This window comes from Vigna angularis, chromosome 7, assembly GCF_016808095.1.
Source record: "Vigna angularis cultivar LongXiaoDou No.4 chromosome 7, ASM1680809v1, whole genome shotgun sequence".
Classification (NCBI taxonomy): Eukaryota; Viridiplantae; Streptophyta; class Magnoliopsida; order Fabales; family Fabaceae; genus Vigna; species Vigna angularis.
The window spans coordinates 12,660,023-12,804,201 of NC_068976.1; the positions used below are offsets into that span (position 1 = coordinate 12,660,023).

General features: G+C 33.2%; 6 protein-coding genes across 20 annotated transcripts; 3 read left to right on the top strand and 3 right to left on the bottom strand.

The window, feature by feature from the left end:
• Positions 1–6,914: 6,914 nt before the first annotated feature.
• LOC108337587 (probable WRKY transcription factor 40) lies at positions 6,915–8,496 on the top strand. Of its 2 annotated transcripts, none has more exons than XM_017574143.2 (4): positions 6,915–7,062; positions 7,237–7,563; positions 7,683–7,799; positions 7,920–8,496. In XM_017574143.2, exons 1-4 carry the CDS (start codon positions 7,000–7,002, stop codon positions 8,232–8,234), a joined length of 822 nt encoding a protein of 273 aa, XP_017429632.1. In that variant the 5' UTR covers positions 6,915–6,999; the 3' UTR covers positions 8,235–8,496. The 2 variants fall into 2 exon arrangements, with proteins under 2 accessions (XP_017429632.1, XP_017429633.1); XM_017574144.2 differs by having other exon boundaries at positions 7,060–7,151.
• A 41,593-nt stretch (positions 8,497–50,089) lies between these two features.
• LOC108337591 (probable WRKY transcription factor 40) lies at positions 50,090–52,150 on the top strand. The gene is made up of 4 exons (XM_017574146.1): positions 50,090–50,383; positions 50,631–50,900; positions 51,025–51,141; positions 51,611–52,150. Exons 1-4 carry the CDS (start codon positions 50,339–50,341, stop codon positions 51,983–51,985), a joined length of 807 nt encoding a protein of 268 aa, XP_017429635.1. The 5' UTR covers positions 50,090–50,338; the 3' UTR covers positions 51,986–52,150.
• Positions 52,151–52,833: 683 nt separating this feature from the next.
• On the bottom strand, positions 52,834–77,036 carry LOC108338170 (formin-like protein 18). 7 transcript variants are annotated; one of them, XR_001833006.2, is made up of 18 exons: positions 76,878–77,036; positions 76,451–76,783; positions 74,484–75,544; positions 71,976–74,386; positions 71,748–71,874; positions 71,236–71,307; positions 67,271–67,369; positions 67,119–67,160; positions 58,530–58,610; positions 58,381–58,431; positions 58,212–58,293; positions 57,887–57,981; positions 55,237–55,308; positions 55,015–55,131; positions 54,451–54,519; positions 54,291–54,357; positions 53,103–53,489; positions 52,834–52,999 (listed from the first exon to the last, which is right to left on the bottom strand). XR_001833006.2 is itself a non-coding variant. In XM_017574909.2 (18 exons), exons 2-18 carry the CDS (start codon positions 76,521–76,523, stop codon positions 53,302–53,304), a joined length of 4,569 nt encoding a protein of 1,522 aa, XP_017430398.2. In that variant the 5' UTR covers positions 76,524–76,783; positions 76,878–77,036; the 3' UTR covers positions 52,834–53,301. The 7 variants fall into 7 exon arrangements, 5 of the variants coding, with proteins under 5 accessions (XP_017430398.2, XP_017430397.2, XP_017430396.2 ...); XR_001833007.2 differs by having other exon boundaries at positions 53,098–53,489; XM_017574909.2 differs by having other exon boundaries at positions 52,834–53,489; positions 74,484–74,705; positions 74,844–75,544.
• Positions 77,037–89,837: 12,801 nt separating this feature from the next.
• Positions 89,838–107,702, bottom strand: LOC108336173 (3-hydroxyisobutyryl-CoA hydrolase-like protein 2, mitochondrial). 4 transcript variants are annotated; one of them, XM_052880288.1, is made up of 15 exons: positions 107,440–107,702; positions 107,261–107,341; positions 107,110–107,178; positions 106,901–106,964; positions 105,524–105,603; positions 104,344–104,427; positions 104,163–104,247; positions 103,092–103,177; positions 102,884–103,005; positions 102,596–102,656; positions 99,338–99,436; positions 99,153–99,254; positions 99,035–99,076; positions 98,805–98,953; positions 89,838–90,041 (listed from the first exon to the last, which is right to left on the bottom strand). In XM_052880288.1, exons 1-14 carry the CDS (start codon positions 107,563–107,565, stop codon positions 98,843–98,845), a joined length of 1,212 nt encoding a protein of 403 aa, XP_052736248.1. In that variant the 5' UTR covers positions 107,566–107,702; the 3' UTR covers positions 89,838–90,041; positions 98,805–98,842. The 4 variants fall into 4 exon arrangements, with proteins under 4 accessions (XP_052736248.1, XP_017427994.1, XP_017427993.1 ...); XM_017572505.2 differs by lacking the exon at positions 89,838–90,041 and adding an exon at positions 97,279–97,715; XM_017572504.2 differs by lacking the exon at positions 89,838–90,041 and adding an exon at positions 97,279–97,720 and having other exon boundaries at positions 107,440–107,701.
• Positions 93,156–95,977, top strand: LOC108337320 (chorismate mutase 2). 5 transcript variants are annotated; one of them, XM_017573818.2, is made up of 6 exons: positions 93,156–93,345; positions 93,614–93,915; positions 94,575–94,661; positions 94,755–94,898; positions 95,318–95,410; positions 95,638–95,977. In XM_017573818.2, the coding sequence occupies exons 2-6, from the start codon at positions 93,646–93,648 to the stop codon at positions 95,869–95,871; spliced, it is 828 nt and encodes a 275-aa protein (XP_017429307.1). In that variant the 5' UTR covers positions 93,156–93,345; positions 93,614–93,645; the 3' UTR covers positions 95,872–95,977. The 5 variants fall into 5 exon arrangements, with proteins under 5 accessions (XP_017429307.1, XP_017429309.1, XP_017429308.1 ...); XM_017573820.2 differs by having other exon boundaries at positions 93,160–93,345; positions 93,705–93,915; XM_017573819.2 differs by lacking the exon at positions 93,156–93,345 and adding an exon at positions 93,361–93,494 and having other exon boundaries at positions 93,705–93,915.
• A 3,864-nt stretch (positions 107,703–111,566) lies between the features above and the next one.
• LOC108338634 (BTB/POZ domain-containing protein NPY1) lies at positions 111,567–116,091 on the bottom strand. The gene is made up of 4 exons (XM_017575637.2): positions 115,343–116,091; positions 114,147–114,216; positions 112,527–113,705; positions 111,567–112,287 (listed from the first exon to the last, which is right to left on the bottom strand). Exons 1-4 carry the CDS (start codon positions 115,402–115,404, stop codon positions 111,772–111,774), a joined length of 1,827 nt encoding a protein of 608 aa, XP_017431126.1. The 5' UTR covers positions 115,405–116,091; the 3' UTR covers positions 111,567–111,771.
• Between the last annotated feature and the right edge of the window lie 28,088 nt (positions 116,092–144,179).

Genomic DNA, 144,179 nt, shown 5'->3' on the forward strand with positions numbered 1-144,179 from the left:
ATGGTATTTGTATATATGTTGATGTTGAGGGTCCTGTAGTTGGAGGTTATCTTGATACTCTAATAATCATCCAGTCTCAAGTAGAGAAGGATGAATTATGTGGTGAGAGGGGCAGGAGGTCCTGGTCTATGTGCCGGTTTTGGACATAGTGTTGAGGACTAACCTTGTGGATGGTGTGGAGTATTTTGGAAGTGTATTTGTAAGAGGAAGTAGAAGTCACCACAAGTGCATAACCTCCCGTGACCGCTCACCAACATATCATCAGAATGAGTGTCTATTGGGTATTGTGGAATGAGTGTCTATTGGGTATTGTGGAATGAGTGTTTATTGAGTGTTTATTGAGTATTGTGGAACGAGTGTCTATTAAGTATTGTGGGATGAGTGTCTATTAGTAATTGTGGTATTGTGGGATGAGTATTTATGATGCGATTGTTGTATGATGGTATGAGTATCTATGATGCGATTGTTGTATGATGGTATGAGGGTGTCTGACATAATTATTATATGAGGTTTGTTGAGTGTATCAAAGTAATGGATGAGTATCTATGATGCGATTGTTGTATGATGGTATGAGAGTGTCTGACATAATTATTATATAAGGTTTGTTGAGTCTATCAAAGTAATTATGCATATTTTATAAATGATTGGTTGCATGTTAGCTCACCCTACTTGTTTGTGTTTGTGTATGTGCGATGATCGTATAATTCGTTATACGAGAGCAGATGGAGGAATGTCGTCTGATTCAGTGCCAATGAAGAAAGAGATAGAAGAATAAATTAGAAGAATTCGAGTTATATTTATAAGTTTATAGTTGAAATCTGAGTTTAAAACACACACACACACACACACACACACACACACACACACACATATATATATATATATATATATATATATATATATATATATATAAACTATAAATTATCAAGTGTGAGATTAAGGGATGTTACCTTAAATGTAATGCTACAATATATCAATTATGAATTATCAAGTGTGAGATTACGGGATGTTACATTAATGGTATGAGAGCGGTTTGTCCTTATGACGACCTAAGAGTTGTGGATTTATCCTATGAACTCATATGTGCTTTTAGCGTTTTAGAAGTTGTGGATATGCTCATTTTTTTATCATGCATGATGACACGTCTCACAACGATTTAGAGCGTCAATGTCACTTTTTTTCCTCTTTCAGATTCATCGTGTGTAGTTGCACGTCCTATCCATTAAGACAATTATTCATGCTCTTTTTTCTTTTTCAGATGCCTTGATTGGAGAATCTTGAATTTTTAAGTTTTTTCTCTCTGTTCACCCGTGGCTTTTTCCGATGCGATCTCATCTCACTTCCCTTTTGACACTATTACGTTTGACCTGTTCATATATGTGTTTTCTTCGGTGACAAAGATGATTTTTGTTAGTTTTTTTATAGTTGTGGTGACTTTTCAACAATAACCTCTTTATCTACTATATGTCAATAATGCATTTCTTAATGACGATTTACAAGAAAGATTTACATGGAACAATTTCCTATATTTATTGCTCAGGAGAGGAGAGTCTTTTGGGTTGATATTTCGTCTTATATTTTGTAATCGCAAATCATTAATAATTTGATGTCACTCGAATGGAGAATCATATATGCACAAGCTTAGAAGAGAGTATTAAATATATTATGTTTATATTATTTTATCTTTATCTTTAATTAATTTAGTTATTATTATTTTATTTGTATTTTAGATTTAACTCATACTTATTTTATTATAAATAAAAAATCTTATGTGTATATTTAATCTAAAAAATATTAATTCTTATACATAATTTTTCATTATATGATAATAAACTGACTTTATATCTGATAATAGACTTTAATAAAATTAAAATTGAAAGCTTAACACATCTAATATTTTGCATAATTATTTTTATCAGAAAGGACGGACAAAGGTTGTTTCAATTTTGTGTTTATGAATTACACGTGACGTATATTTCTTAATTTTGATTAGAAATTATATAAATTTTTAAAGGAATAAAAATAAATGAGATAAGTACAATAGTGGTAGAAAAAAATATCACTGGCTAAACAAAGTTACTGAAAAGTTATATAATTGAAGATGATATATAATATAAAATATTTGGTAAAAAATAAAAAAAAAATACAAAAAGGAACACCTTACTGAATATTTAGAAAGACTCCGTTGTCAATTAGAAATGAAAAGCTTAAAATGTTACAAAGTCAAAGAGTACCCTTTTTATTTATTACTGATAGAAAGTTAATATTTCTAAATTCAACGTCAACAATTCATGTTTAAAGAGATAAGCTTAACCACTTGGTGAAATTAAATTTTCAAGCACTCTAAGAAGATCAAACATCAACGTCTTTCCACATTAATGCATTACGTTATAATATAGTTTGATGTGTTTTTTTAATAAAATAACTACATATTTAGCCTTATGAAATTGTTTTCATCACTAATTAATTGAAATGATATATCAAAATATAAATTTATAAACTTCAAATTATTTTAATATTGGACAAGTTGATGTTAACTAAATTTGAAAAATAATATCATATTTGGTTTTATTTATGAGAAACAGATGATAGTGTTATTAAAATATAAATAAGTAGTCTATGACTTAACACTGTTATCCAATCAATTTAAAGTTAAATATACTTTTATCGCATTTATTTTAAAGTTATCCTAACGATTATTTTTATTAGTTGGTAACGCAAAATGACAATAACAGTTAATAGAAATTGAATTCTTAAGATTAAAAATTTAAAAAAGGTTTAGAAAAGATATAATTAATGATGTTATAGAAAATAATAAAAGAAAATAAAAAGAGATATGAAGAAAGTAATTAAAATCGAGATTTATATATATATATATATATATATATATATATATATATATATATATATATATATATATATATATATATATATATATATATGTAAGGACCTAAATAATTTGGAGGTGGTGTATGGACAAGGATATGTTGGTAATTGATGTGGTGGGGGCTTCCTGTGATGAGTGGTGTGGTAGAGGATGGCTTCACGGGGAGGCAGCTGTTGAAGGGGTGTGGGAAGCAGTTAGGGAGTCACGGGGGTTGTCTTTTTGGAAGTGGGGAGCAAGAAAACGTCCGTGAATTCTCTCATGTTTGGCACCATTCAACAAGATGCAACGTGGAATATATAAGGGGTGCTGAGTTCTGAGAAGAATCCTGGCTGCCTTGCTGCAAATTTTGTGAAGAGAGGAGAAGTTCAAAGTTGCAGGAGAGGGAAGGAAATCTTGGTGCTGCACATCTTGGGGAGGATGAATTCAAAGAATTCACAAAGGAAGTCTTCAAGAGGTAAGGGGAGTTAGATCTTTTGTTTGATTGATTGTATATGCTTTGTATGATGCAAATCTGGGTAAAATCTGGGAAGAAAAGGTTGAATTTGATGTTTCTGGAAATCTGCAATTCTGCAGAAATTCTGCAGAACCGTTCGTCCAATTTGATTTCAAATTGGACGTTCGTCCTAAATAGCTAACGTTCGTTCAAAATGGTTGAACGTTCGTCAAGGTGAATTTGGACGTTCGTCCAATATGTTCGGTAGTCGTTGGAGAGCGTTCGTTTGTGGACGCTCGTTCAAAGTTGGTGAAGTGGAAAGTGGACGTTCGTCCCATTTGCTATGCGCGTCCGTCCTTAAATCAAAGTGTTCGACATTGAGTGATTCGTTCTGTACGTGTGAGCGTTCGTCCGCAAAGGCTCGTCGCGCGTTCGTCCGCAAAGGCTCGTCGCGCGTTCGTCCAAGTTGTAGATTATGAACGTCCGTGCTTCAGCTAGCAAGTGAGCGTTCGTCCCAGTGAGCGTTCGCCAGAGAGCGTTCGTCCACGTGAGCGTTCGTACAGACCACGAGCGTTCGTCCATGACTTCAAATAGTGAGCGTTCGTCCTTAGTTCAATTTTTAGCGTTCGTCCAAAATGATCAGCATCGAGCGTTCGTCCAAACAGTGAGTGAGCGTTCGTCCGAATAGTTAGCGTTCGTCCAAATTGTTGAGCGTTCGGTTACATGTGGAGCGTTCGTCCAAATAGTGAGCGTTCGTCCGTAATTGAGTGAGCGTTCGTCCAATAGTACCCAGTGAATAGTACTCGTCCAAATAGTATTTTACAAATATGTTTAATTTTAAGTTCCTTTGCTTTCGGATTGAATTATGTGTACCAATGTTTGGAATATCATCTATGACATGAATTATGTGAATGTATGAGATATGTTGGAATTGTTGGGATAATATGGTGGTATCTGATTTTTCCTAATTGAGGTTAAGATTCAATGTAACAGTAAGTATGTTATTTAAATATTTCGGTTGCAATTTACGAATGCATGTTCATGTAATCAAGATTGGTTGAAAGGGAATGGTTATAAGTGGTTTATGATGTACATTGTTGGTCCAAAAGAAATATCATGAGATTTAAAATGGTCGGATTGAATCGGAAATTTAGATCTCTCGGTGAGATCAGTTGGTGTAAAGAATGAATGTGGGAAGCTTAGCCGGTTGTTCATCCTGATGTTCCGTGAGTACTCGTCCTCACGTAGAGGGGGTACGTCATGTGTGGGAACGGCAGGAGGTCCTAGTCCTAGGGTATCTGGACAGATAGGACTAACCTCGGGTGGCAGCTGATGACAGTTCCAGTTACTACATCACCCGGGTGCACGAACACCGAAGCTACACAGAGACTCAGAATTTTATTATTGAGAATTGTAAAGAATGAATGTGGGAAGCTTAGCCGGTTGTTCATCCTGATGTTCCGTGAGTACTCGTCCTCACGTAGAGGGGGTACGTCATGTGTGGGAACGGCAGGAGGTCCTAGTCCTAGGGTATCGGGACAGATAGGACTAACCTCGGGTGGCAGCTGATGAGAGTTCCAGTTACTACATCACCCGGGTGCACGAACATCGAAGCTACACATAATTCATTCTAGTCCGGACGAGTCTGTCTATGAAGTAACGAGTCGGTCTATAAAGTAACAAGTCGGGGTATAAAGTAACAAGTATTGTAATGTTGGTTTACCATGTTTGGATGACTTTTGCATGTTGTATGAGTGGGTGGAATTATGGTTTAATGAATATGCTCTAATTGTTCTTTTATACGAATCTAAGTATGATAACATTGAATTTAACTGTTCTATCTGTATAACATGTTTTTATATCTAGCTCACCCTTGCATTGTTTTGTTATGTGCTGTTTGGGTATGTTTCGTTGGCGATGATCATCCACTTGGATGGGAGCAGATGTTGTCGTGGAGTTTCCCTTGGAGCCATAGCTGGAGGTTGTTGATATTGCGGGGTAATCTTCTTAGAATTTCTTGATTAAACACTTGTAGTGTTTAATCCTTTCAACTGTTTAAGTTTAAATTTTAAGTTCCTTTTATTTCTGGATGACTGTAATACCACATTTAATTACACGTCAAAATTCTGACTGTTCTCTATATTTGAATGTTAACGTCCTTATTATATAATATTGATTATTATATAATCGGGATGTTACAATATATATATAAAATTTAATTGAGTTTTATTTTAATTGAAATGCTCTTAATTTTTAATTGTGTTTGTATATTGTTTTAATTGAAATTAGAGAATGAATAGGTGGTGTAATTGAAAAAACTACAAATTTTAATTAGATTTATTTTTAATTAAATAGTATTATAGTTGATAACAGGTAAATTTTTCTTATAGGTGATTGCGTTAAATATTTAGAATATATTTTTCTCCAATAGTAATCGTTGTTTTAAAATAAAAATCAATTTAATCACTGAACTATTTTCTAAATATATTTTATGTAAAAATTACATAATTATGTTTTAAAATTTTAAAATATAAATAATCATTTAATATAATAAGTTTTAACGTATTTAATTTTTAATATAATAAAATTAAAATTTTAATATAGTTTTTTAATTATCTCAATATTAATAAAATTTAAATAAATTAATAAAATATTTATTATACTAATATTTTAATATAATTTTTTTATTATCTCAATATAATTTTAATATACTAAAATTATAATTTTTTTATTATAATAAATATTTTATAATTATAATAAATATATTATTTATCCAATCCTCAAAATGATGTTACATAGTGTTTCAATTGATAAACCAGTCTTTAAATGAATTCTTTAATGCTAATGAAATATATTAATCTAGATGCTAAATTAATATATATTTTGATACTTGAAAAGGAGCTCAAACAATTTTATTAATTGGGAGAAAAAGTGGTAATGTGACAGATGACATATCATATCTATCAACAGACTCCGTATAATTAGGTGGAAGTTGAAATAGAATATCTAAGAATTTTTGTTCTAATTTTTCGTGGACCTATATATAAATAATATATAAACTTATGGTTTATTAATATAAATTTTAATATATTTTTAGTATCTATTTTTGCTACAAATTAAAATTTATTTTTATTTGAAATTTTGATACTTTTTAATATTTAAATTTTAAAAATATTTAATATAATCATTTTAATCTAATAATGTTAAATTTTTTCAAAATTTGAAATTTAATTAACAGTAACATTTAAAGTGTTGTTTATATTTTTAACATGTTTTCATTTGAATATCAAAAGTTGATAAGTCAAAAAAATTTAACAAAATTAAATTAAAAGTATGTATTCATTATTTTTAAAATTTTAAAAACAAAAATATATTAAAATTTCAGACAAAAAAATAAATTTTAAATTAACAAAAAGATTTAAAACACTAAAAATATATTTAATCCATTAATATATAATAATAATAATAATAAGAAGAAAAAAAACAGTATTTCCAAATCCAAACGTGTATGCTTAAATATACACCAAAGCATAGCAATGACGACATTTTCATGACGTGAGTTCATCTGTTGCTTTTCTGCTAATTTCCTGCAACTTTCCTCTCTTCTCCTTACGCTTATATATCTCATCCCTCACTCTCTCCCAAACATTAATTTCATTTTCTCTTCCAACAATCTTCAATGGAACCAACATGCTTGGATACTTCACTCAATCTCAACGTTGATCCTTCTTCTGTTCACACGGTTAGTATATATTCCCACACACAAACAACATCGATTTTCTCAAAGAATCAAACTTGTTGTTATGTGTGAAGGTTTGTATGCAGAAAAGGGTACAAAAAGAGCATATAAAATACGGTTAATTTCTGTTTTTCATTTTATTTGTTGAATTTCTGACACCGAAGGTTCTGTGAGCAGGATATGGTGTTGGAGGAAGAGTTGCAGAGGCTGAGACGTGAGAACAAGAGGTTGACTGAGATGTTGACCGACTTGTGTGACAGCTACATGGTTTTGCAGAAGCAACTGACCCAATTGAAGAACACAAATTTTGAGCAAGACCAACTCGAATCACGCAAGCGAAAAGCAGAGAGCGAGTGTTGTACCAACAAATTTGGTGTTGTTAACAACAACAATGTTGAGTGCAGCTCCATAACAGAGGATTCCTTCAAAAGGTACAAGGATTTCAGCTCCTCCCCAAAGGTTTCCAAGGTTCTTGTAAAGACAGAAGCTTCTAATAACAGTTTAGTAAGTTCCTAAAAATCTTCAATTTTGATCCATTTATAGTGAAATTTGATTAGTTAACTCTTAATAATAATAATAATACTAACTGGGAATCTTGATTTTGTTTCTGGGTGTAATTGAAGTATGTGATGGATGGATATCAATGGAGGAAATATGGTCAAAAGGTGACCAGGGATAACCCTTCTCCTAGAGCTTACTTCAGGTGCTCCTTTGCCCCAAGCTGCCCAGTTAAAAAGAAGGTAATTTTTCAGACTTTAAATATTATTATAGAATTCCAGTATTAATACGTAGAAACTTATCAGACTAATTTAGAATATATAAATAATAGAAAAGTTTATGTTGGTGCGAATATTATGCAGGTGCAAAGGAGTTTAGAAGACCCTACAATACTTGTTACAACATATGAAGGAGAGCATAATCATGGTCATCAAAGAGGTGAAATTGAAGGAGGAAAAGGGTCAAGTCCAGTTTCTTCACCAACACCCACAATTGGAAGTGCTTGCCCTACTGTAACGCTTGATTTGGTCAAATCAGGATTCTTTGAAACTGCCCAAAAGTCATCTGTCCAACAATTTTTGGTTCAACAAATGGCTACTTCTTTGACAAGGGATCCCAATTTCACCACAGCACTTGCCACTGCCATTTCAGGAAAAATTCTACAGGCCAAATGGTGAATCATTAATTTTAAAAATAATCTTTTTTAATTGGAACAACATCGAAAAAGGTTATTTTCTTAGCACATGTTGCACTTAGCAGGGAGTATGTTAGATTGTTTGCTTCTTCCCAGAGACTGCAGAGTCAAATATATATACATAGAAGGATTGTATATAGAAAAGTAAAGTCAGAGAAAAAACAATGGGGAAAAACAGGTTGAAATTCCATTGGTATTTGCATTTCCTTTCCAATAAATTTATGAACTTTTTCTTTTTCTGCCCAGCCAAATTAATTTCACTTAAATCTCAGTAAAGTAACATATCGTGTGTATTTGAGGACGGTACAAAATCCATAGGAATTTTGACATCCTGGTTACACAAATGGATACTATATAATTTACTGATGTTATAAACATCATTATAAAAAAAATAATTAACTCCACCATACTATGATCATAATAAAATGTCCCATAATATACATTCAAATATATATATATATATATAATTCAAACAACTTTTGAAAAATACTAAATAAGTCTATATGGTATTAACTATTGGGAATCTAAGTGTGACTCTAATTCCCATATTAAATAGAAATGAGAAATTGGAATACTATACAAAGATAAAAGACCCATTAATCCATTACCTTAAGGTTTTGGGTAAAGAGTGGTGTCAATCCCTTATATGGTTGAACTCATATCTCATTGTGTTTGTGTCTCCCCAGTGAACCTCCTTCTTGATAAACCCAACTGTGGTATCAGACCAATGATTTGTCTTGGTGACCGGCTCAAACAAGTATAATGGTCCCTATACCGAAGGTTTTCCTTTCCTCGATAGACCTAACAGTGGTATCAGAGCCGATGGTTTGTTTTTGTGATCGGCATGCTTTCGCTGGAGGGGAATGTACTTATGTGGAAGGGACTCACCCTTGAGGGGGAGATTGTTGGGAATCCAAGTGTGAGTCTAAGTCTCACATTAGATAGAAATGAGAAAGTAGAGCACTATATAATGATAAAAAACCCATTGTCTTAAGGTTTTTGGTAAAGAGTGGTGTCAATCCCTTATATGGTTGGAATCAGATGTCATTGGTGTTTGTATCTCCCTAACATACTCCTATTTCAAATTACTCAAATATACAAGTTGCTCACATGGTATTAGGATATATCTTTGTGAGCATACTCATCAAAGTATTGTGAATCCTCTATAAACTTCTTGGCACTTGATATATTCATTTATAGGGTTTAAGTTATTAGTGAAACCTAGATATTTCATTTATGTAATATTTTTCACACTCAATACTCACAACAAACCATATCAACTTACCACCTGGTAACTAACCTTTCACACTACTAATATAATTAATCCTTGAATTTTTAATTATTTTTTAGAACAAATCCCTTAACTTTTCAAGAATGAAAACAAAATACCATATAATACAAATCATAATATATGAAAACACTTTTAAATAACAAAACATGCCATACAAAAATAGGAAATATTACTTGAGCGAACACTTGAGTAATATAGTCCCAAAAAGGAATGTATTCAATTTTTTCCTTCCTTAAACGATAAATTGTCACTTAAGTAGTGAATCGGCCACTTGAGTGACACTTCATTGCTCAAGAAACATCCTTCAATAAAACAAAAGTAACATTCAATTCTTTCATAACTTGAATGATGAGTTATTGCTTGAATGACGTACCTCATGGCATGTAAAGGGCTCCATATTTGAAAATCCTGGAATGAGCTTTTATCTCGCTCGAATCATGACTGATCACTTAACATGAGTGAGAGATGTAAAAAATTAAAACCATAAAATACTTGCACTTAAGTTAAGTAAAGGTTTTCACATATCAATATATGTGTTTTTTTCATTCAAAATCACAACATTAAATCATTAAAAAACCATTAATACAAAATCACTATCTCTTAATTTATATTCAATTTCTTTCAAACCACTGTCTCTTAAGTTATATTCAATTTCTTTCCTAAACATGTCCAATCTAAAAGAGATAAAAGTTTCAAAAAATAAAAGCTTGAAGTTAATGTAGGAAACATAAATTTATGTCACATGAAAAATAATCGACACAATTTTACATTGGACTATATAAGATCTGATGCAAAACTATAATTTACACTAGACTATACTACATCCAACATAGAAAGGTCTATGATGAATGAAAAAATATCTAATGAAATGATCATTTTTTTAGCTTGTTTTAGTTCTACATGTTTATATCAAATGAAGGATTTTGATAAAGTTGAAGAAGAGTTGGTAAACAAAGAAGTCAAACTTAAGACACGAGTTCGGTCACACAAGAAGAAGATTGTGTTGTATAAAAGTTGACAAAATCACGAATCGTATTTCTTGAGACATGTAGTTTCACTGTCCTTAAGGACTTATCCGCGGTGTATTGCGCAAGTCCCTAGGATATAACAGGAGCTTCTCGAAAATATTCGAGAATCTCAGAACTAGCAAGAAACTCCAAAAGAGTTTTATACCTAGGATAAAAGTGTTAAAAATAACAAAAGAAGGGAAGAGAACTAAGAAGAATTTATGTTTAAGATGGAAGAGAAGGCTCAACTTTTTTGTCCATTTTTTAATGAAGTAAGAGCTCTATTTATAGAGCTAGGGAAGAATAAAAAAGATGCAAACAAAATTGTTCAGAACATTGGAAAAAAATTAACTTTTTAAAGTTAAAGTTGAAAAAGATGAATGTTGCATAACATTCTTTAGCAATAAATATTATATTGTCAACGTTCTTTTGCAATAAATCTTATAATGTACAACAATCCCCCACATATTGCAAAAGAAAGTTGAAAGAAAAAAACTTTGACGTAAATAGTTCTGATGATTAAACAAACAAAAGATAAGAAACTTTTATCCAAGGTCTCAAAGGATGTAATGCATCAGAGTTGGTATAGCAAGTTATATGAACCAATCTTAGATTTATAAACTTAACATACAATGTAGTTGGTATAACAAGCTATATGAGCCAAAGACACTTGACATGTGTTAGAGGTTTATCAATCACAATATACCCCACAATCCTTGTTGTTATCGTTGTGTTGCGCTTACTAGGCCACGCGCGTGCCCGATATTCATGAGTGCTCTAGAGATCATGCCAAAATCTCATGCAACTGACCCTACTCGACACTCATATAAGTGATTTCATCAAGTGCCTGCTGCAAATCATACACCACCCATAAGGGATATGAAAAATCATTAAAACTTTTGTTTAAGCTAAAATTATTTCACTAGATAAAATTTTAATGACAAAGTTTAACCTCTCAATAATGCAGTCTCTATCACTTTCACACATACAATAGGAATGTACGTAATTGATTAAAATCAATTTAGTGTTATCATAACTAACAAGTGACTTGTTTTTACCCATATGATTCTTATTAATGGGATCTCCAATCACAAAGGTTGAATTACCATCACTTGTTTGTTTGCAAGTGGCTTAAGTACCATTCTCCTCGATGTTTCTAATATCATTTGTCTTCCTAGGAGTTTTGTCAGAGGATCTACTAGATTTCGTTCTGACTTCACATAATCAATAGAAATAGTTCCACTCTTTAGCAGCTGCTTCACCAAATTGTGTCTCAATTGTACATGTCTATTCTTTCATTGTAACTATTGTTTTTATCTATAGCTATTGTCGATTGATAATCACAATGTATTGATACTGATAGGGTTGGTTTCATTCCTAGTGGAATGTTTGCTAAGAAGCTTTTCAATCGCTCAGCCTCATTACCAGCCATCTCTAGAGCAACAAACTCAAATTTCATTGTTGATCTTACAATAATTGTTTGCCTGACTTATCTTCATGTAATAACACCACCCCAAGTGTGAATACATAACCACTAGTGGATTTTGTTTCATCGGAATCAAAGATCCAGTTAACATCATTGTACCCTTCTAGTACAATGGGAAATCCACTAAATTCAGTGACATAATCCATTAAACCTCTTAAGTATATCATAAGCCTAACAAGTGCATCTCAATGTTCTTGATTTGGATATTAGGTGTACATACTCGATCTACCTACTACATAAGCAATATCAGGTCTAGAAAAACTCATCAAGTGTAGTAAGCTCCCAATTATCTGAGCATACTAAGGCTGAGATATAGATTTCGTAGATGTCGTCAGACAAAGATTCGTCTTAGGAAAATACTATCGTTGGGAGATGATTGAAGACAAGGACATAAAAACTCAAATCAATGAATACCACAAGCTGCTCAAAGATATCAAAGTAGAGAATATTCTTCTACTAGATGAATTTGTTTCAGAACTTCTGATCGAGAAATTGTCGCCATCCTAGACAAATTACAAATAACAGTTGAAACACAAACACAAACAAATGTCTCTACCAGAACTCACTACACACATAATTTTTGAAGATACCAACAGGAAGGAGTTTGCTATTACAAGAGCCAAAGCTTTTTCTGCAAAAGCAAATATGGTAGAAGTAAAACCTACCCCCAAAAGGTATGAACACAAACCTGATCACAACAAGAAAAATAATTTCCTTAAATCTCGTCCCAATGAATCTAAACCCACCTTTCACTAGTAAAACAAAAGGATTTTAACTCCCGCATTTGACACCGCTTTAGTTGGAACCGAAGCAAAAAATGGCACGATGACAATTATGTAATTTTTCGCAAATGTACATGCCTCAGTTCAAAAAGAACCGATGTCTAAAACTGGCTTGGTGACATTTTTGTAATTTTCTGCAAAGGTATATGCCTCAGTTCAAAAAGAACCGATGCCTAAAACTGGCGTAGTGACATTTTTGTAATTATTACAAAAGTCTGTGACCTTGATTGTTTAGAGAACTGAGGCATAAAGTAACTAAATTTTTTTTAGAAGGTTTAGGCATCGGTTCTTTATAGAACCGAGGTCATAGACCCTTATTGGCTTAGTTAAAAAAATAACCGAGGTAATAACATCTGTTTAGGGTTAAATTTTGCGAATAGGTGCATTTTCAAACAGAAGCTTTTCTGTTTGTGTTGTGCGCCGTTGCTCTCTTTCTTCCATTTTCTCAGCCATCCTCTTCAACTTTTCTTGCTTTTTTTCTTTCATTTTATGTTGATTAAGTGCTTAGGTATGATTTTCTTTCGTTTTGACCGATTGATTTTGTGCACAGGTGTTCTTCAACTCTTCGAATAGACGCTTTAGGATGTTCATTTCATTTCGTTTCGTTTCAGCCCCAAATTCACCTTCAAAGTTAGTTTCGCTTTAGGTTTTTCAAGTTTTCGTTTTATTGATTGTTCTTCCTACACCATACACATCAAAACATAGATATATGTAAAATTGAGAGTATGCTCAAATGAACTCTAAATGAAATGAAAATTTGCATGAAGAACCAAAATATCATGAAATCCCTGCACAAAAATTTTAAGCTCAAAATTAAAAATGTAACTATTTTAAATATTTTTTTAAAGTTTGAAAAAAAACAAAAAGAAAAAATTCCCAATAAATAGAAAACAATGTTTTCTGCGTTTGTTTGTATTTATGAGATTTTTTCATATGGTTTATGTGATACAAAAACAATAAATTTTTTTAAAAAAATATATACTTTAGACCGCGGTTTTGGTAAAAACTGAGGCAAAAAAGGGTCTATTACCTCAGTCCTGGATCCAACGGAGGCAATAGACCCTTTAATTAATTAATTTTAAGGGTCTACGACCTTGATTCAAATTAGAATCGAGGCAATAGACCTAATTTTTTATTTTTTTAATCGCGTTACTGCTTCGAGTTTTTTGAACCGAGGCAAAAAGTCAACTTTTTACCTCGACTGAATATACCTCGGTTGCAGAACCGCTGTTATAAACCCAAAACAACCGAGGCAATATCCCTTAGTTGATTAGTGCTTAAAAAGAAAGAAAATTGTTTCGTATGCGGAAAGTCAGGCCATCATGCACCATAGTACAGGCGCAGAGTAAGAAACGACAATCCTCCTAGGACAAATATAGTCGAAGGAGATGACATTATTGTTGCGGTCATTTCTCAAGTAAATCTGATGACCAATGTGAGCAAATGGGTGGTAGACTGCGGTGCTACCAGGCATATCTGTGCAAATAGAAGTGCCTTTACCTCTTACACTAGTGTAGGGGATGAAGAAGAACACGTCTACCTCGAAGATTCCAGGACCACTTCTAATATGGGAAAAAGGAAAGTTGTTCTTAAGCTCATATCTGGAAAGACTCTAACCTTGAGTGATGTGCTACATGTGCCATCAATAAGAGTTAATTTAATCTCTGTAGCACTACTGGAAAAGGTGGAGGTTAAAGTGTCATTTGAGTCTAACAAGATCATTATGACAAAAAATAATGTTTTCGTGGGTAAGGGATATTGTGATCAAGGACTCTTCATATGAAATGTTTTTGAAAATATTAATGAACCAAGTTCTTCTGCTTATATCGTTGACTCGTATGATATATGACATGCTAGATTAGGACATGTGAATTCCTTGTATGTTTTGAAATTACAATGACTAGGATTAATTAATATGCATGATAAACATAGTAGTAAGCGTGATATATGTGTAGAATCTAAAATAACAAAGAAAACATGTTTTTTCGTAAAATGCCAAACTAAACTCTTAGGATTAATTCATACTTATCTAGTTGACTTGAAACAAACCATATCTAGAGGAGGTAAAAATTATTTTGTGACCTTTATGTTATGTAAATTAATTTAAACTTAAATATACAATTCAATTCAATCATTGTTTACAAACTATTTCTAACATTTCAAAGAGTAATCTCAATAAATTTTATACCTAGTTTGCAACCATACATATTCAACTACCCCAACTAAAATCATATTCGAAATCAAGTACAATTATGTCCACCCATTTAAATCCAAACATAAATATAGTTTTAAAATTCCAAACCAATTATTATGTTCCTGACCAACAATAACAAAATCACATGTTTCACACTAGTGCAGAATTGGCTTTTAACGTCCCCCAATAGACGTCCGTCCACAAAAGCCCCAACGTATATAATTGACCGGTGGCATATTCGTAAATAAGTGGAACTCTAGACGTCCGTCCATGGTCGAGACGGACGTTTATAATGTTATGAACGTCCGTCCTAGAGGGACGGACGTTTAATAGGCTGAACAAGTGAACCCATGTCAGCCCTTTGAACGTCCGTCCTTGGTCGAGACGGACGTTTATAATGTTATGAACGTCCGTCCTAGAGGGACGGACGTTTAATAAGCTGAACAAGTGAACCCATGTCAGCCCTTTGAACGTCCGTCCTTGGTCGAGACGGACGTTTATAATGTTATGAACGTCCGTTCTAGAGGGACGGACGTTTAATAGACTGAACAAGTGAACCCATGTCAGCCCTTTGAACGTCTGTCCTTGGTCGAGACGGACGTTTATAATGTTATGAACGTCCGTCCTAGAGGGACAGACGTTTAATAGACTGAACAAGTGAACCCATGTCAGCCCTTTGAACGTCCGTCCTTGGTCGAGACTGACGTTTATAATGTTATGAACGTCCGTCCTAGGGGGACGGACATTTAATAGGCTGAACAAGTGAACCCATGTCAGCCCTTTGAACGTCCGTCCTTGGTCGAGACGGACGTTTATAATGTTATGAACGTCTGTCTTGGGGGATGGACGTTTAATAGGCTGAACAAGTGAACCCATGTCAGCCCTTTGAACGTCCGTCCTTGGTCGAGACGGACGTTTATAATGTTATGAACGTCCGTCTTGGGGGACGGACGTTTAATAGGCTGAACAAGTGAACCCATGTCAGCCCTTTGAACGTCCGTCCTTGGTCGAGACAGACGTTTATAGGCTGAACAAGTGAACATTTTCAAGTACCCATGCCAGCCCTTAAACGTCCGTGTTAGGGGGACGGACGTCTACGAGGCTGAACAACTGAACGTTTCAATTCCCCAAGTAGGGACCTTAAACGTCCGTCCTGGGAGGGCCCGGACGTCTATAATATGATAAACGTCCGGCCCCGCATATCGGACGTTTAATGTGCTGACAGGGTGGTTGGACATTTAATTGTCTTCAGGCCCTTAAACGTCCAGTCTGGGGGGCCGGACGTTTATAATATTATAGACGTCCGGGCCCTCCCAGGACGGACGTTTAAGGGCTGACATGGGGAGTTGAAACGTTTAGTTTGTTCAGTGTAATAGACGTCCGTCCCCCTCAAAATGACGTTTATAATATTATAGACGTCCGGCGCGACCCAGGACGGACGTTTAAACCCACCCACGAATATCATTTTTAAATCCTCAAAGACGTCATATTAGTGACGAACCGGACGTCTATAATATTATAGACGTCTGTGCCCCAGCGTACCGGACGTCTAAGACTATTAATAGTGCTCCCGCGAACTCGTGACTAGTTAACTTTTGGAAACGCGAAAACACTGTTCATCGTCTTCCTCCCCAAACGCTGCTGCGCCATTGATTTTGCAAGTGCGTTTTCTCTTTTTTGGACCGTTTAAATTGATTTTCAATCCGATTACATTGCTCTGTGATGAAATACCTTTGATTTGAACCGATTAAAAATCGTTTTCGGTCCTTTTTTTTGCAGTCTCTTGCGTGTTCTTGGGCGGCTTCTTTGACTGTTTTTGGACTGCGTTTTAGGCCGTTCACTCCTCCATTTCCCTCCTTTTCATTTCGAATCTACTTTGCAGGTTAGCTTGTTGGTTGAAAATTTTTGGTATGCATGTAATTGGGTTTTGTGAATGCACGTTTTTTACTGTAAAATGTGACTGTGTTATTGGCTTTTGAATATATGTGTATTAGTTGTGTTATTATAAGTATCAAATCATTGAGTGACACTTAGTTCCCGTTTGAAATTTAAGACAAACGATTAATCTTTTAATCGTTTGTGTTAAATTTTGAATTGTCCGATTGGACAGTTTGAGAAAATTAATTTTCATAATTTGCAATACCATGTAAATTGGAGTTTAAGGATAAGATTGATAAAATTTCGGTTCAGTACTTGTGTTGTTCTCCGGATGCATATTTGATGGTGGTCATCGTTGACTACTCTCATTTCGTGTATTTCGGAGACCAATGCGAAATGCTGCCGAAATCTTATCAATTTTATGATGTAGACTTCAATGCACGTGGCTGAGCAAATTATGAAAATTAATTTTTTTGAATGGGTAGGGCCTAACCTTGTGAGAGTTAAAACACTTTAACTGATGATTTTACGAACATAGTATGGATCGAAGCTGGATGAACGAACGTCGCATCAGTGAAGAATATGAGAAGGGTGTTTCGAAGTTCTTGCAATACGTTGAACAAAATGCTAAGTCTGTCAACGGGACATATTTTTGTCCTTGTGTGCGTTGTCTTAATCAAATACGGCAAGACTTAGGCAATGTGCGTGACCATCTATTCATGTACGGCATAATGAGGACTTATACCGTTTGGACTTGGCATGGAGAAGTACTGGAGCAGCCTACCACGTCATGAGGAACGGATTATGTGGAAGAATGAATGAGTGACCATTTAGAGGACATGATACGTGATGTCGGTGAAGATAATTTTGGAAGGGCTAATTTGTATGATTCTCTTATTAATGATTCAGAGCAACCGTTGTTCCCAGGATGCTCGAACTTTACACGTCTGTCTTCAACTTTAAAGTTGTTTAGTTTAAAAGCAAGGAATGGATGGACCGATAAAAGTTTCACCGAGTTGTTGGAGTTGTTGAAGGAGATGCTTCCAGAAAATAATACTCTACCTATTCGTAATTACGAGGCCAACATTTTTTTATGTCCAATGGGTCTTGAATATCAAAAGATACATGCTTGTCCTAATGATTGTGTTTTGTACACAAAGGAGTTTGCTTCGTTAAAGTATTGTCCAACATGTGGTTTATCCCGTTTTAAAAAGAAATCTGAGAGAGTCACTGGTAATGAAGGTAATGATGGTGCACCTGCTAAGGTGATGTGGTATTTGCCTATAATACCTAGGTTCAAACGTATGTTCTCTGTTAAAGAAGATGCAAAGAACCTTAAATGGCACTCTGACGAAAGAAAGTGCGATAATCTTCTTCGACACCCTACTGATTCTCCACAATGGAAAAAGATTGATGACAAATTCCCTGAATTTGGTGCAGATCCAAGAAACTTAAGGCTTGCACTTGCAACTGATGGTATGAATCCTTATGGAAACTTAAGTAGCAAACACAGTTCGTGGCCAGTTATGTTGATGATTTACAATCTTTCTCCTTCGTTGTGCATGAAGAGAAAATATGTGATGTTGTCCATGATGATATCGGGTCCTAGACAACCTGGAAATGACATTGATGTTTACTTAGCACCTTTAATTGATGATTTGAAATTGTTGTGGGAAGAAGGCATCGACGTGTTTGATTCACATGTTCAGGAACAGTTCCGTTTGCGTGCAATGTTGTTTTGCACTATAAATGATTTCCCAGCGTATGAAAACTTGAGCGGTTATAGTGTTAAAGGTCATTTTGCATGTCCCATATGTGAAGAAAACACTAGTTACCTTCAGTTGAAGCATGGTCAGAAGACAGTATATACAAGACATCGAAAATTTCTTCCTTGTAATCATCCTTATCGTAGATTGAAAAAAGCATTTAATGGAAGTGCTGAGGATGAGGTTGTGTGCAGACCCCGGAATGGTGAAGAGGTGTACAACGAAGTCAAAAACATTGACATTGTGTTTGGAAAACATCATAAAAGTACCTCTGCAAAGAACATTTGGAAGAAACGATCGATATTTTTTAAGCTTCCATATTGGTGTGAACTTAATGTTAGACATTGTATTGATGTGATGCACGTTGAAAAAAATGTTTGTGACAGTGTCATCGGAACTTTATTAAACGTCAAAGGGAAGAGCAAAGACGGAATAAAAGCAAGACAAGATTTGGCTGACATGGGAATCCGATCTGAGTTACATCCACAGATAATAGGGAGACGCACCTATCTGCCCCCAGCCTGTCACACACTTTCCAAAAAAGAAAAACAAAGTTTTTATAACTGTTTAAGAAGTGTGAAGGTTCCGCAAGGTTATTCTTCAAATATCAGTAACCTTGTGTCTATGCAAGACTTAAAGCTAGTTGGTTTAAAGTCTCACGATTGTCATGTATTGATGCAACAATTGTTACCTGTTGTTATTCGAGGCATATTACCTCATTCTGTTAGGGGTATTCTGACACGTATGAGTTTTTTCTTTAATGCCATTTGTAAGAAAGTTGTTGACCCTCGAGGTTTAGATGAATTGGAAAATGAGGGAATAAGACTACTATGTCAATTGGAGATGTATTTTCCACCTTCCTTTTTTGACATCATGGTACATTTGATTGTTCATCTAGTCAGAGAAATTCGAATATGTGGCCCGGTCTTCTTAAGGTGGATGTACCCAGTTGAAAGATACATGAAGATCTTAAAGGGATATGTCAAGAATCAGTATAGACCAGAAGCTTCAATCATAGAGCGATACGTTGCAGAAGAAGCCATTGAATTTTGTTCAAGTTATATGCCATCTTGTGAACCCGTCGGTCTTCCCAAGAGCAGACATGAAGGAAAATGTGAAGGTAAGGGTGTTCGAGGTGTGAGAATTCAAAGTGTTAGCAGAAAAGAAATTGACCAAGCTCATTTGGACGTCTTAAACAACACTGTTGATGTCATTCCTTACATTTCTGACCACGTTAATGAAATAAAGGCAACAAACCCAAAAATGAGTGAAAAATGGTATCTTAATGAACATGTGAAAACCTTCTTGCAATGGTTTAAGAAAAAGATTTATGCGACTCCACATGTTTCTGAAACTTTATTGAGGTTATCTCGTGGGCCAAACACAGATGTCATTACATATAGTGGGTACTATATAAACAATATTTCTTTGCAGACAAAGGTAGAAGATGACAAAAGCAGAGTTCAAAATAGTGGCGTCACACTACAAGCTGAGGCTATGCACTTTGCTAGTTCTAAAGACAAAAATCCAATCACAGCATCCATGAGTTATTTTGGAATAATACAAGAAATATGGGAAGTTGATTACGTCACTTTTAGAGTACCAGTTTTCAAGTGTAAATGGGTTGATATAAATTCTGGTGTCATGATGGATGACTTTGGTTTCACATTGGTTGACTTGAACAAGATGAATTACACTGATGAACCATTTATCATGGCTAGTCAAGCAAGACAAATATTCTACGTAAATGATCCAGCGAATAACAAATGGTCAGTGGTTTTAGAAGGAAAAAACATGCATGGACATGATGATGACGATTCTCTTGATATACTTGAGACAACATCTGTTGCATGTAGACCCACTGAAGACCCAGTTGATGATGTTGCCGATGTCATGCAGGCAATTCGTAGTGATCACAACGAAGGCATTTGGGAAAAAACAATTAATTAATAGGTTGATGTTTTCACTTTTATTGACTTTATATGTATGTTCATCATAATTGAATTATTACTAACATTGTTTAATTTTTCAGGTATGTCGGCCTCAGACTCAGGATCGGGAAAGAGCAGACGTGGATGAGGCGTCACCCGAGTGACAGATGTGACCTCCGGACGCGTGGATGGTCAGAGGAGGCATGTTGACATCGACCCCAGATCAGGTCATCCATCAGGGCCACATGCTGATAGGTTTAGGAGTTATCTGGGTAAGTTAGCAAAAAGTCATGTCTCTATCCTTCATGCATGTTGGGATGACGTCCCAGAGGTCGACAAGAACCTCTTATGGCAAGATATTCAGGTATGTTTATACTTCATGCAATTTGTGATACACTTATCTTTTATGTTTTCTTTTGGAATAACAAGTTTTTTGTTTTAAACAGCAACATTTTGATATTCCAAACACAATGCAAATTAGAAAGAAAGTGTTATCGCATATAGCGATAAGATGGAGGGATTTCAAGACTAGGCTGACACGACTATATGTCTTTAGAGACAGGCAACATGAAAATTTCTGTCAGCAATATACATTCACAGAGGAGGATTGGATGCAGTTTTGTGCATCTAGAGAGTCTGAGGAATGGAAGGTATGTTTCTTAACATCGTCTTTCATTGAGTTTTTATCAATTTACACTTATTTATATAAATGGTTTCACAGGATAAAAGGTTAGCCGCCCAAGAAAGACAAAGGCTAAACGACGCACCCCACGTGTTATCACGAGGTGGATATGCAAAACTGGAGAAGAAACTGAGAAAGTCTAGAGCGGATGCCTTGGGACTTGAGTCGCCGGACCTAGCACCTGCACCTGCTAGGTACGAGCTGTGGAAGGCTGCTCGGACTAAATCTGATGGGAACATGACATCTTCCTTCGCTGCCTTGATCTCACAGAGAATTGTAAGTTCAAATTATAAGCAGTTCTTTGATTGTCAATCTATCACAGCATGTCTTCTAACTTGGTTATTTTGTGCAGGATGGGTTGGTTGAGCAGCAGACTCAGGGCAAATTTGCTGGCCAAGGTAGGGACGACATTCTAACAACGACCATTGGAAGGCCCGAGCACCCAGGACGTGTACGTGGAGTTCCTGGGGCGATTGGTCTTCGTGACTACTTTGGCCCTACACAGAAAACCCCCCAATCAATGAGTCAGGAGACACTTAGGCAGATGGATCTTCAGTGGGAGGAAAGACTCAACCAAAGCATGAGATCAATGGAGCAACGATTCATGGAGCAGCTACAAGAACAAAAACAAATACAAAGAGCGCTTGAAGAAAAGCTGCACTCCATGACGCAAGGCAACATGGGGGCCGATGACACTCCCACACCACCTCGTGTCAGCACTAAAGAATCATGCTCTGCTGTAGACCCCACTAAGTACAGCGGTCAATATGTGTTGTTGGTTGATGGAGATCCCCCACGCATTGTGGCTGTCGGACGAGTGCTTGAGGGAGGGCAGACCATTCATTGTGTTGCCATATTACCCCAACACGTGCGTGTGACCATTGACGAGGTTCGGGATCCCCAGGCTCAGGTGCCTGTACCCACTCCAGAAATTAACTTTGTGGGGGAGGCCATAGGATCATTTATTGCCTGACCTAGAGCATTGATCATGTCCCACATCGCTACTCCACAGGTATAATTAACTTAGTATTTCTGTGTTTATTCTACAAATAATTGTTGATAACGCTTTGACGTAAATTCTTATCTTCAGTTCACACGTCCTCAGAAGCAGCCGATTCATGATACAGTCATAGATGAAGATGATGACATGGCTGAAGCGGAGGATGATCCTCTATCAAAGCTAATGACAAAATTACCCAGGTTGAAGAAAGCACCATTAGAACTATACTGGGATTTGAGAGTATTTGGTCTTCCCCCACATGTGCTAGTTTATATCACATTATCTGATGCATTGGAGATGATTGGGGGAGACCGGATGTTGAATATTTCCATCATTCAGCTGTGGTGCATGTAAGATAGTCAATTTGGTCTTTCATATTACTTTTATTTACATTGTTATAGTCAAATTTATCCATTAGTAAAATTTGTCGACAAAAAGAGCGACAATTTTTTTGTCCACTATCTCTCTCTTCGTGAGTCACCCCATTATCTCTCTAACCCCATATCGTGAACCACATGTGCGTCGCGAACTATCAACCAAGTGCATTGCAAAATCGCAAACCACCACCATTGACAGTCGTAAATTAAACTAGAAGATCGAAGCCTCCCCTTTCCCCTTCTCGCTCTCCTGTAAGCCACCATAGTAGTAGAAACCACTACCAGACCCACTGTGAATGAGAAGCAATGAAAGTCATCACGACTCTCAAAATCATCATTGCCAAATACACTACGAGCCAGACCCACTGCTAGAAGAGTTGTCTTGCCTCTACCACAAATGATGAAGCAGATCGCGTGATAAAGAGACCATCGCAAGCTCTAAATTAGCAAGCCATCGTGATGAGGGCACCACTGCTACAAGAGCTCTAAATTTTTCTTAGTGCATTCCATTCCAATTATGTAAAATGTTCTCTGATGCATTAATTAAAATCTCCAATTTGATTTTCATATTTCTCGTGGGTTTTCTATTTTGTGTTGGATGAAAGTGGAGTTATGGTCATGGAGGATTCAATTGGATTGAAGATGAGTTGTCCCTTTTATTTGTAATGTGTTGATTTTTTTTAGATTGGGAAAGAAGAAAGAAGGAGATAGAAGGAAGAAGATGAGTCAAATCACGATATTTACTAACTGAATTTACCAACATATTTTTTTTTCTTTGGTAATACGTATACATATCAAGCATGCGACTTTTGAGTAGTCCAACAACCTCAATAACAAATGACATAATAAGTCTAACAAATACAAAACTTGATAATATAGACTTTGAATGACTTCAAATTTAATTCAATCATATAAAATTACCTTTATACAAAGTCAATTTCATGATTAATACAAATAACATTATATTTAATATTGTGTTTCATAAATAAATAACTTCATCCTTCAAAGTCTAGGGAGGATTTAAAGTAAACCTAATTTTAGAATTTTCTCTCCTATATTTCCATAAGTATCTTACCTCGTTTATGTGTTTCACGGGTTTGATTTCCTTGTCGAAAAGGAGTGGTCTTTCAAATGCAAGACAGATAATGAACTTAGGCCATGTTTAAGGGATGTCTCACGCGCACATATATGAAAAGGTTGGTTACAATTTCTAACCTAGGAAAAGTAATGGATGAGAATTTTCTATCCATCCTTTTTCTTGTCAAAAAATTTGAGCCATCTCTGTCCAAAGAAGATAAAAAGAAAGCTATGTGATGCTTTTTTTTTTTTTTCCTTTCTTCAAAGTTCCGTACAACCTAGATGCTGTGACATATTATAGCAACGTGATTTAGAAGCGAAACATGTGGCTCAATATTTTTGAGAATCGTGGCTTAACCATAACTATGCATTCCTTCCTCATAACAAAGTAACAATCTTAACAATGAATAGTATTTGGTTGGACAGTACTTTCACCACGGGATACCAAGAATTCAAGTTGAATTAGACTATCTTCGTTCCCACTTATAAGAAATAAAAATAGTACATATTGATATTTTTTTATCAAAGGTTATTAGAGATTATATAAAGGTGATATAACTTCATTTCACACATGAGATTAAGATCAATTTTAATTAAAAATGTCGATTGAGAATATGAGTTTTGTTCATATTAAATTTTATTTGTCATTCCTATTTCTATTATTTAAGATGAGATTTAAATTCATACTTAAATTACTTTTAATATATATATATATATATATATATATATATATTAAAAAATAAGCTCAAACATGAGATTAAGATCATATTTAATTAAAAATGTCGATTGAGAATATGAGTTTTGTTTATATTAAGTATTTGTCATTTCTATTATTTAAGATGAGACTTTAATTCACACTTAAATTACTTTTAATATATATTAAAAAACAAATTAAGTCTAACATATTTTATTAATCTTTTAATATTTTACAAAAAATTTGTCTAGTAAAACAAAAAGTACTATCAGTTATAATTAATATATATGAAATCAGACATGGTGAAATGAAATATTATTTTTAGAAAAACTGTTTGAATATATTTTTGAAAGAGAAATTTGCAAATGTTTTATCAACAGATAAAGAATTGAGAACTTGAATAATAAAAAATAATCATAAACACATTAGTTTCATTGATTTATTTTAATATAAGGTATATCTAATTTTCCTTAATCAACTCTAAAAATTAGAACTGTAAATTGTTGTAATAACCTTTAAAAAAAAATAAATAAATAAATAAAGAAAACTTAAAAACAGTTTCTGAAGACATTTCAGAAACTTACATTTCATTTTCTCTCCTTCAAACATCTCTCTAACATTGTCCTCTTCAAAACCCATTCTTCTCTCTAGATTTCCCCTCCATTGAGTCACTGGATTCCCATTCTGCAGACGTCTAGGCGATCTTTGCATCAAGGACTCCAATTTTCACCGATTGCATTTGCGATTTCCTAGGGTAAGTAACTTTCCCCTTTTTGAACTGTGATCATGTAGCAAATTTTGCTGCATGTAGTTCACTTGTGATTTTTCCCCAAAATCTTAACCCTAAGCTTATTTTAGAGACTAATTTCTATCACCATTTGGTGAAATATAGGTGCTGTCAATTTTTCTAGAGTGCCTTTGGAATTTCCTCTTGAGTTTAGCTGCTGGAAATTTAAGGTAAGGGGAGCTGGACATTCTTTGATTTTATTGTATGGTGTGCATGTGTGATGAAATCTGTAATATTCTGCTGTTTGGATTATATGTTAAGTTTTGAGGGTATGAAATGGTACGTATTGTTCATATGTTATGAAACTGTGTTGTGATGTTTGGAATTGATTTGGATGGGTTTGGAATGGTTATAATTGATCAATTGGAAGTGAGTGAAGTGTGAAGTCTGTATAACCTTGGTTGGATAGGAAATTTGGAGCTTATATAGTTCTTAGGTCACTTTAAGAGGAAGTGGGATAGTGAATTTGAGAGTTAAGGGTCTAGGGCTCTTGTAGTTTGTTGGGACAATATAGGGAGGTTATTTGTGACTTGTTAGAGTCATCAAACTGATCAAAACAGGTGCAAAATGGTTGAATCGAATTTGGGTCCCTAAGTGGTGGAAATTGGCGTTTTAGAGTTGAATTTGAGTTGTAATTACTTTAGAATGGTAGTAGGAAGGTTTTAGATCATCTAGACAAGTTTAATTAAGTATAAAATATAAATTAGAGGTGTTAGAAGTTGGGAAAAATGATTAGAAATGGTAAGGGGTGTGTGAGTTGCATAATTTACCAAAACTTACGTTCTGCAGATTATGCAGACTCGCTAAGCGAATGTTTTCGCATAGCGAGTCCTCGTATAGAGAGGTGCTCTCTGTTTGATCATTCGCACGGCGAGTTGGTGCGCTGTGCGAATGGCTAGAAAGGGTTGCTCTCTGTTTGGTGATTCGCATAGCGAATCCGGGCACCGTGCAACTGGGGTTGCCTGAGAAAAGGCTAAATTAATTCGAATAACGAATTTGGGACGCTATGCGAGGGTTTAGGGTGTGATAATATGTATTAAAATTTTTAGTTTAGCATAGCGTACAAACTTGGTGCGCTATGCGAATTTTAGATGTCCCTTTGTTAGGAAAATTCGCCCAGCGCATCAAGGGTGGTGTGCTATGCGAATTCTAGCTGAAAAACACTTCCTCGTCAGGGAAATTCGCTCAGCGCACCAAGGGTGGTGCGCTGTGCGAATTATATGTGGCAGATTGAGTGTTTTTATGTTTTTGACGTTTTGGGAGTTCTGGACGTCCGTTTTGGATGTTCTTTAGTTCGTTCTGGGGGTTTTTGACCCTTTCGGAGCCATTGGTGAGGGTCTCCAAGCTGTTTGAATTACTTAAGTATTGATAATTAAAAGTCCTAAAGAAATTTGTGTTAATAAGTGATGGTTTTGTGAAAGTATGTAATGTATGAGTTGTTTTTATGACATGGTTGATGTTATATGATGGTGTATGGGTTTGGTATGAGACAATATAGTAAGAATGCACTTGAATGACTATGAAAGTTTATGTTTGATGAATCAAAGTGGTTTTTGAGGTACATTATTGATCCAAGAGGAATATCATGTGATTTAAAGTGGTCGGATTGAATATGAAATTAAGATCTCTCGGTGGGATCAGTTAGTGTATAGAATGAATGTGAGAGGCTTCCATATGGGGGTTATCCCTAACACTCCAACGGTCTTTCATTCTCACTTAGAGAGGATTGACGTGTGTGGTGGGAGTAGTGGGAGGTCTTAGGGTAGACGCTATCACTGGAGGTCTATTTCGCGGTAACGGACTGGCCTTGTGTGTGGTCGGGTGAAACCCCTCGGCAATGGCTTTGCAAAGCAGTATGGGCCACCACAAGTGCACAACCCGCCCCAGCTCTACATTCATTCCAAGTCCGGACGTGTCTAGAGTCTTAACATGATAAAATGCTTGCTTTAATGAGTTTTGTGAAATAAATATTTATGTTTATGATGACTTACATGTTTATGTGTGTATGGACGTTCTTGGAAATGCTAGGTTGAATTGAAATTATATGTATGTTGGTTTGAGACCTAGCTCACCCTTTCATTGTATGTGTTGTATGTGTTTGTCTTCCCCTTTGCGATGATCATCCAATCCTTTGGATGTGAGCAGTAGGTGATGATGTACCTTTGGAGCAAGCTTTGGAAGTTGAGGAAGACCCAGCCCCTAGTGCTTAGGATTTCTACTAGCTCTTAATTTAAATAGCTATTTATTTTGAAAGACTTCTAGCCTTCATTTTATCATGATCTGTATTTTGGAGAATTATGAACTTGTACTTAAGTTTTAAAACTTCCCAGCCAGACTTGGATAACTGTACTCCTTAATCATATCTATTGTGTACTCTTAACTGCTTTCTATTATTATAATCGATGCATTCTACATATATACATTGCTATATATTTTGGGATGTCACAATTGTTAGTGTTGCTTTTTGTTCAACGTATACGTAAAATTATTCTAGACTATTAATTTATCCTAAAATGAAATCTTGATGAATAATATAGCTCTTGAGTAAGTAAATAAAATTATTTATGACTATGTAAAAAAATGTTTCAAAAATAATATAAAGAAAACTCTCAGAGAAAATACAAAAATAATCGTTCACTATTTTAGAAGTTAAGTTCACATATAAGAAAGATTTATAAATAAAATATTCGAATAGTTTCTGATAGAAGTAATATATTGTGCATACAACATTTACATGTTGTTTCACTTGTTCATGTGTGAAATTGTTCACTCATTAATAAACTTTTTCTCTATAAATAAACCTCTTAATGATAAGTGAAAATAATTGTGTAAAGTGTTTTAAATTAGCTCAAAGCTGAAAATTCAAAAGACTGGTTGGTTGTTACAGGAAAGTTATTAAAACACAAATATTTCAAAAATGGATTAGTTGATAAATGTAAAAAAAAAAATTTAAATACATTTAAATATGACTTTATAAAATGTGTGTGCCTAGAAAAACAGCTGTATTTCTTATATTCATAAATAATAACTATGCCTACTCACTCCCACGTCAGATTTGATACTTCCAATGTTGACAGTAATAAAGGATATTCACATCATATATTATCACAATCACTGAACACAGAGCCTTTACTTCATTATAAGAATCAAAATTATGTTTTTCTTGTTGACATTGTAATTAGGGACGAAAAAATTGTGACTTTAAATTTGTTTTAATATTAATGAGTGACACTTGGACTGCTAAATTATAAGTAAATAAATAATAGAGTATATAGAAGAGGACGACATAGGTAAATATTTGATTGTTTTTATTTTTATATAATTTGTATTTTAAATTATTTATTTTTTCTTAATTTATTTGATATTTTATTGTAAAATGAGTTAAGTAATTATAATTTTTTATTGTTAGTTGTCATTGAAGAAAAGATGTGTGAATTTTTATATTGAATTTTTTATAATATTATGTTTTTTCTATTTTCATATTTTGTAAGAAAAATTTAATAAATATTGTTTAAGTATGTAGGGTCAAGAACTACTTCTTCACAATTTGATCCAGTCATTTCTCTTAACTTCACTTTACTTTTTCTTAGGTCTTATCGAATATTCTTTAGTAGAGTCCAAGTCTGAGCAGTGGGTACGTGCTAAAAACACTCTGACGCTCAAGTTAGTTTTCAATTATCGATTGGTTATCACAGTTAAGTCTTAAATGTCCAATAAATGCTATCACCTACCTTTTTTACCTTACCTCTATATTTATAGGTTTTGAAATATGCTTTTGATTAAGGATGAATCAATTGTGGTCCAATATCATCTAAGTATGTTTTTACCTTGTTAATCAAAAAATGAGATCATTAGACTGAACAGTCACAAAGTTGGGTATTCGACTGTTTGATTTACCTAGTTGTGGGATTTTCTGGAATTGACTTCCTATGTGGTTGACCGACCGGTAGGCGTAGACTAATCGATCCATACAGTATACATGTCCACAAGTCCGAGACAAACAAGTTTGACAAAAGGACTTTATGGATGTTGGTTAACACATATGTTCCGTTCGGTTCGGAGTATGACTTAATTTTGAAATTATTAACATTAGCGGGTGGTCTTTATTTTCTGCGTTGGGAGGAAGTTGCAGGGTCATTTGTTTTAAACTGTTGGATGCTATTTTTTGTTTCTTACGTTAGGTGGAAGTTGCAACATTTTTTGAATTGAACCAAAAATGTCATTTAATGTTTACTCAGAACAACAAAGTGCTATTCAATTTCTACCGTTGAGGTAGTGTTTAACAATTAAGTTTTTCTTCTAAATATACTAAGCGTTGAGTAAAGACTTCATCGTTGGATGAAGTCATGCTTTAGCTCATGATATTGTTTAGACTGATGTAAATACTTTTTGTTATTTTGCCTTTTTAAAGTAATAAAGTTCAACATTGTTTGTGTTTTCTTCAGTGTTTTAAGTTTTAAGTTTTTTAGAATATTTTTGTAAACAACATTGTCTTGACTTGTTTCGTTTTCCCGAGAGTTAAATTGAATACCCCTTGGGTATAGTAAGTTTATGCCTGCAGCTTAAACTCTCTTAGACGCTTTGACCTAATCAGTCATTTAGCATAGCGTTTGGGTATTTTGACTTAGTTGTTTTTCTGTTTTCTAAAGTCCTAAGTGTTTTCCTAAATTGGCCTAATTTTAATGTTTTGTTTATGCTTTTCTACAATCCTATTGTTTCTTGATTGTTTTCTTTAGTTAGTCCAATCCTGTTTCTCTTATGTTATATCTAGCTAGTGTTTAGGTTTATGCTTGTCCTATTTTTCCAGTGTCATAGCCTAGTTTCACCTTTTTGTGTATTAGACTTCTTTCTCATAGGATCATTTACATCTTTTCTTCTTGGTAATAGATTTGTTGTGTGGATACCTATTCTTTCTAACTTAGAGTTTTTATCCTAGCGTTTAATGTTTGTTTTCTATTCTTCTATTCTATGAGACTTCCTATTGTGTGAATACTTGTTCTTTCTAACTTATGATTCCTATCATTTGATGCTTATTCTATGAGACTTCTTCCGTCTTTCTATTGTATGGATACTTGTTCTATTCTAACTTAGAATCCCTATTGTTTGATGTTTGTTTTCTATTCTATGAGACTTCTTCGTTTCATGTTGTTTAGTTAAACTTCAAAACCAAGGTTTCTATAAACGAGCTTGTCATGTTTTAACAACTATTTTGGAATTTTACCCAAAAATGTTAGGCAAACCATAATTTGATTGTGTTCATTTTCTTGTCAATTTGTAGTAAAGTCATGATCTTTTAAAGTTAGATGAACTTCAAGGTGAGATTGTTATCATCTTGTGTCAGCTAGAGATATTTTTCCTTCCATCCTTTTTTAACATCATGTTACATTTATTTGTTCATTTGGTCAAAGAAATCAACTTGTGTGGACCAATATATTTAAGATGGATGCATCTTATATAGCATTATATGAAGGTTTTGAAAGGGTACGAAAATATCGTCTAGAAGATTCAATGATTGAAAGGTATATTGCTGAAAAAGGTATCGAGTTTTGTTCAGATTACATTACTAAAGCAAATCTCATATAGGATTTCCTCGCACATCATGGTTTAATAGATATTCTACAAGTAAAAGCATCCAAAGTGTAAACATGGTAATGAAAGATCATGAAGAACTCCTATAAAGAGACAAATGAAAAATGAAAAAAAAATTGAGTTCTTTAAACAAGAACTCATACGAAGGTAAAGTACTTTCCGAGGTTTGATGAACACTCTATCTTTGACAGCACAAGCCTCAACTATACTATGTTTTACCATATATCAACTCATACCTAACGAACCTCCTCATTAGAATTTTTCAAGATATACTTGACACATACAAAACAACTTTCTTTTTTAAGTATTTAAAAGTACTATGGACTAAGGATAGGAGAACTTGATATGTGCATGAAGGGGTCTACAAAAAGTTTAGATTTTTTTTTAAAATTTCATTTATTTTCTTTTAATTTGAATTTAATTTTTGTAATTTCTCATGTTAGAAATTATTTTTGCTTTTTATAAATTTTTGTAAATAAATACTCTTTAAACATTAGTTTCTATTATGCTTTTAAGTAGCTTGTTGAATAAATGTACTGAGTGTTAGATTCATAATATATATATATATATATATATATATATATATATATATATATATATAATTGATCCTTTATTAATTTTATAAATTAATTTTTCATGTATTTCAATATGGCAAGTAATTAAGAAAATTAACTAAAATAAAAAGTAATTTTATAACCTTATTAGACTTAAGAGTTTTGTTTTGAATTGCATAAAATCTTTTTCATCAAAGTAGTTTTTTTTTTAATAAAAGTTTGGTATGAACCCTAAAATAACAGTTATTGTACTATAATTAATGTGAGAAAACATATTTTCACTATTTTTTTTCTATAACGTGGAAATGTTGGATGTGAAGGTCTCTAGAATGAGTGGACAAAGGTGGAGTACTATGGTCGAGTGATAATTATGAGAAGGAAGGAACAAATCAACGTACGCCACTTACAAAAAGACATGTCCGTTCTATTTTGACTTCACCCGTTTCTAGTTTGGAAGTTAGTACAATAATGTTACGTTTTTCAAAGAAAATTTACCTCAAAAATCAAAATCTCAACTAAACTTACATAAAAAAATTGTTAATAATATGAAATGCTTCTCTCAGGTTATTATAATAGATTTTAGATGATTATAATATTATCTTAAAAAATAAATTTTAAATTTAATTTAATTCTATAAAATTAATTTATAAGATGAATTTTGTATCAAAATCTACATATAGAAAATTTGTCTATCCAGTCTGAGTTTTAAATTAATAAGAATAGTAAATGTGTGAAGTGAAGAGTTCGTGAGTTTCACGTTATGAAAAGAAAGTGGACAAAATTCAATTCCCTCTAGGTGGTGGAGAAGTCAATTAAGAATATAATGTTTTGTCTTAAATTGAAAGTAGTATTTTCGAAGTATAAATACAGTGGATAGTGGTCAGGTAACAAATAAAGGCCTTCAAAAAAGAGAGTTACGTGCATGGATTGTATTCAAGTTCTGTGCACTAAGATTTGTCGTTTACATGGACTTTCAAATTCCAAGAACAACCATTTTTCTTTTCTTTCACAAGCCATAATTTCTAGATCTGCTTATATAAATATCTTAAATTTAAAATAATTAACATTGTATTATCATAATATAGTTATGGATTAGCTATTTTATTTTATTTTTTAATTTTGGAAAGTGTTATTTTTGTTTTTTTAGAGTGGGAACAAAAGACTTTTGTAAGGTTTTGATATGCGCCGCCATGGAAAATGTATAGTTGTTGTCGTTATGGATTGGATGCATAGTATGATTACTGCGCACAAAATCTGAAACCTCTTCTTAACATATCTAAATGGAATTTTTGCACTTCATTCTATTATAAATCTCATGCTACGTCACTACTCATTTCAACTATTTCTATATAATCTGTATTTTCTTTCAATACACCATTGTAAAATAATGTTTCTTTCATTTATTATTTTCAAAATTTTTGATAATCTTCTTTTCAATAATTTTTTTTATATATTCTTACTACATTTAATATATTATTTAGGAGTCAAGCTGAAATATAATTTAGTTTTTTTTTCTTCCACCTACTAAAACGTTTTTCAAAGAAAAAACTAGAATGAATTTCTATTCTTGGATTAAGAAAGTGTGTAAGGTCATCAATTAAATAAAGATGAAAAATTTAATCATTATGAAGTTGAAAATAATGACAACCGTTATGAAAAATTAAAAATATTATATAATAAAGAAAATTCATAAATCCTTTATTTTAAAATTTTAGATTGGAATGTAGTGAAAGTCGAGATTAATCTCATGTCTTATTTTTATTTATCTCCTCCGGAAGAATTTTTTTTTCAAAAAAGTTATCATGTATATGAAAAAGAAACAAATATGTTTTCTAAGGACCATATGTCATCGAATCAATATCTATAAAGAATAAATTGCTTTTTTTCTAAACTAAGAGAGTGATTGATTATGAAATGTTATCGTAAGAACCATGAAAAATATTTATAATTTTATTGTTAGTAGAAATGAATTTCTTTGTGAATGGAAAATATAATAAGTTTATGTAAAAAGTTAAATAAGAAATTTTGGTAGTTTAATTGGTAGAAAATTTGTGGTGATGGGTTCAAACTCTTTTCTACCTTTTGGTAGAGGTGTCATTTGAGCCCCTAGCCCATGGGTTGACCCTAACCCTTTCTAAAATCAAGCCCCAATTTTCTAGCCCCCTTAATAGGGGGCTTTTTAAAAGCCCCAACCCCTAAAGACCCACATAAAGTGGGTTGGGGTAGGGTTAGGATGGGGCTAGCCCCCAAACTAAATTAATTCACTTTTAATGTTTTTTTAGTTATTTCTTTTATTTACTTTACAAGTTCAATAATTTTCAAAATTTACATGATATTTAATATCTTTTTAATTAAATATAAATGTATAAATATTGATTTTATAAAAACTTATTTAAAATAATTTTTAATTATAAGTATATTTTAAATATATAATTTTATTATTTTGGAAAGTTAAAAAAGAAAATTTTGATTATTATTTTTATTTAAAAGAAAATGAAAAAAATTTCAAAAAAGAAATTATAAAAGTAACACAGTTGAAAATTTGATTTTTCAATAATCGAATTCTGATATCTATATAAATATTTGAAATATTAATTATAGATAGATTTTAAATTCAAATCTACTGATTGGATGAATTTTTAATATCGGTGTAAAATTTTTATTTTTTATAGTTTGTCATATAAAATTCTTTTGTTGAATGTTTTGTATAGATATATATACATTAAAAAATTAAACCACAAACTTTGTAAAGTTTAAAATTAATTTCACGTAATAAAATAACTAATTTTTTAGTGAAAATCCTTGTTAGGCAAAATTCTTATGAATATCATATATGTTAGTATACAAGATCTAGATGTAATCCCAGTGGTTATAAAATCATATTTTTTTTCTAACCTTTTAGATTAAATTAATATTTTAAAATCATACTTATCTTTATCCAACAAAGATCGTTTTTATTGAATTATTTATCATAATTGAGCCGATTGTAATAAAAAAATAATTAAATAATAGATACAATATTTTTAAATAAATATAATATTATAATTTATAATACTAAAATTAAAATTATTATTGTATTTAATTATTAACATATAAAATAAATAAAAATTATAATAATTATAATAATAAATAAATTACATAAATGTCTCTTAATAAGAAACTAATAAAAAAGACAAATGAATATAATATAAAATATATGAAAAAGACATAAAAATATATAAATTGATGTACATGACTAAATTATACGTTTTATAAATTTTTTTTAAAAGAATTATATAACTTTGTAAATAATAAATATTAATTTTATTAAATTTGGAAAATTAAAAAAGTTAAAAAGTTATTAAGTCAAAATTTTAACATGTTCACACCAATTAAAAATAATGTAATTTTGATCACAAATCTTAATCGAATGATATTGATTTAACCTAGTGACAAAATAGATTATCATCTATAAATAAATTCGTTAGTCCATCAAAATTTTACAAATTAAATCAAATTTTTTAACTTTTAAACCTATTTTATGTGGATATCTCTAAACCGTCAAATTTACAAACCAAAATTAAGAAACCAAAATTAAGAAACGAAAATTAAGATGAAAAAATTATCAAAACAAAATTTAGAAATTAAGGAATAATTGTATAAAAGCATTATTATTAAACTAATTAATATAGAAACAGTTATGAAGTAGAAAATTAATTTTATTGGTAAAAAAATATAATTATACATGAATCAATTATGGTTATAAGTTATTACTAACAAAGACAAAATGAAAGCTGGATAAAATATACACATGATTTGTGATTACTTGTATGATGATATTATGTTTCTAGACTTAAATTTTGTAAAAAGGAAAGCCCATGGGCTGGCCCTGGCCTATAGGGCTTTAGGGGTTTTTAGCCCTGTGGGCTTTTTTAATAAAGAGTTATTTTGGTCCTGTGGACTTTTTTGGCCCCAACCCACATGGGTTAGGGCCAAATCTTATTAAAGGGGCTCATTTGACAGCTCTACCTTTTGGTTAAAAAAAACGAAAAAAATAAAATAAAAATTTAAAATATTGATAGTGGATAAAGCACTCCATGTTTTAAGGCATTATTGAGGAATCCATTATGTATGTGGTGATTAAGATATTAATATAATAAAGTAATATTAAAATAATAAATAATATTAAAAAATTGTTGAATAGTAAAATTTTTGGACTATAAATAGTGTAAGACCCATGAAAAATATTTACCTTAATAGTAATAATTTTATTACTAGTAGTAATAAATTTCTTTGTGAATGGAAAATATAATAAGTTTATAAAATGTGAAAAAATTAATAATAAATTTTGGTAGCTTCATTTGTAAGACTCATGAAAAATATTTATAATAGTAAATTTTAGCATTTTATTAGTAATAATAATTTTAATGGATAGAAAAATGAAAATTTTGGATATAAAATTATAGTAATTTAGAAGGAGAGGTTCAAATTTTGATAACTTATTCAGGAAATTTTTTTTAAGAAAATTGAATAAAAAAATGTAAATAGTGAATAGTAAAAAGTAAATAGTGAATAGTAAAAAAAAAGTGAAAAAAAAGATAAGAATTTCTTAGCATGGAAGGAATTAAGATCAGATTTGAAGACATTATTAAGGAATCCATTATGAATCCATTAAGTAAAGTAGTGATTAAGAAATTAATATAATAAAATAATATTAAAAAAAAATAATGAATAGTAAATTTTTTTACCTATAAATAGCCATGGGAGGGAAGGGCATTTTGCACCAAGAAAAGAGGAATCAAGTGAGAGCTTGAGATATAGAGAAGAAAGAGTTAGGGAGAAATTTTTAGTTGAAAGAAGAGTAGAGGTTCTGAAGAGTTTTCGGGGAACAACTTCTAGTAGGAAAATAATTCAGGAGAAGAGGTAGGAGAGCTAACCTTTCTATGCTTTTATACTATGATTTAGTATTTCTATGCTTTTATATTATGATTTAGTATTGTTTTATTGCTATTCATATCCTGAAATTCTGTGTGAATACTGTTAATGCTTACTGTATGTTTATTTATATTGAAATTCGGTGTTAATATTATATGTTGTTGTTTTGAATCTGTAAATAAGAAATTTGTTAAAAACTAGTTGAGGAACGCTTTGGCTAAGGAAAGATTTGGTACTTAAGTTGTCCATTGTGACGCACCTATCTTTCCTGGAAGTCTACTCGACAAGTTTTTAACTTAAATCCTATTGAACAGATTATGTACTGTTAATTTATTTTGTGATATATTCAGTTTGTATGATTTCTAAAATGATTGGATTTTATTACATTTGAATTATGCATCTGAACATGGTTGTGAACTATAATGATTTATATGGGAAGTATGTGAATGCATGAGATATGTTGGATTCACTGTGATAATATGATAGTATCTGGTTATTCATGTCTTGGGTTAAGTTTCAAAGTGACAGTATGGTTCATATACGTAATTCCATGATCCTCAAGGAGAGGATACATGGTGGTGATTTGGGGGTGTATAAAATGATTGCATGGTAGCTCAGTTTTGGGGGTCATCCTGAAACTCCAATGGTCTTTCTTCTCATGTAGAGAGGATTGAACCATGTGGTGAGGAGTAGCAGGATGTCCTAGTCTTGGGTTCTTCCATATGATCCAAGGTGAGTGATAACGGATTAACCTCGTGACTGTGGTCGGGCGGTAGTGCCCAAGTTTCATAAGGCGGTAGTGCCCAAGTTTCATAAGGCGGTAGTGCCGGGCGGTAGTGCCCAAGTTTCAAAAAGCCACCACGAGTGCAAGACCCGCCATAGCTCGGTAATCATTCTAGTCCGGACGAGTCGTGATATAAAGTAACAAGTCTTGTGATGTCATTTTATCATGTGTATCAAAGTAATAGATGAATATGTATGATGTGATTGTTGTATGATGGTATGAGTATGTCTGACATAATTATTATATGAGGTTTGCATGCATGTTTTATAAATGATTGGTTGCACGTTAGCTTACCCTACTTGTTTGTGTTTGGGTATGTGCGATGATCGTATAATTCGTTATACGGGAGCAGATGAAGGAATGTCGCCTCACACAGTGCCAAGGAAAGGGAGGAGTAGAAGAACTATAATTAGAACCTTTTTACATGTATAGACTTATATCAACTAGGAAATTTTAAAAGGTGAGATTACGGGATGTTACCGTAAATGTAATGTTACATTAATGTGAGAATTTGGGATGTTACAAATAGCCATGAGAGGGGAGACTATTTTGCACAAAGAAAAGAATCAAGTGAGAAACCTTGAGAAATAGAGAAGAAAGAGTTAGGAAGAAATTTTTAGTTGCAAGAAGAGTAGAGGCTCTTGAGGGTTTTCGGGGAATCAAATTTGGAGCAAGAGAAGTCTGGAATAGAGGTAGGGGAGCTAACCTTTCTAAGCTTTTATATTATGATTTAGTATTGTTTTATTACTATTCATGTCTTGAAATTCTGTGTGAATACTGTTAATGCTTACTGTATATCTATCTATATTGAATTTCTGTGTTAATATTATATGTTGTTATTTTGAATCTGTAAATAAGAAATTTGTTAAAACTAGTTGAGGAACACTTTGGCTAAGGAAAGACTTGATACTTAAGTTGTCCATTGTGACGCACCTCTCTTTCCTGGAAGTCTACTCGACAAGTTTTTAACTTAAATCTTGTTGAACAGATTATGTACTGTTAAACTATTGGGCAATATATCTCGTTGGAATGAATTCATGTTATTGTGGTAGATACAAAATTATGAATTATAATTGTAATGGTAGGATAGAGGAATCTTAAAAACCGGAGTTGGTACATCCCTGATCATAGAGCATCCCTGGTCCAATCCAGTAAGTTGTGACTAGTCATATGTACTAACGTTTATGATGAGTTTGATTCGTCAAACATTTGATTCTTCTCCGGTGACCAATTATGGTGATATTTTAGTATTGTTAATTGATTTTGTGATATATTCATTTTGTATGATTTTTGTGATGATTGAAATTTATTATATTGGATTTGAATTTATGCATCTGAACATGATATGAGTATTATGGGGAGATTTCGTAATGGTATAATATGAGTTGAGGAATGTGAGCATGGTATGAGTCTCGTAGAGAGATTCTGTAATGCCATGGTATGTGTGTATATGTTGATGTTGAGGGTCCTGAAGTTGGAGGTTATCCTAATACTCTAATAATCATCCAGAAAGGATGAATTATGTGGTGAGAGGGGCAAGAGGTCCTGGTCTATGTGCCGGTTTTGGACATAGTGTTGAGCACTAAGAAGGCATCACAAGTGCGTAACCTCCCGTTGACCGCTCATCAACATATCATCGGGATAAGTGTCTATTGGTTATTGTGGAATGAGTGTCCATTGAGTATTGTGGAATGAGTGTCTATTGAGTATTGTGGAACGAGTGTCTATGAAGTATTGTGGGATGAGTGTCGATTAGTAATTGTGGTATTGTAGGATGAGTATCTATGATGCGATTGTTGTATGATGGTATGAGTGTGTCTCACATAATTATTATATGAGGTTTGTTGAGTGCATCAAAGTAAATATGCATGTTTTATAAATGATTGGTTGCATGTTAGCTCACCCTACTTGTTTGTGTTTGTGTTTGGATATGTGCGATGATCGTATAATTCGTTATACGGGAGCAGATGAAGGAATGTCGTCTGACTTAGTGCCAAGGAAGGGAGAGATAGAAGAATTCGAGTTATATTTATGAATTTGTAGTTGAAATCTGAGTTTAAAACATATAGATATATATCAACTATGAATTTTCAAGTGTAAGATTATGGGATGTTACCTTAAATGTAATGCTTCAATATATAAATTATGAATTATCATGTGTGAGATTTTGGGATGTTACCGTTATCGACATAATTTATGATAAAAATATCTTTTATTTTTACTTAGATGTAACATTTGTAAATACTGTTTATTGTAGTAAATAGTTACCATTATTTCGTATTCAAGGTTGTTATTGAAGTTAAATGATTTGATTAAGTAACACAAGTTAACACTATTTGTTTCAATTTGATACAAATTAATTATCACAAGTTTAATAGTAGAAATAATATATTGAATATTATAGTTTATTAAACAGGTTGATATTGATTAAAAGCAATAATTTCTTTATATTTAATGATATTTCTTAATTTTAATTTTTTTAATAAATTGACTAGTTACACCTTTTTTGTTCACACATATTAAAGTGTGGACGGTTAAATTTGGTTTGATTTTTTTTTTATGAAATAATAACTTAAGCCAAACATACAAAATTAAACGTGTTTAATATATAAAACACCCAAAACTCATATTTTATGATTCAATTTGAATATATCTTTCCATTTTTTTATTACCATATGAATATTAATTTCTTCGAAAAAAAATGTAAAAACGTTTTTAAATATTTTATAATGAAATTCTTTTCAAACGGAAAATATAAATTATTTGCACAATTATTGTTATATTACACAGTAAAAAATTGTTATATTACGATGAGATTTTAATGACAGAAAATAATTTATCAGTAAGATAAAATTTATTAATGTAACATCCCAGAATTATACAGTCAGCAACTATATGATGGAATATTTACATGTATTAATATAACAAAACAGTCTTACAATTAAAGAGATAAATCTCGCAAGGGGACGAACGTGGGCTTACATAGCTACATATAATTTTATGAGCGTTCACTAAATAATAAGAACGAACGATTTACAAAAATAAATACCGAACGTTCAAGTATTTAACATAAAGCAAAAAGGGCGCTCGCTCTGATAAGGCCCGCTATCCTAACTAAACTAACATATAACCGAATGTCCTACTGTTCGGTCTTCACTTCAATCTCCACTAAGTTCTCTTCAGCCAGAATTCCTTCTTCAAGCGTTTCTTCCAGAGACGCATCTCCCTCTGCTCACATCCACACGGATGATCATTGCAAGGACAAGACAGACATACAGATACAGACAACACAATGGAAACGAAGGGTAAGCTTATTTAATTTAATTCAAGTAAAACATATATTTCATAACATATCAAACAAATCAAATTAAGTCACAACATATACTTCAATAAATTCATTCACTCAAACCAATTCCTGATTCTAGACAGACTGTCCGGACTGTATGAATTCTGTGTAGCTAAAACGTTCGTGCACCCAGGTGGGATAGCTGGAATTCTCATCGGCTACCACCTGAGGTTAGTCCATTCTATCCAAGTTACAGTTATGGACTAAGACCTCCTGCCATTCCCACACATGACGTACTCCTCTCTACTTGAGAACGAGTACTCACGGAATATCAAGATGAACCGCCATCTAAGCTTACCACATTCATACTTTACCATTCCAACTTTCAATACACATGAGTCGTTCCTCCCTGGAACGCTCGTTCAAATTTCACAACCAATATTTCATTTAGTATACCGTTCGCACATCATAACTTCCTATATCAAACTCAATTCCATTCTTCGTTCTACTTTCATAAAATGACGAGCGTTCATCCTTCAAAAAAATGAGGACGAACGTTAACACAATACAAAGGAATCCTCGTTTCTGAACAGAAAGAAACGAACACCTGTCCGCTGACGGACGTTAAGACCACTTGAATCAGTTCAATGAACTAATTCTATAAGAATTCGAATGATACTCAGAATAGTTTAAGTACAATAACTCTAGGTCGAATCCAAATGGGTAGAAACACCACAAGGTTTTTAGATAATTATAACGAGTACGATTAAATTAAAGATACCAACCGCCAGTCAATGACCTAACGCGGAAATAGGTATTTATTAAAGTTTTAGACGAATGCTACTGAAGTCTTGGACGAACGCTATGAAAATTTTGGACGAACGTTATTTCTAATCATTTGGTAATTACGGAGAGAACTGGCGTTCGGTATAAGACCGAGCGCTACTTATAACGTACGCTTTGGGACGAGCGTCGCAGAATGACTAAGAGTTCAAAGTTACTTTTATAGGTTTCTCAATTCTCTCAAAATACTCAGGATATCTACGTTCAGCCGATCGCTCAAACGTAGCTCTAATACAAGAGGGCGTTCGTCCTCAATAAAATTCTTTCCAAAAGAACGAATTCAGTTTTTTCAAAGGAATTACTAAGAATACCGAACGGTCAAAGACCGTTCAATAACGAACGTTCATTATCATAGACATCTCATATTCAAATTCTCACTTACAGTAAACTCATTTTTCAGTATAAATTTCCATACATTTAATTACTCATATCATAGTACATTCCCTACTTCTTATGCATCATCTCATCATCATAATCATATACCAAAATCCAATACCATAGATCATACTTAATATAATTCACAGAACATTCATCCAACACAGTATAATTCACAGAACATTCATACAACACAGTATAACTCAAGAATTAAATTTAATAAGCTTCCCTTACCTATAAAAGTGTGCGTACGTTCTTCATACTCTAACTTAGTTTTCCAGAATTAAAATCTCTTCTACCCACAACGCTCAATCAAACTCTTCAACTAAAAATTACAGAAAACCAAGATTGGTTCAGATAAGGTGATTGCATGCAATCCAGAGTTAGGCTTGCATGTTGATAAGGACGAACAAGGACGAACAGTTAAGAACGTGAAACTTACCCGTTTCAGAATCCAGAACCGTTCGGTTTAAAACGAAGCTTATGACTCCGGGACTGCTTCCACGGTGCCTGAACGTTGATCGGAGTAGAGAGTGGTAAGTTGCAGAAGAGAGAAGGAAGAGGGTTTTAGAGAGAAGGAGGAGAAAAATGAAATCTGAGTTCTTGGGAGGGAGAAGGTACGCGCAGGAGAGTGGGAAGTTTTCCAGAAAAATCTCTTTTGTTCAATCCCACTTTCAAATGGACGAACGTCCCTCCTGTCGACACCTGCACCTCACTACTGACTTCAGAAGCTTCCATTTTGACAAGTGGCGTGCATGCATGGAGTGCAGGGTGGGTGTTTAATGTTTCTGAGCAAATGACGTGGGGTATTTATGAAAGCAACTAGGTGACTCAGCAGTGTATTAATTAAGACGTGACAATTAACAAATTTCTTCGGTGAAAAAAGAAATGTTAGTAAAACCAAATTTATCAATGGATTATATAATTTGAATTATTGTCGAAAATATCTATAGATAATGAATCCCATCCGTAAAATCTTTTAGAAAATTCATCAATAATTTAGAATTTTTTATTACTATTAAATATTTTTATTAGTAAATTTTGTCAGTAAAATAAATACCGTAGTTCCTACTTTAAGTTTCTATCATATGTTAAAATTTTGGATAAATTTATTGATAATGAGTTTTTTAAAAAAAAATTGTTAGTAAATTATTTAATAATTATATATATATTTTAAATTTGTTGATGATTGTATTTTTAAAATTCATCTATAATTCTGTCAATAGAATAGGTGGTGTCAGTTTTTTTTTTAACAATGATGAAAGTGATTAGAGTGACGAGAACAATAACAATAATAAGGACAACTTTGATAACATTGACAAGACAACAATATAAAAGAAGAAAAGAATAGAGAACCATGACATATGTGACAAGATCATGAATGTAACTATGATAAATAATGGTGAAAGAAGATGAGAAAAGAGAAGAAAAAAATAAAAATAAATAAGTAGTTACAAAAAGAAGAAATAAAGTTATATGTCTAACTTTAACTCCAAACATATAACATTATATTATGTAAATATAACTGGTTATTTAATTCTTGATTTTCAATCCAAAATTTAAACCACACTGTTTCGTTTTATAGAAGAAATAAATAAAAGAAAATTAAGAAATATTAGATTTTGATAAGTACTTAATATCTTTTATCTGTTTTCAATAATTTTTCTTTTGTCCTTTTTGGATTTTGAATAACTCTATGTTACAATTATGTAAATTTAGTATTTCATATTCTACATGCACAAATTTGGTTCTTCAAGTATGAAAATGTATGCAATTTTAATCCCTTATATCCCAATTGTTCAATTGAATCTTTTGAATATCCCAATTATATGATTTTGGTTTTCTAAATGTCATAAGCCAATATCAAAACAACAAATTTTTAATTGATCACAGCTTTAAATCATCCAATTCTAATATATGAAAAGTCAATTAACAAAATTGAAATACGAGAGACTAAACACATCCACACTTAAAAAGACTCAATTGAGTAAATAAAACCTATAACACTAAAATTATATAATTGTTATAATTGAATAATCAAATTTTCAATTAATCCATGTTAGGATTTAATATATGTTACGATTTAATATCTTGTTAGGATTTAAAATCTTGCTTGTTATTATTTTTGTTTGTTATTATTATGTTTATATAGCTAGTAGATTAGATAGAATTATAACTAATTTTGTTATAATTTTGATGTATAAATATCTGTATCTATATTATACAGAATCGATATAATACACAAACTATTTTTACTTCTCTATTTTTCTTCCTCTGCATTGCAATCTCAATACTTGGTTTGAATGATGATTCTCATTATTTAAGATGGTATCAAAGCCCGATTAGAGTCTATCCTAGCGATATTTGTTGTTTGCTGGGTATATTGTTCCACCCACTATCGGACCACCCATTAAAAATGACTAATCCCACGCTTGAGATGTATATACCTCGGTGTGAGGGGGTGTTGGAAGTCCCACATCGACTAGAGATAAGACCAATTCATAGTTTATAAGTGGGTGCAAACCTTACCCTACAAGCCGGTTTTATGGGGTTGAGTTAGGCTTAAAGTCTATTTCTAACATGGTATCAGAGCTCTTCAATTAAAGAGTTCTGTTGTGCCTCTGATCTTCATTCGATTCTCGCCCCCTTCTTGATTTCTTTTCATTTTTTTTATTTACCAAACCAACTCATGGCTGCCATTGATCAGAATAGCCCTTACTATCTACATCCTGGAGAAAACCCCTCAGTAGCGTTGGTTTCTCCTCTTTTGGATCCAACCAATTACAATTCATGGAGCCGAAGTATGCTCACTACTTTGAGTGCAAAGAATAAATAAGAATTCGTGGATCAAACCCTGCCTAAACCATCCACGAACGATGCCCTATATCCTGCATGGAAAAGATGCAACAACATGGTAGTCTCATGGCTAGTGCATTCAGTTTCGCCTTCAATTCGTCAAAGCATATTATGGATGAATCAAGCTGATGATATTTGGAAGGATTTGAAGTCAAGGTATTCTCAAGGTGATTTACTAAGAATAACAGAACTGCAACAAGAAGTTGCATCAATAAAACAAGGTGATACATCTATTTTAGAGTATTTTTCTAAATTCTGTGTAATCTGGGATGAATTAGAATGTTATAGACCAGATTTGTCTTGCACATGCATACCAGCATGTTCATGTAAAGCACTCACTGAAAGTATTGAAAGAAAGCAGCAGGATCAGATTATGCAATTCCTAGGTGGATTAAATGATCAATATAATGCTGTAAGAACAAACATTTTGATGATTGATCCTCTTCCTCCTATTTCTAAGGTTTTTTCTTATGATGTTCAGCAAGAAAGGCAATGTACTAATCTTACCATGAGTAATATGAGTATGCTAAATGCAGCCACAACAAATGCTAGTAACAAGGTATCTTGCACATTCTTTGGAAAAGATTACCACACGGCTGAAAATTGTTACAAAAAGAATGACTATCCATCAGGATCTTCAGGATCCTCATACAACAAAGGGATAAGAGGAGGTTGAGGCTATTCATTAAATAGAGGAGGCTTTGGCGGAAGATCAAATTTAGGTTCATACAACTCAAAGGTTTGCACTTTTTGCAATATCACTAGACACACTATTGATGAATGCTTTAAGAAGCATAGTTACCCTCCTGGGCATAAATTTCACAAACCTGTTATGGTGAACAATGCTGCCACAAGTAACACTGAAGGACCCATTGATCACACTCAAGTATCTGACTCGAATGAGTTAAAAATCACTCCTCAGCAATATCAACATTTGATAGCCCTGCTACAACAGCAAACACAATTGGGATCCGCTACAACTACTTCCCACATAAATCAAATTGGTACAACTTTCTCTCCAAATACTTCTTTTATAAGTAATGTGCTACCAATTTCTCATGCTACAGACCATGTCATGTGGATTATAGATTCAGGAGCCAGTGATCATGTATCTTCTTCCCTGAATCTATACTCATCCTATAAGGCTATTGATCACATCACAGTAAAACTACCAAATGGACAACAAACCATAGCCTCATATTCTGGAACAGTAAAGATTAATGATTCTTTGTCCATTTCTAATGTCCTATATCTTCCACAATTTAATTTCAATCTTATATCTTTTTCCAAGCTTACCACAGCCTATAATTGTCAACTAATATTTCTTGACAATCAATGTTTTATACAGGACAGACACAACAAGAGGATGATTGGTATAGTTGATGCACAAGATGGATTGTATACACTTAAGACTTCTTTTAGCTCCATCAACACCATAATTTGTAATAAGGAAGCCATTGATATTTGGCATTATAGATTAGGCCACCCAGCCCATGATAGATTACATGTAATGCAACAGTTATATCCTGTGATTAATTTTGATCACTCTTTTATATGTACTCCTTGTCATATGGCTAAACAAAGAAAACCTTCTTTTCCTCATAGTACTTTTCATGCTTCTTCTATTTTTTCCTCATTACTGTTGATATTTGGGGTCCTTGTGCTGCTACTTCCATTCATGGTCATAAATATTTTTTAACCATTGTTGATGATTTTTCTAGATATGTATGGGTGTTTCTTTTAATCTCAAAAGTTGAAACTCAATTACATTTACAATCTTTCATTACCTATGCTGAAAGACAATTTAAAACAAAGGTCCTAACCATTAGATCTAACAGTGGAACTGATTTTATTATGGCCGAATTTTATAAAAATACTGGAATTGTTCACCAAACAACTTATGTTGAAACCCCCAGCAAAATGGCTTAGTTGAGAGAAAACACCAGTACTTATTAAATGTTACCCGCTCTCTTCTTTTTCAAGCACACTTACCAAACATTTTTTGGTCTTATGCTCTTATTCATGCCTCTACCCTCATTAATTGCCTTCCCACTCTTCTCCTAAATAGCCATTCTCCACACCAACAATTATACAGTTCTCCTTTTGATATCACCACCCTTAAAGTTTTTGGTTGTCTTTGCTTTGTCAACACCTTGTCAAACAATAGACATAAACTTGATCCAAGAGCCTTACCCACTATTTTTCTTGGCTATAAACCACACAAAAAAGGCTTCATCACCTTCAACCTCAAAACCAGGGACATTGAGATTTCTAGAAATGTTGTCTTCCATGAAAGTTGTTTTCCTTACCACAATGAATCATACACCACTTCTAATTTTCCCACCTTATCACCCACCCACCTTTGCTCTATATTGACCAATGTATGCCCACACCTTATACAGATCCTTCGCATCCTTCTCCACCCAGTTCACCTTCAACTCTACCTGCTCCTAACATTAGAAGATTCACTCGACAGAAAAACAGACCTTCAAGACTGTCTGAATTTGAAACTTCTTATGCATCAGCTATTACCTCTCATTCTTCAGGTATCAAACATCCTCTTGCTTCTGTCATTTCATATAAGAAACTTGCAGCACCTTATTATCGATTTATTATGCATATCTCTACTAACATTGAGCCTAGATCTTATTATGAGGCATCCAAATATCCTCACTGGGTTAGAGCCATGGATGATGAGCTTGCTGCATTGGCCAAAAATGACACTTGGGAAATCATAGATTTACCTGTTGACAAAACTGTTGTAGGTTGCAAATGGGTTTTCAAAATCAAGCACAAGGTTGATGGAAGCATTGAAAGATATAAAGCCAGATTGGTAGCCAAGGGTTACACTCAAATTGAAGGTCAAGACTACTTAGATACCTTTTCTCCAGTGGTTAAAATCACAATGGTTAGACTGGTTATAGCTCTTGCGGCAGCACATAATTGGCATCTTACGCAACTAGATGTTAATAATGCTTTTCTTCATGGTACATTAAATGAAGAAATTTATATTATACATCCTCCAGGCTTAGCTGTATCAAACCCAATCAAGTATGCAAGTTACAAAAATCACTTTATGGTCTTAAACAAGTAGGTAGACAGTAGTATGCTCGTTTATCTGATTTCCTCTTATCTAATGGCTTCTTCCAATCTGCATCTGATCATTCCTTGTTCACCAAACATTATGATTCCAATGTCACTATTTTAGTTATTTATGTCGATGATATAGTACTCATAGAAAATGATCTCACAGAAATCACTCATATTACTCATCTTCTTGACGCAACATTTAAGATTAAAGACCTTGACAATCTTAAATTCTTTCTTGGTCTTGAAGTGGCTAGAAACAAAGAAGGTATTTCCATTTTCTAGAGACAATATACTCTGGACATTCTCAAAGATGAAGGTTACTTAAACTCTAAGCCCGTTTCCACTCCTTGTGACTATCATACAAAGCTCAGCACAAATTCTGGCCAACCTCTAAATGATGCAGCTTCATCTTCTTATAGAAGATTGATTGGTAGATTTTTATATCTCACCAACACTAGACCAGATATTTCATTTGCAGTACAACAACTAAGTCAATTTCTCTCAAATCCCAACACAGATCATCAACAAGCAGCTTCCAGGATTCTTAGATACCTTAAAGGTGCTCCTGGAAAAGGGATTTTCTTTCCCAACAATAACATCAAACAGTTGAAAGGCTTCAACGGTTCCGATTGGGCAGGCTGCATTGATACCAGACGAAGTATCACTGGTTACTCTATCTATCTTGGCTCCTCACTTATTTCATGGAAATCGAAGAAACAAGCCACCATATCCAAAAGTTCCTCAAAAGCTAAATACAGAGCTCTTGCCACAACTACTTGCGAAATTCAATGGTTAACTTTTCTTCTACAGGATCTTCACATAACTTTTTCAAATAACCAGCAGTCTTGTTCTGTGATAACAAATTTTCCCTTCATGTTGTTGCAAATCCGGTTTTCCATGAACGCACGAAGCACATTGAAATAGATTGTCATATTATAAGGGAAAAACTTTCTTCTGGCTTACTTAAACTACTACCGATTCCTTTTGCATGTCAGTTAGCTGATATCTACATAAAAGGACTTCCTCCCGCAGCTTTCAAATTTCTGGTTTCCATGTTGGGAATGATTGATATTCATTCTCCAGCTTGAGGGGACTGTTAGGATTTAATATTTGTTATGATTTAATATCTTGTTAGGATTTAAAATCTTTCTTGTTATTATTTCTGTTTGTTATTATTATTATGTTTATACAGCTGGTAGATTAGATAGAATTATAACTATTTTTGTTATAATCTTGATGTATAAATATTTGTATCTGCATTATGCAGAATCAATATAATACTCAAACTATTTTTGCTTCTCTGTTTTTCTTCCTCTGCATTGCAACCTCAATACTTGATTTGAATGATGATTCTCGTTGTTTAAGAACCGAATTAACTTTAACCCATAATGAATTGCCTTTTTAGCACCCATAATTAAGAAAATGGTTATTTATATATAACTCAACCTTTTAACATGATTCATTTTAACAGATAAAACAAAAGTAAACAATACACAAAGAAATTGAAGATATAACAGAAATTGTATATTTATATATATACCCTCGGTGTTTTTAAATTAGGAAGGGTTTATTTTTTATTTTGGTGGATGAAAATTTTGTCTATTTTTATTCAATAATTATAAATCATTAAATTACTTTGAACAATTGATGTTAAGAAAAACACCAACGCAATCAAATATTCTCTGCTGAATTGTCTTGCCCCATGAGAAGATTCTACAAACTACAGTATGAAAAATAAAATTCTTACGCGTCATGTTCATTTTCAGTAACAGTTGCCACTGCATGTTGTTCACGTTCTAATGGAATTCTATATGACAACACTGTGTCAATATATATATATATATATATATATATATATATATATATATATATATATATATATATATCATTATAAAACTTTAAATCTCATTGGAAAATAACACAAATAGAAAATATAACACTACAATTAAATTGTATAGTGCTTATATTTTTCAGATAATTTATGCTATATATATATATATATATATATATATATATATATATATATATATATATATATATATATATATATATATATATATATATATATATATATATATATATATTACTGACTGATTTCTCAGGTGAATTTGACTTGTAATTTTAAGTAAAAAAAATTCTCAGTTACGCTTTTATATGTATGAACATTAAATGAGACTTTGGTTGATAAAACTTGAACAATTTTATTTGAACCAATGACTTGAGAATATACTTATATATTATAGACTAACTTTACATGTTAATTTTTGGTAGTTGATGAAAAAATATGATAGAAATAATCGAATAAAACAAAGTCTGCAGTGTGTACTGAATGGCTTTATCATCGATGCCAAATAATCAAAGAGTTGTTGGCTTTATCTGTGTACCTTGGAACACGTTGGCGACATCATAATCCGTAAGAAAAACTAAACAAGTTTTCTTTCCGAAAGGGTTCTGCAGATGTCACCAACATGACATCATAGTACAAGCGTAGCAGAAACTAGAAAATATGACTCACCATGCATCTTTTCAAAGCATTTATTCTTGTTATATATAATATTCCATCACACAAGCTTTTTTCCAACACATGGTGTTGAATTGAACGATTTACTCACTACTAAGATCCATCTACTTTGGTTCCTTTTCTTTTCATACTGTGGAATAACCAGAGAAAGTGAGGGACCAAAAGCCATATAAAAAAAGAGATTTTCTTTCGTTTCACTCACTCATCTCAACTACCCCTATTCAATATTTTATTCTAATTTATATACTAAGAGGGCTTCATATTTAACAGTTTTCTTATCATCGTTTGCTTTTGGTTAAGAGAAATTCTATCAGTTGTGATTGATGCTCGTTCAAGTCCTCAACACAGCAGTCATAATGGATGTAAAGGTAAACTAACCTGGAAAACTAGTTCCTCCTTTTTCTATGTTGCTTACTCTTGTTTTTGTATTCTCACCAAAGAAGAAACAAGACGTGGTTGTTTTTCTATTTCACTTTTGAGTTTCTCTGTAGTTTGCTTTTAGGTTACCCTTAACAGTTCAGAAACGTATACTGAATGTGAACTTTTTTACCTGAGGCTGAAAGCATATGTAGCTAATTCTTAGACTTGTTGCAACAATCTTGATTTGGTGATCAGGTGGAAAGTCTTAAATCTGAGTTAAAGAGAGTGAGAGAAGAGAATAACACTCTAAGAGTGATGTTTGAAGTTCTAAGCAGCAAGTACACAAAGCTTGAGTCCCATCTTCAAGAGATAAACAAGGAACAACACAAGGGCATGAGTTCAAATCAAATAGGATCAGTAACCGAACCTATCTTGGATGTGAACAACAGACGGAGACTAGAGTTTCCCACAGCAAAAAAACCACTACAAATCTTTGTCAGAACACACCCCATGGATGATAGTTTGGTATGTGCTATGGCCCATCACTACAAATTTGGTTGTGTATTGGTCAAATGACTTTAATTCATGTTCAAATCAAATTCTATCTTCAAGTTAGTATGTTGATGCAAATTTTGCTTTGGGAATATAGATAGTAAAAGATGGATATCAGTGGAGAAAGTATGGACAAAAGGTCACCAAAGACAATGCTTCACCAAGAGCTTACTTCAGGTGCTCCATGGCTCCCATTTGCCCAGCCAAAAAGAAGGTAGGTAGAATGAAAGCAATATTCTAAGTTCAGTTTGAGCTTTTTCCCTAAGCAATAAAAAAATGTAATACAATAAAGATTAATAAATGAAAGCACAATAAAGAGGTTAGAATCTCGGATGCTTCATAAACTACACAAATCAATGAAAGCATAAGTTAGCAACACCTTTATGTTCAATAAGGACACTTTAAAAAGGAATCATTGGGTGATTTGATTATTTGTCAAATAATTCTGTGCCAGCAAAAATGGAGATGGGTTTAGTCTATTATGGAAAAGGGACCTGGTCATGAATTAGCAGAAGTTTTCTAATTTATTAGTGTAGTTAGCTAGGAGTAAAACCCATTTCATTTCTTCAAAATGGGTAACTAATTATACTATATTTTGTGTGCATGTATGACTTCAAGAAATCTCAGTGTTGTTTTGTCTTATCATATGGTTTTCTGAAGTGTTTTTGCCTTAATCATTGTAGGTGCAAAGATGTTTACATGATAAGTCTATCCTTGTTGCAACTTATGATGGAGAGCACAACCATGGTGCTCTTCATGAGCCATCTTCATCCACACCTAGAGGCTCATCAGTGGCCAACCAGTTGCCTAGCATAGCAAATGACAAAGAAGCAATGAACATTTTGGCTCTTTCTGGATTGTCTCAAACAGATAGAAGACATGGTGAAGTAATGAATCAACATAACTATGACACCAACATCAAAGTTGAAGAATATGTAAGTTCTCTAATCAAAGATCCTGACTTCACCATGTCATTAGCTGAAGCAGTTGCCCGCACCATCACTGGCGAGCTCAAGCAGCAAGATATAAACCTCAATTTGAATATTCCGGAAGAGTGAAATCAATCTTTTTTTCTTTCTCCAACACAACCCCCAAAGCCCAAATACAAGTGTAAAGACAAATTTTAGTTCAGTGAAATGCAAGCTGGTAGCAATGAGAGAGAGGAAAATTTCTTTAGGTCGGTTTACTTTGAAGAAATATATTATTTTTCATTTTTGTTTACACTTCTAGTTGCAGAAATGTTACATTGTTTGTCTGGTTTTCTTCTTTCAAAAGTTTGTACAGAAAATGGTAAGAATATTTCTCTTACTAGCACAAACTTTTGGAAACAAACTAGAAAATGAAAAATATAAAGTGTGTACCCAAATGAACCACATCTTAGTTTTCCATTCACAATGCCAGATTGGAATACTAGCTTTGCAGTTTTTCTATGTTTTTCTTACTTTTAGTGCCATTTGGAAAAATTTAAGATAAAATAATAGCTCAATCGAGACAGGTTCAATTAGTCATTTTTCATTAACCTTAATCTGCTTGGTACAACGAAAAGAAAGTAAAAGTTTAAAATTTAAATCTAAACAATAGTTGAAAGAACAAATAAATTCTTTCTATAAATTAACATTTCTTTTCCTTACACTTTCACTATCTTTCTAGCCAAATAGAAAAAATAACATCATTGGTAATTTATTTTTCTTCTATCCAAGCAAGCCATAAGGATTCCTCCAAGGGCTATTTGATCGAAGGGGTGATGGGATTTGATACAGAAAACCAAAGCAGTTTTCAGTAAAATGAATAACGTGTACTCTAACCAAAAGTTCAATATTTACAAAGCATTTTCCTTCATCAGTTGATGTAAGGCATAAGGGCTTTAAATGAAAACTCAGTATCGGTGCCTCTACTCAAGTTGAAGTTAAATCCAAATACTGCCCTATCTTATAGGGGGGATATACCACTGGATTAACATTTACATCGCTAATGTGAGTACACAACTTTTGACTAGGAGAGTAAAACAAGATCAATTTGTACACTGACAGTTCACCACTCCTCATTGAAGTGACCACGATAAAACTGCTTTTCTGCTTGACATGGAACAAATTGAGATTGAAATGAATGTCAATTAAAAACTCATGACAACACATATCAACATAAAATGAGCTTTGAGAAGGCTTATTACTTAACATGAACAAAATCCTCAGCCATATGCCATGAGCACGACATTTCTTTCATTAGAGAACTTGAGTTATAGGGTCATCATCAATGTCAATGCAGCCACGAACAAGATGATTTTGCACTTGTGCAAAGGGTTTTCTTCATCCAACCACATGGGATCTTTATCACTGTGGAACAACTCTTGTTTTTAGGCCTTCAAAGGATCATATCATTTAATATCCCCACTCTTTATAGTGGTCCTCATCATCTGTTCAGACTCCTTCTTGGCAGCAGCTAGCTTCAACTTCTCATTCTCTGCTTCCTTCTCTGCTCTTTTTCTCTCTAGTTCAATCTGCTTGCAATTTTCTTCATGTGCTTTGACGAACAACCTCACAAAGTTGAGCAGCGTAGATACAACTAGAGAAAGGAAGAGAATCAAATCCCCCAAAAAGTTGCCACAAGAGTTTAATGTGAAACAATGATTTTCTCTTTAGTATCTATCATAGTTACATTGCTTCAGGTATCTCCATATTGACATAAATAAGCATCTGAAAAGCTTTTTCACTTTAGTGTTTCTCCCAAATAATGAACTACATTTTTATTCATAGAGATTATTTTGGCATACAGTGGGTACAGAACTACAGTAATAAGATTTAAACTCATCTAAGATTTTGAGAATAAGATTAAGTTCCCATTAGATCTCACTTTTTGGTTTTAAAAATTGTTTTGTAAAACAATTTCATGCTACTTGGTAATTAATTTCTCAATTCTCATTCAAAATCTATTAAGCTTTGAAAACTGTTAACAAAAGAATTGTTTAAAAACTAAAAAGCAGAAACAGCTGAGAAATGTTTTCTTGTCCCTTTTTTTAGTTCTATGTCAAGGGCAAGTGTGGTATGCCGAGGCACAAGATAGGTATTAGTGTCTTTTTTTTTTTTTTCCGAGAAAACTAAAAAGTAGTTTTCAAAAGTACAAATCAAGTACACCCTACGCTGGCAGTTTTTCTGTTGTTCTTCCTTAACCCTTCTAGACAACTAAACACAACATAAAGGGAGCAATAACCTGCAACGGGTGAAAACCAGTTGTCCATAAACAAAACAATCGCATTGATGTCCATTGAGATCCACAACCGATTCTTAAACATGTAGTTTTTGAAAGACTAAACGGACCAAACTGGTGCATAAAATGGTAATAAAGCTAATTAAAAATACAGTTTACCTTGTTCAAATGGACAACGTGCTGGATCTTCACCAAAGTATAAAGCCAATGCATCTGCATTTCTACCCTGGTGCATCCAGATTCAGGAAATCAGATACATCTCCAGTATCTGCAGTTCATCATGTAAGCAAAAAGCTACCTAAAATAACTAAACCCATACCACGTTGGCATAAAGTTGAGCCAAAGACCTTACTTCAGATTCAGCATAAGAAAGAAATCCCTTCAGAATCTGAACATTACCAAGTAGGGAACAAAAAAAAATCATTCAAGGTAAAAGCTAAACATTTTATCACCATTCAAATTTATTAGCAAAATCAATAATTCAGATGAGTTGCACATGCACGTAATCGTAACAGAAGGTAGCTACGTATCTGAGATACTTCACATCCCTTTTAATCATTATATATGATGCTGCATCACTGACCCAGATTTGCTTTAGTCTATTACAAAACAATTTAGCTATGGAGTTCTATTGTCATAATTTTAAAGTCAACATAAATTCTAAATAATTGTGCTGTCAAATTCTTATTAAGGAAAGGAGGTGCTTTCAAATGCACCCTTGTTTACAGCATGTTCATATTCACCATGCCATGATTTACATTGATGTTTGTAGCATACATAGCCTAAGCCAAGCTTCTAAATATATATTGATCCAAATTCATGAGAATTCAAAATCAATTCATTATGGTTGAAGCATTTTTAGATGACCAGTTACATATCATACCTGGCAGAAGTATTCTGACACAGGTCCATCATTCTCTGATGCAGTCAATTCCTGAACTACTTTCTCCAGTCCTTTACTGATAGCTTGCATTTCCTCTGCCAAGTATTTTAATTGTATCTGTATGGAACACAAGCTTATAACTCAGAATACTCAAAATCAAAACAGACACTGAAACCACTTGGTATAACAGTAGAATAAATGATAAAAAAAAAAAAAAAAAACCTTGCTTGCCGCCTCCAAACTCACTAGGTCTTTATGGAAATCGAGAAGTTCTCCTAGTTTTTCAGCAAGCACCTACAATTCATCAATCACCAAAGCAATTAATATTATTTCACAGGAAGAAGCAAAGTCAAAAATCTACATTGAATAATTGCAGTAAAACGCAATCGAAATTGACAATTCTCTGGCAAACTTAGGTTGCATAAGCAGAGTGCAGGAAACTGTCATCCATGGAAACAGCATACATTCGCAGTTGAATCTCCAAAAAAATCATGACAAAATAAGGAAATATGATGATCAATCCTAGGTGATAGTGAAGAAATAGGAAAACTAATCCCAACAAATAGCCTAAGACATTTGAAAGATGAAATATTCTAACGAATGTCAATATGTGTTGCAATTATGTTGACCTATAATTTTAGAGTGATCCTATCATTTTCCTAAAGTTCATGTGTCTATTTCTTTAGTGAAAAGAATGTAGAAGGAAAAAGATTTTGGAAATCTTCATAGTTTCAGTTACATATTTACTTAACAATTCCAGACGAATACACCTGTCCTATTTTTTAAAAATGATATGGGACATCATAGGAACAGTCAAGCACCATGAAGGAAGGGCTCCAAAAATCCAGATTTTAGCCCTATTCCATATTTCTTTCCCATGAAGCTATAAAATCCTTGTGCGAAAAACTATCTATTTCTCTCAGTATCTCAAACCAGTCAAATTAAGAAAGGAAGAAACATAAATTCTTCTCAACAAGCCGAGAGGGATGGATACTGGAGAAAACATAAATTCTTCTCAACAAGCCGAGAGGGATGAATACTGGGAAGCAACTGATATATTTCTCAATATGAATCAGAACTTTCCAGAGTATTTTTTAAGTTCACTGTAAAATTCTACTTTTTTACTGCTGTAATTGTTTGCTTATTAAAGTAAGTTTGCTTGTCTCAGTAGTAATGTTCAGTTATGGGTTTAGTCTGAATTTGGACAAATTTGTACTGTAAATGTAGTGGGCACTTGATCTTTGTCTGATAACATGTATGGGTATGATAATGCACTGTCATTTGTCATGCGTTTATATCCTTAAATATGAATCGAAATATGAAGAAGAGTATGATAACGCAGCAAATACAAAATTTCTGTGTTTCTCTTCACCACTCCTCTCTTTTAACGACTGTTTTATGTTTTAATGGTATAAGTTATCTTCCTTTAGCTTTTGTATTTGGAGCAGAATTTTTATACGCTGAAACTGAAAACTATTGAGACGAGAATAAACACTGGTCAAAGATCAATACAGCTTAAGGAAGCAATGTTGTTTTTGTTGTTCCTCAATTTTACATGGAAAATTCTCACGTGTGGGTTGTCAAAATGAGACAATGTTTATTATGTCTTAGGGCTTATGAGAGTATGCAGACCAAGGTAAGCAAATTCTACAACTCAGGGTTAATCCAACCATAGCTCAAATCAAGAAACATGAAGAGGAGACTATGAAGGAGAAAGTTTTCTCAAGTCTCCATTCAGCTTTGACAGATGAGATGTTTTCTAGCATTATGCATCTGGAAACAGCCAAGCAAATATGGATGAACTGACTGAGATATAGAGGTGAGGAAAGGGTAGGGTTCACAAAGATTATGAATCTAAAAAGATAGTTTGAAAGGCAAAAGGATGAAGGAGAATGAGTCCGTCAAGGAGTACACCTCAAAAATTACCATTTGATGAATATGAAGCTATATGGTGAGGTAGAAGAAAAGGTTTTAGAAAAAATGTTGATGTAGACTCCTTGAAAATTTTGAAACCAAAGGTGCTGCTATTGGAGTCATGTTATCTCAAGAAATTTCCTATTTCTGAGATGGTTAGTAAATCGCAAGCTCAAGACCAAAGGTTCTTTGAGGATGGATGATGTAATTGAAGGTGCATTTCATGTTAGACATAAGGGGAACAACCACTTCAGAAAAAAAAAAAAGTTGAACTATGAAAAATTTTGATCTTAAGAAGTGAAGAAAGCAGGAATCTAACACTAGAGACCCCAATTGCGGATAATTCAGCTATGATTGTTGAAGGAGCAATAGTCATGGTTCAAAACAAAAGAAAGTAGGCCCTCTTCCAAAAACGGAGAAGAAAAATGAAGGAGTATGGTGCACCTATTGCAGCAAGCCGCATCACACAAGCTAGAAATGAAAAACACTTATTCACCAACTTGAGAGGGAATGTTAATATATTTCAAGAAATTTTAGATATTATTCCCATGTATTTAATTTGTTATATTTTTTGTATCTTGCTATTATTACTAGTATAACAATCCCACAATTTCAGGGATTTGTTTCCTAAAATATTCAATAAGCTCTTGTATATATATCCAATGTATGGAAGGAGACAAATAATAAGAAATATATTCTTTCTCCTAAATTTAATATTAAATATTCCACCAAGCATCTTGTACTACTTGATGTGAGACTTAGAAGTTCTATAGTAAACTATAAATCACTCCATCAACTTTATTACTTGCTGTATTTCACCAATCAGTGTATCAATATATACTAAGAAATGAAGATGCTTCTTAGAAAATATCCTTTTAACAACAATTTGTAAACTGACGACAACTAAACTTGTACAGAAACAATTCATGTTGAAATTTAAGGATATTAGATGGTTTACCTTACAGAGATAATGCATAAGAGTCATCTTGTTATTTCTTGATCGTGTATCAGTCAGTTTAAGGAGACTATCCAATCGAAACCCAACAGCCGCACCTTCAGTAATCATATGAATTAATAGGAAAACAATCAAGGCTACAGTGGTTTTGTTTCATATAAAATTTAATTTATCAAGACCAAGAATAAATCTTAAACACAAGCAATAGAATGAACATAAATTATCTGAGTTGAGAGTATTTGAAAAGTCCATGTTTCAATATAAACTTCACTACATTATTTGTACAAAAACATGATTTGTGACTGTGAAAGCTAAAGCTTTAATTCACCTCTTGCAGTTCCATGGTTCAAAGCATTACCCAGAGAAAGAATAGTCTGCATGATTCTTTTCAACTTGACTGAATTCCTTATCTGATACACATATCAATGGAAGCTGAATATAAAAGTACATTGACTCAGGAAATAGAGTATTCAACAGGACAAAAAGGTATGACTCACCTCTTCAGATGCAGAATTCACAATATTCAAATCTCTTTTAAGCTCTGAAACCTACATGAAAATTACATGCAAGGTGTACCAGAACAGCTAAATTTTTCACTGGCACAAAAACATAATTTTTTAATAATAACTAAAAGTTATCTTCTGACCTGGGACAGGAATTGCATCTTAAAAGAGAAAACTCTTAGCTTGCTTTCCACTCTTGGAACTTTCATCAATTCTAAGAAGAACTATAACAAAATGTGAAAAGCAAATAAGAAAAAAATAGAAAAGAAAGAAGCAATCTTGAAGATAGTCTGCAAAAACTATATATTGTGAGTAAGATATATTTGAGAGGTTGACCTTAAGTGATATCTCTTTTATCAAAATTAACAATGCCCACAAATACATGGGTTTACATAAAAAAAGATTGATGTGTCTTGTGAGTGTAATACTCTGTTTTACATGTATTGCCTCTGCTAGTGTTGTTGTTTCAGTTTAAATGTGGTTATTTTTGTTACAGCAGTGGTTTCTGTTAGAACGTTCTTGGCTAGTGTAACAATTACAACTGTTGGAGTCAACTGTAAGTTGGAGTCCCACATTGAGTAAAAAAATATGCAGGAAGAGTAACATACAAGGAGAAATGACCCACAAACTTATTGAAGTGGTGTCATGGTTCCTTATATGGGTTTCCTTATGACTTATATGTCTCAAATATCCTCAGTGTCTCCCCTCAACAAACCCCAACAGAGTGGAATCAAATTCGTTGGTCATGGTGACCAGCTTGGATGAGTTACAAATGTGGATTTGGTGTAGAAAGTTTGTGCTCGAGGGGAAATGTAACCAATATGAAAGGAACTCACCTGAGTTGGGAGTTTGTTGGAATCAAGTATGAGTTGGGGTCTCACATTTACCTAATGAATCTTGTTAGATGTTAAGTTGTGTGTTTCTGTTAATTGGGCTTAACCCATTCTGTATTTAGGATTTAACCTTCATCTTACATTATAAATAAACTACCGTATGTGTATGCTAAACACATAAGGGAGATTTCTCCTAATCTTCTCTACTATTTTATATGGTATCTAGAGCTTAGATTTTGTTCCAGCCAGTTCCACAGTCTCCGGTACCCATTGCCGCTGCCGTTGCCGCTGCTGCCGTCGCCACCGTCGCAGGAGTTCCAGAATCGATCGGCGACCACACCATCGGGATCGTCTCGGTCGGGCGACCACCGTGGTACAAAGATCGTGGCGAACGGACCACCCACGCGCCTGCACGCGCCGCCGCAAAGGTCACCAAATCCGCCGCTTCCCGCCACGCGTGCCGGCGCATCGCCGGCGAGATCCGCCGCCGACTAGGACCGTCGTGCTCGCCTCCTCGTCCTCTTTCTGGATCTGTTGTTGTTGCGTCAATCGGAGCACTTTGGATTTTTTTTAGGGTTTCTCCCTCTCCATGGCTGCCCAAGTTGATGATCAGAGTCGGTCTCGCCAACCAGGTAAAAAGGACGTCCAAAATGTGACCACTGTGGCAAGCTAGGCCACAAAATTGATAGATGTTATGCGCTTCATGGACGTCCTCCTCGACCTATAGCAATGGCTAATTCTGATCCACTTCCCCGATCACCGTCTGCAGACCATCCTACTTCATCAAATACCATAAATAACCCTGTACTCTTTCAGGAATTTCTCAGATGGTATGAAGACCGTCAGCACTCTAGTTCCACTACATCTGTTATACGCACAGGTACTCCTTTTGTTGGTCTGACTCACTCTCTCGGATCTTGGGTCCTTGACTCAAGCGCCACCGATCATATCACTGGTAACAAGTCCTTGTTTTCTTCCTTGTCATGTCCGGATAATTTACCCTCGGTAACGATGGCTGATGGGTCTAGAGTCTCATCTCATGGTATTGGTACTGTTCATATTTTTCCGTCCATATCCATTGATAATGTACTTTATGTCCCTGGGTCTCCTTTTAACTTATTGTCCGTAAGTCGTCTAACTCGTTCCCTTAATTGTGTTATTTCATTTACCAAAGATTCTGTTTGGTTGCAGGACGGAGTTCGAAACAGATGATTGGCACAAGATGTGAGTCTCATGGCCTATATCATCTCAGCCCTTCTCCACATGCTGGCGTAATCATGGAGTCACCATCCCTTCTTCATGCTCAGTTAGGTCATCCCAGTCTTGCCAAACTGCAGCAACTTGTTCCGAGTCTGTCCAAATTATCAAGTTTGTCGTGTGAGTCTTGTCAGTTAGGTAAACATACTCGTAGTTCCTTTCCTCGTAGTGTTTCACAACGAACGTCATCCCCCTTTTCATTGGTTCATTCTGATATTTGGGGACCTAGTCGTGTTAAGTCAACTTTAAGATTTCAGTATTTTGTTACCTTTATTGAAGACTATTCCAGATGTACTTGGTTGTTTCTCATGAAGAATCGTTCTGAGTTGTTTTCTATTTTTCAATCTTTTTTCAATGAAATAAAAACTTAGTTTGGGGTTTCTATTCGCATTTTACGCAGTGATAATGGCCGTGAATACCTTTCTCAATAGTTTAAACATTTTATGGCTTCTCATGGCATTCTTCACCAAACCTCATGTGCTTATACCCCTCAACAAAATGGGGTGGCTGAGCGCAAGAATAGACACCTTATTGAAGCAACTCGTACCCTTCTCATTCATGGTCAAGTACCCTCACGTTTTTGGGGTGATGCTGTTCTCACGGCATGTTATCTTATCAACCGCATGCCATCTTCCGTCCTAGAGAACAAAATCCCTCATTCTATCTTATTTCCTCAAGACCCTCTACATCCATTACCTCTTAGAGTTTTTGGGTCTACATGTTTTGTTCATGATTTTAGTCCTGGTCTTGATAAGTTATCTCCTAGGTCTCACAAATGTGTCTTCTTAGGATTTCCACGGTCACAAAAGGGCTATAAGTGTTTTTCCCCTTCCCTCAATCGTCATTTTATCTCAGCTGATGTCACTTTTGATGAATCTTCTTTTTACTTTACACATCTATCTTCTAGTTCTGTACCTCTCCCTGTTACTGTTGATGCTCCTCTTATCTGTGATCCTCCTGGTGATGCTCCACCCATTTTGTCTCCTCCTTCTTTAGACTCTCATTCACCACAGGATCGTCCTTCACCACCACCCCTTCAGGTTTATAGTCGCCGCAATTGTCTCCCTCATGACTCACTTCCAATGCCGCCTCCTGTGTCTCTCCTCCGGCTCCAGCAAATGAGTCTGACTTGCCTATTGCCCTCCGTAAAGGTATACGCTCTACCCGTAACCCTTCTCCCCATTATACTGTTCTTAGTTACCACAGATTATCTCCATCTTTTTACACCTGTCTCTCATCCATTTCTTCTGTGTCAATTCCTAAATCTGTGGGTGATGCCTTAACTCATCCTGGCTGGCGTCAAGCTATGCTGGATGAATTAAGTGCTTTACAGAAAAGTGGAACTTGGGAGCTTGTCCAATTACCATCTGGAAAGTCTGTTGTTGGTTGCAGGTGGGTGTATGCTATCAAGGTTGGCCCTGATGGCATAATTGATCGTCTGAAAGCTCAACTGGTTGCCAAAGGCTACACACAGATTTTTGGTTTGGATTATGGTGATACTTTTTCTCCAGTGGCAAAAATGACCTCTGTTCGCTTATTCATTGCCATGGCCGCTCTTCGACAATGGCCTCTTTACCAACTTGATGTCAAAAATGCTTTCCTCAATGGTGATTTGCATGAAGAAATTTATATGGAGCAACCGCCTGGCTTTGTTGCTCAGGGGGAGTCATCTGGATTGGTATGTCGTCTTCGCAAATCCTTATATGGCCTAAAACAATCTCCTCGGGCCTGGTTTGGTAAATTCAGCTGTGTTGTTCAACAATTTGGTATGTCTCGCAGTGAAGCGGATCATTCAGTGTTCTATCGCCACTCAATTGCTGGATGTATTTACTTAATAGTGTATGTCGATGATATTGTTCTCACAGGAAGTGACTCTCTCGGCATTTCTCAGATGAAACAACACCTTTGTCATCATTTTCAAACCAAAGATCTTGGCAAACTCCGATACTTTTTGGGTATTGAAGTAGCACAATCCAATGATGATATTGTCATATCTCAGAGGAAGTATGCGTTAGACATCTTGGAAGAAACAGGGTTAATGAACTGTAAATTTGTTGAGACACCTATGGACCCTTTCTCAGATCCTGAACGGTACAGAAGATTAGTTGGTAAATTAAACTATCTTACTGTTACGCGTCCTGACATTTCCTTCGCAGTTAGTGTGGTGAGTCAATTTCTAAACTCCCCATGTGAAGACCGTTGGGATGCAGTTGTTTGCATACTGAAGTATATTAAAGGATCACCTGGAAAAGGTTTGCTATATGGCCCTAACAACGATACAAAAATTGTTTGTTATTCAGATGCTGATTGGGCTGGTTCCCCTTCTGATAAGAGGTCTACTTCTGGATATTGTGTCTCTATTGGTGGCAATCTGATATCTTGGAAAAGTAAGAAGCAAAGTGTTGTGGCAAGGTCCAGCGCAGAAGCAGAATATAGAGCTATGGCATCCGCTACTTGCGAGCTTGTGTGGCTTAAACAATTACTTAGTGAATTGAAATTTGGAGATGTCACTCACATGAAACTTATATGTGATAATCAAGTTGCTCTTCATATTAGCTCTAACCCTGTCTTCCATGAGAGAACCAAGCACATTGAAGTTGATTGTCATTTTATTAGAGAAAAAATCATATCCGGAGATATCAAGACTGAGTTCGTTAACTCAAGCAACCAGTTGGCAGACATATTCACCAAGTCCTTACGAGGACCTAGAATTGACTATCTTTGTAAAAAGCTTGGAACATATGATTTATATGCTCCAGCTTGAGGGGGAATGGTAGATGTTAAGTTGTGTGTTTCTGTTAATTGGGCTTAGCCCATTCTGTATTTAGGGTTTAACCTTTATCTTACATTATAAATAAACTACCCTATGTGTATGCTAAACACATAAGGGAGATTTCTCCTAATCTTCTCTACTATTTCATAAATCTATTATTATAACTCAAGCTACATTAGATTGACTTAACAAGACTAATATGCATGAACCCAAGCCCATTTTTTCTCCTATGCCATCTAACTGCAAATTGTCCAAACATGGTTCAGATCTAATACAAGACCCCTTTTTGTACAGGTCTATTGTTGGTGCACTTTGGTATGTTACTATAACTCATCCAAAATTGAGTTTTGCAGTCAACAGGGTATGCCAGTATATGGCTTCCCCTCTAGAATATCATTGGGTTGCTGTTAAGAGAATATTGTTATATCCTAAAAGGGATTTACATGGTGGTCTCATTGTTCATCCTGCCATTCCTCATCAATCTCTAGCTAGAGTTTTTGTGATGCAGATTGGGCAACGGATGTTGATGACAAAAGATCTACTTTAGGGGCTGCCAATTACTTGGGACCTAATTGAATTTCATGGTGGTCAATAAAACAAATTGTCTTTTCAAGATCAAGCACAAAAGCTGAATATATGGATTTAGCTGCTCCTACAGGTCACATTATGGATTATAAACTCTTCTGAAGGATCTTTCAGTTCCTCATTATACTCCTATTGTTCAGTGTGACAATCTAATTTGGCTCACACATGAAGTTTGGTGAGTACAAAAAGGTTAAAAACAAGCAGCTTTTTGTTTAACACATTCTTGGTCAAGAACAGTGGGCAGATCTTCTCACCAAGCCTTTGCCACCTGCCAGATTTTTCTTTCTTAGGGACAAAATGTTAGGAATAAAAGAGAATGAGTTAGACACGTGTGAGACACGTGTAAGGAGAGTAATATGTTATAGTTGTTAGAAGAGAGAGAGGGTATAAATAATAAACTAAGTAGGGGGAGAGGGGTATCGGGGATTTTTGTTCAGACTGGATAGTTTCCAGAGGAGGAAGGTTAGGCTTCCTTGGGGGTGATTCTTGTATTCTGATTCACTCATTCATCATTAATACATATATACATATTTTTCCATTCTTTATTCGAGAGTTGTGGTGAGAAGATAGTCTTGATTAGGTTATTGGCATAAAGTAACCTAACAAATTGGTCCGACCTGCCGGATCCAGATCGGAGGAGTTGCACGATGGAGAACAAGATGAATGCACTGGAGAAAAGGTGGGAAGGAAAGTTCGAGTCCATGGAAGCCATGTTGGAAGAGATTCGAGAGGAGATGAGAGGAATGGATCGAAAAGCAAATCGCGACCGTGGGAGAAGAAGGAACCAGCGTCGGAGCTCCGAAGGGAGTCGCGATTCCGTCAACGCTGAACGCAAACGGCGACCACCAGAGAAGTCGGAGGACGAAGCGGAAGAGGACAGAGGAGACGTGCAACGTAGCGGGATGAAGCGCATTAAACTCCCAACATTCGAAGGAGTGGACCCCATGGGCTGGATCGCGAAGGCAGAGAAATTTTTCGATCTACAAAACTTGACGGAGAGGAAGAAGATGAAGTTGGTATATACCTGTATGGAAAGAGGCGCGAGCTACTATTGGATTCGTTTCTGGCAGAAGAAAACCCGACATCCAAATTGGAAGATATTCACGGAAGCGCCGACGCGGAGGTTCGGCGAACTGAATCGAGACACCGTTTGTGAGGAGCTGGCAGCGGAGCGACAGGAGGGAAGCGTCAACAAGGACTTCCAGGAGTTGGGAAATTCGGTGCCACAAGCATCGGGAAAACCAGATCACTCATTTTCTGTTTCCGTCGATCTTGGAGCTGGCATTATAAATGGTGTTGAGGCTGTGGGGGCTATTGAGCGAAGATCAGATACTTTTTCGTTGATTGGTGATCCGTTCGATCTTGGGTTGACAATGATGAACAGTGATTGCCTTCGCAATGACAAAGAAACCAAACAAAACAATTCGGCAAATAGACCATTTAATTCCGAAAGGGACAGTTCGGTGGAAAGAAAGCTTGATGAGGATATTTTGAGCTCTCAGGAGAGGAGGGTTAGGGATTGGCACTTCACTCACTTGGAGCATGATTGTGCTGCTTCACTTAATAATGTTTCTCTTTCCGATTGGAATCACGAGGAAGTGTATAGGAGTTTTGGAGGAGATCATGCTATGATTATAAGGGGTCACAGTTTCGTTGTTGAGTATCTGGGAGAAAGAATCACAATTCCCTTGAACCACATTGTAACAAATGTGTCAAATGATATCAAGGAGCCTGGTCAAAATTATAAAATCAAAGTTTCTACAGCAAATAACAACGATTTCTTTGGTGATACTGTTCTTGTTACTGTTTTACTGGGCAGTTTGAAGGCTGGAACTATACAGTGGTACCCACCTTTGCCACAATGGAAATGTTTTTCGGGGAAGCGTTTTAGTCATGGAACTCTAAATACAGTGGTTCTGGAATTTCCTAGTGAAGTTTGGGATTATGCTGGGGACTACTTGGAAGCAACAAATGCGAGGAGAAACACTAGAGGTCACTACTTTATGTTTTGTAATGTTAGGATCGTAGTTGGGGTTCCTGCCCTTATTGCATTAGAAGTTGGTAAAGTAGCCATAGATGGTCAAAGCTGGAGCTCTTCGGGTCATCTCAAACATGCAATTAAGGTTCTCCGAAAATTTTTTTTGGACAGGATTCAGTTCCAGATCATGTTAAATATGTGGTGACTGATTGGGATACTGTTTGGGGGGCGATGATGAGTGGACTACGTGAGTCTGTTAGCAAAATGGACATATTGAGCACTGGAAATGAATATATTGTTGAGATGAAGGGATTAGAAATCAGAGACAAACTTTATCTCTTTGAGTCGGGAGATTTGGATGTGAATTTAGGAGCTACCTGTTTGGCATCCCTGGGAAAAATGAAAGTAGATTGGTGGCAGTTGAGCATGGAGATTGAGCAGGAAGAATGGAAGACATCGGTGGAGGATTCGAGGAGCAGAATGTTGGAAGTTCATAGAATCCAGGAAGAATGGAAGATATTGGAGGAGGATTTGCCACCACCCAAGCCTCCAGACTTAAATTGGCGGGCATCACCTGGGAAGGGAAGAGGAGCATTACGGCAAATAACAGTTCCCTAACTTCAACCTTGAGGACAAGGTTGATTTTGAGGGATGGAGTAATGTTAGGAATAAAAGAGAATGAGTTAGACACGTGTGAGACACGTGTAAGGAGAGTAATATGTTATAGTTGTTAGAAGAGAGAGAGGGTATAAATAATAAACTAAGTAGGGGGAGAGGGGTATCGGGGATTTTTGTTCAGACTGGATAGTTTCCAGAGGAGGAAGGTTAGGCTTCCTTGGGGGTGATTCTTGTATTCTGATTCACTCATTCATCATTAATACATATATACATATTTTTCCATTCTTTATTCGAGAGTTGTGGTGAGAAGATAGTCTTGATTAGGTTATTGGCATAAAGTAACCTAACACAACCAATGTATGGATTTGGTCTCTCAGGCCCATGTTAGCGGTTTCTATTAGGTTGTTGGTTAATGTAACTGTTATGTTAGATAATTACAATTAATTAACTTGTAACTGAGCTCTGCATACAGTCTTATGTTGACATAGTCTCATATTCCTCTTGTATCTTTTATCCTTTTCAGAATAATAAATCAGTGTACCAGTTTTCTATCATGTCTAGTTATATTGTTCACCACTGACTATTCTTTTTATTGTTCAATTAATGCAAGAAAAGTCATCCTAGCACAAGTTATCTTACGTGAGAAAAAGAGTTGAAAAAAGTTAACAAATGGTAAAACTCCACCCACCTGCTCACACTTTCCCAAGTTGTCCTTATTCCCGGCATAGTTCTGCATAAAAAGTATGGCTATAGCTCAAATAAACATATATTGTACCAAACTTGCTGATGCTCCACCTATGACACAGTACCGGTAGAAGAAACAAGAAAAAGGCATGATACCTTGAGTGTTTCCATCTCTTCTTTGGTTGGAGAGAATTTTATGAGGTTATCAAGTTGATCAATGTCTAATACTGTATCATCCATTGCAAGCACAGCACTCTGAAAGACAATGACTGGAATGTGAGACTATAAGTATAAACTGAGAAATCTTATGATTATAAACAACATTACAAGGAGCAATTTAATGACAACTAGAATATTAACTTGTACAGCAAAAGAAATGTAAAATGATCATGATCTTTATTAATAACATAATAACTACATATGCAAGTTCTTAAGTAAAACCAAATGTTAAGCAACCCATTCAAAGTCATAAATTCATCATGGTTGCAGTTAGTATAAACATGGTAGTTGAATCGTGAATCATATCACGGAGAGCTAAAATTTTGATTCGTGAATCATATCATGAATCATACGATTCATAAACACTATATAAACATTAAAAGAATGTAACATATAACTTAATTATATAAGATATGTAAATATGGAAAGAGACAATCAATAACAAAACAACCTCAGTCAAATAGAGTGGTTGTATCTATATGTATTTACCACACAATTTCAGCACACAGCCTTCCAAGTAATATCAACTTCTCTTTTTGATTTACTCATGTCTGAAGCAAATGTGTCTTCTATACAAAACAAAAACACACTCCCTGCACAGAAACATGAGAAACCAACCTGTACAGAACAGAGGATCACCACACCACCATGCGACCACCGCATTGCCAATGTAAGTCACGCAAATGCAGAGGACAGAGGCGTGCACAAGATGAGAGAGGAGAGAGGAGAAACGTAAGAAGCACAAAGACAAACCTTTCAAGAGTGCGGAAAAGAACAAAGGGGGAAGAAATAAGGGTTTCAAATTGGGTGGGTCAACCCAACCAGGTTCAGAAACCCATCTCGAATCGTATCACAAATTGAATCGCAATTCACACTATGCGATTCAAACAAGATACGGGAGCAAAAACTATTCATAACACGATTTGTATCCCAGAGGAACTGAATCATATTGTATCGCATGTTCAGGACCTCAGGTATAACCCAACTATGTGGTATTTACCTAAGTTAACAATATTCACTAATGGCCAAAATACTCGAGAAATACATTTTTTCTCAATTAGAGGACCTGAAAATGTAAATTTAGTTTGGTTTACAAAGTTGAAGAACACTAAATTGAATATGTTAAAATGTAAACTCTAAGTCTAACTCATCCTTACAAAATCAGCTTGTAAGACGAGGTTTGCACCTACTTATATATTATGAATTGACTTATCTTTAGTTGATGTGATTCTTCCGACAAAATAAATAAGGTTTTTTGAAATTAGCTATCAAAATTTAAAAGATAGAACAAAACAATTTAGTAACAATATAATATTTTAAACTATAACCAAAGGCTAAACTTTCCTCATACTACCAAGGATCAATGGCATGTGGAACATGATAAGAAAATATCAGAGCAACCAACATATATTACATGGTTGGTTGATAACCTTGTCCTTTAAACATGTAGTTAGGGGTTCGATCCTTGGTCCATGAGTATGGAAATAAATTTGTTGGGAGAGTTCAGCACCTTAAGTTTAAATCCTGACAGATTAGTCCTTAGATCCCAACATAGGGACACCAATATTAAAAAAAAAAACGCCGCAGCAAAAGGAGGCTTGCAACTTGTGGCATTAGCCAAGTGGAGAGCGGACCACCATGAAGACCACAGCATTGGTACACTGCTGTGCAGCTTAGGTAATGATCACACTGGATAGGCTTTTGCTGGACAGGCCACGAGAACCACTTTCAAATACCAAGGCAGATAATTAACAAGTGTAGAGAGAACATCGACAACAGAGTAGAGCATGTGGAATTCAAAATAGGAACAGTATGAGAAACCAAAGATGGTGAAAAGAATAATAGTCCACAAGAATCCATATATGGCCAACAATATACAAAAGGTCTTTCATTGTTCATGTTCCTGCACTATGATTATTGATATTTTTAAGAATAGATATGGCCTTCCAAAGTTTAGGTTTGCGTAAGTGTTGGGTGTTATGTGTTACCTTGCTTTTATGGGTTAGTTCCTGTTGAGGTAGCTTGGTTTTATCTTTGGGTGTATTTTCTTTTGTCATGGATTTTGGTGTGGTCCCCCATGTTTTTTGTATTCCTTTTTCTTTGTTTTCATAATGGATTCTCATGTAATCGCATATTATGTTGAACTTTGGGATGCCAACCTAGTTGGGATTCTAAAGTCTCATAGTGATCCCTAGCATATTAAAAAAAAAAGAGTTCCTAGGCTAGGGTGGCAGTAAGGGGTAGAAGCTCATGGAATTCATGTAGATTAGTGATAACTTTGCTCAAATATTCAGCCAAAGGGACATCAAGGTCGCAAGGGGCATTAATACTAGTAAGGGATTGGGAAACCCCATAAATGCTGCTAAATCCATGATCTAAAGAATACATGCATATTCCCAAACTTCTTCACAAGTCTCTCGAGCACAAAATATTTGCTTTGAAAAAGATTGAGTAGTAGGTCTAAGAAAGTACACTGGACATCAATATTGTTCCCACAAGAACAATCAAGCCTCTGTGACATACTCAACCTATGTGGACACAAGATCAACATTGCCTTCACTCTTAAGTCAAAGCTTGTTGTTGGAAGTGTCATAGTCGGCCTCATCCAACTTGTCAATAGAGTGGGGTAGGCACAGTTGGTGAACATAGGAAGATCAGCCATAATGGACTTGGAAAAAACAGAGCCAGAAAAATAACATTGAAGTGGCAGTACCAAGAAACTGGAAACAATTTCCAGGAAAACAAATTGGCACCAATGGATAGTGAGTCCACCAAGAAGGCACAAAATAGGGTTGTTCGTTGTTAGTCCAAGGTACCATGCTCAGAAGAATAGAAAGCAAGAGACACAAACGGTGAATAATTATATACTGAGCATAATAAGTACATAAATAACTTGTTAGAAATCCAAAATATACTAGAAATAAGGCAAAATTATAAATAAGGCAAAATCATAAATAGTAGGGTCAAAACTCATCTTAGAAAATAGGATTGAAATAGACTTAAAGTTTGTTTTCTAATATGATATCAAAGCATAACAAGGACCTATTCCAGTGAGAATAATCTAGGTCCTATAGGACCACCCATAAAATACATATTCTCACCCTCGAGATGACAAATCCTCGATGAGCCCATAAAATATATATTCTCACGCTCCAGATGAACAATCCTTGATGTTAGAGGGTGTTGGAAACCCGTCATTATAATATATATGTAAATACAAATCTCATTATGTAAATCTTGGAATTTCCAAATTACAACAATTAAGGATGTCTATCAATTTGTACCAGTTTCCAGATTACCATAATTAAAGATATCTAACAATATAACAATATCTTAATGTCTCTATTATGTCCTCCTTCCAAAAACTTTATAATACCAACAAGAACTATTTATGCTCATTCTGTGTGTAAACATCTTCTCTGCCCATATTTTTATTTAAATTAAAACCAAAATAAAATTGCATAAAAAATTACTATAGCCTTGTCTGAATAAAAGAGAAAGTATTCTACCAATGCTATTTAAGTATCTAATCCGAGGAATAATATAAAATCTAGCCAAATATTAATTTAGTGGACACCCAGCAGCAAAGCATGAATACTGCTTTAAAGTCATAATAGATATCCCCATAATTTGAGCCAGGCAGTGGATAAACTTTTAAGTTGCATTTTAACATCAAGTGAGCCCAAATCTATGTCCACATAATAGAAAGACTACTTGCTAAGTCAAGAACTACCCAGTTGAGACAAGAAATTCTTCCAAATCATTTATTCCTTGAGCAGTCATGATTTATAAAGGCTTAAAACAGTGACTGAGAAAAGAAAGAATGTTCACTAAGACATAAATTCAAATCAAAATGTTCAGCATTTATGTCTTAATAAATACCATAATGAATGATATCTTACCATCAAGTCAGGCAAAGGAATTTTGACTTTTGTAAGCATGATCTCACAGTTATAGGCCCGCCTGAGCTCAATCTGCAATGTAACGTGAACCTTCTGTCAAGAACTCAAATTCTATAAAATGCCTTCACAAGAATTAAATAAACACTTAATCATTAAAGAAAGGCATGAGATGAGACATAAGAGTCAGGATACCAAACAACCTACACAGATAAATCACAACCAACTCACAGGTAAAAAAGAAAAAGAAATTATCTTCAAGTTCCTATAATGAAAAACATTACACATACATGGCAGCAGTCACGAGAAAATGGTGGAATAAAAGCTCTTAATTAAAAATGTCAATTTCTACTAATTTTGTTTTTAAATTTAACAACGGATATTTTAATGAGTTCATTAAATAAATGTTAGAATAGTTAAAGCGCTTTTTTGGGTCTTCTTCTGACAAAAAATGAAGAAAAACTACTTATATGTTTCTTTATCTGGACTACTTATATGTTAATGAAAAGGCATACCAGTTGAACTTTCTCAACTTTTTGCCCAGAGGCACGGCGATTTAACTTTCCTCCTTTTCCATCATTAGCAGCTGGGGAAGCTGCGGAGAACAAAGTTTCAAGTTCTGACATGTCAAACTCTGGAGCCCTAACACCGAAAAGGGTTTTCAAAAAAGAATAAATAATGAGTACAGTTCATATAAGATCAGATATAAGATATTTATAACTGAACTCAGAAAAGACACATACCTACAAAATTCATCTAGTTTCTGTGTCTCAGCCCATAAGCTTCCTTGCATCGCCCTTGTTAATTTTAGCCAATGGTAAGGTTTCAGATTGCTCCTCCTAGACTGAAATTTTGCATTAGCTCGCATCAGGCCACGACCCTTTTCACCAAAAGGAGCAGAAGGTGGTCCAGGAGCAGAAGGTGGTCCAGGAACAGAAGGTGGTCCAGGAACTCCAGGTTTTGACAATCCATTGGCAGAAAGGGGAGGTGGGGGTACAGGTGGAACATTTGTGGAGCTAGACAAAGAATTTTGGGACGCAGAACCTGGAGGAGGAGGTGGTGGTGGCGCTGAAGGTGATATTGTTGAACCAGAAAGGCTAGGAGGTGGAGGTGGGGGTACAGGAGGACCATTCTCAGACAAAGAATTTTGGAATGCAGAAGCGGAAGGAGGGGGTGGTGGTGGTGGTGGTGCTAATGGTGGTGGTGGTGGTGCTAATGGTGGTGGTGGTGGTGCTAATGGTGGTGCAGAACTTGAAAGGCTAGGAGGTGGAGGCGGGGGAGGAGGAGGAGGGCCAGGTATAGCAACTGATTCATTTATACCCAATGAAGAAGGAAACCCAGACAGCGCAGGTGGAGGTGGCGGTGCAGGAGGACCTTTACATGAATCTTGGGTTGTGGAAAGTGATGTTTCAGGAAGGGAAGGGGCTGGAGAAAATGATGGGATTGGAGGAGCGAGCATTGAAGGGGATGGGGGAGGAGGAGGAGGACCAACCAATGGTTTCTTACCCTCATTTGTATTCTCAGGGTACTGAGTAGCATTAGATTGCATCAAATTTGAAGTGTGATCGCATTGAGAAGATGGTGGTGGTGGTGGTGGTGGTGTAGTTACAGCTGCAGGAGAAAGGGATTCAAAAGTTTTTTCCGTGGTTTTAAGAGCATCAACTGAAGTTTTTAAAGGTAAAGATGGAAGCAAAGGCGATGATGATGCTGGAGGAATAGCTGTGGGACTAGGCTCTACAGAATTTAACACCTTGGAGTCTGAAGGAGGCAACACAGAAGCTGGAGGAGATACTGTCACTGGATGAGTTACTTCTTTGATATCCACTGCTGCATGATCCTGCAACACAGATGTTATTCCAAGAGCTGATGGTGCACTACGATATCTTGAGATAGCTACAGGTGAACCTTTTAAGGAGTTAAAATAAGAAGTGGAAGCAGAAGCAGATCGGACAGCTGGACGCACCGGTGAAGAAATTATTTTTGATTGAGTGGGAAGCTGGAGGGAAACCTGCAATTCATGAGGTTCAATTTTCGTTTTAATTGTGCTTGCTTCAACGGGCTGTTCAAGTAAAGGACTATATTGTTTCCCCTGAGCTGTGGATGTGACACTCTTGGTATCATTTTCTGACAATACCATTTGCTCTAATTGCCCCATTTTCTCTTTTATTGAATTTCCATCCGTTAATGACTTTGTTTCTAATGGTCCCATGTCATGTGTCATTGAATATGCATCCTTATATGGTTCAATTGAGGGCATAGACTTCTCCACATGAGGCATAGATGTTGTAACCTTGGCATTGTCTAATGATTCAACTGGCTTTTCAGGAGAACTAGAATCTGTTATGAGTCCAAATGAGGGAGTAAGCTGTTTTCCCTGACTCGTGGAAGCAGAAGTCTTGAGGGTATTTTCTGGTGATACCTTTAATTCTAGAGGGTCATTATTCTTTTCCATAGGAGCACTACCAGATGAGTTATCAACTTCTGCAAGCGGCCTAGGTTCATATTTGAATCTGCTATCATTTTCCAAAAATGCCTCGGAGTTGAGTGACTCAAATGTTTTCTCCTTTGATCCTAATAAATCAATCTTCTTTGCCAATGAATCTGCATCAGTGGATGCTAATGACTCAATATCCTTCTCCTTGGATTCTAATGACTCAGTCCCCCTTTTAGTAGAATCTGAATCTTTTGAGAGCCCAAATGAGTGAATAGGTTGGTTCCCTTGACCTGAACATTCAAGAGTCTCAATGTCATTTTTGGACAATGTCTTTGACTCTAATGGTTCAGTCTTATTTCCCATAGCTAAATCCAAAGACGATCCTAATGAGGATGTAGAATGTTTCCCCTGAACTGCAGAAGTTTGAATGTTTGTATCACTGTATGCCTTCAAAACAGCTGAAGACTTTTCAGATGACTCCTTTTGCAAGTCACTTGTTGCAGCAGAAACCCCAGAGTCTAATCTTTCCAGAAGCATATTTGAAGATGTGATCTGTTGGAGCACACTTGCTACTTCTTCCTTTGAATCTAGCCAATCCACATTGCTGAAAATCTCCTTGACCTTCGCAAATGCTTCAACAGGGAGGCCATCTTTCTCCTCAACACGAGGCAGATCAATTGAAATAACAGAAGTTGAAGCATCCATATCTGAGAAAAGAACCTTCAACCAGAAATACAGTATATAACCCCCACAAACATTAAGTTGGTTTATCACTAACCAATTACTAAAAACAGGAGAGAGTGAGAGAGATTAATACCTCCACTCTAAAATTCTTAGGGAAGCAATCTTTAGCATTCCATAGTATGTCAATTTCATCACGGTTAAGCATCAAAATATTTGATCTTATGAATGCTGTATTAAACATCACCCGAAACATCATTTCTTCATGCTCTAAATCACTGTACAGATGAATACACTCAAAAACAACATCACCTTGAACATGACAGTGGATGTCAATCTTAACCAGTTCACAGTCAGTCTGAAACAAATATGAAAAAAAAAACATTTCGGGTAGTAAGAACATATAATGGAAGGAACATCTCAATATAGGTAGTAAGAACAAAAGAAAGGGTGTTAAAAAGCATATTAAATTAGGGTAAAAGGACTTGGGTACCACCTGCCTACAGTAGCGAACAAGTTTGCTCCTTTTTGGAGTTGAGAAGAGAACTTTGGGAGTTCGATCTGCAGGAATAAAAGGGTCTTGCCCATATATTCTAAATATAGGACGGCAGCCACCCTCTCCACCCATGTTAGGAATGAGTCTTATAATTACACAGTCCAAAGTAAGTGCCCTATCAAGAGGAGGCCATTCTGAACCAACATTTCTTCTTGATATGTACTGAAGATATCTCAATTGTGAAGCTAAAGGATTCAATGGTGACATCAACTGCAGAAGTTCCCGAGGAGCTTGCTTGTATATCATGTCTAGTGTTTTTTGCTCCCCTGTAAACATCTTTCTATAAATCAAGAGTGCAGCCAGCATAAATGCTAATAACGGCCACCCACCTCGTTCACAATGCATCAAGACAACATTGTGATGCCCAAGTTCAAGCCAGTTTTCACCTGATCTCAAGAAATGATGGATCATCTCCATGGTAAGCAATGGGCACCCTTCATACTGTCGAGGATAGTCTATCACAGTCATATCGTAGTCACACAAAATGTTTGAAATCTGGCTTTGGCAGTCTCCCTCCCTCATGTTGAACACCATAAATGAAGCATCAGGGAAGTGACCACGAAGTTGCCCAATTATTCCTCCTAGATACACTCTATATTCTTCTTCTTCCATAACATCCGTGGTAAAGCAGTAATCAAAGACTACACGTGCAATGACACAATAATCACAATCACACATATGAATGACATAGATTCCTTATGATGAAGAAATGCATCAATTACCAAGTAAAATGACATGTCAAACATAAAAGCTAAGTAGCGAGAGTCTAAAATCAGAAGACACAAACTCTAAGAGATTATAAAATTGTTCAAAAAGCATTGCACGTTTTAATTCTCCAGAAAAAAAAAATAGCTGAGTTTTCCTTGTCAACTCTATGGAGGTTCTTCCCATTACCTCCATTCCTTCCACAACTAAGATATATCGCCAGAAGATAAAACATCTATTCAGCTAAGTCATAAACAAGATGTCAATAGCCTATTCACCGACTAACATTTAGAATGGAATGATACATTGTGTAACATGAAAATGTAGAAAAGTTACAGTGTCCTAATTGTTCACTCTATATCTGCACAATAGGCCCCATACCACAACCCACTAACACGAAATGCATAAAGATCAAATATTGCACTCAACAGAAACCAACGTTGTTCCCATTATTCATTTCAAAGATGCAAAGCAAGCCTAACCCAATCCTCCACTAACACAAAATGCAAAAAGATGAAATATGTGCACTCAACAGAAGCCAACATTCTTCGCATTATATTATTCTCATCATTCACTTAATATGCAAAACAGGCCTTACATACCTCAACCACCACAAACACAATGCATAATGATGAAACAGTTGAACTCAACAGAAGCCAACAATGTACACGTTATAATATTCCCATTATTCACTTCAAATGTGCTAACAAGCCTTACATACCACAACCCCCCACCAAGGCGAAATGCATAAGGATGATATATTTGCACAGAGAAGAAACCAACACTGTTCACTTCCACCAGAACCAATGAGTTCAGAGAAAATGAGGCAACAGGAAGCGTACCATAAACCCTTTCAGTGATTTCTAGAAGCCCATCTGGGGGCTTCTTATAGAAGAACTTGCGGAACAATGCCATTGTGTGGAAGATCCAAGAGGGTCACCCTGACAGGTAGGACACCTATAACTGCCCTAATTCAACCCACATTGCATCCAAGCTCAAATTTTTTAGATCCCCCACCAAATAGAAATAGATTGCAATCGTAATCGTGAAGACAGTATTGGTGTTGGCATTGTAGGGAGTGTGTATTTAGGAATCAGAGGCCTGGATTTTTGCTGGGTCTTTAAGAAACACTTTTTCTGGAAATGTCCTTGTCTTCACATGCACACTATATATATCTAATGGAAAGAGAAAGAAAACTTAGCTTTCAATCAAAAAAGACAAAGAGTTTATCATATGAGGGGAATAGAAAGTGGGTGGTAGAAATCTAACCTCAATCCTCAGTTACATAATGTCATATTCAAAGGGAAAGAGTTGAACAATATATGGTTAGTTGTTAGAAAAATAAGAACTTTAGAAGAACAATTTCGATCCGAGGTTTCTCTCTCTAACGCAATATGTGTTTCTGTGTCCGTATCTTAACATTTTGTTTTGTGAGAATGAACACATGTGTATGTGGTCAATTGTGATGATGATGTGCCCATGTATGTTATTATTTTTTATTTTTTTCATTTTCTCTCAATTATTCCCTTTATGGTCGAAAACAAGATAAAAACAAAGGAGAAGATCCGTACTAGGTTGTGATCATTTGGTTTTTCCCACTTCAAATATAAAATATTGGCACGAGACAATCAACCTTGCTTACCATTATCAAATTACACATACCTAGGATTATGGTTTATACTTTATTTTATTCTATCTAGAAATTTCTCTCTAATTCCTCTTTTAGTACAATACTAAGTAAATTATACTCTCATCTCTTTTGAAACTTCTCAAAAGTATACATAATATTTCTATTTTTAGTTATAACAATCACTCTAAATGTTATATTATTTTTTAATTAATATGTAATTTATAGAGGATATTGTTAAAATAATTAAAAGATTTTAGTGGGTCACCACAATGATTATTATGAAATTCAAATTTAAAAGTGAGAGACAGGTATAATTTCACTCAAATATTAAAGTTAATTTCAACAAAATTAATCAGAAAGATAGTTGAAAATTAAGAAACTAGATAGTAATTAAAAATTGGTAAAAAAAAAAAACAAGTGTTAAGCTACTTTATTGAATTACGAGTGTTTGATGAATTTATCAATTAAAGTGGGTTAAAATGTAAATGACAGAATTAGATATGTTTATACCATATTTTTTATAATTAATTTTTTTAATTTTTAATTAATTTCAAATCTTATAATATTTTGTTCGTTCAAAATTAATTTGATTACATTTGATTTACTTCCAATTATTATGTTTGTTCGTAATGTAGATTTATTATTAACCTTGTACAACATTTCTTTTTAAATTCATAATAAATTAAAAAAAATAACTATTTTTAAATAGATACAAGATGTATAAATTAAAGAAAAAAGAAGATTTAAATACAAATATAATAGAAAAATATTTTTAAAAATATCTACTATCTATTAAAATATACTTATGAAATAGTAAAATAAATATTATATGTAATTTCCTGCTTCATTCTTAATTGTGGCATGTTTATTTGTAAAAAACATTAAAAAATGTGTAAGGGGCTAATGATCATATATCTTAAATCGGGAATATTTAAGCGTAAAAAACCAATTTAATAGGATCCAAAATAAAATTGTAATGTATTCAACAACTAAATTATATGATTAATCCTATAGAATCACGTAATATAGAAGTTTTATCAATTCATTTATAACATACGTTTTATTTATTAGAAATTATAAAGTTAGGGTACTGTCCCAAAATAAATAAATATATAAAATGAATTGTTTCATAAATTAAAATTTGTTTATGCATAAATTAAAAAATAATATTTTTTATATGAAAAAAAATTGTACAAATTAACTTATTATGCATAAGTTAAAGATAAAAAAATTTAAAATTATATGAGAAAATTCAAATTGTGGCCAGGAAGAGAGTATAGGAAGCACACCTGACTAGGAAAAAAAAACAAAAGTGAAGATATGGAAACTAAACTGAAATTGCATGATTTGATGTGCTTTATTCTATTATTTTCATTCTTATTTCGAGAATTTTATGTTGTTCTAAAATTTTTTGAATGTTCAGTTTCAATTTAAGGTTTTGTTAATTATAGTTTTATCATATTGTATACTTTAAGGTTTGGCACACTTTGTTGTGAATGGCATGAAATTTATTGTGAAAAATGTAAGAGGTGTGCTTTGAACTTGAAATTCACTTAAACAAAGATTAATAAAAGTAATGAATCACTAGGAGACATTCACTTGTACTAATAATAATAATAATAAAAGAATTCAAAGCAGAGAAATGTAGAATATATAAAAGAAATGTAGATTATCAAAATTTTAATCCAGGCTCATGCTAGGAACTGAAACTGTGAAAGGGTGAAGATCCCAAATAGTTTGAAGGGAAGGATAACATGCTTAACCCTTCATGTATGTTCTAACATGCCATGGTCTACCATTCTGTCCATTTGAACTGATTAAATTTTTAAGCTCCATCACCATATGTTCCATATAACTGTAGTAGTTTGTTGTTTGCTCACAATAACTTGACCAGAACTCAAGCAACCACTTGAGATGACCCAAGTGTAGAATGAACCCTCTTCTCAGGTGACTTTTTACCAAGCTTCTAACTTCTACTTGTTTCCTTTGAACCTTCTCGTTGAATTTCTTTTTATGTTTCTTAATTCCATTCATTTTTTTTATTTTCATTGCATTTTTGGATCATCAATGCAATAAATGTCGGAGGAGCACATTTATGCAAAGATGATGTATTGTGTGTTATGATTTTCATGACTACATGGATAAATGAATGCATGCACACATAATAGAAAGTTCGTTTACTTGTTTACATGTTATTTCAAGCACAATGTCAAAACTTTAATGCAAGGATTGAAATCCCTATATATAGTGATGCATAAATGTATAGTAAGAAATTGGTTATACTTTGACCTTTTTTATTTTTTTGTATGCGTGTTAAAGTGAATTGCTTTCTTTTTAATTGTCAAATTTATTGTTATTTTTCATATTTTATGAAAGTGATGAAAAATGTATAAATTTCGAGTTCTAATGTCTAAAGTGAGATGACATCAAAGAATGTAGACATGCACAAATAAACAAAATGGATGTACCAAATGCCATGAAATTAAGTACAAATGCATGACTTTATTACAAAGTAAAATATTATAAATTTACACCAACTCATAATAATTATTTTTTCATAATAAATAATTTCACAGCAACTCATAGAATTAATAATATATAATATAATCTAATCCTTATTTCCCATTATAAAAAAGTTTCCAATAATACATACTGACACATAATTACCTAACGGTTATTCATATTTTCATCCACCAAACATAGCATTTTTTATATTTGTGTTCAGAAAAACAAATTAAAGGTCATAAACTCATAAATTCTGGTAACGAATCACGATGCACATGTATTGTTCTAGATGTTCATTAATTGTTCCTTACGTGTTACAGAACTGCGTTGGTGGAATCTTTAAGAAGTTAGAGTGAATTCTTTTGTAATTTCATTGCAGATATAAGCAAACGAGCGTATGATGTGATAGGATTAGCGTAAGTAAGGGTGGGCAAACTGCACTACTTGTACTGTACTTGTACTATAAAGCAATTATAGTTAACTATATAATAATTCAAATAAAGTGGACTGAACTAAAAAATAGTTCAAAAAATCTCAACTGAACTATTTTTTAGTTCAGTTAACTGCAATATAGTTCAGTAAACTATTTTTAATACTGTGAAAACAATACTGTGAAAACAGTTCAGAATTAAAGCTAAATGATACATAGCAAGATTAAAACAGTTCTCAATTACACGCAATTATAGTTCTCAATTACAGGCAATTACAGTTCTTAATTAAAGCTAAACAAATATTTCTTAGTTCACTTGGACAAATTAGAGGCAATTACAGACTTTTCTACCAAAGTAAGTTTCTTAAACTGAGCTGAGATTCATCAAGTTCAAGCTCAAGAATAGCACACCCAAATGCTTCTGGAGATACCCATACTAGAAAATCATCAAGCCATGAGGCAGCTGGCTTGGCAATATAACTTGTGTCTGGTATTAGGGTCGCTTTAGCAATCTACAAGGTAAAGAGACGTCATCCATTAAAGGGAGTATCCAAGTTATCACATGTAGGAAAATATCAACAATTACTTTAGCACACAAGTAGATTGATAGCATGGCATAGGCACTCATTACAGGAAAAAAGAACTCCTAAAGGCCTAATTAAGAAATGATGGATTTGTAATAACAAACGTCTAATAACCAAAAGAATGGTTACATAAACACTCTCACATATATGGAGAAAATAAGCCAAATATGCAGAATGATCAGAGTCGCATAAGTCATACCACATTTAAAAGAGAGTCTTAATTGCATCGGCTAATGGAGCAAAGATGGTTTATTTGTGGAGATTCTGAGCTGAAGTGAGGAAAATAGTATTAGAACAAATCATCCTTAACATTAAAAATACTTAGCCAAGGTTAGGCATATACATTCCTCATCCAGTGGTATATTCAACTTAAGTTGTTCAAACACTAATAGCAGATCTTTATTGAAGATGGAGTAAAGATTTCAAAACTTCATAAAACCATTGTTGGGGAAAACAACTTGTGATCCATACCACCTCGTATCCAAGGAAGATGAATTTAGAAAAACACAATTTTCTTTGATTCATGTTATGGTAACATTAGTTTGTTTTATTATTCGTGTATAAAGCCTACAAGCAAGAAAGAAATATTACAAAAATATAGCATTAAACAATGACAAATACTCTATACTGTGACTAATTTCAGAAGTTGAAAGCATAAAATTACATTATATCACGATTTAAGAAATTAATTCATTCGTAAGTTTAGACCAAGACTGGCAGTTATCAATATTGGTACTACAACTAAAAATAAACATAAAATTGGGTGCAATACACACAAAATAACCATTCATTAATATTCCTACCACTTGCCTCCCAACAAATTAACAAACTCTGCAAATACAAACAAAAGGAAAATTTATCTAAATGATGATGACGATATAGGGTCTGAAAACAAATTCAGAAATCACATCAATACATTAATGAAAGTGTTGTGATAAACTTTGAAAAGAAATTCAGAGTTTATAAATATTAAAATATATTACTACTTGATAGGTAGTCATCTCTACAGAGTAAACCTGATTAACATATACAGACGTAAAAAACGGCATTTCAAAATTAGTTCAAAAATAAATTTGGGATCAAATTTTAGCGAGAACTTTGAACTTAGTAGTGTTGTTGACACTGACAATACAATTGGGATAAAATGCAAATACAGTACCATAATACTGTGGCATTGCTCTTCAACAAAAATTGGCCACACAAAGTACACCAATTTTAATTACTGAGATGAAATATACCACTAAGGAAACTTTGATTGGCAAACAATTTTATCTTAGTTTTATCCAAATAACTATTTTGGAAAATCGTTTCATACTTTCTACAACGAAATGTAATAAGAGGCATGTGAGGCTTCGTTTTGGTTTAACTTTTCTAGCTACACAATAATCTTCATACACAATAAACAAGTTCTAACTAGTGTAAATTAGTTCACAGCTTCCCCAAGTGGCAAGTAATCCAGGTCAGCTCAGCTTCTTCTTCACAGGTTGGTGCAGGTCACGTTGTCTTCTAATTATGTTCAGTGCAGTTCCTTCACGGCCTACTCCAATTCACCTTCTGGTTCAGTTCAGTTCTGGTTCACCTTCATGTCAAAATTGGGAGCAAAGCAAATAGTAAACCCGATGTTGATTTATGAACAGAAATCAGCCCACATACCGAACATTTAGTCCAGACTTAAAGCAATTTCTTAACACAATCATATCCTTCGATTAGTCAATCAACCTGATAAAGAATTCCCTGAGTAGTAATTGCAAGGATAAAAGTCATAACAGATATCAACCTCAAATCCATTTGAAGCAATATGATAGTTGGATTAAATGTTAGACATGACGAAGACATTGTCTTGTATGCAACAACATAAACAAGTACGCAGGTTGAAACAAAAAGAAAAGTAGTTTAACATCATATTGAAGAACAACCCAGAGGTGTCAGGCTTTTTAGCACACCTTTTTATCAATCAAAGTTGTCACATCATCGAAATCTTCATTTTCTAGTGAGAACACATCATGAAACTGAAATGCTCTTGTAGCACAAAGGGAAATGATCATTTAAAAAAAAGATAATACGTCATTGTGTATGCAAACGGAGTTACATGATTACATCTAATAATTCACTATAAGATGCAACTGAAAAACTACATTGGAAAGTATATGACCATACTTTTCCTCTATGTGATGGAAGCCATGTGAAGCATAACGGAGCCACAGGTGATAATGTTGGACCACTTCTTTTGAAAAAACAAAATTATAATGATCATGGGTTGTCTTCATTGAATTTTGAAAAATTCAATTCATTTATCAACAGAAAGTAATTAAAGTTTAAAGGTTTAAGTGGAGTGTGTGTCACTCTGCAAATCTTGCCTTCTACAAGACTACAGATCCAAAGAAGAATCATGATACCCATTTTATAGTTCTTCAAATGGTCAAATTTATGGTGTGAAATACAAATCTACAACCATGCTACAGAGTCACGATCCCCTACATATCATTTTTTTAATCTTGTGTTCGTATGGAAAAATTTACTGCTAAGAAAGACAGATATGAAAGTGATCATTATGTTCGGTTGTAACGATTTGATAATGAATGCGAGCGAAACTTGATAATCGTTATGTTCGGTTGCCTCAAAATCTGCTTCCTGTGGTATGGAAGGAATAGTCGTAGATGAATTTGTCTGCAAGCTCTTCTAATTAGGATAACATTTCATCTCAAACCATACATTCTTTATTATTTTGTACAGTCCTCTGACATAGCTTTACGTAGTATTCATAGAGAATATGTATAGATATATTTGTAAGTACTTTCGTGTAATTGACACTCAACAATCAAAGTTTAATTCTCACATTTCTCTGTCTCATAACTCAATTAAATGGCAGATATATTGGTATGCATGTGCATAAGGAATTCAATTTCAAAACTATATATGGAACGTATATATACGGATACCACGGTATACAAAACAATGCATACTTTGTACACTGGATTTGGTTAGTTTCAAATTTCAATTCATGGTATACAGATTATGGGTTAGACATATTTGGACTGAATCCTGTCGTGTATTATACTCAAATTTTGGTATATCCTGTGTTAAAGTCTACTTTTAACATGGTATCAGAGCTATGGTTAGAGCCTATCATAACAATATTTGTTGTTTGTTGGGCATATTGTTTCACCACCTAGGGCCACTATCGAACCACCCATTAAAAATGTCTAATCCCACGTTCGAGATGTATATACCTCGGCGTGAGGGGGATGTGTTGGAAGTCCCACATCGACTAGAGATAAGGCCAATTCATAGTTTATAAGTGGGTGCAAACCTCACCCTACAAGCGGATATTGTAAGGTTGAGTTAGGCTTAAAAACTCACTTTTTAATATGCTATGAGAGTCATACAACCTATCCTAGCAAGTTCTATGTGAATATGCCGGTTTTGTAGGATTGAGTTGGTCAGAACGTGAATGGGTTGTTTGTAATGTTGACTTTTTGTTTTTAAAAGGAAATGTATTTTACGTTCTTTCCAATAAACAAAATTTTTCGACTATGAAAATTACACCTACCAGATAACACATATAGGTATGACTTCATCATATTTCTTTTAACTCCCAAAATATAGTCATCTATTCTCTTATCTTAGACCACTTTAACTATACTTATAAAATTTTTTTTAAGCGACCTTTTGAAGTCTCAGTTCTTAATAACATTATTTTCTACATTTATAGTGTTAAGTTTTACGAATAAAATCAATTTTTCCATAACTTTTATGTTGTTTAATTCTCAAGTTTATATCAATTTTACATTATTTTGTATTTTATTTGTTTTATGTTTGTTTACTTTTAATATCTATTTTGAGTGTGAAATAATTCAATAGTAAGCAAATATAGTATAGGAAAATAAGTTGAAACTTAAGAAAGCTTAATTGAAAAAGAAAGAATGATTTTTAAACAAATACTCATGTTGGAGTACTAGAATCACACCTAACATTACAAACATGAAAAAAGGACTCACCTATAGAATTACAACGCCATGCACCACCCTTAGACGACCAAAAAATCACCATTGGGTGCCAAATTGAGTCGTTGGGTGAAAGTGGCAGCTCAAACATGTAGTATTTGAGTCGCTGAATGAAAATATGGCTCACCCAACGAGTTACAAGTCATAAAACATAGGCGAGTCTATCGGCCATGATATGTGAAAGTGGATATTTAATCATGTTTTCGTTAAAGTTTTAGGCATTCCTCATTTTTACACAAAGAGAATCACCTAAGGTGCTTGAGAAAAACTTTTGAAGGTTGTTTGGAGTGTTGGGAAGCTCTATCTCTCCTCCTTGGGTTTTCTCCTTCATTAATGGTGGTTTTCCCCCTTTTGCTGCAGATTATAGGTGGAAATGTGAAGGAGAAGCATGATTGAAGCTTGGAATAGCTAGTAGGTACCTTGGGAAAAGACCTTCATCTTCTTTATGGTTTCATTTTTTATCTATCTCTTCAATTTGTAAACCCTAGGTTCTCCACCGTGAAAAATTATTTTTATTTGTTGACATTGGATGTAAAACATTGAATTCTTGTGTAAAATTGTGTTATTAATATGTATATGTTTTTTCAATTCAAGTTAATATTTGATTTTCATGCTTAATGATTGATGTGGATTGTTCTCATCCTTGATTTGTGATTTTGAAGGTGTTGGGAAATATCTTTAAAATATAGACTTGAAATTAAATGCTTAATGAATGTTTTTATCTAGAAATAAAATTTGGTTTATTAGTAAACTTAGACTCTTAAAATTAATGCATGATTTCACTTGTTGAGGATTTAAAGGATTGAAACTTGATAAGTGATCATAGGCTCAAAGGCTTTAGGATTAGGATTTGAGTATGTTGATGATTTGATTTTGACTTGAATATTGAGATATTTGTGATGCATGAGAATGAAGTTGATGAAATCTAATCTTAACAATTGTAAATAATCTATGTTAAATTTCTTGCTACACATCAATTGTTTAATAAAAAAAGAGTTTTCATTGTGTTTTTTTTAAATTTTGTGGTTTCATTGAGTTATTATGCAAGAGTTGTCGAGTTTTACATAAGTCTCTTGGAAGAACATGATATTTTATCACTTGCTACGTACAACCAATGCACTTGTTATGTAGTTGGTTTTCCATTAAGAGCTCTCCGAGGAAGAAATAAATTCAATCCTCTCATTTCCTCTCAGCACCTCACCACGTGCTCTAACACCCACCTACATATCAACAACATGCCACGCCAACACACCAAAATAAGAAGAGAGAATCAATTATCGAAGAATACCAAATTGATTCTAGGTGACTAATGACAATGGGGAATCAGTTATATATATTTTAAAATAATTTAATAGGTTAAAATGACATAGTCATGTATGGTATTTCCTTTATGATTACATGGTTTTCCTTCAAAATCTTCTCATTTGTACTAGGAAGCATTGGTCAATGATCACCCGCAAATTGCGGCTTGCAATTTCATTCAAATTAGTTGAACTAAACTATCTTATAGCTCGTTCTTCCTTACCTATGAACAATACTAGAACTGTCAAAACGGGTCACCCGGCCCGACCTGACTCTACCCACCAGGAGTTGGTCACTTAGTGAGTCAACCCAACCAAGTTCATTTATTAGCGAGCCAGAAAAATTCGAACCCGATCCAACCCACCACGGGTTGGCTCACTTAATTACAATTTTTTTAAAATAAAAAAATTACAAATTTTCTATAATTCAAATCTAAACAAATTTCACTCATAAATTTCACTCCCAACATGGGTGTTTAATTAATTTTGAAAATAAGAAACTTAAATATTTTTTTCAAGCAAAAAAAAATAAAAATCTTTTTATAAAATTAAAATTAAATTTTAATAAAATAAAATTAGGTAGGTGGATTGATGGGCCAACTCAGCCCACCACAAGTTCAACCCGCATGAACCGAGTTTAAATGAACCAGGTTTAAATCTGACTCACAAAAAAGAATACATTTTTTTTAAATCCAACTCGGCTCGAACCCGTAGTAGGTCGGATTAGTCTGCGAGTTGTGATCCATTTTGACAGCTCTAAACAATACATTGTTTGAAATAAACACAACATTAAAATTCATGAAATAAATATTATTCTCATTTTTCAAGTGTGAAGAACCAAATCAAACCACATAAATAAGATGATACAAAATAAATAAAACATATATACACTTAAGAAAGTATTAGAAAAGTATTAGAAAAGAGTTGGACAAATTATATGTAATCTGCAATATTAGGAAAATAATATTGGTTACTTGTGATTTTGAGAATGGTTATAATAAGTAAAAGAAAAAGTTTTGGAATCCTCTCTTCGTAAGACCAAAACTTTTCTTTATCTTTTGTTATATTTATTGAATTGCTTTATCTTCTAATTACCAAATTTGATAAAATGAAACATCAATTCACAAGTAAAAAAATAAAAATAATAATAGATTTGGTAATCTTAATGTTAAAAATTCAATTCAATGTAATTTGAAATGTATTTTATAAAAATTTAAAAATACATTTTAAATTGCACAATCTAAAATATTAAACAACATTAAAAAATTCAGATTATGCAATTCTGAATATAACATCTAAGTTTTAACTTCTAAATTGTATAATTATTGTTTTTAATCACTCACTCTTAAATCTTTTCAATAAAATTATATGAAAGAATATTTTTAAAATTTTTCCCATCCCATAGAGGTGCATGAAAATACCATGGAATGCAGGACGAAAGAAACAGCCAAATTACTCACATAAAATTTTTGAATTCACTTATATATATAGTCGGTTGAATATTTTATCCTATCACTAGAGTTTTTTTTCCTCTGAATTAGAAACTAATTTATTTTCAGTGTTATTATCACCACTACTATATGATATTTTCAGAAATAGTAAATGAAACTCATAATTTTGTGTTTTCATGAAATTGACAAGATAAGAAGAAAAAGCTTTGATTTGAAAGCATATTCCATAGTTTCATGGCTACGCGATTCTCGCACCACCAATTAAGCAAAATCATAACGTTATGAAGGTGAATTAACGTGCTAATCACTTTCTTTGCAATCTAATGTCTTCATTTAATTTTTCTTTTATGTTGCATATGGCACTTTATTTTAAGATGTTTTTTTTTTAGTTTCTATGATCGCAATTTAATATTTTTTCTTATTAGATACGTAGTCGTATAATAAATATTAACATATTTTATTTTTTTTTAAATAAGAAGAATAATAAAGTTAGTATAACTAATTTTGAAATTTTTTACTTTTTATTTATTATTTTTTAAACTTAAATTTTTAATAGTTTCTTATAAAATTAATTGAATATTAATATTGATTTTTTTCATTAATAAAAATAGATGAAAATTCATATCTATCAAATATATAATGTTTAATTATCGTAATTATTAAAAGAGTTCAAATAAATTTACGAAATTAAAAGTTTTACATTAATACTTATAACTTTTTATTTATTAATTATACTAAGAACAAAATATGTTTTTACACCTAATTTTATTTAATTATTAATAAAGTTATATTTTTAAAGTAGGAAGTGTTTGTTTAGTTATATAATTGAGAATCTTACTTAAAGATGATGCTACAGCATGTAATAAAGTAAATTAATTAGAATGGGAACAGAACATTATTGGCCACATTTCTAGGTCAGCTTTTGACTTTCTAATAGTACAAAGTTGTATAACTGCCAACAACTTCACTTGATTAACGGAATTTATAAAATATTTTTTAAAGAAAAAAACTTTAAATGTAATTACTTTCATCACTGTTTATAAAAATTACTTCAATTTAAATAATAATATTATTTAAAAAAATTTACCATAAAAAAAATTGTTTGTAAAATGAAACTCTAATTATAACCTGAATAAAAATAAGAAAGAAGCATTGAATATGATTTTTGTCAAGTAAATTATTGAATTTAAGTATGACTAATGTCAACGAGTTTCTAGAATGAATATTTTTAAATAATTTTATTTTTGTATATAATATATCGTATTAAAAAGCATTACTTCAAATAAAAGTTAATAGCTTGTATTTTTTATATATATAATAAGTAATCTATTTTTTTTTTCAATTATTTATTTCTGTTTTCTTAATTTTATCTATTAAGATAAGATAAACTGATTTTAGATTGCTATTTAAAAAGTTCAGTGTGTTTTGAAATTTTATGTCATCTTAATCAATAATAATTAATTATTTTAGTAACTATTTTTCTGAAAATTCTTACTTACATCTATTCTTAATTTATGTTAAACAATTATTTTAAGTATCATTGATTGGAGTTGCACTTAATGCAGAATCAGATCATTTGTTTTGAAATTTGGTGAAATTAATTTTAAATTAAGATGTGTGGTCAGATTTATCTCGGCCACGAATTTATACTTATAATAATCTTTAAAAATTGATTTTACATTTTATTCAAACTTCCATAAAATTTTATCACTCAAAAGGTTTCAAACCACAAAACAATAACGTGTACTTTATTTCTTAAACCGACCCAAAAATAAAATTAAAATTAAAATGTCTGAAAAAACTGAAAACGAAATAAACTAAAAATTTAACAAATATAAAAATAAAATAAAATTATTAGATTAAATTAAATTTTGAATTTGATTTTAAAAACTAAATAAATTCAATTCAAATCAAAAGTTATACATTGAAGCTGTTAATTGACATTAATCTTCTTTTTATATATACACAGAATTTATAATTTTTATTTTAGATGTTATGATATTTTACACAATAAGACACAAAAAAAAGTAAACATTGAAGCTGTTAATTGACATTAATCTTCTTTTTATTCTTAAACATTCTTAAGATTTTTTAAATTCCTTGTATTATTTTATATGATAGTGAGTTGTTACAAAATTTTTTAAACTAGATAATCACAATGCAAAACAAGTTAAAACAATTTTAATTATATATTTTTCAACAAATCTTTACACGTTATTTTAATTACTTTATATATTGATTATTTGAAAGAAAAATTACAAATATGGAAATTGACTTCAAATGCTGTTTAGAAGAAATTTTCAGAATTTGAAGTAGTTGAAACTGTAACATCCCAAAAATTCTCCCTTTAAAATTCAAAATTTAAAAATATTGTAATAATACAATTACATTAACACCATGTAACTTCAAACTTAAATATATACATAAGTTTTAAGCTCATAGTTGACTGCAGAGATATTATTGAATCCCTCTAATCTGTTCTTCCAAATCTTCCTTCATATATACCAGATCATGCGACAATTCTTCCTCTGCTCCCGTATAACAAATACGTTATACGATCATCGCAAAAATACAATTTTCCCGGCACAAACAAACAAGTAAGGGTGAGCTAACATGCAACACAACAATTATAAAACATGCATAATTACTTCAATAAAAACATCATATAATATTTAGGTCAGACATTCTCATATACTATCATACCACAATTCCTACTAGACACTCATCCGGATGATACGTTGATGAGCGGTCACGGGAGGTTATGCACTTGTGATGACTTCTACTTTTTCTTACAAATACCCTTCCAAAATACTTCATACCATTCACAAGGTTAGTCCCCTCACTATGTTCAAACCGGAACGTAGACCAGGACCTCCTGCTCCTCTCACCACATAATTCATCCTTCTCTACATGAGACTGGATGGTTATTAGAGTATCAGGATAACCTCCAACTACGGGACCCTCAACATCAACATACACACTAATGACATAATATTACATAATCTCTCCATGAGATTCATACCATACTCATATTCCTCAACTCACATTAACATCATAAAATACAGTCATCACAGTAATTTTATTATATCACATGCATTCACATAAATCACATCAGAGTATATATATATATATATATATATATATATATATATATATATATATATATATATATATATATATATATATATATATATCAAACATTGTACACAATTAATTCAACCCAAACAACAGCAAAGTGAACTTAGAACCCATTACCATTTGTAGACTATTATTTGGTCGAACACCATTCATCAAACACGACTGCCGAACACTACTATACTCATTGGACAGACACTATGAGATTCAATAGGTCGAACGCTAAATCGAGTATCCACATTTCGGCCGAACGCTACTACCGAACGTCTCACTTGATCAAACTCTAATCAGTTGGACGCTATAATCGAGTACTAAGACCGAACGCTAAACCATCGAACACCACATTACATACTATATTCCAAACAATTATACGCATAATTTCATTCAACTTAGAATCTAACACTAATTGTAAAATACATTTGAACGAGCACTATTCACTGAACACCAGTAGACGAACGTACACTTTTTGGACGAACGTAATCAAATCCTACACTATCAGGCCGAACGCTAAAATTGATACTTAGGACAAACGCTATTTATCAACAGGTCGAACGCCATTTCACCGAATACCTATTAGGCCAAACGCTAAGACCGAATAAAATATTGGATCGATAACTGTTTGGACGAATGCTCACTGGACGAACGCTCAATATATCACTGTTTGGACGAACGCTCACTATGTCACTGTTACGACGAACGCTCACTATATCACTGTTTGGACGAACGCTCACTATATCACTATTTGGACGAACGCTCACTATATCACTGTTTGGACGAACGCTCAAAATCACTTGTAGGACGAGCGCTCACTATAACACTTAGGACGAACGCTCACAATAACACTTAGAGACGAACGCTCACTATAACACTTAGGACGAACGCTCAAAATAACAGACGAACGCTCACTATAACACTTAGGACGAACGCTCAAAATAACAGACGAACGCTCACTATAACACTTAGGACGAACGCTCAAAATAACAGACGAACGCTCACTATAACACTTAGGACGAACGCTCAAAATAACACTTAGAGACGGACGCTCACTATAACACTTAGGACGAACGCTCAAAATAACAGACGAACGCTCACTATAACACTTAGGACGAACGCTCAAAATAACACTTAGAGACGGACACTCACTATAACACTTAGGACGAACGCTCAAAATAACAGACGAACGCTCACTATAACACTTAGGACGAACGCTCAAAAGAAGAAAAGACCGAACGCTCGACTTAGAATAAAGGCCGAACTCTTGGTCGAGCAAATTGGACGAACGTCCAGGGCGCGAGATGCTGGGCGCGGCATTTCCAGAGGCTGGGGCGCCTGGGCGCGACAGGGGCGCCCGGGCGAGAATTCTGCAGAATGCAGAATTCTGCAGATTTGAGGCCAGAACCTCGTTTTACCATTTTCAACCCTTTTTATTAACTTCTAACACCCTAAATTCATGTTTTATACTAGATTGAACTTATCTAATTGATTATAAACGTTCCATATTCAATTCTTAAGGGATTCATACTCAAATTCAACCATAAAACACCAATTTTCACAACTTAGTTATCCAAAATCCAATTCTACCACTTTACACCTATTTTGATCAATTTGATGGTTCTAACAAGTCACAATACAGTGGGTGAAACTGTTCCCAAGGCTCAATAACACTCTAGACCCCAAATACTCAAAATCACTATCTCACTTCCTCTCCAAATGACTAAAAAGCTATGAAATTCCAATTTCCTTCAATTCTAAAACATACAAGATTACATACATGAATCAACACATCAATTTCAGTCCAACCATACATACAACCACAATTTTCTAGCATCCTACTCATGCAACCACTATCAACATCCAGAAAATCCAACTCCCCTTACCTAGTTTTTCTCCAAGCACAACCATCCTACAGCCAAGAACTCTGCCCCGATCGGAACGACGAAAACGTTCGGTTGAAATGAAGCCCTCTACTCCGCGGAGGCCATGGTAGCATCAGAGTTGAATTCCTATGTTTCAAGGTGCTGGAATTCTAGAGAGAAGCGAGTGAATTTGGAGATGAAGTTTTTTTTAGAGTGAGGAAGAATGGGTTCCTCCCCCATGAACTCTCCATCCCGCATACCAAAATAAGACCCCTTCCCCCAATAATTGTTCCCCTATGATGACAAAAGGTGGGTGACCACCGTGTCCCCCACTACTCCCAAAAATCACGGTCCTTACATAAACCTACTTAATTCATTACATTTTTAACTTGATATTTACATTGAAGATGCATTTTAAAAGATTTTACCAAAGGTCAACGTTTTAAAATTCATTAAATTTTAACTACCTATGGAATTGATAGAATTCTAGAACCACAATTTCATCCATAAAAAATCCAACACTTTAAAGTGGGTCCCAGATGAATGCATGAATTCTTAAGGGTTAAGAAGGGACATCGATGTGGGACCCACACGTTTGTCTTAGGTTGTGGCAAGTTCCAACTTGGAAGGAAGATGGCAACACCAACACACAACTTTCTTCTTTTCCCCCCACAAATGTCTTTTCTTTCCTTCATTACCAATTTATTAATCCCTTTCACCCTTTATCTTCCTCTCTCTCATTTCTCTGTTATATAAAGTATAAACCTCAAAAGGGGTCTCTAATTCAACTCCAATTTAAATTCCCACAACCCCACTTCATTTCCAGCACCTTAATTCCAAGGTACGTTTCTTTTTCCACCATTTGACTTTGTCTACAATGTACAATCTGTCTTTTTGGTTTCGGATGTAAGACATGTTCGTGGATATTGTTGGATATGTGATATGAAATTCTGAGTCATATGATCAAATGGGTGGCGCTGAATTTGACTTGTGAGTTATTGTATTAATTATATTGGTGTCTCCTCGTGCTATATAATGTCAGCACAATCATGATTTGTTTCATATCAGAATCAGAATCAGAATCATAATCTTGGTGTCATCGGTTTTAGGTGTTTCGATTTCAACCTCTTGGGTTGATGAAATGATGCATCGGTTTTCATTGGTGATTCTTGTGCTGACAATATGTGGTGTGAGATGCAGAATGGCGAAAGCAGAAGAGAATGTGTACACGCTGGCTTCGGTGAGGGAGGATTTGATTAGGCAAGAGGATACCATCGTTTATGGTCTTATTGAGAGAGCCAAGTTTCCTTCCAATTCTCATACCTATGATGAGAAGTATGCTCAAATCCCTGGCTTTTATGGCTCATTGGTGGAGTTTGTTGTTAAAAATACTGAGGACGTTCAAGCTAAGGTACTATTTGCTGCTATTGCCTTATTCTTAGCTTGTTTGTTTTGTTGTCTTGTTGTCTTGTTTTGTGTTGGGTTGGCAGATTATGTCGTTATAATGGTATTATGACAGTGATTGTGCATCTCAATGGATGGCATGTGCTTTTCTTTCAATGAATTTAGCATATTCTTTTTTCTTGAGATTGTAAGTGTTTGCAAATGGATGTTAAAAGGTATCACTAAAATATGTTGCGATAGCGCTTAAATAAGTGGTTGAAGAGTAGCTTTCCAGCCCGACAATGAAATCAAAGTGTTTGATAACTGGTTGAGAAATCAGTATTTGGAAGTTATAACTATTAGCTTGTAAATAAACATAAAAAATCACATCTCAGATGTGGAACCGTATAACCAAGCATAAGAATTTAGCATCAAGATAGAGAGTTAAAGACTGATGTTGAACATTACTTAGAACACCAAAATTCTCAGACAAAACATTCCTAGTAGCATGCTATGTCAAGATGAGAGCCATCTGTAGAATTTTCTGCTTCTGTTATATGAGTTATTATGACCATCATAAGTGTAATAAATCTCTGCTAGGCATCAGCATGAGTTGTTCTTATTTTTCGTATTCTGTTATTTGAATTTGAAAGAATGTTAGGTCTAAAATAATAGAGTGAATTGCAGGCTGGGAGATACACAAACCCTGAAGAAAACCCCTTCTTCCCTGAAAATTTACCACCATCAAGTGTGCCATCCTACCCCTTCTCACAGGTAATTCAGTCATGTGATACCATTTTCCAATTTTCATAATTCATGAAATTTGAATGGTAAAGGGTCTCTCCGTTAACTTAATTCCATCTTTAGTTTTTGCATCCTGGAGCTGCTTCAATTAACATAAACAAGTCCGTCTGGAAAATGTATTTGCGAGATTTACTTCCATTGCTTGCTACTTCGGGTGATGATGGCAATTATGCGCAAACTGCTGCTGCTGATCTTTCATTACTGCAGGTAATATTCGCTTTTATGCTTTTTAGGAGCATGTTTATGAATGAATTCATGTAGAACAATCTTTACAGTTTAATTATTGTAGAAAGCAATCTCAACTCAACTATTGTTTCGTGCATGTACTTTGGCCATGTTTAGATAACATGTTTGTTGTCGGTGACATAAGCTACAAAGGGTAGATTATGTGTCTTTTCCTGATTTGGACGTGAAAACAGAAAGAAACATGCATTAGAAACACAAATGCAATCACACAATTATGCAAAAAGCAGTTTTGAGAAAAGTTAAATGAAATTGTTTCTGCATATTACACAAGTTCATTTTAATTTACAAGTGCTCATTAACAAGTTTATCCAAACTTGAGAATTTGCTAGTGTCCTAACTGAGTAGTGAATCTGACAATTCATTCTATAAAATATTTGCAGGCTATCTCAAGAAGGATTCACTATGGAAAGTTTGTGGCTGAGGTGAAATTCCGGGATGCTCCTCAAGACTACGAGCCTTTAATTCGAGCAAAGGTATATATATATATGGTTGGCTTGGCTTGGCTCATTTAGTTCCATGATTTCCATCATTCATGCATCTATTTTATGGTAATTTTATAATTTGAGTTTTGGCCTACTCAATTCCACAAAACTGCATAACAGGGGTTGTTTTTCATTTACACCCTTCAATTTGGTTATACTGATTATCAATGTGAAAACTTGAACACACCCCTTATACCATTGAGTGTTAATTTTTGCAGGATAGAGAAGGTTTGATGAAATTGTTGACATTTACGAGCGTTGAAGAGACAGTGAGGAAGAGGGTTGAAAAGAAGGCCACAGTGTTTGGTCAGGAAGTAAGTCTTGACAGTGATAATGATGGCAATGGAAAAAGTAAGTTTGATCCAACAGTGGCTTCTCGTTTGTACAAAAATTGGGTGATACCTCTCACCAAAGAGGTTCAGGTTGAGTACCTCTTGCGCCGTGTAGACTGAAGGCATTTGAATCAAGTTAGAGTTTAGAAGAACAAAAGATTAATATGATATTGTTCCATTGATTAAGTAAGCTCTTAATGAAGTGATCCTTACCAATTTCATGCAACTCTTGATTCAGAAAGAAATGTTATTTCAGTTTTAGCACTTTCCATATGACTGACAGAAAGTTATTAGAAATCCTGAGATTTGATTGATTCCATTTGTGTTTAGAGATGAAGATAAGTTATAGGCTCTGTGACTCGCTAGTTGTAAACCAGAGCATACTTTTTGAAGAAGTAAACTAGGCTTAGACTTTCATAAAAATCTATTTGGTTAAAAACTCAGGTCTATCTTAGGCTATTTAACTAATCTTTTAAGCCTAACTGGTCAACCTATTTAAGTGAATATACTTTGTTTGTCTTATTATATTAATTTTATTATAATACATGAAATTATTAAACATTTCTTAAGTAATAGAATTGTTGACTTGAGAAAATATATTTTCAAAACTAGAATATCAACCCTTGTCTTGGTCTTTTTTACCATTGTTATTAGAATACTTCAATGCATAATAATTAAAACTTGAAATTGAGTTGTGTGCATGATAGCATGTTTTTCACGATATACAGTATTCTTCTTAACATGTAAGAGTTATTTGAAAAAAAAATGAATTAAATCATGTTAATGTCTTTTTAGGTGAATTAAGTTGGACTCGCAGAAATAAAAATGGTCGGGTTGAATTTTATTTTTGAAATTCATCTATATCCCACCCAACCGTCATTTGTCGAAATTCAATAAAAGAATAAATTTTAATTTTAATGTGATCAAATTTAGCGAAAACTATATTCCATTATAAAAATAATTATTAAAATCATACAAATTTTTTCTACTAAAAGTCTAATATATTTATTTTATTTATTTAAAACTAAAATAAAAGTGAATTAATAATATAAAATTTAAGATAATAAATTTAGGCTAAACTGTTGATCTTCTGAAACATTTAATTTTATTTCCTCTTTTGAATAATGTAATGAGAGGATTAACTTTATGAACATAAGGGGAATCAAAGAAACTTTATGCTTATAATGCGCAAATGACATGTTTAGACAAAGAGAGCAAAGAACACATGGCTGCTAACAGTTTTCCAAAGAAAGTATAACCATTATGGAAAAGGTGTATTTAAAAATCATCAGGTATCGTGCAGTCCAACAACCGATTAAAGGTGTATTTCTCCTTTTTCTTCCCGGGGCATTCTATGAAGGACAAGAACTCAATGTGTAGTTTTCTAAAAATTGATAATTACGGTCAACATGTGTTGTTTTCTACAACTATAACTACCAAACAAAAAAAAAAGTCAAAAAATGAGACATAAAAGCAGGCGTCACTCATCTATTAGAAAAAGCATCGGGTGCCAACGTGAGCAATCAGTAAAAAGGGTTCATAATAAATCATTTTTATAAACTTGATAAAAAATATCTTCCAATGTACGCTCTAATAAAACAAGCACTTTGAGATATTCACTCAAACAAATTCCAGACAATTGACATTGTCTTCTCTGCCATGTCATGGCTCGCTTTAAACTAGTATAGTTCCATTGTATGACCGAACCCCCTGATTAAGGTTTTCATATAGCTGGGATTTCAATAAAACTGAAATGGGAGTTAAACAACGAAAGAAGCATATACGATCCTTTCACTTATATTATGGAGCCAACATTAGACTACACATCCAAGGACAACGATATTTCGAACATTGGGAAGTTCATCAGACAAGAACCGTTGATGGCGAAAGTTTGGTCGAAGCAGACAGTCCATGGTGCATTTGTCGACTGCATCAACGCCTCTTCGTCCGGAATTGTTTATAAACTAATCTACAGTAGATAGATAAATCACTGCTGACTTACGAAAAGATGTAAAAATCAATTTAAAAATGCATATAATCTTAAAAAAGATGTTTACACGCCTCCTACAGTTAGCATTAAGCGTGCATATATAAAATTTTAATCCTTCTAGTGACCACTTCTATTTAGGGATAATAACAAGTTGACAATTCCACAGGAGACTGTTAGGAGTCCCCACTTCAAGTAGGATGAACATCTACTTGATGTGATGCTTGAGCCTAAATTCTCCTGCCCAATGGACTAAACGTTTGACTTTCGGATTAGATTTTCCACTTTGCTTAAGACAACAATTAGTGCTTTCATTTAAAATTGAGCCACGGCAAGACAATATGACAAAAATAGGTCTCATCCGAAAACCTGTAACATAAACTAGGCTAGATTAAAAGAATAATAACCTAAATTGACACAGATCATTTTCTACATGAACCGTTTTAGCTGTGGCTTAAAGGTACTCACACCGAGCCTACTCATGGACACACCTATTTTTAAAATAATTACTATAATTTTAAAATGCATTACTAAAAATGTACACGGGTTAAAATTTATAATACATGTAAAAATCTAAAATAAATTTCCTTGTGCTCGTTTTACAAAATGTATTTTATTTTACTTTTCAAAATTTGAAATTTATATATATATATATATATATATATAAATCAAGACAAAAGCAAAAATGGGCCAAAATCATTTCTTTTTGCCCATTTTGGATAGGCCGGACCGAACTGGCCCAATTTTTCACTAGCCCACTGGATCAATCCAGACCACACTCATTTCCCTTGCCCTCGCATATGGAATAAAAGAATTATTTTATTCGGCACTCAAAAGCCTTGAGACTCATGGACTAGACTTTTAGATTAGCTTATGCTTAAGTGCAAACAGTGAAAATTAGATGGCGTACATTTTCACGAAAGACCGGTAGTAGTAATTCAACCACCCCTCGCCACCAAATATACAAGTGTGGGTTCCACATTTTTATACCAATACAACAAACATATGTGAAATATTTCCAATGAAGCTTAAGCACAAAATTATAATTTATTTGCGTTACCCTTACCTTGTTAGTGAGGAGCATTGCTTAGAGGCATGGTAGTTTCACATGTAAGGTTCTCTCAAAGCCGTCGGCAGCACTAGTTCAGACTCTAATGGAGAGAAATAGTATTCAACCACGTCCTCTGATATTTCTTTTAAACTAGGTGGATCCCACTGCAATTTTGGAATGAAATGCTTCATATAAGTTCCCACAAAAGGTATTTAACATACGCTTAAGACAAAATAGATATATACCTTTGGTGCAAAATCTTTATCAACCATTCTTGCTCGAACACCCTGCATAAAGAATGAGTAAAGTAAAATAAAAAAGAAAATAAAATTGTTTACAGAAAAGATACAGAGAAATCATTACCTCAAAGAAATCGGACGAGACATTCTTAGAAATTCCACGTATGGACATACGGTACTCACGTACGAGACATTTATCGAGAGTTTCAAATCTACCTTCACGTATCTAGATTAAGTAGAGAAGAAAGTAAATGTAGAAGACAAAGACCTTGAAAGGGAAATAAGCATGCAAGGGAAATGTAAACTCACAGATCGTAAGATAACTTTTAAACTCAATGGGGAGGCTTCTCTTATTCTCCTTAGAGTAGTCGAGCACCAATTGTCATAAGACTCGACAGCCTCTTTCTCCTGGCAGAATAACATTCCATTTTGAAAAGGTAAAGCAAACTATCAAAAAGCAATGCAATTAACCACCAGATGATGGAAAACATCAACAAATTCATCACCTCTTTCTTTTAACGAAATAGGAAATGTTCAGTTAACTGCCTACTTTTCTGCCTGTTGTTTTAAATTTCTTTTGGGTTAAGGAAGCCTCATTCCTCCTTGAAAAAGTTTGAATAAGGTTCCTTCTTCCAAAATCACTATTTTGAGGACAGGGAGGGGGTAGAAGATAAAAACAGATACTATGGAGTTGTTCTATCTCCACATGGATTGTGGATCAAGATATAATCAATACTGAAATTTCGTTATGTAACAACACAAAATGCTTATATGTTGCCTGTACTTTTTATGTTGCCTTGGTGTTCCGAGTACCTTTAACTGGAGATCCTGTTGTATCTTAGGAAATTTGCATAATCTACCACAGATAAATTCTGAAGGACATTGAACATACACGCCATAGGAAGTCCACTTTGTTTGTGTTTTTCGTCAGATTTTATAACAGTCACAACCTCTATGGGTTCCAGACAGGGGAAGGATATTGATTTGAGATGTTAATTCTGTGAGATTGGACAAAGTGTTGAAGGGTGAGCACGATTAAATATTGTCATTTTGCACATTCCAAATTCTAACAATATTTCTCAAGTTAAAAGTGTGCATCTTAATTAAGTTGGTGAAGTCAACAGCTAAGATCTTTTAAATGAATTTAGTTGTATGTTATTCTACGCTACATAAAAGATTTGAAAACCCTGTCATTTTAGTTCAAGATTGGTCAATTTGTACTGTTTAAAAAATTATTCTGGTGAAGAAATGTTTGCATTTTCAAAATACGTATTTCATTTGTCTCTCAGAGGGATTTGGGTGTTATGAGGTTCCTAATGTTGGAAAGGAAAACAAATGAAACCTCTTAATACAACGCCAAAAAATGATATATTATCCCTACATCTAACTTTCCCACACTATGTAATTGTATTGAGACAAGAAATAAATATCTTCCACTTACAATACAATGGGAACACAATAATAATATCGCCAATAAGGTGGCTAAACTCTCCTAATGTTAGTTTCTACAATCGTATATCAAAATGAATAAAAATATTTGCTTTCTATAGCCTACATTCTTTCCTAATTTGAAAAGGACTAGTTTTCTTCGTTTTATGTGCTATCTATTCTTTTACTAATATATCTCCTCATCTTTAAAGAAGAAAACCCATTGACCTCCCCTTCCTGATTTATGTTGAGCAATGTAATAGTCTTGCAGCTCTTCTGCATTCTAGCCCTGATGATGGAACGACAAAACTAGAATTTTGAAAAAGGTTAAATGTTACAAACGAAGTGATACCTGCATCAGTTGGAGCAGAACAAGAGTATATTTGTGTAATTGCAACAGTGTACGTGCAATTCATTTGAGCAAAAATTCAAGTTTTCTTAAGATCAAAACATTTTGATGTGCGGTATCACTGCGTATGTGACAAAATTAAATCTAAGCGAAGCAACAGCAACTTGAAAAGATCCATACTAATGATAATAGTACAGCTATGATGACCAAGTCCTTACCAAAGGACTAGTATGAATTTTGCAGAAATGCAGCAGGACTACTAGAGCCCTCCACCTTAATTAGGAGGTGGAGAGGATGGGTTTCCTTCACTAGTGGTGACGAGAAATATAAGGAAATGAATAATAAGTAAAAGGAAATAGAGTGCAAGAGATTTTGTAAGAAAACAACAGAGGAGGGAGAAAAACAAAAACTAGTCTATTTAAATACAGCCATAAATAAGGAAGGCTGGCTATAAAAGCTAATGTTTTTATTCATTTTGGTATAACTTTTTAGAAACCAAAACAGGAAAGTTTTGAGAGAAAGAGAACCTCACTTCATGAGAGATAATTCTTTTTGAGTGAGAAACAAAAGAGTGTTTAGCCACCATATTGGTAGATTAGTAATTTTGTATTCCCACAATAATTTTAGTGGAAGATATTTTTATTATCTCACTTTGAGTACACAATGTATGGGAAAAGTTAAGCCTAGGGATAATAACATATTTTTCGGCCTTGAAGTATTAGTTAGTTTCATTTGTTATCTTTTCCAGCACCTAAGTCCTAGAATGAATAGCATGGAACACTTAGTGTTTGTGATAGAGCATCAATCTGAATATTTCTCGCGAGTTAGGTTCTCTCCCCCTCCCTCTTAAAGCAAAATTTTAAGGGTGGATTCTCCAAGTGTGTCGATGCTTATCAATTGGCATTAGAGCTAGTATTTCGTGCTGATAATAAAAAAAAGAGCTAGTATTTTCTGTCACGGAAAGGATTTTGACCAATAAGAAAGTTGAATGAAGTGTTTGTGATAGAGTACCAATCTGAATATTCCTCGTGAGTCCGGTTCTCCCCCTCCCCTCTCTTAAAAGCAAGAATTTATGGGTGGATTCCCGAGCGTGTCAATGTTTATCAATTGGTACTAGAGCTAGAATGTTCTGTCATGGAAAGGATTTTGACCAATGAGAAAGTTGAATGAAGTGTCAGGAGCAAGTCACTGAGTGAGATGTGAATTCTCAGAGGCAGTGTTATGACGGGTTTGAGTAAATCCTACATTTAATGAGATACCCAGTAGAATATTTAAGGGGTTGGTTCTATCACCTTAACAGCTAGCTTTTAAGTGGGTCAGTTCCCCCAGTTGGGTGCTTCTCAGTCTCATTTTTTATGTTCACTTTTCATATTTAATTGTCTTATATGCTCAATCATGATATAATTTTAAACGTTCACTTCCAATACTTTATTGTCACACACTGTATGTTGAATTATTATATAAATAATAGTTATTATACAAATAATTGGTCACATTTTTTATGGTAATTAATCAAAATCATAAACTTTATACGATAGATTTAATCTGTACAGTGCTCGGCCTAAAATACAAGTTTGATAAAGGAAATTTTGCCAGGAAACAGAAAAGCAAAAAACAGATACTTGAGAATGAAAAAAAAAAGAAAAAAAGCTTAAGAGACTAATTTTTCCCCAGATCATTCATGTATGTGAGTATATATATATACAGTGACCACAAGATGTTACGTTTTTTGAAGTTCAACTCTCTCTGGACTCACCAAACATAATATAGAGATTTAATACGATTCTTACCAGAGCTTCAATAATTTCCTCCACAGTGTCGTGACTGAAACATCTGTCGATAGTATCAATCCTGTGTCAAGAAAGAAAGAAACACTCAGAAACAGAAAATTAGTTCAAATTAAAATGTTTAGAATTCTATGATTTATGATGGTTGACTTTAGCAATTATTTAAACAGAAGTTTCTGGATTGATAGGAGCAAAACTGAGATATTATATTCATGACCCCCTCCCAAAAAAATAAATACCTAAAAGTCATAAACCCTAAAAAGAAATAAGGACAAGCTTGTGCAACACTACCTGTGAAGGACACTGCCCTTATCTGGGTAAACAATATCACCATACTGTGCAAGGGATGCCTCAACAACAGAAGGTTTATCTGTGATTAGTTTACCGAGTTGTTCTTCAAGCAAAGGAAGCCTCTGTCAGGACAACACAAATAAGGTAAGCAAAGCAAAAGTAGGTCAAAAAGTAGAACAAAGAAACACATGAACAGAGAAAAACATACTGCATTTAATGAATAATGAGTAGCAAGGCCGCAGGCAATCATTTCAACACCATTAAGCTTATCTCCAGTAAGGGCTAAGTATTCCCCTGTATAACATAGTATAAAATAAATAAATTTCTTGGAACCATTTTCTGGTTTACAGCAAAGACTATTAGAGCAAGTTTAAAACAATAGTTAAATCAAGAATATTCCAATGCTCTTGAAAGAAAATGGTTGTATAAATATTCAGTAGGAAATATCTTTAGTAAAGCCAATTCGAGCTATGCAGGGGGTTGGGTTGCTGAGACTAATGGAATCTTAAGCCCATAAAGTCTAGAGAAGATAAGATTTTTCATTCACTAAATATTTGCAACAAAAAAAAATCATTTCGCTTTGAAAAGAAAAAATAGTGTGATCAATAGTCTGAACATCCGTCTGAACATTCTGTGATCAATAAAAGTAACAAAGAATATGAAAGCAATAATAATGTGTTCATAATAACATCCGTCTAAACATTCTGTGACAAATTTGCACAGATAATACTATATAAGTGCCACATCAAATATTCTTCCTTATGAAAAAAGTTGGTGTATCTAGTTAAATAAAATAAGAAAAATATATTTTATCCTGAAATTTGAACTCTCAAAATACTTTAGTATTGGAAATATAAAAATTCCAAAGCAAAAAATCAACTTATATCACTGATTCTGTATCCTGTCGATACTAATGAGGGAAGTTTTCGGCAATAAAGCAATCATTTTGTCCAATTTCTGGACCAGATCTAAACCTAAGGAAACAGAATGCAGAAACATTAAAAGTTTAACAACCATTTTCAAGAAAGGAATTGGGTTTTTTAAGACAAAATGAAAATTATCTTCCACAGAAAATACTTTCTACAGACATTTCTCTTCAACTTTGTGTAGTTAACTTATTGAGGATTAGTTCATGATTTCTATTCCAGTTTTTTTAAATGACATAGTAATGCATTTTAAAAAAACTATGTCTTTTAAAAAAACTAGATCTATCAGTAAAATGCACATCAAAACTGTTACACAGGAGTCCAGCTCTAATAGCATGCAAAATGTACATTACCCAAGTAGCCAGGTAGCCGAGACAAAATATAAGAAGCTCCTGCATCTGGGTGGAAACCTATTTGAGCCTCTGGGTGAGAAAAAAACTGAGAAGATTAAGCAGAAAAAGGTTCAGCTGCATGCACTTATTGCAAATATAAAACAATTCATTGAGTGAATGAGCTAATGAAGAAATCACATACCGTTTTATCTGTTACAACACGAAACATCCCTGGTAGAGAAATTCCAGATCCACATCCCATTGTTATTCCATCCAAAATGGCAACCTACATAAATGCCAACAAAATCATCATTAAGGTATCAAAGAAACACACTCAAAATTCATCGTATAGAAAAGACATATATTGTTATTCATTATGCTGTGATACTATCCATAACCATACAGTATATGACAATATTCACATACATAATGAATGGATGAGAAAACGTACTAGCCTAATCATCTAGCTAGTTGCTTTAAATTCATATAAATGGGTGTGTTTAATACTTCATCTTATTTTCAATTTACAGAAGGATTTGGTTCAACCATGAATAAAATTTCAACTCGACTCGTACTAAATCTTCTCTTTTTCATAGCCCTGTATTTCCAGTAACAGATTGCATTTGTGCCATTGCTATAGAAATTCACTCATGCTGACGATGCAGGTACCATAAATTTATTTATGGAAAATTTATTAAAGGCTAAATTTAATTTAAATTTATTTGAATTAAGGTTAAATTTATTTGCTTTAAAATTGACTATTGGTTAGTCTCTACACTATTTGGAAATTTTCAATAGGTATTTACGCCTCTAAAGTTTTGCAACGGGATAAGGAAGCCTAATTCAGTAAGCTTCACAAATGAATCGAGGGAGGGACAGAGAGGGGAATAGAAAGGGAAAAATTGTAGATTGCGTGATGTGAGAGAGCTGACAACAGAAAATGTCAGACCTTGGTTTCATCAATTTGAGGGGTAGGAAACATGTAAAGAGAGGATGTAAGAGATGAGATCTAAAAGTGAATTCTAGTCATGTAAGAGACCAGAAGATCAATGTCAATTGGCTTTTAAATTGAAATGGAGGCAGACGCCAACTCAGCTTTGAGTGAGTTTGAGCATTCCCACCAGGTTTATCCAAGTTCACCAAGAGACAATTTCACCACTGCTTCACCCCAATTAGCAGCAGTCAACTTGTAAACTCATAACCTCGAGAAGTTTACAAGTTAACGCTGTAGCTTAACAACCATGCCTAGTATTATCAATATTGGTCCACCGGAAAGAGAAGAACATAAGCAAAAAAGAATTATGTTAGGTATATATCAATTCCTCAAACCACAATACTCAATATCTCAAATAAAACACTTTCAGCAATGATTCAAAACTTACATGTGGTTTAAGATAAGTCCCTTGAAGATATACAAATGAATATAATGTTTTGAAAAACTGTTCAGCTTCGTCAGCATTTCCTGCTCATTACAAAATTAAAAAGGTCATCACTCACAAATGAAAAATGCACCTTTGATGAAAAAGCAACTGAAAATTAAAAGTGACCAAGACTAATTACAGATCATGATACTAACATGACATGACTGTCTTAATCTGTGCAACCCATCTGATCACAATTCATTACTATAAGAGTATCTCAGCAATATTTATTTTTTACCAAAATTTGGGTCAATCAACCAAAGCACATGAACCTTTTATCACCACCTTGCAATAGAACTCAGTCTGAATGTGATTCAGGAGTCCTATGTTGAAATAATACTTTTTTTTTTCAGTAAATAAATATTATTAAAATACTTAAAGAGTTTAGAATAGCTAAAATTGTTTTATTTCACTTAATCTTATGATACAACATACTACTGTATTTATAGGGGACAGTAGTTCAGAATACCAAAGGTTAGGAAGCTCCTAGAAAAACCTAATAGAAAGTTCCCCTACATAAACATTAATAATAATAAAAAACATTACATTTCAACAAAAATGAAAACAAAAAAAATTAAAACGGATAGGAGGACAAGATACAGCCAGGCAGCAAAGACGAAAATGAAAAGACTTGAGATACAGAGGCCATTAGCATAGAAGAGTGATCTAGTCCCTTGGCGTCATCTAACTAAACACACACACAGACAGGTGGAAGGTGTAGATATTAAAGAAAAAACATCACTTCGATGAAGACAATAAGTAACAAGCAACCATTCATATTATCACACAAGGACATGATGCTTAAATATAAAAACATACATTACGCCTCCACTCCAGAAAAATAACCAAATCGACTTATTAAGTCATATTTTCTTTATCAAAACTACGAGCAGGCTAAAACATAACCATATATACAAAGTAGATTTTAGAAAGCTACTAAAACAACTTTTTTATATAGAAATTACTCAAATGGTAATGTGCTTGTCAGTAAAACTACAGTCTCTAAAACATAAGTAAAGTCACAAACAGTAATCAGATAAATTACTCAAAAAAAGTGAAAACTTATTTAAATGAACTTGATGTATCCAGTTGAAAGATTGAATGAAATAGAGAAAACAGTTTATGCAGTGGCAGTGCAACATTATCATAACAAATTCTGATGCTTGATAATTTGGTTGACTTTAATAATCATTACATCAAAATTCATACCTAACATCACTTCTGATTGATTACCAGAGTAAAAGTTTTTACATTGAGGGTGCTTAGAAATTAAAGTAATGAAACTAAAAACACAATATACTTGCTAATTAATTAATAAAATATTAATACACTACTCACCTTCATTGAGTGTGTGATACAACCTAAGAACATCTGCACCAGAACAGAAAGCTCTGCCACTACCCTTCAAAGCATTCAATATAGAAACTAAAATTCAACAGAATGACCAATATCCATAAACATAGTAAAGAGAAAATAATTATGAATTACAATATCATTATCTCGTTTAGTTCAATGGTAACTTAGTGGCGTGAAAACAACAGTGATACCTTCATCAAAACAAATCCAATGTCAGAGTTCTCTTCCCACGAATCATACAACCTCTTCAATCGACCAACCTGCGAAATGAAAACGACTAAGCCTTTACCTTAGACGAACGTACTCAAAACATGGAAAGAAAAAGGAAAAACGATGCCGTACCATGGACGCATTGAGCGAGTTCAGCGAAGCAGGCCTGTTGAGAATAGCTGCTCGTGATTTTGCTCTTCCTTCGACTAGAATCTGAAATCAAACAACGACGTGATAAATTGAAAGACAAAAACGCAAAGAGAAAAAAAAAACACAGAGAAAGCGCACGCGAGAAATGTGAGTCATGTAACCTGCTCCTGAGAATCGTCATCGTCACGCTCTGCGTAATTTGGTTGAGCAGAGAAAGCTCGATGGTAAGAATAGATAGTGCGAAGTGAGGCCCTTGTTTGCGGTAGCAGAGCTTTGAGTCTCTGCATCTTCGATTCGCTTTCTGGTTCCAAGTTTTTGCGTGCGGACAAGGTGTTTGATGTTTGAACTGTTCAGAGTTATTAGAATACGAAACTCGTGTTCTGAAGCTGAAGAACGTTTTTCCCTCGGCAATCCACAGGGATCCGAGAGGGTTTTAGAGGCCCATATCATAACCCGAATTGAACTTAGGGTTTGTTTGTGGTGCAAAAAGAAATCCCTTTTATGGTCACTAAAGGCTTTCATTATGTGGCCCAGAAATAAATAGCGAATCCCTCAATTTTTATTTTAAAAGTATAATAATGAATAAGAAATATCATAACAGTATTATTGAATAATAAAAATATTAATACATTTCCTGAAAAACCTAAAACCTAGTTCACCATTTCAATGAAGCCTGTATTCTTAATATTTTCATATAGATAAGTTTCAAAGTTGAAACTTCATAGGTGAATGTTCAATTTCACAAAAAATACTGAATTATTAATAAATGCTATATAGAAGAAAAACATTGATATTTATACTATTATTTAAAAAGAGATATCATTTTATTATTATTTTCGGTAAATTTTTTTTATATTCTTTTAATTTTCATTTAATTAAAATATTTTTATTATTTAATAAAATATAAAATTCATCCCCTCTTAACCCAAAAATAACTATTTTCCATGAAGAATAACTAATGATCATATAATCTTTTAACTGAACAACAATATATAACACATTAACTCTTATTTTTGTAAAATTAATAATGTAACGTCCCAAAAATATAGTAGACCACTATATAAAAGAGTCATCACAAACATGATAAGATATAACAGTTATAGTATAAATTATAAGTTATCCAAACACAACTATAAATTTAAAATTTTATATACAACTAGATAAACCAAAAACTATATACACCTAACTATCTAATGAACTACACATCTGTTGGTTCCTTCTCTAAGGCTTGCTCCACAAACATCTTCTCGCCCTCTGCTCACCCAATGACGATCATACAATTAAAACAACAATGAGAAGGGCAAGCTAGATAAACAAGAAATATTCATATTTATATAATTATTTAACAAAATCAACTCTAATTCAAAAGAATATAATGTACACCAAATCATTCCATACATCTCATATTCAACACGACTCATCTGGATCAGGTATGAATGTTGAATTAAAGGTAGTTTGTGCACTTTTATGGTTCTGCTGACACTCTCCAACACCATACAAGGTTAGTCCATATTCAATGCCTATGGCTAAACTCAAAGCCTATAGATAAGAACCTTTTGCTACTCTCACCATATGTATCATTTCTCTCTACTTGAGAATGAATGATCATTAGAGTGTTGGAATAGACTTACCATTTCTAGGCTCCATACATTCATATAACAACATCAACATCATCAACCAAAATACTATCATGAAATCTCATCCTGAGTCATGGAGTTACATTCACTAATCATAATTCAAATAAAAGAAAAATCTATTCACAAGAATTTCTCCTACATCATTCTTACTTGAATCAAAACACCACTCACATCAATCTAAAATAAAGAAGAAAGAGTAAACCAAAAACCTGAACCAATCGATAAGCGCACATACTCACTGAGCGACCATAGACTTCTTTCGCACAGCGACCTAGTTCATTGTGCGAATCCACTTACAATAACCCCAACCTCCAAACCACTTGCTCAGCGACTCAGTTTGCTGAGCGAATACAACTCCCAGTGGTACCACACCCTAACCTCTTGCTTAGTGACCCAACTCGTTGTTCAAAAATCCAGATAGTGGTCCAGACCCCCAACTCACTAGCTGAGTGAACCCATTTGCTGATCGAATAAAATTAATCGTGCTCCCAGACCTCAACCACTCGCTCGACACACCTTCTCGCTATGTGAATCATCAAACAGTGAGTCAACCTTCACAACCACTCGTTGAGCGACTCCACTCGCTTAGCTAGTCTGCATAATCTGCAGCACAAATCTGCAGATTTCGCCAACATACTCAAAATTTACCAATTCCAAAGACTTTTCCCAACTTATAATCCTCTTAAATTATGTTATATACCTAATTAGACTTGAACAAGGGTTTCTAAACCTTACTACCATCATTCTAAAGTGTTTCCTAAGCAATTCACTTTTTAGAACTTACAAATCATCAACATATGGACCCAATTCCTGTTCTACCATTTTTAACACATTTTTAAACAGTTTAGGGACTCAAACAAGTCACTTTTGACTTACCAAAGCTATTCCAACAGACCCATTGAGCATCTAACCTCAAATTCTCATTTTCACTACTCCACTTCCTCAAAACTTACTCTAAGCCACTACAATGTGACTCTATTCATAACCAATCAACCTTAATACATATTTTTAACCTCTATTTCACCCAAAAGCAGGTCAAACATCATCGAATTAAGTTTCTCATCACAATCCATAAATGTACATTTATAACAATCAAAGTTCACACAATATCATTTACTCAACAACCTAAATTTAGTTATATCAATACAATAATCGTAGAATTTTCATGCATATTCACTAAACCACTAAATTAAAACAATAATTTAACTTCCCTTACCTCAAAGAAATCTGCATGGCTCAACAAAACCCCGACAGATGCTTGTACCGCAAGGAAATTCAAGAAAAACCTACAAATCACCGATTGGTGATAGAAAACCAACCTTAGAACCTAAATTGAGCTAGAAATCAAGAAAGAGAGCTTCCCATCTCATGCAAAGACATATTTATCTACATGATTACATATTCAAGAAAACCTAGAAAAGAGGAATGAAACTTCCAACTCAAGAAATTGATCGGTGGAAAAAGTAGTTCTCGACGCCAAGATCGCCTAAACACTTCTTGATCGTCGAATAGATGACCCAATAGTGAGAAAGAGTAGAGAGAAGTGAGAGAAAGCAAAGAGGATAATGTTTTAGAGAGACATATGTATTTTTGGTAATGAACCGAACTTTAGAAAATTTTATTTATATGATAAGATTATTTTAAAATAAAATATTCGGTCTCATTATTTTAATACAACTATCTACTCTAATACTCTATTTTCTAGGTCCTTACCAATAATTTTTTAAAACTTTTAAAAGTTGTATCATCTATATCATTAATAAAAGGTTTCTCTCTTATGTTAAATAAAACTTTTAAAATAATTATATTTTAAATTAAAATAATGATTTTTTCCATTTTTTACTTTTTAAGTAATTATCTATTTAAACTTGACTGATTTTTCAAACTAAATTACTTGTATACAAATGTAAATAAGTTTATATATATTATAAATTTTAAAATTAAATATGTTATTAGTTTTTTGAATTTTGATACAAAATTATAATTCATTCATTCTGAAACATTGATACATTCGAGTTATTAATCTTTAAAAATAAATAAATATAATTATTTTAACTAGTGAAATTTTACTTTAAACTAAAAAAACATGTTTGATACATAAAAATAATTAATATAATTGAATATATTTATTAACTTTTAAAATTTAAAGACTAAAATACATCAAAATCTTAGAGAAAAAGATGTTTCAACCTAAATTTTAATTTAAAGAGTGACAAAATACTATCATAAATAATAGATAATTAGTAAAGTTGTTTGTTCTATTGTTAGATCTTCTAACACTATGTTTAATGATTATAAATTCTGTTTAATCTTTATAATACATGCTTTTGCAAATCCAGTTAAGTCGTGAGTAAAAATATTTTAGAGTCTCACGTGATTTAAATAAAACTGAAGATTTTCTTTTTCTATTCAACTTAATTACAATTTGTACCGGCAAAACATAATTCAAAACATACTAGACAATTGTAACACTCATAAATATAACACTTATATCTAAACCAAGATTAGAAAAAGAATGACAAAATATAAATGCTTACTAACTGACAGAAAATTCTTTTGTTTAGTCTTCAAAATTGTGAAGAAAAGCATTTAATTTTGCTGGTAGAATGTAAATAAGGATATGATTTCATACAAAGAAAAAGGCAGTCATAAAAGCATAAGACAGGTTTTGAAGAATTTAAGACAAAAAACTAGCCAGAATAATGATAGGGACTTAAGACACAACTATAACGTCATTACATTTGTTTGCAACTTGGTGAGAGACCTTTTTCCTGATTCTGTGCATGCATATAAATAAAACAAGACAATTTAACATCCTAACACTTTACACTTCACAGCAATTTCACTCTCCTTCCCTTAAGAGATAGAATGCCTCCTGTGTCTCAATGATGAACCAGATGATTTTGTGTCTCCAGGGACTACAGATGTTGGACTGTTAGAACTCCCTGAAGTCTCTGAACTCCTGTTCTCTCCTTGCCCTTTTCCAACTATCCATAACTTGTCAAAGATTCTCCTTGATCTTGATGGCAGCAACTGCATGCCACTTCTGCTGTTTTTGCTACTCTTCTTGTTCAGCTTCCCATTCTTCTGAAACTCTTCGTCTCTCATCTTCAACTGACACATCTCTCCCCCAGTTTTCACACACTCCTCATCACCATTCACAAGAGTGCTCGAGGAATCTCGTGGACTGTTGCCACGTGTCCGGCCGTTGGAGGCGGCTCTGATCTGCTCGAAATAGAGAACCTGCACAACCACTCTAAGGGGAAGACGCTCATTTTGTGCAGCATGCATTGATGCATCCACTGTCAACTTCTTAACATCCATTAGACTACATATCTTCTTCCTTTCAGCTTTTGTCAAACCTGGGTGCTCCTGAAGTTGAAAAACTCAAGTGAATATTTCAATGTCATTAATTAGCTTAGCTAAAGCTTTCCAATTTCAAGATTTACGTTTCCTTATAGTCCTTACCAAATATGCACATTGTTAAGCATCACCAATTACACTAACAGTAGAAAACTGCTAGAGTTTAGATATTAACTACCTAAGCATTGCTTTAGCATAACTTAATCATGTAATTCATCTCTAAGGATAGAAAGGATGCAAAATCTTACCTTCAAGTAGATATCTATAGCTCTGTACAGACCATCATGATTTGGTCTGGCAAAATCTGGAATTGACTGTGAAATATCGACAAAACTAGTAGGGCCAAGATTTGGATCATGTGCAACTTCTCCAAGATAGCCATCTACCAACTTGCCAACATTCAATAAAGACCTCTGTCCTAACATAGACTCGTTTGCTTTGTCTTTCTTCTTCTCCTCAATCTCAATATCACAGCTTCCCCTTAAGTTAGTCATGTATAGATTCAAAAGATCTTGCACCAGGTCAATATCAAATTTGGTGGTTAGGGGAAGCCTTGCTGGAATCAGTAAATCTCTGACAGAAGCTTCATGCAATTTTAAGCCAATGTTCTTCATCAAGTGTCCCCTTGAAGACTCATCAGCTTCTACTAATATGGCCACTTTCAATAGCTTCAGCAAGAAACTACATGAACAACCCATGCCATTATCACATGGCAATAGACAGACAATTGTTTCTACTAGAGATTTGTTCCTCCGGGCATGAGCATCGGAAACCAATGCATCAACAGAATCAGGCAACCATCTTACAGCATACATTTTTAGTGCCTCACCAATCACAACTCCATCCATTCTTCCCTTGGATTTGATTGTAATCATAACTCGTTTATATAGATCAATGTCAAGCTCACATATATCTTCAACCCACCAATCCTTGGGAACAGGCTCAATTTTCTCATGTGGTGCTGTCTTGTCCTCAACAATTTTATCAAGTTCTGATAACTTCCTGTTATAAGTATAAGACCAAGTGATGTTTGCTGGGTCCACAGAAGTTTTAGAGGCAATGGAATCTATGCATCTGCCAACTATCTTTAGGTCCTCAGACCATGGAAGAAGAGATTTAGTAGTTTGGAGAACAATTATAGAATCCTTCCAACTACGAAATATACTGGAGGTAAGAAACACCTCAATTTTAAAAACTAAGTTCCCTTTCTCAATATCCTCAGTCATTTCAAGGTACTCAGCTGCACAACGAGCAGCCACAACATTGTAAGCATTGAGAGTAACAGTCATTCCATAGCAGAACTTTACACATATTTCGAAGGCCTTGGAACCACCAGGAAAATCATCCAATTGAATTTCATCAGAACACTCTTCATTAGCCTTTGTCAGCATCTTTTGTAACCGATTACTCTTGGACAGTAGAGGGAACTGAAATTCAAGAGAAACCCTCATTAGTAAACAAAAGAAAGAAGCTAAAAGTAGTTCACCTCAATAAAAACCAGAAATTATAAAAGCAAATGAAAACTGTGCATTAGTTACTGTGCAAACTTATTGTCTGAAAAATCACTTACCTCCTTACTGGATGTACAGTTCTCTCATTCTGACATTCTTTTTTATTAAAGAGTTACACATACCTACCCATCCATATGTAGGGACCATACACAAACTCCCCTTAAAAATAACACAAGGGAGGCATGTGTAATTTCCCAAACCATTCAGGGTGACAGTAATATTATCAATAATAAGAGGGGTGGTCACTGTAAACATCTCTTGTAAAATAATTAAATCAGGTTTTCTTTTTTTCTTTTTACAAAAAGGTTTTCTTATTTAAGAGGGCTATAAAACAAATATACTGAAAAAAATGCATACCTTGTGCAGGTGAAACTTCACTTCACCAACAGTTATGATAATATCTGTAGCCAATTCAGACGATATATACCTGCAAAAAGTGAAAATGAATTGCTTTAGCTTATAAAAATGTTCAGCTGGTGAAAAACATTGGAGGGCATCACTGAACCCTCACACCAAAATATAGTTAAACCACTTCCAATGGGGCATGCAAGATGATATCACATCATCACAAATTATGGCAGAAGAAAGTTAGTTCAATCAAAAACTTGCAGCCACGAGTATTAAACAAAGATGAATGATGTTCAGCATAATGTGACAAAAAAGTAGTTGTGTTTTACATCTTGAAAGCAATCAAATCGGTCCAAAACCCAGAAACGTGTATCACATCCCCTAGAGAATATCCTATACGTTATAATGAAAGAATTTTAAATATCTGAAATATCTGATATTGAGGGGTTGGGAAGCATTCAATTTCATTTGTCGAACATACAAGGACAATTCTATTGGCACAGCAGAAAAATCAACACATTAAAGTCCTCAGCAAAATAACTACCTGGAAACACATCGAAATTAATATCAACTGTCCAAACGTGTTTCGCACTTTTCAGTTAAATACATATACATATACCACATGCATGACAGATGACACTTCGTTGTCGCATACGGTTCAAAACAGGCTGAAAATCCACACAGAATCCATCCACAAGTGAAGTTCTCAAACCTTATCTTCCATACACCAGGTGGTAAGAAAAGTATAAGTACAACACTGAAATCACATGCATAATTATAAATATATTAATTAAATAGGTTATGCATTATACTATGATTGAACATGCTGGGAACTCCATACACACTTTACCAATATTTGGACCACAAACTAATAAAAAATTTTACAACTCAAATTCAGGACCACCTCCGATTCAATAACTTTTACTCTCTCTTCTTTATCATACCACCAATACAGCGTGCCAACATTACTTCAGGGCGGTTATGCAGACAAAAAAATAATGGATTTCTTTAACAGGAGAGCAAACTCTAACTAGAAACAAAATCATCTCAGTTCATATTCAGTGCCAGAAAACATTAACTTCATTCCTGACGCCAAAAAAAAAAAGCATAACAAAGAACCGAAGAACATAGAAAAACACGAAACATAAAAACCTTAAACTCGAGAAAATCAGATACCAGGAAAGAAGCCAAAAAGAGCAACCAACCTGACAGATTTTCCGTCAGCTTGAAGAGCATCAGGCTTCGAACCCAACTTCATGAACTTCATTTTTTTCACCTTTCTAACTACTCTCCTTCAAACCGACCGCAAGAAAAAAACTATATAGTATATTACAAAACAAAAAAAAAAACAACTTTTTTTTTTCAGTTCGAGACAAAACGACAAGGCAGACCACCGTTTGGTTCGTTTCCTGCCATGCCAACAAACCCACCGAGAACGTGCGTGTGAAGAGTGGTACTGATACGTAAGAAGACGAAGACTGTTAAGAACGGAACTTAACTAGAGTGAGTGAAAGGAGAAGAAGTTGAAGTGGAAGAATGGAAGAAAGAAGAAGGTTATGGAAGCGTGTTAGGGAATGGAATGAATTGAATGCGGCAATAGTTTATTGAATTTTTGTTAATTATGGTGAGAAGAGTGTGCACGGAGAAAAATGGCGTCAGAGATGGGGGGAGTTGTAATGGAAGAAATAAATGGTCGCCGCCTTTGGTTTAAATGAAAGCGATTCTGTGAAGATCTTGGTTGGGCGGGAATCTCAAGAGAAGAAGGAGAAGGAGAAGAAGAGAAGGGGTTTTTGTGTTTGCAGAGTGTAGTAATAAGGTGAGCTTGGGAAGGAGGGAAAGTTAGAGAGAGAAGGTGGTTGTGTTGTGTTTGGATGGTTTGAGTTTGAGGGTAATGTGATATAGTGTTGTTATGTAGGGAGTAGGGGACTACGGTGACAGGGTGGCTCAGAAGTACTTTATGAGGCTTTATGTTTATGTTTATGTCTATGCCCAGAAAGCACGCCATCTTTTTCTTTTTACCCTTTTCTCCCTTCTCTTTTCTTCTATTCTCTGCACTCTCCTTTCTGCTTTTTCATCCCTCCACACACGTGCCATTCTTCCTTTCTCTCATCTCTTTCTTTTTCTTCTCTTTTATGTCTAAAATCCTGTTACGATCACATTAATACATTGAAGTTGTAAAGATTAAGGTTAGTGTGTGTCTTATGTAACAGTAAGTAATGGTTAATGTTGTTGGAGTTTTAGTTTATAAAACTGTGAAGAAAGTAAAATGAATTGAAAGTGGAATGTGGTAAAATTATGTGTATTGAGAGAATAAAGAGGGGAAAAGGTGTGGTAGCATAGGATGCAGGATGGATTTGTTTTGATGTGTTTATGATTATGAGTTTTCTGTCTTACCAACGAAAAAGTGTGGCACTTTTGGCATGGATGCCTTATGTACTTTCCCTTTCGTCATTCATTGAGATGCCACAAAATTCACAATACATTAGATGCCACTGCCACAAATCGTCACGGTTTCGTTTCCTTGTTAAAAGAAGTGTAATAATCCACTCTTCTCTTCTCCTGCATTTCCCATTGGTTCCTCTGGGTGGTGGTTCCTCTTCTCTTTCGGATCTTTTCTCACACCTCCAACTTTTCAAATTAACCTCTTCCTTTTTTTCAAAAACATCAAACGCACAAATTTTAACAAGAGTAATGATATTTTTACATATCTAATTTTTTACATGATACTATATTTATTCACTTTTTACTTTCTTTTTTTGTGAAACAATAGAAAAATGGTTAAATCCCTTTAGTTGTCCCTATTTATGTAAAGTTTTTCCAGTTTAATCCCCGTTCTTTTAAAATTTCCAATTGAGTTCTAAATAGTGCTAATTTGGATCAATTGGATCCCTGTCATTAAATTTGACTTAACGGAAGTTTTACTGAGGTTAGAAGTTGACGTGACAGATTTTTTAAACATGGCATTCAGAGAGCTTACGTGTAATTTAAAATCATTTTAACATTTTGATTAAAAAATTAAAAAAAAAAGTCATCTTCCATCCATTTCAGTCAAGTCATCTTCCATCTAGAACTAGAAGACCCAATCGCGCAGAACCACCATCATCTTCCTCGTGCACCATCAACCTGCAATCAAGTAACCACAAAATCAAAATAGTGACTTTGCCATGTTTACTTTAATTCATCTCCTTCCATCCAGCACCACAAAGGCACTTTAATTTATTTCCTTCCATCAAGCACCATGAAGGTAAATCGCCACCATGACCAACGTAACAGTGCTCAAGCTCTTCGCACCCAATCGAACTCATCATCATCTATTTTCTTCTCCATTAAATCATTTGAAACCTGTAAAAAGAAAACAGAATCACAAATCTGAAAATCCCCAAATTAGTCACCAACCCTAAATCATGCCAGACACAAATTGAACTATTTGAAAACCAGTTTTTCGGTTAATTACCTTAAGGTTTAGGAAACCTCAGTAGTTTAATTCTCTTGGACCTCTCTCAGAACACTCTCACAGGGGAACTACCACATGCAATAGCCTCTTTGCGTCTTTATTCTCTTAACCTAAATGACAACCTTCTCGGGGGAAATTCCTGAAATTTTAGCTTTAAATCTGCGTCAGCTGAAACTCTTCAACAACAGCTTCACTGGGAAACTTCCACAAGATCTGGGACAAAACTCAGACATACAAGATCGCTTCTCCTCCAACCCTCCGCCAGCCTCAACAACCGCTTTCTCCCTCGTCCTGACCACATCTCCACCGGCGTCGTTTTGATCTGCGACGACGAAGTGGAGGTGGACTCAAAGTCGTTGGAATTCGCGTTCCGCCGGCATGGCTCGCGCGCGGGGGATCGTGGACGCGGTGCGAAACTTTGAAGATGTGTTGATGAACTTGGTGGTGGCAGAGGAGGCACAGGTGGGTCCATTGCTGGTGGGGGAGAAGAGAGTGGGGGATTACGGGGACGCAAGGAACAAGGGCGGAGGAAGGGGTGAGGGTGGGGTTGAGTAGTAGGAAAGGGGAGCACAGGAAGAGAAAAGGGTGGTGCATTGGGGTTACTTGATTAAAATGTTTCTTGATTGCAGAGTCACTATTTTGATTTTGTTTTCCAGGTTGGTGGTGCACGAGAAAGATGATGGTGGTTCTGCGCGTTTGGGTTGTTCAGGATGATGGTTGACTGAAATGGATGGAAGATGACTTTTTTTTAATTTTTTAATCAAAATGTTAAAATGTTTTTAAATTACACGTAAAGCTCTCTAAATGCCAGGTTTAAAAAATCTGCCACGTCAACTTCCAACCTCAGCAAAACATAACCCCGTTAAATCAAATTTAACGACAAGGACCCAATTGATCCAAATTAGCACTATTTAGGACTCAATTGGGAATTTTAAAAAAACGGGGATTGAACTAGGAAAACTCTACCTAAATAGGGACAACTAAAGGGTTTTAACCTACAAAAATTTATACTTGTATGACTATTTTATCTTTATAGTTTGTGTCAAATGAATAAAAAAATGTGTCATGCTACCATTACTTTTTTAATAATTCATCATTTTTAGCATACACTTTTACATTATTTTTACAACAATTAAGTTTATTTTTAATCTCAAAATTTAGATACAAAATTAAAATTCATCTATATAATAAATTTTGATATATTTAAGTTTTCAAACATTAAAAATAAATAGATATAATTTTTTTAACTTAATTATATATTTTTTTAATATGTTCAACGTCTTTTATGAAAAGACATTTGAATTGTTTGAATTGATTTAATATGTTTCAATTCAAATATGAATTTGAAATTGTAACATCCCAAAATATAGTATAAACTATAGCATAGAGTCACCACATACATGATAAGGTAGAACAGTTATCCATCTAAAATATAAAGTATTATCTTTACAGTTATCCAAAAACAACTATAAATTTAAACTTTATATATGAACAATAAGATACCCAAAACTATATACAAGATTCAACTAAACTAACTACTCTACGACATCACTTGCATCCAATGCCTGCTCCAGGGACACCTCTTCTCCTGCTGCTCACACCCAAAGGATGATCAATGCAGAAGAAAGAACACCAATACATACAAAACACAAGCACACACAACACAGTAAGCTAGTTTAAACAAAGATTAATTATATACTCATTTACTAAGTTTCATACAATCATACTTATTCATTCACATCACATAAATTATTCACACATGACACCACACTGACTTTGACTGTCCAGACTTAGAATAATTGTCGAGCTATGGCGGGTTGTACACTCGTGGTGGTTTCTACTGCTTTGCAAAGTCATTGCCAATGGGTTTCACCCTACCACACTCACGAGGTTAGTATGTACCACGCCTTGGAGCATACTGGAAGCCTCCAAGACTAAGACCTCCTACTACTCCTCACGACATGAATCAATCCTCTCTACTTGAGAATGAAAGACCATTGCAGTTTCAGGATAACCCCCAAGACTGAGCTCCTGCATTCATTCTGAACATACTTGAATCTCAACAAGAGAATTCACCTTGAATCACAATATAAGGCACCACCATGTAACCTCTCCTTGAGGTTCATGGAATTATGTCCATCAACCATACCTAGAACTTACAACTTTGAAAACACCAACTTTCACTTTGAAACACAACTTACAACAATAACCAATGATATAACATAATACAATTCAAACATACTTCATAAGGCACTCAAAAGTTCTTTAAAACAACTTAAGACCAAAAGAAAAGAGTGAACTAAACCTGAACCATTCACACAACGCACACATTCGCAGAGCGAGACCAGAGGCTTCTCGCACAGTGACCCAACTCGCTGTGTGAATCCTCAGATAGAGACCCACCCTTCAAAACCATTCGCACAACGGTTAAACTCGCTATACGAATAAACTCTGAATTGTATCAGACCCCAAACCCCTCGCATAGCGTCCCACCTCACTATGCGAGATCCCTAGACAGTGGCTCAGACTCCCTAACCACTCGTAGAGCGCACCTATTTGTTGTTCGAATAAAATGACAATAGTCCCAGACCCCAACCAGTCGCATAGCGACCTGATTCGCCATGTGAATCATCAAACAGAGAGCAACCATCTCAACCCATTCGCACAGCGCACCCATTCGCAATGTGAATGCCCTAGCAGAGAGCATCTCGCCAATGTGACTCGCTATGCGAAACCATTCGCACAACGAGTCTGCATAATCTGCATAACGAGATTTTGAAGAATTATGCAACTCAACCAACAATTACCAATTCTAACCATTTATCCCAACTTCTAACACCCCTAGATTGTTTTATATACTTAATTTGACTTAACTAAATGATTATAAACCTTCCTAACATCAATCTAAGTTGATTATGAACCAAATTCTATTTCAAAACAACAAATCTCTCAACCTAGATATCCAAATCCAATTCTACCACTTTTCACAGTTTCTTGAACCACTTAGGGTCCCAAATAGGTTCCAAATGACTTGTCTAAGCTATTCCAACTGACCAATACAACTTCCAACTCCTAATTCAAAAATTCATTACCCCACTTCCTCAAATTGACCTCCTACAAGCATAATTCATTTCAATTTCAGATTAAACATTCACATAATCAATTTTCACCATTTCACACATCGAATTACAGTCCAAAACATCAACCAAACATATTCAATTTCTCAGATTATCAATTTACACAGTACTACAATCATATTACACATAACATACATCTAAAAATCAAAGCCAGTTTGCTAAACTAAATATTCTCAGTTCAATGATCACAATTCATCATGCATATAATACTTAATTCTAATTCAAAGCAGATCTAGCTTCCCTTGCCTCAAGGATAAATAGGCCAGCTCACAGAGTTACTCCGACAATGTCTTGCACCGCAAGGAATTTCTAGAAACACCTACAGATCACCAATTGGTGATGGAAAACAACCTTAGAACTTAAATTGCGCTAGAATTTGAAAGAAAATAACTCTTGATCCATGCACACAAAACCAATTTGCAAGATCAAGAACCCTAGACGCGCAAGAAAGGAATAATCACTTACCCGCTCGATTCACCCAATTGATCGATTAGATGCGTAGCCCTTGACGCCGTGATCGTCTCGGCACCCCCTGATCGTCAAACTAACAACTCAGTAGAGAGAAATCCTAGAGAGAATGCAGAGAAAGAGTAGAGAGTAGAGTTTTAGAGAGATGAAGTGTTTAAGACAATGAACCGAGCTTTAGGAAGTTCTATTATATTATAAAGTTATATTTTTAAAGTAAAATACTCGTCTCTTTATTTTAATACACTTATCTACTCTATTACTATATTTTCCAGGTTCTTACATAAATGCTCTTTAACAAATCTAAAAAATTAGAAAAAAAATATTAAAAATACTATATTTATTTATTTTTAATGAAAATTAAATTATATCAAAATTTAAAAAATAGATAAATTTTAATATCACATATAAAATTATAGACTAAAAACATATTATTTCTTTTTATAAAATATGACATTACTTTCTCAATATAGAAATTTAAATAATTAATAATAAGTTAAATAACATAAAAAAATAACCACTTTCATAAAAATTATATGAAAAGTAAATTTGAAATATACATATATATATATATATATATATATATATATATATATATATATATATATATATATATATATATATATATATATATATATATATACTTCACATGTTAAAAAAGAAACATAATGAAAATTTTAATTTGTGAATATTTTTTTTAATAATTATATTTGTTAACATTATCTACATATTGATTTTAATTCAGATGGATTTGCTAATTATCAACATAGATGTCATTATTTTATAAGTTTTATTAAAAAAAATGTTAAATATTATTATGGTCCTTACATTTTGAGATAAAATTGAGATTCACTTATATTCTAAATTTGGATACAATTTGATTTTAAAATATTGATACAATTTTGTTTTTAAACTTTAAAAATAATAAATACAGTCTTCATAATTTAATTACATTAATTTTGTTTTGTGTCCAACATTTTAGAATGACATTTGAGTAAATAAAAAAAAGCTAACATTATTAGCTTAAAAACTTATATTCATTTATTTTTAAAGTTTAAAAATAAAAAAGAGTTGAATTTTAATTTAATAATAAATTTAGAAATTAGAAATATATTTAATTTTGAAAAAAATATTTAATAGTTTGAAATTTTCACAGATAGTCCATTAATAAGTTACATTTCATCACTAAAATGTCTTTCGTACTTTATAAAGTATTTTTGAGTTAATGTCGCGATAATTTTAACAATATGACATTTTATGGTATAATAACTTATGAAGATAGACCTTTATTAATGAAGTCTTCCTTAATACATTTCACAGCACCAAAATAATAAGGTTTATATAAATATTAATGTAAGATGGGTCCTAAATATGTTTAAAAATAATTGTCTTAAATGAGACAAACTGATAGAAAAGAATTTGAAATATTAATATATATGAGACCAATTATAAAATGTATGAAAGTTAAATTGAGTATAGTTTTTGGAATCTTGGAATCTTAATATTGAATGAATTTATGTGGGAGAAATTAAAACTTACCAAATTCATATGAAAAAATTGTTTAAATATTTATATATTTGAATGTTGTTTGGAAGATTTCCCACTAGTCGAACTTTACTAAGGCAGAAAAACTAACCCATATTACAGATAAAAGAAAATTTAAGTTTAATTCAAACTGTCTCTTCAAACTAGTCTCATAACTGACAAGGAAATATGAATTTAAAAGAATAAAAGGCATGACTTTTTAAAATTTATAAATTTGAAAATAATTAATCAGGTGCTTTTAACCTTGGGGTTAAATTACTTTTTATTATTTTAGCATTCTTTTATAAAACTTAAATAAACGCAATTAAGCCCGTATACTTATTTATTGGAGTTTAAAAATTAGATTTTCATTCATATATTAATTTGTGATTTGATTTGCATGTATATGAAAAGAATGTAAGTAAAAATGGTGATAGAATAAAGTGTTATTGTGGTTGTGATGTGGTTTTACTTGGGGTTTAGGTATATATCATAATCTCACTGTCTTTTTCTTATTTAATTTATTCGTACCATGCATCTCGCTATCTTTACAACTTGTATACACTGCAATTTCAAAAAGGAAGAATGAAGTGATGCAAGATATTTATCCAAATGAATTTAGAATAATCCATTCTTCTTTTTTTCCACTAAACATACCATACCAATGCCTCTCTATTAATTCCATCGTATTCATCCAGCTAAAAGTCATTGTTCACAATGAAATAAAGAAATTTTATACCACTGTAGCTCCTTTAAGAAAATTCCCAAATAATATTAAATGTCATTTAATTTCACAAACAATACATGTGTAAAATAAAAATTCGATTTTTGAAAAGTCGTCTAAACTATAATTAGGAGGAGATTGAATATAAGACCAACCAATATTTGATTATTGGAAAATCGAAGTATGAACTATATTTTTCTTTTTTTTAAAAGAAGAACATACTTTTCGATGAAAAAGATTATTTGCAAAACAGATTTTAATATCTGGAAGCATTTTTAAAAGTTATTTTTTATGTCTAATTTAACATTATAAAATTGTTTATAAAATGAGATTTTTACCTATTTATATAATTATTTTTTTATTTTTAATTGATATGAAGTCTTTAATCAACCTAATTATGAAAATAGACAATAAATCATATTATATATGTAAATAAAGGGAATAATAGTTGTAAAAAATGTTATTTGAATGAAAGAATCTCATCAAACAAAATTTAACACATTTTGATAATTGTATTTTTCTAAATTTTCTTATTCATATATTTAGTCATATAATTTACTTTGTTACATATATCTTTTTGCTTAATTGGGTCTCAATATATTTTAAATAGAGTGAATTTGATTTTTTTTTCCATTAAATTGCTGTTAATCTCATTTGATTACTGTTATATATTAAAATTTAAATAATTTTTTATCTTCAAATTTTCTAATTTGATATTTGATATGTTTTATATTTTGATATGTGACATTCTAAATAATTTGACATGTAATATATTTTTAATTTTATCACATGATATATTATAAATAATGTACATTAATTTTAATCTAGCAAAAAAAAATTGATTATTAAAAAATATTATAATTCAATTGAGTAAAAGAAAATATAAAAATTCATACTTTTTTTTTGTTTATTTCAAACTTTCTTTCTACGTAAAAAAAAAATAAACGAAAATACATATGAGGGTATAGGATTTTATTTTATCTTATTTTAAACTTAATTAGCTGATTTCCTAATTTTCCATCTCTCTAGAAAAGAAAGGGTGAATGAATGTATCGTTGGAAATGGTTATCTTTGGTGAGTTGGAAAGTATAATAGTTTTGTTTGAATCCGACAGAGAAAAGGAGGTTGAATTGAGGTTTCAATCAGCACATTCTTTCTTTTCCCTTGTCATGGTCACAATCCTGAAATGTCATATCTCAATCACAAACCCAAGATTGATGCACATCCTTCATACCTTCACAACAACTTGTATTCCAAGGACACACTGCACAACACATCATCAATAACCATTCCAATAAATTCAAATTACAAAAATCTTCTTTATCTTCTCCAAATCCTCAACTAACCAATTCCCCAGACAATGCTCACCTATTTTAGGATAATTATATTTGACAAAAAAAAAATAACAATTTTTAACATCATTTAGGTATCATTTTGTAATTGGTTTATGTTGGTGTTTATGATTATTATTATTGATTGTTGAGTAATTTTGCACCAATCACAGAATGACACGTAAATGATGTTAAAATGTTGTGAAAAAAATATTGTAAAAGTATCATTATCATTTATTTTATTCTCAATCTACTTCTTCTCAAATATTGTTATTCTCAAATATTGCTAAGATTAGAGATCACAAAAAAAGAAAAAAATCACATTTACAAATACGTATTGATAAAATTTAGGTTTAAACCTTCGGTTGGTCCTCATTTTTGTATGGTAATCTCAATTGGATCCTCATTTTTGCAATTGTCTCAATTGGGTCATATTTTTTGTAAAAATGAGCCAATTTTACCCTAACCGTTAAGTGCTCTCAGACGACGTTAAGTTTAGCTGAGTTGTATTTTATATTTGGATGACGTGGCATTGTTCATTAAAATTGAATGGGTGATGTGTTTTAAATCATCAAATCCACGTGGCGCTGATGCTTCTTCTTCCCTCCAACCATTGATCACCTTTCACCTCTTCCGCTCCTCCCTGCCGCATGCAAAGTCTCTGCCCCTTCTGCCGCCAACTGTGGATGTGAGTAAATTATGCTACTTTTTTCTTTTCCCATTTGGGGTCTCTGTTTTCTCTTTTCTTTTGTATTTTCATTTTCTTTATGGTAAATTTCTTCATAAAGATCAGCGCTTTCGACTTCTGGGTTGGTTAAAGGTTTTATTTTTACAAACAATATTTCTATAGTTTACAACTATTCCAATTCAAATATAAACATTCTAGGAAGTTGGTGAAACAAGAATCGTATTTCTTTAGGAAAACACAACATTGATGGCAACAAGCTCGGAATTTTGATGGCAGCAAGCTCCTCCCTTTAGAGTACTCACCGCAAAATATTCCTCCACAAAATCGGCAGTGATGTCGAGAGCACATGATGAGATGAAACCTCATACCACAAAGCATACAAGAAGAAGCAGCACTATTAGATAACCACTTCGGGGGCTCGGCTTCTATTCACATTACCAAAATTGGCCTCTGTGAGAGTCTGTGCCATCTCTCTCCAAGCTTGTTCAAGTAGTACACGGCTGGATATCCATGAAAAATTACACATATTAATATCTCCTGATGTCAAAGAAGTCACTTTTCCCCGAGCCACAAGTAACATTTTTGCTAGTACCTCCTCCTACCACCCACCTCATCATCCTCTCAATAATATTAAGCACCATAAACAAAATCAAACATGGAGCCCCAAACTATATCCAGACCCAAAGGAAAACCGATATAATTTTAACTTTAAAGTAACATATTAATTTAATGTTTGTAGATGATCCATGAATAATTCCCTTATTCCTCTCTCTCTCTCTCTCTCTCTCTCTCTCTCTCTCTCTCTCTCTCTCTCTCTCTCTTCTGGTCTCACTTTCAAATGCAACATGAACACATCAATGTTTGTAGTGATCCATGAATAATTCCCTTGTGTGCTAGATCAATGGCGCATAGAGCCATGAAACACACCATGAATGAGAGTTTTGATGCCATTTTTGGAGAGAGAAAAATGAAGAGAGAGTGAGGGAAAAGGAGAAGTGAGAGAATGGAAGATGAGGTGCTCCGTCGGCGAAGGAGAAGAGGAGTTCGACAACCGCGCCCCGACGACGAGGTTTTTAGTTTGAGAGGGAGAAAAGGTGTGTGTTTGGGGAGTGAGGGTTTGAGGGTGGGAGTGGGAAGAAAGCAGCTTGGGCGGAGGAGCGGAAGAGGTGAAAGGTTGGAGGGAAGAAGAAGCATCAACGTCGTGGATTTGATGATTTAAAACGCATCACCCATTCAATTTTAATGAACAATGCCATGCCATCAAGATATAAAATACAGTTCAGCTAAACTTAACGTCGTCTGAGAGCATTTAACGGTTAGGGTAAAATTGACTCATTTTTACAAAAAATATGACCCAATTGAGACAGTTGCAAAAATAAGGACCCAACTGAGATTACCATATAAAAATAAGGACCAACCGAGGGTTTAAACCTAAAATTTACCAAAATTATCAAATCAACATTATTAATGGTTAAGAATATGAATATTTAATTATTTATTTATTAATGTAATGGATATTATTATATTTTAATATATTGGGAATACTTGATTTGTTAATAATTATTAATAAATTTAATTTAAATATTGTTAGTAGAAGGATTGAAGTTTTAATGATATCTAAATCAAGTCTCAATAACTTATACATGCAAGAAAATTACATAAAGACTTATATTGTTTATCATAAGCTTATGTAATAAATAGATTTTTATATAGGATTTAATTTTTGTTTCCATGCATTTCGTGTTTTAAATTCTTTAGATTGAAAAAGTTATGGAATAATTGATTAGTCAAACAAACAATCGATTACCACATAACAAGTTTCTTAATTGCTAAAAACTCAAAATGACCTTTGGAATAATGGTTTACTAGAATTTGATAATCCATTATAGATAATCGATTATAACTTATAATAATCAAATAATCATGATTAATCATTGAAGTTTTTAAATACATTTTTAGACGGTATACTTTCATTTAATGAATAATCAATTACCTAAGCGAGATAATCAATTATAACAACGAAAAAAAATTTACAACATATTTTTTGAAGGTCTCATTGAGTGAATTATTTATATAGAAGTTTTAGACTCTCTTTCAAACACAGGACTGCATTATTTTGAACTAAAGCGAAGTGTAACCCATGGTTTTTATAACTTTGTGAATTGACTTTGGAAGCTTGATGTAGGTGTGATTGAGTGTTGTTTTTGTTGTTGAGTGAAACTTGTCATCCTTTATGAAGCATTTAAATGAGGTGTTTATACCTTGTGGTGTTCAGGGAAAGTCAGTATCATCTCTTGTGGTAACAAGAGAGGTAGTAAACCTTAGACTTTGTTTGTATGTCTGATTGTAAAGTTTATTGATTTTGTGACCGTGGGACGTTAATCTCTTTGTGGGATTAACAACTGGATGTAGAATTCTCGTGATCCAAACCAATATAAAATTATTTGTGTAATTTATCTTTTTCATTACTTTATTTTAATTGTTTAAATTAAACCCTAAATAAGATAAAATTGAGAAAAAAAATTATAAAAGACACACATTTGAGAAAAGAAACCAATTCACTCCTCTTAATTTATTGTTACATACTGCCATTCCCTTGCATCACTGTGACAAATATTTTTGTACAATTCAAGTAATTAAAATAAAATTATTAATGAAAGAAATATTAATCATGAAATAATTATTTAGCTTTATATATTTATTTATTTTTATTTAAACTTGTAAAATTAAAGTTATTTTTGTAAAAGATTAATGTTTATAAAGTTATATTTTTGTACAATTTGTTTAAATTTACTTTTAAAAACAATTAATATATTTTATTGATTTGATTTGAAATGTCCTTAATAATTAATTTTTTCATTTAAGTTTATATTTTAAACATTTATTTTTAAATAATTTTATTTAAAATTTTAAAATATAAATTACAAAAAAAAAATTTATGAGTATATATGAATATTAGCGGATGTAAAAAAAAAGTTTAATGCATCATTTGGTCTCTACTTTAGGGGTTAGGTTCAAAATAATCCTACCTTTTATAAAAGTTCAGTAAGACCCCATATTTCGTTAAAAAATGTTCAATCTGGTCATTTCTGCTCACGCCGTTAAAAACATAATGGTACAAATGCCACCGTGACATCTCATAAACACGTGACACACGTTAATAGGTGGACTTAAATGATTTTTTAATTTTAAGAAAAAAGTCTCTACCACGTCATCATCACCATCTCTAGACAAACCCTAATTTCTCTCCAAGAACCCCTAGCCGCCGCACCATCCAGCGCCGTCACCGCCATCCTCGCCGACAGCCGTTCTCTCCAATGCATCACACGCCACCACCAAAGCTATGCGACGAGAATGCGAGAAACCCTAGGTTTCCACGGTTTGCTTGCAGGTATGATTGTGGTTGTAGGTGGAGGCAAGTAGCGGCACGATTAGTGGTGGAGAAGAGTGGCGATTCGCGATCTGCAGCAGCTGGCGATTTTTCTGGTGGTTAGTGGTGGACGATTCTGTGGTGGAGATTGGACGGCAGTGTTGCTGGCACGATGACGATTTGGCTGGTGCGAGGGTGAAAATGGTGAAGATTGGTGGTCGCGGCATAGCAAGGGATCGCGGTGGGTGGTGGCGCGAGAACGAAGGTGAGATGCGAAGGTGATGGAGGTGCAATATAAGGGAGAAGACGCTTTGGTGGTGGCGCGTGATGTGTTGGAGAGGACGGCTGCCGGCTGCCGGCGAGGATGACTGTGATGACGCTGAATGGTGCAACGACTAAGGTTTCTTAGAGAGAAATTAGGGTTTGCTTGGAGATGGTAATGATAACGTGATATTTGCACCGTTATATTTTTAACCATGTGAGCAAAAAAGATCGGATTGAACATTTTTTAATATGAGGTCTTACTAAAATATTTTAAAAGATAAGATTATTTTGAACCAAACCCCTAAAACAGAGAGTATTAAACCTAAAAAAAAAAAATTACTGTTTACATATATCTTATAATTAACTAGACGTGTAATGAGAATATAACTTTTTAAACGAAGTGGATAATAAATAGATACCATCTTACTCAATCTGACACATTATTATCCCTAAGAATACTCAAATGTCATGATCACACATTTTGTTATTTTTTATACTAAATTGTCTTACATTTTTTTGTACTTTGTTATATTATACTAAGATGTCTTTTCTTTTGCTTAAAAATTATGTGTATGATTTTTATTTGTTTTGCAAAAAAGAAAAGCATTATAATTCACTTTATCTTTTAAATTTTACAAATATACATTTACATTTATGATAAAATAATTTTTTATAATGGTGAAAATATACCTCTGGTGCGTCAGAATCCTAACCATGAAGTTTTGCACCACTGCCAACTCCCTCTCTCATCTCTATACCCACGCCATCAACAAACAAAAACTCTCCTCCCAGATCGGTGAACGACACGCTCCCTCCTCAAATACCTTTTCTGTTTTTTCCCTAATTTTTTATTTTTTTCATTCACGATATGAACCCTAATTTTAATTCATGTTTCATGTTAGGGTTACTATGAATGGTTTCATTTTTAGATTTAGTTTGTGATTTCTGTTTGAGCATTGCTTTGATTTCCAATTTGTTTGTTTTTCGGATAAACTAAAAATTGTTTTTGTAGTGTTGGGATTTAGATGTGTTGATGGGAATCTGGTTCTTTGTTTCATTTCTTGTGTGATTACCGTTTCTTTCCTTTCGTTTCGTCCTCATAGGAAAAATTCTGCCAATGGATTCTTCGGCAGCATCAAGAAGGGTCCAGGACTATGATCGACATTGTTACCCATTTGTAGGTTTTGATTTTTATCTCTATGCCATTTTTTTTTATTTGCTGTGCTTGCCCTTTGAGAGTAAGCTCCAAATTGTTATATACATTGTTCATATATTTTTAAAAAAATATAAATTTGGTCAATTTAATCATTAATTTATATTTTCATATTATCATAAATATTCATATCAAATTTTATTAAAATTGAATACACTAAAAAACAAAGATTTTTTATCTATAATATTTTAGTTTTGTTTTTCATTAGGCTTATTTGGAAATCTTGTTAAAAGTAGACCTCATTAATTTATAAAATGAAATTCGCATTTATTTATATATTATAAATTAATATATGAGATTTTAAATACATTTTCTTTGTTAAATACGAGACTAAATACTAATAAATAATCTAATAGATAAAATAATATATTTAATAAATAATAAATCTTGTTATAATAATCACTCAAATACTATATTAAAAGCTAAATTTTAAATTAAACACATCGATAAGTTGCTTTTATAACAGACTTAAAATCATAGTTTTTTTTAATATTTATTGTTTAAAATTATATTAGGACCAACTATTGAAAAATGACAGTTTTAAATAAATATATAAATGGTCCTGTCACTTTTGACATTGAAAATTTTTCATGAATATTTATGTTGAAAAAAGGTGTTCCTGCTAAGTTTGCTCCAGGTTTCACTAGAAACATTGCTAGAATATGAAACTGGCACCTCGGTGGTTATGAACCTTTCCGATAAAAAAAAAAGAAAAAGAAAGCTTTGGGAAAAGTCACTTCACATGCAATTTAGATTTCTGACACATTCATGTTGTAATAATTAAAAATTATTTTTGGTGGGTTCAGAAAAATCTCACTTCTTTCTTTTTCTTAAAAAGAAGCTAAGTTAATTTCCATTTAGTGATTTAATATGTTATAAAATTTGAAATATTTTGTACAAATCACAACTTTTTTTTTGACAAAAAAAAAGGTGGAAATAGTGGAAAAAGAATTAAAATATATTTGTAATGTCTGTGTCTGACAAAAGAGATATTAAATTAAGCATCTTTCTTTTAGTGCTTATGAATACTTGACCTAAAAAGAAGACTATGGCAAATAAGAATTAATAAGATAAGATGAGGTTATAAGGACCAGGATGAAAGCAAAATGGTCCTAACATCACATGCATTTGATAAAGACTAACTTAATGCACCATCGTTTCAACCTAAGATCACCATGTACCAAAAAGACTAAAAGATAAGATAAGATAAATATGTATTCAACACAGTTAGCTACACTTTATATTTTGAATTTTTATTAAAACAAAGACATTCTTTACTAAGAATAATATTGAGTGTTTGTTTATTATTTTAAGATATAGTAAAATTAACTTAAAATAGAAATGGACTTAAAATATTATTGTTATGGAAGCAGAAATAGAAAGTTGTGTTTTAGGAGGGAATGTAGAAGGGTGTGAAGTGTTTGGTGGAGAATGGTAATGATTGAAGTTTGTTTTGTGCATTGTTGTTGTGTGGAGAAGCAGGAATTGTGACATAAGGGTTTGGAGAATTGTTTGACAGAGAATTGAGGAAAGAAAAAAAAAATGGTTGAGTGGGTTATAGATGGTTCAGACGACCATTTCCAGTGTATGATGATACTTTCTTTTTTCTCAACCATCATCCATGCATGGTCCCCCAGTTATATAAATTTCCCATTTTTTCTCTCTTTCTATACCTATCATCAAACTTTAATCTATTTTCTCTATTAATCACCTACATTAATACCGCCTAATATGTCTGCTAAAATATTCAAATCAGATTAATTAATTTTCTCTTCAAAATTCAAATGTAAATATATATATATATATATATTAAAAATAAATACTTTTAATATATACTTGTTTCTGAACTAGATGTGTCATTTGAGGTTTTTTTTTTTTTTTGCATGTTTCAGTTCGGTTTTTTCCTGGTTTTTTTTCATGGGGTGTGCAATAAGGAGGCTTTGATTTTTTTATCACTTGGTTTATTTATTTAATTTCTTTCTATCTTTGATTAATGTATACACTTACAACCTTCTGGAATTCCCTTTTTTTTTTCTTTGTGAACGTTGAACCTAGGATCGTTCACTTTTTCGCAACATTCATCCTGTTTTTATGTAACCTATGGTAATTAAATAGGTTTATTTCCTCCAAATCATCACACATTCACATGCTCTATTCTCTTATCCTTGGTTCTAGTTTTTTTGGGGAGTCACCTTATTACCCGCGGAATTCTTATTTTAAATAGGAAAATTTGTACAATAAAAAGATTTGTCAATTTGGCCACGCCTATATCGGTACTCATCACATGGATTATGGTAAAAAAGATCATAGGAACAAATACTTATATAAGAGAAAATTTATTAAGCCAAAAAAGCTCCAAAAATTTTATGGGTAGACCAAGCATGTGAGTTGGTATAATATTAAGATAGACAATATTGAATCGAATTAGGGTTAACTTGTTTATATTCTCGGTGCAAGATGACTCTATTGGACCCTTTGGATTAGGTTGAATTAGATTAACTCACGATCCAAGTTAATTTGGTTTGATCTTCAGCTTGGACGACTAGATTTCACTTTCGAATTGTGTTAACTTGGGTCAAACTTTGATTAGGGTTATCTTGTCTTGACTTTCAAACTGTGTTGACTTGGGCAAACTTTGATTAAGGTTGTCTTGTCTTGACCTTCAGACATGGTATGTCCATTTCAATCTTCAAATAGGGTCGACTCATCTCAACATTCGGCTTGGGTTATCTCATCTCGATTTTTGGCTTGGGTTTCACAAACAGTCTTAAACTTTGGCTCAGGCCTACTTAGGCCAGCCAGTCTCGACCATCTGCATGTGTTGATCTATCTTGACCTTTGACCCAAATTGTTCCATATTGACCTTCATTTCTACTTGGCATGTCTTGACCTTCACCTCATGTAGATCTATCTTGACCTTAGATATAGGTTAACCCATCTCGATTTTCAGCCTGGGTCATCCTGTTTAGACCTTTAGCCCGTGTCAACCTATCATAACCTTTACCTCACGTTAGCCTAACTCGACCTTTATCTCAGGTCAATCTGTCTCAACCTTCGATCTCGGTTTAAGCTAGTCTCAAACTTTGAATTGGTAAGCCTGCATTGACCTTTGACATGAATCTGTCTATCTTGATCTTCGACCTGGGTTTAAGCCAATCTCGACCTTCGGATTGGTAAGCCCATATCGACATTTGGCCAGGATCTGTCTATCTTGATCTTCGGCCCAAGTCAGCTCATATTCCTACTCTACTATTACTTATTTATTTCTCCACTTAATACCTAAAGCTAAGATCTTCACTAGCGCTCAACTGCAAAAATATTCTTCTATGTAGGGTTTTTTTTTGTCTTAAATGTTGAGTGTCATTTTCTTGTTGTTTAAGTTGTGCTATGCCTTTAACTTTTCTTTAGTCATCTTTAACTTTTCTTATTAAGCATCTTTAGTGTTTAACATTACTTTCTGGTGACTTAACTACAAAAATTCATATATTAATTATCTTTTCAAACCACCATTTTAACATTCAATGACAAATTTAGGGGTTCAATTGTATCATCTTTTAATCATTAAAAATTGTCATAATATCATTAAATTCAAGAAATTATGATTCTTCATAGATCATTATGTAATTCTAATTAGTTAGAGAGATTTAGTTTACTAAAAATATATTAATTGAATGCACTGTGGCAAAAATATATGTTAAATTATATAATTTAGACACTTATAAACCACTGGATATAAATTTATTTGTATGTATTGATAAGTATGAAAAATACATGTTTTCAGACTTCTTAATTAACTCAAAATTTGTATTTATTCATGAAATAATGTGTTTTCCTCATTAAAAAGTTGTATTTAGAAGTAGGAAAGTGTGTGGTAAATTGTACAGGAATTTATACATCAAGTGCTATCAGATGTTTCTCGCTAAGCCAGCATTAAATCGCTAAGCTAAATAGAGTTTTATTCGCTCAGCGCACCAGCACAACTCGTTGAGCGAATAAAGGATAATTAAAGATATGCTGCAATTGAATATTCGCTTAGCGCATAAACAGTTGTGCGCTTAGCGAATTAGTTATTTTTTCAATTGGCTTTTAAAGTGAGAAATAGACATAAAGAAAGGAGAGAAGTTAACTAAAACATCTCAGGAACTTCAGGAGACTACTTCAAGGCATCAAGACACCATTGTTGCAAGAGATTGCTTCAAATGTGTACGTTCTAGATGACTAGGACTAGTTAAATTTTTCTTTCGTTGGAATTGGATGTAATGAACTCACTCTGATGTAATTTTTTTTAATATATCATTGTTCGTTCATATGCTCTTTCTTGAATTTACTACCATTGTATGGAAATATAATGCTATTTGAATGTTTCTTATTACTCGAAAGTAACTTTGAGCATGGACATAGATAGAGCACTTAAATGATTTGGGATGTAGGGACAGACTCAATAACTTGGTCATTCTTAGCATCAGACTTAATGTAAATTGTATGTTAAATTGACTAAGAGATTAACAGTTTGATACATTAATTTAGAACTAGTTGTTAAGGGATTAGGACTAGTATGCTTTGATGTGAATGTTTGAATGAAATAATGATATGTTGTACAGAGTTTTATGTTCATATGATTCATGAACCCAATTCCAACAATGTTTCTTTTAAATATAATTCCTTGCACACCAACTGTTTAATAAAATACTAAAAAGACTTTTTTGTGTTGTTTTGTGCATTTTGATGTCTAATTGAATTATAAAAAGAAGAATTGTCATGGGTTGCACAAGTCCTTTGGGAGAACGATATTTTTACTTATTCACTGTATTACTTGGAACGATTTGGTATACTTGCCAAAAAGTTAACATGTATAACAAATATACATTCGAATTGTAATTTTCGTAGATAAATCATATTTTTTCTAAAAATCCAAATTTGTATGTAAATATAAATATATAATTAACAATTGTTTTTTTGGTGAATCTCATATATCTTGAAAGAATTTTAACAAAATAATGTAATTTACTAATAAATTTAATGTCCCTAACTGATCCACAAACCATTTTTAGTTCCCCTAAATTAATCATAAGGGACTTAAGTATGCAAAGACAAAAATATGTTAATATCTTCAAAAGGAGTTTCTCTTAATGATATAATAGTTTAGGAGTTATTTGACTTAAATATCATGTACGTGTTCACTACGTGACAATTAAATTCTAAAGCTATTGCCCGTATAGGAGAAAAATATAATTTCTTAAAAATAATCAAAATGAACGTACTTAAAATTAATTAGGAGATTGGGTAAGTCGTAAACACAAATTTTAACCTTTTGTTTTTTTACAACACAAAAAACATATTTAGCATACACAACTTCATTAATTTCATATATATTTTTATTAATTTATTGAAATTGTATTTAAGAAACATAATTTTACTAAATAAAAATAAAAAACTTACTTGTAATGCACAATTTCAATAAAATAATAATAATAATATTTAAAACAAAATCATGCACACTAAATATAGCTTATGTCTAATGAAAAAATAAAAAATTTAAACCGTACTTATAAAACATAACTTATGCAATACGAAGTCGTTGTTTCACTAAAACAACTTATCTAGTTTTATATTTAATCTCAAATTTGTTTCATTCTAATACTTTCTCTTAGAAATTACAGCAGAGATGTTAATTTATCAGAGTTGTTAATTTATGAGTGTAAGAAAGTATTAAAAATGTTAAATTTGTAAGTATTTATTTTCTTGACCATGAGAAATTAGAATTGTAAATTTTCTAGTATAAGAAGTTATTAAAATGAATATTATTAGTACTTGTATATTCCTTGTCGAAGAAGATGATGATGGAATATTTAATTTGGGTAGAAGCATTTAAAAATGAGATGAGATGTATGGAGAAAGTGAAGGTAGTACGTGGTGTTGGTGTGGTAGCATGTGTGAGGAAAGTGGCTTCCACATGGGTCCACAAAATCCTCTAATCATAAGTTAGGCAAATGGTGATACTATACTATTCACCAAAGTCCAAGCTCATATAATATATTCATCTATAAAGTTTCCCATGCCAAAACCACACACATTTCAACCATAATTTAGTGTAACAACTCCAAAAGTGTCCTATATAGCTACCATAATTGCGGACAATGCTCGTTAATTATGTCCAAACCGAAGCTAAAAACTTGCAATAAAGGTGATAAAATCACTTTTCTCTTTTATTTCTTTAAGGTTTCAATTCACTTTTGTTTTATTTTCAAACATCACAATTTCAACATTTTAATCTCCCTCTCTTAAACATCCCACATGAATTATTAAAGTCGGGTAACTATGTTGTTTAAAATCTCATTTTAATTTTATAAATTGTAATAATTTTAAAAATTGGACTTTAAACTTAAAATTCAACTTTACAAAATTCGTTTATAAGATGATAATTGTTATAAAATATTAATAAAAATTAAGAATAATAATTTTCTGAGGCGTGTAGATTCATTGTCTTTAAGGACTTATCTAGAGTATTTGCGCAATTCTCTTAGAATACAACAAGAACTTCCTAAAAATTCGAAAAATAACAAAACTAGCAAGTATTTTTGAGAATCAATAAAACTCATATGAAAACAAAGTAATGATAGAAAACGAGCTTTGTACATATTCTGTGTGAAAAGAAAGCTCGTGAAGGTGATCAGTGAAAGGGAGAGCTCAACATGTGGAACAGTGTGAGGGATATCTCAAGATGTTTACTATACGAGAGAGGAAGAGCTCGTCAAGTAATTTTGTGTTTCATGCATGTGGAATGACCACATGTGCACTATTTTTAGAGTGAGAATAAAATATGAAACTAGTCCAAAGTCCATGACATGTGGAAGAATCTCGCATCTTGCGGTTAACGAGACCAATTCAATAGATAATGATGTTACGTAATTCAATTCGTAGAGCAGCTTAATCAAGTCTTACAGAAGAAAGACTTGACCAATTTATTGCAACAAAAACCAATAAAACCAGTCACACACAAATTCGACTACAAATAAGCTCGGCCACTGGAGCTCGACCACAAGAGCTTGGCCATATGAGTCAGCCATGACCAATGCTTATTTACACCCATTGATATACTACATTGAGGTATATACAAATTCAATGTGAAACTAAATATTTATATGTGGTAGGATAATGATGACATAATAGACCTAACAAATAATAAATTTTATTAGATCAAATTTTAAAATGATTTTGATATCATCTTAATAAATAAATTTTAAATCTAAATCAATCTTACTAAATAGATTTATTGATAAAGTTTACATCTAAATTTATTTGTTATCTTTAATAAGATGTTCAAAATTAGGTATTGATTATAATTTAATGTTGAGAGAAGTGATTATGTGTATCTAAAATAGTGTATGGTATTGACATAAGCTATGGGGTTTTTGTCTAATCATATGCGCATGTGTGGGTAAGGAGAAATGATGGGGTGAGATTAGGCGTGGGCAAAAGGCTATCACATATAAATAATGGTGGGTTTGATGGAGGGTCCCAATTTTTGATAATGGTTGGGGTGTGGAGGGCCTTTTAGTTGGCAAATTGACCCTTTTAGGGGACCATGTGCCTCCCTTTATGCCCCACTCTTCTCTCCCTTCACACTTCCTCATTTTTGCTTTCTCTCAACCTTCTACCAATCTCTTCTTCAAACCCTATCTAACTTTATCTACACTTCTATACTATTACTACTTCAACACCAATTAGGGTTACACAAATGCCATTTTTTCTATATCACATGCTTCCCATCATACACAAAATTATGTTACAATAACAATAATAATCATATTAATACCATTTCCTGCTTCTTTTTTCTTTTTCTGTTGGAGAGGACGACAATCCATGATGATCATGGCAAGTCCTATGCATCATCATGCAAAGGCATAAAAGGGAGCATCATTGCATTTTTTAAATACAAAAATATCATCATTACTTAATTACTCATTTCATATTTTTCGTTAATAGAGTAATCATTAAATAGCCCAAGAATATGAATTTTTTTAAACAATTATGTTGCCTCTATTTCTAAGGTCTTTTGCATTATATGTGTGTTGGGGTTTAAACTGAATTAACAAAATTGGACCTTATTTGGGTGTTGATGAATCAGTTAGAATCAAGACATTTTTCTACTAATATTGAGTTTTAAGAAAAAGAAAAGTGAGAAAAGGCTATTTTTTTTATAAATAGTCTCTTCCTATTATTTTTTTTCCACAAAATTATCTTTTAAATTAAGTTTGAGTAGTTTTATAGATTTATCATTATTATTTTTCTGAATAAAATTCACATGTAATGCTGTTGGTTGAATCCCATTATTGATGCAAAGATGTTGTAGGTGTGAAGAATCAATTTATAGTAAGTATTAAAATGGAGTAATTTTTTTCTGCACCCCATGTTTTCTTCTTACACCTCCATACTTTTTAAAATTCTAGTTATTCTCAAGCTGAAATTAACAGAAAAAATATTCTTGATTTTACAATTCATAATATTTTATATTACATAATCTATAATATAAAAATACATTTTGGACGGTACCATTCATAATACAAATTTGAAAGTGAAACCATATAATTCATAAAATAAATTTATATTGTAAATGTTTTAATTCATAATATAAATTTGGAAAAATATTTAAAATATAAATTACATTTCATTTTATATAATCTGTAATGTAATGTAAATTTACAAGTCAACATAGATGTACAAATTTTGTTATAAGAGATAACTAAGTCATTTCACTTTATCTATGGGGTGCTGGAAGAAAACATTAGGATGCAGCAATAAATCCCGAATAAGGAATCAAACTTTGACATTAAGTTTATTTTTTCTAAATGCCCAAGACCCAGCCCAACTAAATTGTTTCACCCAAAAATAACCTTTTCATTTAGCACCCCTAGTTTTCTCTGGAACTCCCATAAATATGAAAAAAAAAATATTAAATTGCTCAAGTTTGAAAATTATTCGGGATTATAATTTAAAAGTATATATTTGATCGTGTAATTTAAAATTATAAAATATATTTCAAATTGTATAATTTTCCAGAACGTACTTTTAAATTTGAAAATATATTTCAATCTAATTCCTCAATCCAAAAATATAACGTAGGAATAATTTAGATTTTTTTATTGCTTTAGCAAAGTAGAAAGCATGATATGAAAGAAAAAATAATCAAGAAAAAGTATAAAACCCCATTTCGGATATGTCCATATATATAAATAAATAATACTTTATAGTTTTAGACCAGGATACGTTTTGTTATACTGTTAAGTAGATAAGAATTTGTGTTTAAATTACTTTAGAGATATCATGTGGTGATTTTTCAATTTAAAAACATTTTATTTTATTTTGTATATTACATTACTACTACTACTAATAATAATAATAAACAATTTTTTTAACTAAAAAAAATTTGAAAATAATGCATATAAAAAATAGTTGAAAATTTTCTTATTATTAATTATTAGATAATTTTACAAAAATAATAAAATAAATATGTAAAATAAGTAAATAGTTAAAAGAAATACATTTTATTAGTAATTATGAATAATAATAATACTAATACTAATACTAATAATAAAATAATAGATTATAAACTACAACATCGACCCTATATGTAAAAATATATAGTTTTTTCTTAAAAAAGAATTAAGACAAATTTTTCCCAAAGGTTAATCTTAATTTATTGTTTCCAATATGAGAATGTAATCATATTAAACTTTTATTAGTTGTTATCTTAATCCATGCCTTACAATATATACTTATATGATAACATCATCCTATATAGGCTTATATGATAACCTGTATAGGCTTATATGATAACATTATCCTGTATAGGCTTGAAGGAATGTTTATTTAGTTCTCATATTTGCTTGAATTATTTAATTAGGTATCTTAATTTTTATTTGGTTTAATTACATTTTTATATTTATAAAAATATTTAATTAGATTATTTTCGTCAAATAGACATTATATTGTGTTTGTATACGTTACGCATTTAGTATTTTTAATTTTTTTTAAGACTTTTTTTACATGTCAAGTTATAACTATGTCACTATTAACGTCAATCTAACATAAATAATCTAATTAGATTTTTTTTACAAATATAATGACCTGAACCAAATAAAAATTAGGAAACCTAATTAAATAATTCAAACAAATATAAAATGCATTTAAGTATTTTATATATTAAAATGTTATATATTGTCATTAATTTTGAGTTTTACTTTAAACAAGAATCTATCTTAATGTCTCTTTTATTAAAGGACATTCTTTTATAAGATTTTGTTTCTTTTTCGTTACTTTCTTGTTATTTTTTATTTTCGTTAATTAGTCTTAATTCATATTTTCTACATTAATTATCATTATATAAATCTTTATTTTTTTACTGACTTAAATACAAAAGAGTCCTTTTATAGTTGGATCTTCTCATTTTCTTTCAATATTTCAAACTCTCTCAATAAGAGACACAAGCTTAACTCTTGAGAGTCCTTATACTCCACGTCAGAGACACTTTATTAAATTCTGATAAACATAAGAATCCATCGTTTGGTCGAGTAAAACTTTTTCCCTATCACATTGCATATGATCCTTATGGGTACCTATGATTAGATTAATGTTCTTGACAACCTTTTGGAACATTTGCAACGACTTTGCCCTCTTAATTGAGGCCACAATGATGTATACCACATAGCTCATGAATGTCTCAACCAAAAAACCGTGTTGGAAATTCTTCACACTACAATTGGACACTTTTTGGTCCTGAAGTTTCAATCTTTTCTCTTTGAGTCATTGTCAGTAGCAGCTTCTTCCCTACCCAAATCTAAATTATTAAATATAAAAAACGAGACATGTTGGGCCCTGTGCTTCTAGCATTGTGCTTGTCGTGCCTTGAAATGAATATTGTATTTATTGTATACATATTTTATGGTGTGTCACCACATAGATCCCCAATTATCGGCTTAACTGGTCAACGACATTGACCTTTCCCCTTCACAAGATGCATGGGTGTTGGGCCCACGTAAGTGTTATTCAATTTCAAGATTATGACACCATGAACTTAAGTGGAAGGATACATATTCACATGCAGCAAGGGCATTTGAGTTCTTTGCTAGGTTGAAGCTCACTTTGCCTTTGCTCACCCTCTGTACATGATTATCGGAGTTTTGTTGCACCGCACACCTTGTTTACTTCTGGAGGAATGTCCAAGCTTGGAGAAATACATCCTTTTACGCTTCTCCACACACCTTTAAGCCAACACCAACATGAGGAAACAATTATTCTCCAGCTATAATGAGAACGAAAATGTAGGCAAGCATACATTCCAAACCTGTGACAAAAACTCCTTTGGAGTCGAAAACGACTTTACACGCTAAGGAACAAACTTCAATGTTGCCTTCTCTAGCTTCACCAACTATGACAAGAGAGGAAAGACTCCAACACCATGCAATATGACTCTCTTGTGTACATCCTTACCACTAAGAGACCAAAGGTCATTTTATTCCCCTGCTTCATTACTAGAAAGGGAATCACCCGTTATTAGAACTTAATCATTAACACAATAAGCTCGGATAGTCTCCACATTCATTGGAATAATCATACACTCAAGTAAACCATACTCACTGGCACAACAAGTCTGAGTGGCCACACCCACTTGATGACATAATCATACGCCTAAGTACAACCTATTCGACGACACAACGAGTCTGAATGACATCTCTACTCCTCTACATAATCGAAAATTAAGTATAACCTACTCAATGACACAATAAGTTTGAGTGACTAACCCACTCGCGTATTAAATACGTCCGAGTGTATCCTACTCGTCGATCTAATAAGTTGAAGTGACTAACCTCACTTGCATATTAAATATTCCTAAGTACAACCTACTCGATGACACAATAAATTTTAAGTGATTATTCCCACTAACATATTAAATACACTCGAGTACAACCTAGTTGATGACACAATAAATTTGACTGACTAATCCCACTCGTGTATTTAATACATCTCAGAACAACCTACTCGATGACACAATAAATCTTAATGGCTAACCCTACGTATTAAATATGTCCGAGTTTAACCTACTTAGTGAAATAATAAATTTGAGTAGCTAACTTCACTAATGTATTAAATATGCCCAAGTACAACTTACTCAATGACATAATAAATTAGAGTGGCTAACCCTAATCACAAATTAAATATGCCTGAGTACAACCTACTCAATGACATAATGAATTCAAGTGGCTAACCCCTCTTACGTATTAAATACCCCCAAATGCATCCTATTCGTCTACCTAATGAGTTTGTCACTCACGTATTAAATATGCTTGAGTAAACCATACTCGCCAACAATAAAATATGCCTAGTTGGCCACACACTCACAAGTAACAATTGGACAATTGATTATCATAAAAAAATGTGTACTCTTTTTTCTTAGTTTGATTTTTTTCCCAAAATTGGGTTTTTTTTGTTGAGGAAGGATTTAACGAGAGACATTATTTTAGATATGTCATTTCACTAAGCTCGAATGCACCCATAAGCTCATATGCATCCAACATTTGCAAGATACAATTCATGGATAATTATAAAACTCGTTCATCTATCAATATAGTTTACTTGCATCTTATTTCAAACTTCCTATAGTTGGGGATGCTTATGTACATACCCCCAATATATTATAAAAATTTTCAAAGATTTTTATGTTAATATATTATGGTATCATAACTTATTATCAAATTTTATTATATTTCCAAGATATTATGATATAATAATTAATTATTTAACATCTCCAAGATATTATAATATAATAATTAATTATCTGATATCTCCAAGATATAATATTTGATTATCTTCGAGTAATATAATTTTTTAATATATTTGTTTACCTGTGACTTTACCTATAAATACAATACTCACGGTTGAGAGTACTCAATTAGGATTCCTTGGCAAAATTCAATAAAAACACGATCTAATAATACATATTCTACACTACTATTAATAGTTATTTTTGTAACGTCCTATCTTTCTATGTTTTATAACTACATGGATAACCTTATTTCAAATAGGTACTCTAAAAATATGTTACCACTTTATTAAAGCGAATAAATAAAAATAAACAATGTCTTATATTAAAAAATTATTGATAAATTTGTAAAATAATAGTGAAATTAAACTCTAAGAATTTCCTGTTATTCCTTATTCTTGCCCAACTCTTGTTCTTCATTGTTGTGCATCTTTACCTGAATCATCCTATTCTCGTGTGTAATATAAAAATACATTACACGATCATCGTAGTAAAAATGAAAGAAAAACACAATAAAAAATGGAAGGGTAAGCTAACCAGAAAAGTGTCTTTTAAAAAAAATAAAACTCACAGTTTGATTGAAGATGAATGCCTTTTTGAAAATAAATAAAACTTTACCCAATAATCTTTCTTTAACAAATTAATAAAACAAATAAATAAATAGAAAAAAATATTTTCACACAAATGTGCACATAACACCCTTAAATAATAGTCTTCCCAATGAAAAGTGAAACAATCGCCCCAACAAGCAGTCTCCTCGATTATGATAGAATAAAATGCCTCCAAAAGAAATCTTTCTCGAAAAAGAATGAAACATATCACCCTCACATGACATCCTTCCTGAGTTGGTGGAGCACAATATCCTTAGAGGACAACTTTCCCAACCAAAAGTGGAGCACATCGTCCTTATAAGGTAGGATATGGAACAAATTACAAACACAAATTTACAAATAACAAAACATGCTAACCTTCACAAAACCAGCTTTTGAATCCATGCACCCAAATAAACATGCAATTTCTTAAAATCTCATTCTCATGACTTTAAACAATGA

Bases quoted from the DNA above. Each gene is read 5' to 3' on its own strand.
- LOC108337587 (XM_017574143.2), top strand. From the start codon at position 7,000: ATGGAACCAACATGCTTGGATACTTCACTCAATCTCAACGTTGATCCT. The intron at 7,063-7,236 runs GTTAGTATATAT...TTCTGTGAGCAG, and splicing joins ATCCTTCTTCTGTTCACACG to GATATGGTGTTGGAGGAAGA. The intron at 7,800-7,919 runs GTAATTTTTCAG...AATATTATGCAG, and splicing joins GCTGCCCAGTTAAAAAGAAG to GTGCAAAGGAGTTTAGAAGA.
- LOC108337591 (XM_017574146.1), top strand. From the start codon at position 50,339: ATGCTCGTTCAAGTCCTCAACACAGCAGTCATAATGGATGTAAAG. The intron at 50,384-50,630 runs GTAAACTAACCT...TTTGGTGATCAG, and splicing joins CAGTCATAATGGATGTAAAG to GTGGAAAGTCTTAAATCTGA. The intron at 51,142-51,610 runs GTAGGTAGAATG...TAATCATTGTAG, and splicing joins TTTGCCCAGCCAAAAAGAAG to GTGCAAAGATGTTTACATGA.
- LOC108338170 (XM_017574907.2), bottom strand. From the start codon at position 76,523: ATGGCATTGTTCCGCAAGTTCTTCTATAAGAAGCCCCCAGATGGGCTT. The intron at 57,982-58,211 runs GTGAATTAAAGC...TGATTACTGAAG, and splicing joins GAACCATGGAACTGCAAGAG to GTGCGGCTGTTGGGTTTCGA. The intron at 53,490-54,290 runs GTAAACTGTATT...TCCTTTCTCTAG, and splicing joins ACGTTGTCCATTTGAACAAG to TTGTATCTACGCTGCTCAAC.
- LOC108337320 (XM_017573817.2), top strand. From the start codon at position 93,464: ATGATCAAATGGGTGGCGCTGAATTTGACTT. The intron at 93,495-93,613 runs GTGAGTTATTGT...CATCGGTTTTAG, and splicing joins GGTGGCGCTGAATTTGACTT to GTGTTTCGATTTCAACCTCT. The intron at 94,899-95,317 runs GTAATATTCGCT...AAATATTTGCAG, and splicing joins CTGATCTTTCATTACTGCAG to GCTATCTCAAGAAGGATTCA.
- LOC108336173 (XM_052880288.1), bottom strand. From the start codon at position 107,565: ATGCAGAGACTCAAAGCTCTGCTACCGCAAACAAGGGCCTCACTTCGC. The intron at 106,965-107,109 runs GTATCACTGTTG...AATGCTTTGAAG, and splicing joins TTGGATTTGTTTTGATGAAG to GGTAGTGGCAGAGCTTTCTG. The intron at 104,428-105,523 runs GTAAGTTTTGAA...GCATTTATGTAG, and splicing joins GGACTTATCTTAAACCACAT to GTTGCCATTTTGGATGGAAT.
- LOC108338634 (XM_017575637.2), bottom strand. From the start codon at position 115,404: ATGAAGTTCATGAAGTTGGGTTCGAAGCCTGATGCTCTTCAAGCTGAC. The intron at 114,217-115,342 runs GTTGGTTGCTCT...CACTTTTTGCAG, and splicing joins GCTGACGGAAAATCTGTCAG to GTATATATCGTCTGAATTGG. The intron at 112,288-112,526 runs GTAAGATTTTGC...TTTCAACTTCAG, and splicing joins CTATAGATATCTACTTGAAG to GAGCACCCAGGTTTGACAAA.